At 42.1% G+C, this 144,179-nt stretch overlaps 1 protein-coding gene across 1 annotated transcript; it reads right to left on the reverse strand.

The window, feature by feature from the left end:
* Window positions 1-39,924: 39,924 nt before the first annotated feature.
* LOC133369390 (estradiol 17-beta-dehydrogenase 2-like) lies at window positions 39,925-40,500 on the reverse strand. The gene has a single exon (XM_061594663.1). The coding sequence runs from the start codon at window positions 40,498-40,500 to the stop codon at window positions 39,925-39,927; it is 576 nt and encodes a 191-aa protein (XP_061450647.1).
* Between the last annotated feature and the right edge of the window lie 103,679 nt (window positions 40,501-144,179).

Here is a 144,179-nt window from a genome sequence, read left to right on the forward strand (position 1 = left end):
GCTCTGTTTGGGGTCACCAATGAGAAGGAAATTGCCTAAACTATTGGGGGGGTACAATCCATGGCTGTGCTGAGGGAATGAGGGCTTGGGTTGTTTTTTTCATCCAGTGATCCAATCCCCTCCCCTGAATGCTCATGGAACATCTCATCTTGCTGTATGTATCTATACCCATGGAGCTTTCTGGGGCATACTGGGACTTCTGGGATGGGTGTGTTATCCTCCTAGCACAGCAACTCTATTGGTAGAGGATTGCTTCTGTCCATCTCAGTTGACTTTTTGACGGAGTGCTCTCTTAGTTATTTAGCATACATAGTGCACTATTAGTTGTTTAACATACATGCTCCGTTCTGGGTGCATTCAGACATGGGGTTTATTGTGTTAGTTCTACCAGTTACAATAGTAGCACTTCTGTCCCAATTTCTAACATTTCTTTCACAGAGCAGTACCTGTTGCAATATGGAATCATGGCTTTTTCACCAATATACCTCCATGTCACGCTAAATTTCATTCACCTCAGTGGGCGTGGTGTGGCACAGCAATGAACATCATTGGGCATGTTGCTACTCTCCCAGCGATCCTGCCGTGAATTGTGGAAGGGGAGTGGAAGGGCCCCTCAGGGGCCCCTGTAGCCCCAGGGCCCCTCAGCCATGGCCCCACCTGGCCACCCTTTAGAGCCGGCCCTGTGGATCAGCACCATGCAGCAAGCCCCATTCCTACTTCCACCATTCCCAGCTAGGAATGAAAATCTCTCAGTTTTGATTATTTCAGTTTCTCATTTTCCCAACCTTAAATTCAGTTCTCCACATTTTTGTAGCAATTGGCAAACTTTTTTTTTAATCCTCAGGAAAGTTTTCAAGCCTTTTTGTGGACATTTCTCCTGTAAGCAGTTTTGACTAATGTCCTGGGCTCCCACTGGGAGGAAGGGTGGGATATAAATTTAATTAATTGATTGATTGATTAATTGATAATGTACATGTTTTGCAAGCAATTGTCATCAAATAATTCATTTTCATGTTATTTTCACTCATGTATTCATTTTTATGCACACTTTCCCCTAACCTATGCATTTTTGTAAACATTGCTTGGTTAGCCATCTGCACTGTAAAATATGAGTAAGTGTGGATTTTGAAGGATGGCTGTGTTTTAGTTCTGATATTGCTCCAGAAAGTGTGAATTTGATAGATTCAGCTTGACATGTGAACTGAATCAAATTTCTCACCCATCCCTATTCACAGCATGGCTTGCAAGTGGCACCAAATTGGAACAACCAGTTGTAAGTTCTGCTGCACTCCCTATAGTTTCTTTGCAGCTTTTACTTGTTCTGTCCCTGAAGATCAGGCTATGGTCTGAAGACAGAAGAGGTCACCACTTTGGTGAAGCTAAACTGGTCTGGGTCTGGTCAGTGCCTGGATGGGAGACCACCTGGAAAGCACATGTATGCCATCTTGGGTTACATGATAAAAGAAAGGCAGAATATAAATATATGAAAATAAATACATAAATAAATATGCATCAGGTGAGTAACAGACAGGCATGGGCATCTGAAAACAGCTGTGCAGGCCAACCTGGTAGGCCTAATCTGAAACATGGCCAGCTGTTTCAAAATATATTTTCCAACATATTTCTATACCTAGCTTTAAATCAACCTATATAATGCCCCCACCTGGACTATACATTTAAAGAACTATGATACCACTTTAAACAGTCATGGCTTCCCCCAAAGAATCCTGGGAACTGTAGTTTGTTAAGGGAGCTGTGTATTGTTAAGAAACCCCTTATTACCCTCGCAGTGCTGCAGTTCCCAGAATTCCCTGGGAAGAGGCATTGATTCTTAAATCAATGTAGGGACTAGGGGCCATTTAACAACTCTCAGCAATCTTTAGGGGAAGCCATGACTACAGAAAGTGGAATACTAGTGCTTTAAAAGTATAGTGCAGATGGGGCCAATGATGTATTACTGAAATTGAATATGACATGATTACAATAGCTTGTGATAGATTTTCCTGTTATTTAACATGTAGGAAGGTCTGGTAGAATAATGAAACATGCATATCTGAAACATTCTTCCTTTGTTTGTTTTGTGGAGGGATACTTCAAGAAGTATCTTATGGAAAGTGAGGGAGATGCAGAAGATTAGGAAGATGCACATTTAACTTTGCAATTCAACAATATAATTAGTTGAAAGAGGATGAACTCATCATAAAGTTTAATACTGAACATTTTCATTATAGGTTTAGAGAATTATAAAAAAATAGGGCAAAAAGTCAACTATCGGTTATGTTCTTGAGATTGCAGTAATAGCTCTTTATGTGTTCATATTAATTAGAAGAAGCTAAAAGAGTAGGAAGAAGCATGTTTGTAATATGACTGGAGGACAAATTGTTTTGTTGCATTCTCAGTAGTGATGAATGGAGATTGCTGTGATAATAGAAAAATAGTCTCAAATGGCAGTGCTACCTCAAGGTTCAAAAGAAGCGTTATGTATTAAGTGCAAAATCTAATTAGATCCACGCATATTCCAATATAGTACTCATGCAAGGGGGGGGGACCACAATTAAGCAATGCCTCCTCTCTAAGGTGAATCAAAGCAATCCGCACACATTCACAAAATGTGGTTCGCATAGAATGTAATAATCACATAAAATAGCTATTAAAGTGAACAGAGCAGTTATTTATTAGGTGAGAAGGAAAAAGATAAAGAAAGAGGAATGGAGAAGAAAGAAAACCTGTAACACGGCAATCCTTTGTGTGTCTAATCAGCAGTAAGGCCCATTGACTTCAATGGGGCTTATTTGCTGGTAAGCACAGTAAATTTGCAGCCTAAGGCATAAGGAACAGATTTGTGAATAGCTCTTGTGGACTGATGAATAAAAAAAGGAGACACCTCCTTGCAGAAGATGTTAAGCAATTAAGTGAAATGCATTCAGTGAGGAAGGAATCGGGTACATCTTTGTAGTACAGATTGGCACCACTCCCAGTAGCAAGATGGTCAGCTCTTTGACAGGGAACAATGATAAGCAAGAGGGAGCCACTCCACATTGATATGGGGAAACAATGTTGCCTATTCCTTTTATCCATTGTTCCATTATAACTATTCAGAAATCTTCCTTTTTGGGAGAACAGCTTTATCCATAGCTGAAAATATTCTAATTTTGGTGTGAAATTACTCACTGCTTCCCTTCAGTAGAAGAGTTTAGTTTAGGCTCAATGCGCCCTCAGAGGCCTCAAACCCTTTCTCATTCACTGACATGTCCTAGTGAGTCATTTATTCCTCCAGAAGAAAGTCAGCTTCCTATGTATGATGGTAAACACCTTGAGGCATGGTTATGGAATAGCCAGCTTCAAGGAATGTAGGAAGGGTGCAGTCCATGGGTATTGGAGGCATTATCCCATTAAATGTTGACCAACAGAGGTGGGGTAGAGCTGTGAGCCCCATCCCTCTATCTCACCTTAATGGTGGCAAGTGATGAAAATCTTGGATCCAATGTGGTCTGAGGTAGTGGTTGTCATTTGAATTAGGACTAGGGTTCAAACACCCACTCAGCCATGAAGCTTACTGTGTGACCTTGGACCATTAACTGTCTTGAAGCCTAGCCTACCTTATAGGATTGTTTGGGGGTGAAAGCATCATCATTTGGAGGGTGACTGCACTTGTCCTTGAGGTTATGTCATGCTCTTTGCAGATCCTAAAGTTAAGTTGATAAAATTGTGACACCCATAGCACATAGTTTGTGCTGTGTCTTCATTTTGGTGGTGATGGGGGGGAGAGACCTGAATAATCAATTGAATTAAATGAACACACACACACATTCTTCTTGAGAAATTAGCTCATCCTCTCACTGCATGCTTCCACCTATCGAAAATTCAACATCATTCTTTTGGAACTATCCATTCAGAGTGATGCAACGTATCTTCCTGTGCCTACATCAGCCATGGAGCTGTTACTGAATCACTTGGTTGTTTAACAGCCACTTCCCCCATAATTCACAGATGAATGAATCATCATACAGGCTACACAGGACAATCCACTGATGAAAAATCGCAGAGAAATCTTTGAATACTGGAGGTTACTGAAAGTGCTGTGGCCTACACATCCAGTGATGTGTGGCAACTGTTCACACAGTCACACTGTCTGATGAATGCAGCATGCTGTGACTGGGGGGAAAAAACCCTCTGATGAGGCAAGAATATTGGAAGCTTAAATCAAATGTAAGTTATCAGACTTTGTAAATGAATATCAGTATCTCAAAACCACTTTTTCACAAGTGCTCCACGCATATGACCTATTTATTTACTTATCACATTTTTATCATTCCCTTTCAGAGCTTGGAAAAGTTACTTTTCTGAACTACAACTCCCATCAGCCTCAGCCAGCACCATGCTGGCTGGGGCTGATGGGAGTTGTAGTTCAAAAAAGTAACTTTTCCAAGCTCAGCCCTTCCTCTATGGAGTACAGGGACAAAGGGCAGAGGAAGCTGCCTTATAGATAGTCAGATCTATCTAACTCAGTATTATAAACACTAACTGCCAGCAGCTATTTCAGGCAGGGTTTTTTCTCTAGCACTAATTTGAGAATCCAGGGATTGGATCAAGGACCTTTTGCATACATGTGCTTTTATTTTATCAATTTAGGAGCTATTCTACATTAAATGCAAACCCAGAGTGAGAGACAGCATAAAATACATAATACATAATTAAATAAGCAATCTAAAAAAACACACAATCAGACCACAACAGCAATACATCAGAGCACCATGGGGGCAATAAAGTCTCCTCCAGTTAACTTAACCAAATGTCTGAGAAAATAAATGTATTTACATAAAACCTTAAAACTCATCAGGGTTGGTGTCAACCACTTCTGCGAGGGAAGGGTAGTCCAGAATCACACCATAGGCAAATGTGGCACTGTTAAGAGGGCATCTTAACACCAGAGACCATGCTGGTGTATAGGAAAGTAGGCAGCTCAGGAAATACCTAGAACCTAAGCTGTGTATGTACCTAGAACCTAAACTCAGGAAATACCTAGAACCTAAGCTGTGTGTGTACCTAGAACCTAAGCTCAGGAAATACCTAGAACCTATGCCAAGACAAGCACTCTGAACCTGGCTCTGTAGTTGTCTGCCAGTGCAGTTCCTTTAGAACTGCTGTTATATATTTGTGGCTAGGTACCCCACACATCCCTGCATGCCACTGTGTTCTGAAGCAGCTGCAGTTTCCAAACGAATGCTCAAAGCAGCCCCACATAAAATGCATTGCAAAAATGCAGTTGCAAACTTACCAATGGAAGGACCACCATAGCTAAGCTATGCCTGACCAAGAATGGTCCCACTGGTAAACCAGCCAGAGCTGGTAAAAGGCATTCTCCAATAATCCAACAATGCTGGATCTGGGCATTTTATGGCCTTTCCCCATTCAGGAACAAACATTTTCCCTACCTTTTAGCTTGACAATAACCTAGTGAGCAAGATTATGTTGAGAGATATTGAGTGGCACAAGGTAAGCTTTGTGGTAGAGTAGGGGTTTGAATCTGAGTCTTGCTGGTCTAATTTAAATAGGTTTTAAAACCCCTGAATTTCAATAGTTTACTACTGTTTAACTATTTAGCTGTTAAGCTAAATTTGCCATAGCAAAGTAGCAGGGTGATAGGCACTCTCTGGGGCCATCTTTCTATAGTGTGCCTCACTCTGAGGAAGGGCCCCTTCTCAGAGCAAGTTGAGGGTGACTAGAAGGGATGGACAAATCTGTCCATCTCACAGTTTCTCACAGTTTCTCAGTTTTCCAGTCCTACGTTGAGTGCTTCACATTTCTACAACAGATTTTTTAAGTCCTCATGAAAATTTGTGAAACATTTTAGTGCATATGTCTTCAAATTGCAAAGTTGTGCAGACAGTTTTCCTAATATGGTGCACTTTTTCCAAAATTTCCATGAATACATACAATTTTATGGACACTTTGCCCCGATATGCAACTTTGGTACACATTATTTGATTGGAGAACTGCATTACAAAAATTGCCTAAACTTATAAAATTCAGAGAAGTGCACATTTTAAAGGATAGCTGAGTTTTGGTTCATGTAGCACTTCGGGAATGCAAATAAGGTGGGTTTGCATTAACATGTGTACTGAATTGACATTCTCTGGCACCCTTAGTTGCTAGGCACCACCAGAAGGCCCTGTAAGAGTGCTACAGTTTGCTGTGGTTGCAAAGTGTCCCTGACATTCACCATGCTAAATGGTGGCAGATGAGTGACTGGGCTAAAGGGAGGCTGCCTGCATCCACCACCATTCCCATTGTGCCTCCTGAATCTTGCTAATAGATGGCCCAGTCTTGATGGCTAGATCATTCTTTTCCAGGAAATGTCAGACCTGGTAAACCACCTAAACTGGAAAAATGCACTCCTGGTGCTAACCCCCTCTTGCTAATATTTTAAAAGCAATCAACACTAGTAACACAAAACAATACAAAAGGAGAAAAAGAGATTGAACAAAAAGGGCGAGGCAAGGCAGTGTGTAATAATGTACCCAAGTCATCAACAAACATTTTGATAGGCAATATGCAGTACTTCATAGTACAAAAAAAACTCTGGACTAACATTTCCACTTTGGTAATGATGAATTCTCATACTGAAAGCTCACTTGGAATCTGTTTTTCGGTAGCAGGTGTATTTAAATTATCATGGCCCACATCATGCCTATTAAGAAAGGCAATTCAGTATCTTACTGATCTTGAACGGAGGAGGTATTAGCAGTTACAGTGTGAATGGCACAATTAAAAAGAAATAATCCAACCCAACCTATGTACTTAGGAACCTATTATGAAGTTGCAGCAGCTGCTGCATATTAATCCATCATCATCCCCCAACAATGCATCAACAGTTCCACAATAAAACTGGAGATTCTTGAAAGCTGGAGGTAAGATCTGTGTGAAATGGTTCTAATTTCACATTCCCTTTACAATACATGGCTGCTTATTTCTTTCTTAATTCCATGCACCTGTCAAATGTAAAGCTGAAACTGGCAAAACTGAATTAAAAGTTCTTACATTGGAAGGTGTGTCATTAGACTTAAGGTTTGATTTGCTTTCTCTTCAGGACTCCATATACATAGATCTTAAGGAATCCTTTGTGCTGAAAAGCCTGCCCAGCAGCTTCTCTATTGATGGATCTTAATTTTAAGTAGTTTATCTCTTCTCTTGCTGAATGTTTATCACTTCTCTCATCTTTTTCTTCAATTCAGTGAGGCTAGCTTGGAGGATAGCAGACCTTGATGCAGAAATAATTTTATTATTACATACAACTCACACAGTACCTTTAGCATTCAAAGCCTTTTATCATAATTGTTATCTCTTTTATTCCTACAACTTTTGAGGGTGCCTTTCAAAGATGGGTGAATCTGTCAATTTTGGCTTCTCATGTTTTCAGTCTTCAGTTCTCCACAATTCCACATCAGTTTGCAATGTTTGTAAAACAAAGTCCTCATGAACATCTATCAGCATTTCAGTGCAAATGTCTCCTAATATTCAGAAGTTTATTTGCAGTTTTGCCTGTTATACATATTTTGTACTAACATTTGCATTTTTAGGCACACACGACCCTAGTATATTCATTTTTGTTCACATGCCTTGGCTGGAGAACTGCTCTGCAAAATTTAGAGAAGTGCTAATTTCAAAGGGTGGCTGCCTTTCAGTTTGCATCATGTTTCAGAACGTGTGGATTAGGTAGGTTCTCCTTTAAATGCAAACTGAATCTAATCCTCCTCCCCTGCCCCCCAACTCCTTTGGCCTTATCCAGGAGGTGTCTTCTTATGTTCTTAATGCCCCAGAGAACAATGCTATTAGATGATAAATGGTGGTGGTGGAGATAGCTGCTTCCATAGGCTTCTTTAAAACATCTCATGCTGGTCTCATTTAGACAACTACACTGTGTTTTATATTTGAATGCTATTACTCTGGACATTTTATTGGATCCAATGACCATGGATTGATACCAAATGAGAAGGTTACTGTAAGCACCATCACCATCACCATCACCATCACCATCACCATCACCATCACCATCACCATCACCATCACCATCACCATCACCATCACCATCATCATCATCATCATCATCATCATCATCATCATCAGAAGGAGAAGGAGAAGGAGAAGGAGAAGGAGAAGGAGAAGAGGAAGGAGAAGGAGAAGGAGAAGGAGAAGGAGAAGGAGAAGGAGAAGGAGAAGGAGAAGGAGAAGGAGAAGGAGAAGGAGAAGGAGAAGGAGAAGGGGAAGGGGAAGGGGAAGGAGAAGAGGAAGGAGAAGAGGAAGGAGAAGAGGAAGGAGAAGAGGAAGGAGAAGAGGAAGGAGAAGAAGGAGAAGAGGAAGGAGAAGAAGGAGAAGAGGAAGAAGAAGAAGGAGAAGAGGAAGAAGAAGAAGGAGAAGAGGAAGAAGAAGAAGGAGAAGAGGAAGAAGAAGAAGGAGAAGAGGAAGAAGAAGAGGAAGAAGAGGAGGAAGAAGAAGAAGGAGAAGGAGAAGAAGAAGAAGAAGGAGAAGAAGAAGAAGAAGAAGAAAGTGGTGGAGGTGGTGGTATCTAGGCAGTATTGTGTGAGATATCAAATTCATATGTTGAACTCAACCTGAAGTAGGCTATGTTTTGCTCAGGTTGGGTAGCGTTATCTGATTTCCAAGGTGGTTCTCCCTTGGAGTAGGGGATTGGCTGTTACATAGGAATATGGTCCTCCCATGGTATTTCAGACACAGAATGTTGATAATCGGTAAAATTTCAGTAGACAAAATGAAATGTGTGTGTAGGTTGATGTCTCTCAAAGGGAGAAAGTGAGGGGTTTGAAAGTGTAAGTCAGGAGGAAAACTGGAAGGGGAATGGCTAGTTTTGACACAACCTGCTGATTACTGCTTTGTGTTTACACAGGAGTGAGCTTTTTCATTAGTAGCACCAGTGTTGCACAATGCTGTACCTGTTGAACTATGAGACACCCCATCCATATTGGCATTCTGCTGGCTCTTGCAGACACTCCTGTTTAGACAAGCACCCCCCTCATTTCTTGACCTGACCCTCCTGCTCTGATTGTTGTTAACTGTTGTCTTCTTTTAATGGGCTTGTTTTATTGCACATTTTAATTGTGGATGCTTATTTTAATGTTTTGGTGGAAGTGTTTTACTGTGTAATGTAATTATGTGTGTTTATGTTTTGCAATTAATTTGATTCTTGAAAACTGCTTAGAAACCATTTTGGCCATTAAGCAGTATATAAATTAAATAATAGCAATAATAAATAATAAAACCTGGCATTGCCTTTAACTGCAGAAATATTCTTCATTGAAATCACTAGAGATACTCTCAGTGTATGGATCGAGGAAATTGAAACATGGTGGAAAGCTCTGTAGATTGTAACTGTGACAGCCAAGGCATGTACAAGTTATAAAACAGGCAACTGTGAAAAAGGAAAATAGAGAAAATATGCTCTCTAACAAGCCCAACAAACAAGAAAGGCAGGACAGGGAAGGGTTGCATTAGCAGGGAAAGAGCAGAAGTTTTCAAATTGTTCCAAGATCAAATTGATCCAAACCTTTATTAGGCGATTTTGAAGGACTTCAGGCCAGAAAAAACAGAGAAGGCTGAATTTCACATACTGATGGTATGACATAACTGATAGGAAATAACTAGCCTACTACAACTGCTGAGAATTCTAAGTGGGATTCCCCCCCTCCGTTACAATTTCATAAAACTGGGTTTTTATTAAGTCATATCCTCAGCAGCATCTCATTTACAAAGATTTAACAACATTTCATGTTAACAGACTTTACCACGATCCCCTCCCATGTTAATAAAAATGAACTGCAACACAGATTCATGGAAGTCATGTTGATTATGCATATTACACATTTATGGAGGAAATAACCATCTTGAAACAGCTTTAAGGTGGTCCAGAGGCTCAAATGTAGCATAATGTCAGGTAATTCAAAATCTGTGTATGTTATTAAGACTCGTCAAATTAATCTATAGCACACATTTCTTTAAGTTGCATAAAATACTGCAGAGCCTCTTCTGGGGGGGGGACCCTGCTATACTTCGGTAGTATTTATTGCAAGTGTTTTATGGGTTTGGATAAGTAGAATCCTTCAGGAAATGTAGCATGATGTGGAAGTTTTGTGGCACTGGAGAAAAATTAACCAATTAATGATCACGAATGATCAGATCTAATGTTAAGGGATATCTCAGTTGTTCCCACAACCTGGAATAAATCCATTTTCCTTTCTTGTCCTCTTCATAGCTGTTACCCAGCTTGATTTCCTCATGGCATTTCAGACAGATGGGCAAACCTTCACCCTCCCTTCTGCTATTACCCTGCTTCCATGGCAGCAATATGCTCCATCAACCACTCATGCGCCAACCGCCTGCCATTTCTGTCTCCACAGAATTCCTTTGGTCTCAGATGCATTTTTTGGGAAATGCAGATGGTAAGCAGATAAGCATAAGAACATAAGAAGACTCCTGCTTGATCAGACCAAAGGCCATCTAGTCCAGCATCCCATTTTCATAAAAGGCCAACCAGATGGCTATGGGAAGCCCATAAGCAGGATCTGAGTGCCACAGTGCTCTCCTCACTTGTGATTCCCAGCAACTGGTAATAAGCTTCAGGCGCTTCCACATCACTTTGGTTTGCAGGACAGCTTATTACTCCCACTACTACCATCAGATGCCACTAACCCACTACCATTGCTGGGAGGTGAGGGATCTAAATGATGAGTCTTCAGATTTCTGCCCCAAAGTTTGTACCTAATGCACTACTAAATGAAGCCACAAGTCAGCAGGATTGAGAGAAATCCCTGTCTGAAACACAATAACATAAGAAGAGCCCTGCTAGAGGAGGGCACTGGCCCCTCTTGTCCTGAATCTTGTTCTCACAGTGGCCAACCAATTGCCTATGAGAATCCCACAAGCAGATCTGAGCACAAGAGTACTTTCCCCTTCCTGTGGTTTCCAGAAACTGGTATTCGGATGCATATCACCTCTGATTATGGAGGCAGAGCATAGCCATTGTGGCTTGTAGCCATTGATAGCGTTATCCTCCACACATTTCTCTAATCCTCTTTTAAAGGCATCCAAGTTGGTGGCCATCGCTGCCTCCTGTTGGAGCAAATTTCAGAGTTTAACTGTGTGCTGAATGAAGCAGTACTTTCTTTGCTGTGTTCTGAATCTTCCAACATTCAGCTTCATCGGATGTCCACAATTTCTAATATTATGAGAGAGGGAGGAAAACTTTTCTCTATCGACTTTCTTTGTGCCATAAGTAATTTTAGACGCTTCTGTCATTGTTACCTCTTACTCGCCTTTTCTCTAAACTCAAACGCCCCAAATGTTGCAACCTTTCCTCATAGGGTAGTCATTCCATCCCCTTGATCGTTCTGGTTATCTTATTCTGAATCTTTGACACCTGTACAGTATCCTTTTTGAGGTGAGGTGACCAGAACTGTACACAGTATTCTAAATGTGGCTGCACCATCAATTTGTATAATGGCCATATGATATTGGCAGTTTTCTTTTCAATACATTTCCTAATGATCTCTGGACAGCCACTGTCAGTCAATACTGAGCTTGGTGGATCAATGATCTGATTCAGCATAATGCAGGTTCCTGTGTTCCTTAAAAAAGAAAAGAATACTTTCCTATCCCCCCTCCAAAAAAAATGCATCACAGAATGCCAACTCCTAAGGCATTTAGAACAAAGTTGGAAGTTTCATGAAGTTTTGGTGACATTTTATGAACTTACACAGCTAGCTGGCACAAAGACATTATAAGAACATAAGAACATAAGAAGAGCCTGCTGGATCAGGCCAGTGGCCCATCTAGTCCAGCATCCTGTTCTCACAGTGGCCAACCAGGTGCCTGGGGGAAGCCCGCAAGCAGGACCCGAGTGCAAGAACACTCTCCCCTCCTGAGGCTTCCGGCAACTGGTTTTCAGAAGCATGCTGCCTCTGACTAAGGTGGCAGAGCACAGCCATCATGGCTAGTAGCCATTGATAGCCCTGTCCTCCATGAATTTGTCTAATCTTCTTTTAAAGCCATCCAAGCTGGTGGCCATTACTGCATCTTGTGGGAGCAAATTCCATAGTTTAACTATGCGCTGAGTAAAGAAGTACTTATAATCACTGATATCCCCCCTCCTGTTCATACAATGAATTATTTAGCTTTAAAGTATCTTGTGAGCATCCATATTTCTTCATAGTCTCCAAAAACCCATACGGTGCAGATTTTGCTGATGTGTAGGAAACAGCAGCTATGAAGTCAGGAAAATAAGGATACACAGCTGGCCGGGGAGTTGGTCAAGGAAGCGAAGGAGCTGTGAATGGAGCTAGCAAATCAGATGATTGTGAAAAGTGCAGGAAGAGAACATGCTTCCTCAGGGATCTCATTGGGACTGTGTTACAAAGCATCATGGAGGATGCAGGAACAGAGATAGTAGCAGCCCCTCAGCATGCCTATGGGATATTTTCCCCAAAGAATCATGGGAACTCTAGCTTGTGAAGGGTGATGGGAGATGTTAGGAGACCACTATTCCCATCACAGCTACAATTCCCAAAATTCCCTGGGAAGGAGGATTGACTATTAACTACTCTGAGTATTGTAACCCTTAACATCACACTTAACAAACTACAGTTCCCAGAATTCTTTGGGAGAAGGAATGTGACATGATACTGCTTTAAATGTATAGTGCAGACAGGGCCGGCATAACACGGTAAGCAAGGTAAGCATGGCAGGGGGGCGCCATGTTTGAGGGGCACCTTTGGTGCCCCTAAGCCCCACCGGTATGCCGCTCAGACCCTCAATTCCTTGCCTTTCCACTCCGAATGGGAAGGGAGAAGCCAGAAAACACTCCTCAGTTCCATTTTGTACTTTCTCTTTCTCTATCTTCCCTCTGCAAGCATCCATGGCAGCAGCAGCGGCCCGGCCTGAGAGGACTGGCGGGCTCTTGCCACCCTCTGTGAGGTGATGAGGCACCATTGGGAGAGGGTGCAGAGTCAGCCCATTTAGCCAGGCGAAGGCTGGCTGGCGCATGCCAATGCCATTTGCCCGCCGCCACTTCCTCCTCAGAGGAATGAGGGGACAAGAAATGGAGGGCGGGAAGAAGCGGGAGAGGCAGAAGAAAACGCTGCCTCAGCATGCTCGGACCTGAGGCAAAAGTCGAGCAGGAGACCCGTTGAGAGGGTCTTCCTCGAGGGGAAAAGCGACGGAGGCAGGAAAGGGCTTGAGGAGGGTCATGCAGGATTGGGTGTTGTGGTGCCTCCATCCCATAATACCCGCTCATTGTTGCGTCAGTGCAGGCAAGCTGAGAGGGCCTCATCCAGTCACAGAATCGCAAATACATCTCAGCTTATTTTGTCTAGTTTTTGGTCTAAAGCAGGTTTTCCTCACCTTTCTGGTTCCCAGAAAGAATAAAAAAGACAGATGAAAAAATATTTCCTGCATTGATGGGGGGGTGGACTTGATGGCTTTATAGGCCCCTTCCAACTTTATTGTTCTAGGATTCTAAGACTAAAAAGACAAGACGCTCCCAGCTTACAAGACACACAACACGTTTTTATGATGTTTTAAAGTGTTTTTAGTGTTTCTGTTTGCCGCCCTGGGCTCCTGCTGGAAGGAAGGGCGGGGTAGAAATAAAATAATAAATAAATAAATAAACAGGAAAGGAACATGGGGAAAGAGAAGTTGCGAGAGGGTGAGAAGCAAATTATCGGACTCCAGTGTTTTGAAAGTTTATGAAGTTCTTATAAAGACTGTTCTTCAGGCCCCCAGATGGGCTTTGTTGTTATGTGCCTTCAAGTTGATTATGACTTATGGCAACCCTATGAATCAGTTACATCCAAGAGGATCTGTCATGAACCACCCTGTTCAGATCTTGTAAGTTCAGGTCTGTGGCTTCCTTTATGGAATCAATCCATCTCTTGTGTGGCCTTCCTCTTTTTCTACTCCCTTCTGTTTTACCCAACATGATTGTCTTTTCTAGCGAATCATGACTTCTCATTATGTGTCCAAAGTATGATAACCTCAGTTTCATCATGTTAGCTTCTAGTGATAGTTCTGGTTTAATTTGTTCTAATACCCAATTATTTGTCTTTTTTGCAGTCCTTAGTTTTTCATAGTACATGGTATGTGCAAAGCTCTCCTCAAACACCACATTTCAAATGAGTTAATTTTTCTCTTATCCACTTTTTTCACTGTCCAACTTTCACATCCATGCATAGAGATTGGGAATACCATGGTCTGAATGATCCTGACTTTAGTGTTCAGTGATACATTTTTGCATTTCAGGACCTTTTCTAGTTCTCTCATAGCTGCCCTCCCCAGTCCTAGCCTCCTTCTGATTTCTTGACTATTGTCTCCATTTTGGTTAATGACTGTGCCAAGTTATTAATCCCTGACAAATTCAATGTCCTCATTGTCAACTTTAAAGTTACATGAATCTTCTGTTGTCATTACTTTAGTCTTTTTGACATTCAGCTATAGTCCTGCTTTTGTGATTTCCTTTCTAACTTTCATCAGCATTTTTCAAATCATTACTGGTTTCTGCTAGTAGTATGGTATTGTATGCATATCTTAAATTATTCATATTTCTCCCTTCAATTTTCACACCTCCTTCATTTTGGTCCATCCCACTTTCCGTATGATATATTCTGTGTATAGATTAAACAAATAGAGTGATAAAATACACCCCTGTCTCACACCCTTTCTGATGGGGAACCAATCAATTTCTCCATATTCTGTCCTTACAGTAGCCTCTTGTCCAGAGTATAGGTTGCACATCAGGACAATCAGATGCTGTGGCACCCCCATTTCTTTTAAAGCATCCCATCATTTTTCATGATCTACACAATCTAAGGCTTTGCTGTAATCTATAAAGTACAGGGTGATTTTCTTCTGAAATTCCTTGGTCTGTTCCATTATCCAACATATGTTCGCTATATGATCTCTGGTACCTCTTCCCTTTCTAAATCCAGCTTGGATGTCTGGCATTTCTCGCTCCATATATGGCAAGAGCCTTTGTTGTAGAATCTTGAACATTATTTTACTTGCATGGGATATTAAGGCAATAGTTTGATAATTACTGCATTCTCTGGGATCCCCTTTCTTTGGAATTGGGATGTATATGGAACGTTTCCAGTCTGTGGGCCATTGTTTGGTTTTCCATATTTCTTGAGACATTTTTGTGAAAATTTGGACAGATTCTGTCTCAGTAGCTTGTAGCAACTCTACTGGTATGCCATCTGTTCCTGGTGATTTGTTTCTTCCAAGTATTTTAAGAGCAGCTTTCACCACACATTCTAAAATTTCTGGTTCTTCTTCATACGGTTCCTCTGTGAATGAAACTGTCATCCTTGAATCTCTTTTATATAGTTCTTCAGTGCATTGCTTCCATCTTTTATTTTGTCTCGGTCAGTCAGCATGTTCCCCTGTTGATATTCAACAACCCTAAATGTAAATGTACTGTCTTCAAGTCAATTCCGACTTATGGTGACCCTATGAATAGGGTTTTCATGAGGTTGAGAGGCAGTGATTGGCCCAAGGTCACCCAGCGAGCTTCATGGCTATGTGGGGGTACTCTTGGTTTAAACTTCCCTTTAATTTCTCTAATCTTTTGGAATAGGGCTCTTGTTCTACCTTTTTTGTTCTCCTCTTCTATTTCTTTACAATAACTATTGTAATAGTTCTCTTTGTCCGTATGTACTATAATAATAATAATAATAATAATAAAATTTTATTTCTAAGCCGCCTATCTGGCCGAATTAATGGCCACTCTAGGCGGCGTACATAATAGGATAAAATACAACATATAAAATACAACATATAAGCAAAACATCAACTATAATCAATCGAAAACCACCCACAACTGCAACAAGATAAAAACTAGTCCGCCCCAAGAATCCTATAAGCCCGCCTGAATAACCAGGTTTTCAAGGCTCGGCGGAAACTTGGTAGGGAGGGGGCATGGCAGAGGTCATAGGGCAAAGAGTTACAGAGGGTGGGGGCCACAACCGAGAATGCCCTCTCTCTGGTCCACACCAGCCTGGCTGTTTTAACTGGTGGGACCGAGAGAAGGTCTTGTGAGGCTGATCTCGTCGGGCAGCATATTTGGTGATGCTGGAGGCGCTCCTTCAGATAAACTGGGCTGAAACCGTAAAGGGCTTTAAAGGTTAATACCAACACCTTGAATTGGGCCCGGTAAACAACTGGTAACCAGTGTAGGTCTTCTAACACCGGAGTGATGTGATCACGGCGACGGCTGTTCTTAATCAAACGTGCCGCTGCATTCTGTACCAGCTGTAATTTCCGGACCGTTTTCAAGGGTAGCCCAACATAGAGTGCATTATAGTAGTCTAAGCGAGAGGAGACCAGGGCATGTACCACCCGGGGGAGCAGATGGACAGGAAGGTAGGGTCGCAGCCTCTGTATTAGATGTAATTGATACCAAGCTGCCCGGCTCACTGCCAAAATCTGAGCCTCCATGGACAGCTGGGAGTCAAGAATGACCCCGAGGCTGTGGACCTGGTCCTTCAGGGGCAATCTTACCCCATTAAACACCAGGTCTATATCTCCTAACCTTCTCTTGTCTCCCATGAGCAGCACCTCGGTCTTGTCGGGGTTCAGTTTCAGCCTATTACCTCCCATCCATTCACTTACGGACTCCAGGCACTTGGAAATGGTATCCACAGCCAACTCTGGTGAGGATTTAAACGAGAGCTAGAGCTGGGTGTCATCCGCATATTGGTGACACCGCAGCCCAAATCTCCTGATGATGGCACCCAACGGCTTTACATAGATGTTAAATAGCATGGGGGAGAGGATAGAACCCTGTGGCACTCCACAATTGAGAGGCCAAGGGTCTGAAACCTCATCTCCCAATGCTACTCGTTGATGCCTATCTGAGAGATAGGAACGGAACCACTGTAAAACAGTGCCCCCTATTCCCATTCCCTCTAGGCGATCTAACAGGATACCGTGGTCGACGGTGTCGAAAGCCGCTGAGAGATCCAGGAGGATGAGGAATGCATGCTCTCCCCTATCCAATGCCCTCCTCAAATCATCCACCAGAGCGACCAAGGCTGTTTCAGTTCCATGTCCAGTCCTGAAGCCCGATTGGAATGGATCTAGATAATCTGCTTCATCCAAGTGTGTCTGTAACTGTTTGGCCACCACTCTCTCAATCACCTTGCCCAAGAATGGTAAATTAGAGACTGGGCGGAAGTTGTTCAACTCTTGGGGATCCAAGGAGGGCTTTTTCAGAATGGGCTTTATAACCGCCTCCTTGAGGGTTGACGGCATTACACTTTCTCCCAAGGAGGCACTAGTCGCTGTATTACTGCAGTTAAAGTTCTGATCATGTTTATCTCACGGAGCGCCTTCAACGCCACCAATTATGCCGCCCGAAAAGATCGGCCACACAGGGCCTTCTCTCAATTCCGCCAACAAAATCAGCCAGATTGGCGGGTACAAGAGAGAGGGCATTCTCAGTGGCGGCCCCCACTCTTTGGAACTCCCTCCCACAAGATCTCCGGCATGCCTCTTCCCTAAATGTATTTCGGAAAGCCTTAGAGACCTGGCTTTTTCAGCAGGCCTTCGGGGTATCCGGGGAGGGTTAATTGATATAATTGTAATGCCTCCTGCCCAGTTTTAATATTGTTGTTGCAGATCTATTGTTTTATATTGTATTACTGTATTTTAATTGTATTTTAATAATTTTGTAAGTCACCTAGAGTGGCCATTGGCCAGATAGGCGATGAAGAAATTAAATGTTATTATTATTATTATCTGTCTCCTTTTGCTTTCCTTTCATCTTTAACCATTTTAAGAGTTTTGTCAGTCATCCCTTGAGGTCTTTCTCTCTTTTTAACTAGAAGTATTGTCTTTTTGCATTCTTCCCTGATAATCTCTCTGACTTCAATCCATAGCTTTTCTTCTTGTTCTCTATCAACTAAGTTTAAAGCTTCAAATCTGTTCCTTATTTGATCTTTCTATTCTTCTGTGATATTATTTAAATTGTATTTTGGCATTATGATTGCTTTGTTCTTCTTTAGCTGTACTTTGATTTTCGATATTAGCAGTTCAATTATAACAGGTAAGGGCGCCGATTTATAATTTTCAGGGGGGCGCCGAACACGCCAGCACTGGCCCTGAGTGCAGATGAGGCCTTAGTTAACCGGCAACTCCATCTTGAAAATTTTCTTTTTTTTTTTTTTCAATAATTTTTATTCAGATTTTCATAAAACATACAAGACAAAATCATAAAACATTCAAAGACAAAAAACAAAATCAAAAATAGTTAAACAAAAAGAAAAAAAGAAAAAAAAAAAACAAAAATAAAAAATAAAGAGTAAAATATTGACTTCCCATTTGTCAAAGATCAAATCAGTTATAAGTCTATAATATATAACAATCCTGTCTCTTAAGTCATATTATAAAATCACTTTCCTCCAGTAGTTATCTTACTTAATCATCAAATCTCATAAACATTACTTTATTCTTTCCACAAAAAGTCAAAGAGAGGTTTCAATTCTTTAAGAAATATATCTATCAATTTTTTTTTCCAGATAAGCATATCGATTAATCCATCTCATTACTAATTATGATAATCTTATTGTCATAACCATAGTCAAAATAAACATTTCAATTAATCCATCACATCAGAATCTGTTAGGTTCAATAATTTCAGTAGCCATTGTTCTATTATCTCTATTAGTTCCATTTTCCATCTTCCATCTTCAATAGTCTTGTTAAGTCCAGTAATTTCAATATCCAATCTTCCATTATCAGTATTCCATAATAATCTTGCTGTCAAAGCCATAGTCATATAGTAAGAGTCTGATGGGGATTACCTCTATCCCAAATATTTTCTTGCCATCCATTCTGAATAGGTTGCTGAAATACTGCTGTAAAATCATATCTCTGTTCTTTTTTTCAAAATACACTGGGTCATCTCTTAAAAGTTTTTCCATTGTCACATGGCTGCAGTTAATTCCATAGATTTTCTCTATATTGGGCTCCATCACATCATTCCAGTCCAGAAGATTATCCATGCCATTGATAACTTTATCTCTAGAATCTTCATTCATTTCTTCAGAGATAACATTGAGTTCCAAACAATAGATTTTATTTCTAAAGTCCATAGACTCCAAATCTTGTTCCTGTTCCACGTTGGTTCCAATCTCCGGGATCTCCTCTCTCACAGGGACCCCTATTCCAGTCTCCAGGGTCACCTCTCTCACAGGGACCCCTGTTCCAATCTCCGGGGTCTCCTCTCTCACAGGGACCCCTTCCAGGGTCACCTCTCTCACAGGGACCCTTATATCTTTAATCTCCTGCTTCATTTTACTCAATTCAATTTTCATTATCTCAATCTCATCCATTATTTTCTGAAACATAGTTATTTCCAGATTTTCAGCCACTTTCTTAATTGCCATTTTAAAAGAAAAATATAGGAAAACCACTTCTTATTTCAGCAACAATTGGGTTAATACTCCAAACTTGGTGACATCACAGTATAAACAGAGCAGACAGCCTTATCTCTCCAATAGTTAAGTAAACAAAATGCAGTTCCCAGGATCGAAACAATTAATGGCAATCGTCAAGAAACAGATTCGTCAAAATAAAATAGACCAAAAAGAGAGTAGTCTCAAAACAGTATAATATTTTTCAAAATAAAAATCTGGAATAGAAATCCCTCTTCTGTGTATATCTTTAGAATGCAAATCCAGGACAGCTTTTTGCAACAAAAACAGAGATAAGCTATTAATTAGTGCGTAGCAGAGAGAAGTTATGGCTCCCCAGTGAGATGTCAAAAACTGATCAATCTGGCAAATCTCTTTTAAACAGCAACAATTTAAGTCAAGTAAAAGAAAAATATAGAAAGAAGGGTGCTTGCCTGTTAGTGCGTTCTCTCTTAGAAGATAAGGTGAACGTTCGCTTTATCAGATAGAGCTTGCTGTTAAAAATCCGTCCCACTTTCGTCGGCTGGACCTCGTCCCATAAATTAATGAGATCTGGTCGTCCCAACAAAAATAGGCTTTGAGGTTAATCTCTTCGTTTCTCCCTACCCGGGAGAAGTTTAATCAGTCAAAAAAAAAGAAAAAACTGACTGATATATCTGAATAAGCTTCTTTTGAGGCAGGAGCCCGTCTCAAAAGCAGGCACAGGCTAAGTCACCCTTCCCGGAAGTCCATCTTGAAAATTTTCAAGAAGCTTCTCCACACACCCCAACACAATCAGCAGAAAATTGGGCCCCATATTCACAGGGAGAGAAATGTTTCAGGAAACAGGTGATGCTGGTGGGGAGGGGTGACTTTTGCCCAGCCTTAGACATGGTTGAGCTAAATAGACCATGGTGTGACTTCTCTTCCATTGAGAATGACAAAGAAGCAGTGTAAAACTGCAAAGCTGTCTGTATCCTGTGTTTTGTCCCCAGTGCTGAAGATCAGTTGAATGCATGCAAGCTGAGAAATGAGAACCGAAGCCATGATACTGATCATGGCACTCTCTTTCTCTGTGATCCTAGTTGTCTGGCTAGGCTCAGGGTTTCTTTTTCTCCAAGATGATGTGTAAATGCTCTGTTCGTGCACAGGGATTTCCCATTGCACATGTTGAACATAGCGGTCTCATAAGAGAGAACGAGATCCCCCTCCATGCATTGCTCCGTTCTCACAGCTGGAGTCATTGGATTGCAGCCAATTCTTATAACAGGTTTTCATGAGGCATCAGCTCCTTTAATTCCACTCATTAGTTCTTGATATTATTTGGTACTTATAGAAGATGAATAAATCAATCATGGTGTTGCTTCCTAACAGTGTAGCTGCACTCCTCGCAAGAAGACGCATCAATAGATCAAAAATGTTTAGTGAAGTATATACATGAAACTGGTATTTAGAGTTTCAGTGCAGACAGTAATTAGTGTACCACTTGTCATTTCCAGTGCTGCTGTGAAATATTATGGCATGTTGTGACTTTATTTTATGGAATCTGTTACATACCTGTCACTTTAATTCAACTCGAAAGCCTTCTTTATGACAATTCATATACTATCATAAAGTCAGTCAGTCATATTTATTGTGGGAGCACTGTACGTCTCAATGCTGAAATGAAATTGAAAAAGAGAAGAAGAAGAAGAAACTTGCCCAGTTCAGGAAGATTAAACTAAACACTGAAGGAAGGAGATTGAGATGGAAGGAAATGGTTGCCTACCTACATCTCTTTCCCATTAGACATCTTTGGCCAATCCAAGACTTTTGGACTTAACAGGCAGAGATAGCAAAGGCTATTCCAAGCCCAAGGAAGACAGAAAGCAGGAAAAAAATGAGTGGAATTCAGGAAGTTGCCTTATAATGTATCAGACTATTGGTCCATTTAGCTTAATGTTATCTCCAGTGACTGGCAGTGACTATCTGGGATTTCAATCAGATGCCAGGGATTGAACCAGGGATGGCTTTAAAAGAGGGTTAGACAAATTTATGAAGGATAAGGCTATCAATGACTACTAACCATGATGGCTATGTTTCACCTTCATGGTCGGTGGCAGTGTGCTTCTGAATACCAGTTGCTGGAAGCCACAGAAGGGGAGAGTGATCTTGCGTTCAGGTTTTTCTTGCAGGCTTCCCATAGACATCTGGTTGGCCACTGTGAAAACAGGATGCAGATGAGACAAAAGACAGTAGATAAATGTTTTACAACCGAGAAACCATGAATAGGTGGGAGAGATTTGCCATGCTATTCTAAGCTAAAGGAACTGTCTGTAGATCTTTGTACATGACAGCCAGCATGAAATACAAGGACATGTCCTATAGAAAAGGATATAATAAAGCAGAGATGGAGAACACTGGCTCTCCAGTTGTTGCTAGACTACAGCTTCCATCATCCCCAGCCAGCCTGGCCAATAGTCAGGGTTTATGGGAGTTGTAGTCCAGCAATTCCTGGGATGCCACAAGTTCCTTGCCCATGTAATAACCAAAGCCCGCTTCTGAAGGGAAGAGATGTAAGGAATCAGCAGGTATAAAGGCAAAGAGGGGGATAGCAAATCTGATAGCTGAGGAGGAAGCAAGCAGACTGGGTGGTTAGAGGAGGAGCAAGTAAGACTGACAAGCAAAATTACCTAGAACAATGGTTGGGAATCCTTTTTAAACCAAGGGCCACATCCCCTTCTGGGCAATCTTCTGGGATCTATATGCCAGTGTTAGGTGGGGCCAGAGGGAAAAGTGGACAGAGCAATAACTTTGGATGTTATCTTTTTTTATAGGAGCTTACTTTCTTCACATTAACATACCCATCTCTATCCTCCATGCAGACAAGCAACAAGCATTCTCAAGTCAAGTAAACATTCAAGCCAAGCAAAAAACACTCAAAGAGGTTGCAAAGCAGGGTTGGTAACATCCATAGCTGGAGAGAGTGAATGTCTTGGGGAAAGTCCCAAGGACCACATAGAAATGCCTAGAGGGCTGCATTTGACCCCTGGGCCTCAGGTTCCCCACCCCTGACCTAGAAGAAGGTTAGGAAGCCATAAAGCCCATGGCCAAAATCTGACTTGTTGCCTAAGCAGTATCTCAGCCAACCTCAAAGCATTTATAATCAAATTGAGGAGGACACATTGAAATGGCTGGAGTTGTAATGGGGATGAGCCGTGCTGGGCCCTGGGAAGATAATTCAGTCCCTGGGAAGATATTTTAGTCCTTGGTTGCCTGCATTCTACAGCCATGTGTGGTTTACCATGAGGGACATCAACATGCAGCCAGGAGGCTCTCATTCAAGTTCCAGCTGATTCTGGCAGATTTTTCTTCCCAGTGCTGAAAGAAAGAAAAATGCAGAAATGAGAGCACAGGAAGTTCCCATAAGTCCATTATGGGATCCTCACAGGATATTCAAAAAGAAAATATTTGCTGGTGTGAATGTTCTGCCAAGGCACGAGCTCTTTACCCTACCCATGATATGGTTCCCCCTTTTGGGGGGTTGGGGGATACTGAATGAGTTGAGGTCCGAGCTGGTGGAGTCATTGAGCATGTTGCCTCTCCCCTCCTTCACATGTTCATAGCTACAGATATTTATAATGGGGAAAAACTCCAATGCATTTTGGAAAGCTTTCCAGTTTGCAAGCTTGTGAATTACAGAATTAAATCCCATCTCTTGCAGGTTAGCAGAAACAGAAACCACTGCTCTTTTTATTTTTTAAAAATAAAAAAAATCTAATATTGTGGTTTCAAAAGCAAATAAACCAGCATTTGAATACAAAATTATAGCAACCACATGCTTTGCTTTTTCTGTTGAAGTCTTTCAGAAAGAATCTTTGTGGGTTACTGTCACCAATCCTATGATAATGAGAATTCACTGGGGGATAGGAACAAGCATCAATTAACTTCCCCCCATCCCTAAGGAAATTAATTGGAAGAATAACTTTATGGTGCATAAAAGCTGTGTCTCTGAAATGTTAGATATTCGCTCCATTTCCCCTTTTAAATAGAGAACATACATTTTCATGTCTGCTGTACAGAAATCTGTGAAACAGCTCCATTTATTTATAGTTCAGCTGTTCACAGGAGCAAGTATTTATACTTTAAAAGTAGAGCTCTCTGCCATTTCAAGTTTTATTCTTAGGGAAATGATCAATGAACATTTAGTGGACTGATTAAAAGAAGTGCAATTGTTGATTACCAAATCTGCCATTTAGGTGCCTTAAAAGGTTTTAAATGGAAGTGTAAGTTAACACACACTTTCAATAAACAAAATCCACCATTCATTGTTAGAAGGGAAGCCTATCTTTAACACATTGTTTCCATTCCCTATTACAGTATTATGCCTGTAGTATGTGGGGAGCAGCAAGGTGAACATTCCCCAGACGCAAATTGGGGAAGGACTGTAGCTTAGTAATAGAGAATGAAAATGTCTTCTTTGCATGCCTAAGACCCCAAGTTCAGCTGTCAGTTTCTCCTCTGCCAGGCTGTATAGCTTCTTATGTCTGAAGTTGGCCTAGCTATGCACCACGCACCATAAGCATGTTACTGTAAAATAGATAAGAAAGTCAGTCCCCCTTCTGGCCTCAGTCACCTTGAGATTAGATCATCCTGAAATCACCTGCTTTCTCCCCAGTTTTTCACATCTACTCTCCCACTGAGCTATTGGAGAGCTCAGGAGCTGATCCTCCCTGGCCCATGTCTGGCCTATGGGCAGCTGACCATAGGCTTGCCAGGACCCCTGCACTTGCTCCCTGACAATATCTCTGACATATCCAGGCTTCTGGTCAGGTGGTGGAAGTGTCTCCATCACTGTAGCAGTGGATGAATGCCACATTGTCTTCTTCCATTTTGGAAAGTCCATTTATGTCTCTGCTGCATTCAGATAGCAGTTTGTTCTGTTTTCCTGACAGTTCCTTACCTGATTGATTGATTGATTGATTGATTGATTGCATTTGTATACCGCCCCATACCCAAAGCTGTCTGGGCGGTTTACAACAATTAAAAACAAATATACAAATTTTAAAATACATTTTTAAAAAGCAATTTAAAAACACATGCTAAAATGCCTGGGAGAAGAGGAAAGTCTTGACCTGGTGCCAAAAAGATAACAGCGTTGGCGTCAGGCACACCTCATCAAGAAGATCATTCCATAATTTGGGGGCCACCACTGAGAAGGCCCTCTCTTTCTCCCTGATAATTTCCACATTTTATTTGCTCTTTCACATGATATAAAAGGCCCTTCTGGAAATCTAGCAGAATATAGTGGAAATTAGAATATAGTGCTCACTTATGTTCTGTGCCAAGTTAGTCCATCTAGCTTCCTTTTGTTGACCTTTTCCTTTAGCTGTCTGTTCTATGCACATTCATTGTTTAAGGTAATGATTCATATTGTCTTAACTCTTCGTACGTGGATACTTTGTGAGTTGGCATTGGAGAAAGGGAAAGGGGGAGGAGATTGCATGGAACATGGAAGGTTCAAGTGAGTGGGAAGGGAGAGTTGAAAAGATCATGAAGTGACAAGAGGCCTGGGAATCTGCTCAGCTGAAAGGGAGACAGAGTAGGGAGACAGTGGTGGGCAGAGTGGGTTGGCTGGGTGGGAATAGGTTTATGAGTTGACCAATTTTTGTTGCAAACATCCTGAACAGCCCAGTTGCAAACTTCTCAAGGATGTATACAAACTGCAGGTTCAAAGGAGGGCAACAAGGATGATAAGGGGACTGGAAACAAAGCCCTGTGAGGAGAGAATGAAAGAACTGGGCATGTTTAGCCTTGAGAAGAGAAGACTGAGGGGAGATATGGTAGCACTCTTCAAGTTCTTGAAAGGTTGTTACACAGAGGAGGGACAGAGTCTTTCTCTATCATCCCAGAGTGCAGGACACGGAGTAATGGGCTCAAGTTGTAGGAAGCCAGATTTTGGCTGAACATCAGGAAAAACATCCTAACTGCTAGAGCAGTACAACCATGGAACTTGGTGGGCTCTCCAACACTGGAGGCATTCAAGAGGCAGCTACACAGCCACCCTGTTGGGTATGCTTTAAGCTGGATGCCTGAACCAAGTAGGGGGTTGGACTTGATGGCCTTCTAGGCCCCTTTCAATTCTACTTTTATGTGATTCATACTCTGGTGTACTTGAATTTTATTATATTTTCTTCAAATAAACACCCTTTGTGGTGTTAAACTTGAGTAATTGTCAGTGAAACCCATATTGAAAAGATTTGAATACCTGTCCCGATAACTATACCAGCATTGCATTCTTAGCACAGTAAGATCATACCCTTCTTCAGACTGATTGGAGGCTTCTCTATTAGGGCAAGTGGGGCAATGTCCCACCAACTTCAGTGTGTTCTTAACCAGTCCCACCTGCCTGCCTTCTTACTGACAGCCATTCATGGAGTGGCTTCACCTGTCACTGTCTCTATCTCACTTACTGTTGTTTTCCCTCCCTTGGGCCTTACCTGTCCTTGCTTTGAACATTCTTCATGCATATGAAGCAGATGTTCAGGGAGGGATGTGGGGCTGAACTTGCTAGCTCTGTCCCCTTTGCCATTCTGGCCACCTTGCAACTTGTGGAGGGAGACCTTGTGAAAAAGGAAGCCTCCGATCCTCATGGAGGTTCCTGCCCCATGTTTTAGAACCCTTGGAAATCAGGGTTCTGAAAGCTGTGTGGAGTTCCTGCTGGGAGGAAGGGTGGGATATAAATCAAATAATAAATAAATAAAATAAATAAATAAGTACAAGAGACTCGTGACTTTAGACAGTCACTTTCCACCAGTTGGAGGGCAACCAGAACACCAGGCATTTTAATTTTAATTTTAATTTTAATTTTAATTTTACTGTAATTTCTGTCTTAACTGTGTTTTTTAAAATGTTTTTATAGTAGCATTGTACCCACACTCACCTGTATTTTAATGTGGTTTTATTCTGCTGTACACCGCCCTGAGAGCTTTTTGCTATAGGGCGGTCTAAAAGTACAATAAAATAAAATAAAATAAATAAATAATAAGGGCAGAACTGGCATACTCACCTCCATTTTTCTCTTTGTATGCTTATTTCACATGCATTAAGGATGTCTGAAGAGGGCCTGTGAGTCGAAAGATAGAGGACAAATTCAGTCTGTTTTGCGTTTTAATGAAGACCTGCACAATTCGTACTTCCTGAAGCAATATGTGAACTGAAACACAACTATCCTTTAAAATTCACACTTCTCTGAAATTTGTGCTGCAGTTTTCCAGCCAAACATGCATATATTAGGGGAAAGTGTGCCTATATTAGGCATATGTGCATTAAGTAAAATGTATATATTAGGATAAGATTGTATAGAAAAATGTGTATATTGGGATAAACATTCACTAAAATGCTGACAAATTTTCATGATGATGAAAAATAAATAAATTACAAACTGATGTGGAATCTTAACATAAGATTGAATTGATATTGACAGATTTATCCATCTTTACTTGGAAAAACATATAATCTATGCAACACTTAGGTCCACATTTTATACCAGATTCAGACACAAGTGCAAAATTACATCTCTTGTCGGTTGTGACTAATCCACATACTTTCAAATTGTTTGGGGTTTTTTTGCTAAAAACTATTGTATTTGTGTATACAGAAGGAGCAAGAGGGAAAAAATGGGTTCTTGCTGCTGGGGATTTTGCCGAAAAAGAAAAACAAGAGCAGTAATTTGTTCAGTGGTCATGAGCTATTCAAAGCTGATATGAAGCACATACATTTTTCCCCTCCCTCTCTGCACCTGCACTTGGAAATCAATGTTAGAAATGACCCTTATTCCGCACACAGAACACTTATAGACCATATTGCCATTCAATATGAGTCATGAGAAAGTATTTCAGTAATAAACCACACTTGCTTGCAGGCAATTGGATTACAATGTGCCTTATGTAACTCAGACCCTTTCTCTCAACTTCGGTAACTGTGGTTTTGTGCTCATTCTGAAGCATATATCGGTCTAGTTATAAGAATATAGTATCTTATTTATAAGTGAGCCAGGTTTTTATGGATCTATCAAGTGGAATTGCATCTATCAATATCTATCCTTTGGTGCAGGAAATTGGATTTTCCAGTGTGACCGTTAGTGGGGGTGAGTTTAGTGTATCCATCGCAAGGAGAACGAAGCTAAAAGGAAGCTGTTTCATAGACCAGCATTATATGCTCATGATAGCAAACCTATATTACATTTGATGTCAACATCTCCAGATAAAGTGGGAAAAGATTGCTTAATAACTTTTGAGCCTTACACGGTAATGAGGAATGGGAACACTTGCTTCAAGCCTTATCAAAGATCGAAAGAACAGAAAGAGCTGGAATAGACTCTGAAGATCATCTATTCAGTCTGCCTTGTTATGGCGGCATACTGAGGGGTCCACAGAAATTTTCCTAACAGATCTGTACATGCAAATGTTTACCCATACCATATTTTGTGTGTTTTTTAATCACTAGGTTTTAAATAGCTTTCATTCTATAGATAGTTTAATTACATTTTAATTATAATTTTCTGTATGCTTTACTTATACTGTATGTTTTTAACTGTTATTTGTTTAATTTTGTAAGCGACCTTGAGTCCCAGTTCTGGGGAAAAGGTGGGATAAAAATGAATAAAATAATATCAACAACAAAAACAGCAATAATACCAAGGCCAGTTTGGAGAAAGAAAGAAAGAAAGAAAGAAAGTTATCAACTGAACGCAGATGACTGTCATTTACCCATACCTTGTAATCATACCCAGACTAATAAAATGAGATATCTGTTATTGGGTTAGCTAGGACCAGAGCTTGGAAGTAATTAGTTACAAGTAACAAATTACTTGTAATTCATTACTTTTTTTGAGGAATGAGTGGGTAATTCCTTTCCATTTTGATTGAAATAGAACTAGGATTAATTTTATTACTTTTGTGGAGTAATTGTAATATTTCCAGAATTACTTTTGGGTATTACTTGGGCGGGGGGGAGAAGCAGGGGAAGTCTTCTGCTTCTCTGATTTGTGGATAAAAATAATGTACCTCAAACTGGGCTTCTGTGCACCGTCGCTCTTCCCTCATGCTCTATGGGTGGGTAGGAGGCAACGAGGGAGGAGGTGGAGAGTGATGGAGTGGATAAAACAATTGTTTTAAAAAATAGATGGTGGTGGTGAAGAATGGAGTGCAGGGAAAATGGAGTCAGAGTGCAAGAAAATGGATAAAGGAGAAGGAGGCAGCAGCAGATTGGATATAAACAACTGTGGAGGTGAAAGATGACAATGTGTGTGTGTGTGTGTGTGTATGTGTGTGTGTTTGCACTTGGCACACAAAGTGGCCTCCACCACCCTCTCTGGTTATTGTGCTGCTTTCACTTGTTCATTACTTTGTGGCATTTGGGTTGGTCCAAATAAAGGGATTATCTTCTTTTGGAATAAGGCCAGTAAGCGTATGCAATATACAACTGAGCATCTCTAAGTCAAGCAACCCAAAAACTTCACAAAGATAAGCAAGATTTCCTGCTGTGCGGACTCATCCTGGGATTCATCTTTACTCAAGGTGTTGGTTTTAATTTCCATATTCCTTACGTGTCACTGATCATTACTAGTCTAAGTAAATACTGGGAATGATTGCCTCAGCAGGTGTTCTCAGTGGCAATACTCCAGCTGCCTATAAAGAAATCCTCCGTGGGAATTTGTTTTAAACTTTTTTAGCACCGAGATCCATATTCATTTTGAGACAAAAATAAAAGTGTGCTTGTGGTGCTCATAAAAAAAATTATTTCCTTTACAGCCTCTTGCTTTTTTTTTTTCTTCTCATGTCACCATGCCCTATTTTTGCCTCTTCGGTATGGATAATTTGTCGAATTTGAAAGGAGAATTGAGCTGGGCATAGGGAAGGGGGAGAAAATAGATCCAGTCCACATTTAAAGGCACATCTACCTAATTTGCACTTCCTGAAACAATGGGTTATATTCAACTAAGCCCTACTCAGGATAGACCCATTGAAATGAATGAACCTAAGTCAGTTATATATCTTTTTAATGGGTCTACTGTGAGTAGGTGTAGCATTGGATACCATCCACTATGTGAACCAAAATGTAGCCATCCTTTGACATTGGTGTTCCCGCCTTGAGCGGGGGCATGTTTGCCACCACCCCCCATTCCAAGAAGGCTCAGAAATATTCCCAAAGGGTTGGGGGGAAGGTCAGGTGGGGCTCTTGCACAATCTGAAGAAGGGATGAGCAGATTTATAAGCCTGCTGCTCCCCCCAAAACTTGCCTTTCTTTGCTTTGTGGCACCCGCCCTCCATCCCTTTTCAGTATGGACTTTGCTAGTCACCAGATGGGGCTGAGTAGGAATTTTTTGGGGGTTACTCTGATTTCAGATTCCCTTTCATTTTGCCTACTCCATACTGCTTGGGTTGATTCAGTTGGCCTTCGGGGGGTTGTGGTTGCTTGCTTTGGTTGGCATAGACTTCAGGCAGGTGAGGATGGTGGGGGTAAAAGCAGGAGACTGAGGCATTTTTGTAAAGGGCACTCTCTAGGGAACTACCAGTACAGAATGACTGGTGGGAATCTGGGGGGTGTCCCTGTGGGACCAACTTGTGCATCACGGTGATGACACATAGTCTGCCTCATCTCTCTCCCTGACTGGATTACTGCATCCAGTGGGGTCACCACTTAGCAGTCACAAAAGACAATTGAATTTTGGAACATGGAATATACGGACATTGCTGGACAATACAGATAATGAACATCCTGAATGCAGGACTGCCATCATCACGAGGGAGTTGAAACATTTTAATATTGACATAGCAGCACTCCAAGAAACTCAAAGAGCAGGAGAAGGACAACTGGAGGGAGAAAAAGGAGGTTATACCTTCTTCTGGAAAGACTGCCTGAGCAAGAATGATGAATACATGAAGTAGGCTTTGCTATTAAAAATAATCTTGTGATGCTCTTGTCATAAGTTCCTATTGGCATTAATGAACGACTCTCAACTCTCCGGTTAAAACTTGCCAAAAACCAGCAGGCAACTATTGTAAGTGCCTATGCACCAAACATTAGATGCTGATGAAGACATCAAGGAAAAAAATTATAACCAGCTGGACACCATCTTATCAGAGATACCTAAGGAGGATAAAATTATCCTCTTGGGTGATTTCAATGCAAGAGTTGGGCGTGATTTCGATTTATGGCCAGAAACCACTGGGAAAGAAGGAGTTGGCAATAGCAACTTGAATGGCATTCTACTTCTGACTCAATGTGCAGAGCATAATCTTGTTATTACAAACACATTCTTTCATCAGAAAAATAAATTTAAAACATAATTGAAGCACCCTCAGTCAAAACACTGGCATCTCCTGGATTACATAATTGTCCGTGCCAGAGATTGTTGTGATGTACTCCTCACTAGGGCCATGATGAGTGCTGATGACTGCTGGACAGATCACCAATTAATTTGATCCACTATGGCCATTAATATTGTTCCTCAACACAGTCTCCAAGGAAGAAAACCAAGGCGTAAAATTAACATCCATGCCCTTCAAGATCCTATTAAGAGAGCCTGCTTTCAAACAACTCTCAAGAAACATCTACCAACAGAACTCCCTGAAAATGTTGAGGAACACTGGATTAAACTGAAGACATCCATTATTGCAGCATGTGAACAAACTATTGGATACCAAACTAAGAAACATCCGGATTGGTTTGATGAGAATGATAGTGAGATTGAACATTGAACATTGACAAGAAAAGGAAAGCCTTCCAGATATGGCAGAAAGACATTAACTGTGCTGCTAAGAAAAAAAACCTATGCCAGTGCAAAGGCTGAGGTCCAAAGAAGAACCAGAGAACTTAAGAATGCCTGGTGGACAAAGAAAGATCAAGAAATCCAGCACTTTGCAGATGCTCATGATCAGGCCCTCCCTTAGCATGTGCGGGCCCTGGGGCAAAAGCATAGTTGGGGGCCCCCCACATTTGCTCTGGGTCACCGTCTTGGTCTTGGCCGAGTCACGGTAAGTGCACAGGGACCAGTCCTGGAACTGCCGGCCCAGCTCGCTGTTCCAGGGGCAGCTACTGCTCACTGACCACAGCGGCGGGCAGGCAGGTGAGCAAGCCCGTGTCCTAGGCAAAGAGAAAGAGAGTGAGTGAGCACTGCAACCTGCCTGGTGTGGCAAAGGTGAGCAGGCAGGGAGGGAAGAGCCGGCTGGTGAGAACATGGCCAAGTGTGGGGGCCCCCCAAAGCATGGGGCCCGAGGAAACTGCCCCACTTCCCGGTGCCTAGGGGCGGCTCTGCTCACGATGCACGGGGCTTTTTTTAATGCTACAAAGGCCATCTATGGACCAACAAATTATGGTACAAAAGCCTTACGTTCAATGGATGGTAGCAAACTTCTTAAGGATAAAGAGTCTATGGCATTGTGCTGGAAAGAGCATTACAACAACCTCCTTAATCGTAACTCTATTGTGGCTGATGATATCTTCTCCCAAATTCCACAACAACAAACTAGGGATGAGCTTGCAGTATCCCCTAATTTGGATGAAGTCAGTAAAGCCATCAATCAAATGAGGAACAACAAAGCTAGTGGACCTGATGGGATTCCTGCTGAAGTCTTTAAAGAAGGTGGGCCTGAATTTACACAACAACTTCATAAGCTCATCAAAAAAATCTGGATGAGGGAGGAGATCCCAGAAGACTGTAGGGATGCCATAATTATCACTCTTTTAAAGAAGGGTGATAGAACAGATTGCGGGAACTATCGTGGTATCTCTCTTCTGGCTACCGCAGGTAAAATCCTTGCAAGGATCCTCGCAAATCGCCTCCTGCCGATCTCAGAGGATGTCCTCCCTGAATCTCAAAATGGTTTCTGCCCTTCCAGGGGGACAGTGGACATGATTTTCACTGCACGACAGCTTCAAGAAAAATGCCGGGAGCAGGATTGACCTTTATATATGGCTTTTATTGATCTGACTAAGGCCTTTGACACTGTGAATCGAACTGCTGTCTGGACCATCCTTCTGAAAACTGAATGCCCTGATAAATTTGTGAATATTTTGTGACTTCTTCATGACAACATGACAGCAACAATTTTGCACAACAATGGCTTTCAGAGCAATCCATTCAGGGTCGGATCAGGCGTAAAACAGGGATGCGTCATTGCTCCTACCTTATTTGCTATCTTCATTGCTATGATTCTACACCTTATTGAGGGAAAACTTCCTACTGGTGTGGAAATCATATATCGAGCAGATTGAAAGCTTTTTTATCTCAGTAGGCTGAAAGCAAAAAGTAAGGTAATGCCAACTTCTGTCATAGAACTTCAATATGTCGATGATAATGTAGTCTCTGCACATTCAGAGAAAGATCTTCAAACTATCCTAAATGTGTTCACAGAAGCATATGGAAAGCTTGGGCTCTCATTTAATATTAAAAAAACCAAAGTGCTTCATCAACTAGTGCGAACTAGTCCCTCTGTATCACCATCAATCCAGCTTAATGGTGTGATATTCGAGAATCTTGATCACTTCCCCTATCTCAGCAGCCATCTCTCTGTAAAAGCTGACATCGATGCTGAAACATGGACCATTTATAAATGCCACTCCCAACTTCTTGAAAGATTCCACCAATGCTGCCTCCGGAAAATTCTGCAAATTACTTGGGAAGACAGATGGACTAATGTTAGCATTTTGGAAGAAGCAAAGACTACCAGTGTTGAAACAATGATCCTTCAACATCAATTTCGTTGGACCAGCCATGTTGTTTGAATGCCTAATCACTGTCTTCCGAAGCAGCTACTTGACTCCCAACTTAAGGATGGAAAATGGAACATCAGTGGACAGGAAAAGAGGTTTAAAGATGTTCTTAAAGAGAATCTAAAAATGTAACATGAACATCGAGAACTGGGAAGTCTTGGCCCATGAACATCCCAAATGGAGGTCGGGTATTATCAAAGGTGCTATGGACATTGAAGAAGCATGAATACAGGGCAAATGGGACAAACGAGCTAAGCGGAAGGCACATCAAACAAATCCTCATCGTGACCAGCTTCCATCTGTAAATCTATGTCCTCACTGTGGGTGGCTGTGTGGATCCAGAATTGGCCTCCACAGTCACTTACAGACCCACTGTTAAAGACCTTATCTTGGAAGACAATTTTATTTGGCCACGAGTGATCGCCAATGAATTAAATGAATGGTGTAGTGGGTTGCCTTTTTGATTGAGGCCAAGAAACCTGGGCTCAAATTCCAGCTCAGCCATGAAGCTCACTAGATTATTTCCCCTAATGTCAGTGGAAGGCTGCAGTTATCTGTGTCTTCAATGACATATCTCCTTCTTCTTCTTCTCCTTCTTCTTCTTCTTCTTCTTCTTCTTCTTCTTCTTCTTCTTCTGATTATGATTATGATTATGATTATGATTGATTATGATTATGATTTAGATCTCACACCTTCCTCCAAAGACCCCAGGGTGATAAACATGTTAATACTAAAATAATACAATTAAAACTTCTAAAAACAATTAAAAACCAACAGTTTAAAACTATTAAAAACAATAATCTTCTCTCAAACTAATAATTCCAGAGTTGCCAGGGATAGGAATGTTTTAAAATTTCTCCTAAAAGTTAATAGTGAGGGAGACTGGCACACCTTACTAGAGAGGGCATTCCACAAACAGGAGACCACCACTGAGAAGGCCCTGTCATGGGTCACTAACCTGGCATGGTTTAACAGTCAGTTCCTCTTCCCAAGGAACTCTGAAAATTGTAGCTCTTTGAGGGGAAAAGAGGACTTGTAACAATCCTCAATACCCTTAACAAATCTCCCAGGATTCTTTGTGGGAAGCCATGACTGTTTAAAGTGATATGATACTGCTTTAAATGTATAGTGCAGAAGGGACCTTGGTTTCAACTGACCTGCAAGATTGGGAAGATCTGAAACTATGCAGAAATTAGAAATGCCTTCCTTGTGAGTTCTAATGTCTGACTGCTGGAAAATGTTGCCCTAGACTTGCTAAGCTGGTAGAACAAATGCTGACAATATTTTCCTAAAATAGAATGCTAAAACTATTGATTATAGATGTCTATAAATCTAACAAGCTCATCTCTGTCATCTCTTTGTTTATCTGACTCAGTTGTGTACATTTAAGAGATAGATCACACATCATTTTGTCTCGATGTGTCAAAGACCCTTTTACAGCTGATAGACTGCTGGAACCTCTGTGATTAAATTATAGATCACATGCTGCTATTTTATTTGTCATTCAGAATATCAGAGGTGTCAGTTTAGAATGACAGGGAGAACATTAACAGTCTGCATTAGCCATATTTGTCACATAAACAGTGATTTATCATATATATCCTGAACCATTTCATTCCACTTCCCAGTATTCTAAATGGAGGCAACCTAAAGGGAATAGGCAGAGCTTTGTGGTAGATAGGAATGGACAAATCTGTCAATTTCAGTTTCTCTTAATTTCTCTCTTCTTGTCCCACAAATCTTAGGTTTAGTTGTCCACATTCATATCCCTATTAGTTCGTGAGTACACACACACACACACACACACACACATAGTGCTTTTATATTTTTTGTTTAAAAATGATGTGCTGGTAATCATATCTTGATAAAAGTGTTGTGTATCCTAGTACAAAATGGTTGCCATGGGCAGCAATAAAGAGGTGCTGATACTACCCCATACCAGTGAGTAACATCACAAAAAACCACTGTGTGTTCTGCATGAAAATTTATATATGTGTGTGTGTGTGTGTGCATTTCTCCTAGTGCACACATTTTTGCATGCCCTTTTGCCTAATATAAACATTGATCAGCAATTCCCCTCATGAAATGCATTTTTGCATGTTATTTTCACTACTGTAATATATTTAAGTTTGTGCACACTTTCCTCTGATAAATGCTTTTGTGTAGGCATTTCCCCCTTTGGAGAACTGCAACACACATTTGGAAAAGTGTACATTTCTAAGGATAGCTGTGTTTTGTTTGTATGTTACATTGGGAAATGCACATTATGTAGGTTTGCACTGAAATACAAACTGAAGAAATGTATCCCCCATTCCTAGTGATAGAGCATGTGATTTGTGTCCAAAAGACCCCAAGTTAAATTCATGGCATCTCAAGGTATGGCTGGGAAAAACTCATCTCAGAAACCTTAGAGATCTGAAGTCAAGCAGTATAGATCAGCCTTCCCCAACTTAATGCCCTCCAGATGATTTGGGCTACAGCTCCCATCAGCCTCAACCAGCATGACCAATGGCCAGGGATCAATGCCAGCACCAAAGGGGCTCCTGAGGGCCCTCTTAGGGTGGGAGGTTGGCTCTCTCATTCTGCAGTCTGAGGCAGCAGCAGCTCCCGACCTTGCTATGGATCACAGAGTGGGAGCTTCCAGGCACCTCCTCCCCAGTACAGTTAGTGAGGGCTGTGCAATCCCCACATACCTCCATTGCTCTTGTAAATGACATGCACACATGCCTGCCATCAACCAATATGGCAACGGAGGCTTCCCTAAGGGGCTGATGCCCCTGCCGCCATCGTGGTTGATGGCAGGCATGTGCAAGTAGAGCATACATGCACGCCACCACCTAAGATGGAGGCAGAGGATTTCCTAAAGGGCTGACACCCCCAGTGCCATCTTGGTTGATGGCAGGCATGAGTGCATAGTGATCACACGATTTACAGGATTGAAAGAGGTAGGTGGGATGTGAGGGGGAGGTTATTAGCCCAGCATGGGCTGCATGGAGGGGTTGAGCTCTGGTGCTATGGGCCTGGGACAGGCTGGTGCCCAAAGGCCTTGGCATGCCTGGCTCCAGCCCTGCCAGGGATGGTGGGAGGTGGGGAAGGCTGAGTGAGACAGACCAAAGTTTTCATTTCATTTCATTTCATTTATTAATGACTAGCAATAGCTCTCTGGACGGTGAACATAAAATAGCATAAAAAATACAATAAATAACAGAATAATACTAAATAATACAATCAAAAATCCAATACAATAACATTTTTAAAATAAATCAATTTAACTTAAAATGCTTCAGAGAATAGGAAGGTTTTGACCTGGCGCCGAAAAGAAAGCAGAGTCGGCACCAGGCGTACTTCCTCGGGGAGACTGTTCCATAGTTCGGGGGCCACCACTGAGAAGGCCCTAGATCTTGTCACCACCCTCTGGGCCTCCCTGTGAGTTGGAACCCGGAGGAGGGCCTTCGTAGCAGAACGTAGTGTACGGGCCGGTTCATATCGGAAGAGGCGTTCCGCAAGGTATCATGGTCCCGCACCGTATAAGGCTTTATAGGTGAACACCAGCACTTTGAATCTGGCCCGGAAACATATTGGCAACCAGTGCAAGAGGGCCAGAACAGGTGTTATATGCTCGGACCGCTTGGTCCTTGTCAGCAATCTGGCTGCTGCATTTTGCATCAGCTGTAGCTTCCGAACTGTCTTCAAAGGCAGTCCTACGTAAAGCGCATTACAGTAATCCAAATGTGAGGTTACCAGAGCATGTACCACTGATGTAAGGTCCTCTTTACTCAAATAGGGACGTAGCTGGGCTACCAACCAAAGTTGGTAGAACGCATTCCTAACCACCGAGGCTACTTGAGCCTCAAGTGAGAGGGAAGAGTCTAAAGAGACTCCCAGACTACGAACCCGGTCCTTTAGGGGGAGTGTAACCCCGTCCAGGACAGGGTATGTATCCACCATCTGATGAGAGAAAATGTCCACCAACAGCATCTCAGTCTTGTCTGGATTGAGCTTCAGTTTGTTAGCTCTCATCCAGTCCATTGTCACGGCCAGGCAACGGTTCAGTACATCGACAGCCTCACCTGAAGAAGATGAAAAGGAGAAGTAGAGCTGCGTGTCATCAGCATACTGATGACAACACACTCCAAAACTCCTGATGATCCCTCCCAAGGGCTTCATGTAGATATTGAAAAGCAAAGGGGACAAAACTGACCCCTGCGGGACCCCATATTGGAGAACCCACAGTGTCGAGCAATGTTCCCCAAGCACTACCTTCTGGAGACGACCCACCAAGTAGGAGCGGAACCACTGCCAAGCAGTACCCCCAACTCCCAACTCTGCGAGCCTCTCCAGAAGGGTACCATGGTCAATGGTATCAAAAGCCGCTGAGAGATCAAGGAGAATCAACAGAGTTACACTCCCTCTGTCTCTCTCCCGACATAGGTCATCGTACAGGGCGACCAAGGCTGTCTCGGTGCCAAAACCGGGCCTAAAACCCGATTGAAATGGATCTAGATAATCGGTTTCATCCAATAGCACCTGGAGCTGGCCAGCAACCACTCGTTCCAAGACCTTGCCCAGGAATGGAACATTCGCCACTGGCCTGTAGCTGTTAAAATTGTCTGGGTCCAAGGAAGGCTTTTTCAGGAGTGGTCTCACTGCCGCCTCTTTCAGACAGCCCGGGACCACTCCCTCTCGTAAAGAGGCATTTATCACTTCCTTGGCCCAGCTAGCTGTTCCATTCCTGCTAGTTTTTATCAGCCAGGAGGGGCAAGAATCCAGTACCGAAGTGGTTGCACGTACCTGTCCAAGCACCTTGTCCACATCCTCGAGTTGAACCAACTGAAGCTCATCCAACAAAACAGGACAAGACAGTGCTCTGGACATCTCACTAGGATCAACTGCTATAACTTGAGAGTCTAGGTCCCGGCGGATACATGAGATCTTATTCTGGAAGTGATCGGCAAACTGATTACAGCGGGCCTCCGATTATTCCACCATGTCCGGAGGGTTTGAATGCAGAAGCCTCCGGACAACTTGAAATAGCTCCGCTGGGCGGCAGAGAGATGATTTAATAGTGGCAGCAAAATGATGTTTTTTAGCTGCCTTGACCGCTCCTACATAGAGCTTAGTCGAAGCACTAACCAGCGCATAATTGTATCCGTCGGGAGTTTGTCTCCATTTCCGCTCAAGCCGCCTCCTATCTTGCTTCATCGCTCTCAGCTCCGGAGTATACCATGGAGCTGTATGAGCTCTACGCAGGAGAGGGCGTGCAGGAGCGATCATGTTTACAGCTCGGGTCATCTCCGTATTCCACAGAGTGACCAGGGCTTCAGCAGGAGCGCCAGTCCTATCAGCCGGAAAATCCCCCAGAGCCCTTTGAAAACCTTCAGGATCCATTAGTCTCTGAGGGCGGACCAATTTAATAGGTCCCCCACCCTTGCAGAGGGAAGAGGTTACTGAAAGTCTAAACCTCAGCAAGCAGTGGTCTGTCCATGACAAAGGGAGTGTTGTGAAACTCCCCACATTCAGATCACTTACCCCATGCTCAGTAGCAAAAACAAGGTCTAGAGTGTGCCCCGATACATGCGTTGGACCACTAACAAATTGAGACAGCCCCATGGCTGTCATGGAAGCCATGAAGTCCTGAGCCGCGCCAGACAAAGTAGTCTCGGCATGAATGTTGAAATCCCCCAGTACTAATAGTCTGGGGGATTTCAACAATATATCCGAGACCACTTCCGCCAGCTCAGTTAGGGAAGCCATTGGGCAGCAAGGTGGGCGGTACACCAGAAGGATTCCCAGCCTGTCCCTCTGGCCCAACATAAGGTGCAGACACTCCAGACCAGTAACTGCATGAACATGGTGCTTGGTGAGTGAGATGGAACTCTTATAGACGACAGCAACCCCACCTCCCTGACCCTCAGATCTACCATGATGCTGAACCAAGTACCCCGGTGGGCAGAGCTGGGAGAGACCAACTCCTCCCTGCTCACCCACCCAGGTCTCGGTTATACATGCCAGATCGGCTGCCTCATCCACAATTAAGTCGTGGACGAGGGAGGTTTTATTAAATACCTATCTGGCATTTAATAGCAGCAACTGGAGATCTGAGAGTTGGCTGATAGGACTACCAACAACCTTGCAGATGTGGGAAGGACCGGAACAAGGCACAGCCACAACATGTCTGTGCCGCGTTCCCCTTACCTGGCACATCCTTCTCACAGCGCCATACCTTCTTTTGCCCGTCACTACGGTAATTGGGGCCCCCTCAAGTCTCCCCGCCTGATGGATAAAACTTTCTCTGAAGCACATAATACAACTAAAGTATACAACAATTATACGTATAAAAACAGCCATACATACAGCATATATAAACATACACACTCACTCACACATACATTCATATAGCCAGCCACCCATTCATCTCAAATCACATCGACACACAACATAATCTCGCACTCTGTGCACATATAAGCCGGCTCCAAGATCTCCCTTCTTCCCAGGGGATATCACCCTGAAATGGCCAGATGACAATAATTGCAAAAAGCATAGGCCACCAATAAGGAGCAGCAACCACGGCAGCAGCGATGGGAGAATACAAACACAGCCACAGAAACGCCAACAGCAGCTAAAAGACAGAGCCGCAGCTGCCATGGGGCACAAACTGCAATACAAGCAAAGCGCAGAGCAGCAGCAACAAGCAAGGGACTGGGTCTGGTCATTGCCTGGATTGGTGACCACCTGGGAACTTGCTGCAGCGATAGTTGATGTTAAGTCCTAATTCCCATGCAAGGATATCTGTGATGGAGCCGCATAAACTGGAGATATTCACAATGGCAGCTTTGCTGCAGCTCATCCCTTTCTGTGAGCCGTCCTCAGACGCCTTCCTCAGCAACGGCAAGAATGCCTGAGTCACCATCATGGGCCCAATCACATTAGTCTTGTACACCTCAGACATGCGCTCTGACGTTTCAGATTCCAAAGTGTGTTGCCTTACAATCCCAGCATTGTTTATTAGAAGATTCAGTCTGGATCTGTTCAACTGCTCGGTGGCTCTGGCTACAGCAGCTTTGATGCTGGAGGGGTCACAAGTGTCCAACTTCACTATCGTCAGGTTTGGGTGGCTGGAAGCCAGTTTCCTCAGTTTCTGCCCATGCTCCCCGTCCGGATCCTGGCAGCAGGCGAAGAGCCACTGCGGCAGGTCGGAGCTGCCCAGGAGCTGGCGAACCAGCTCCAGGCCGATCCCGCAGTTGGCTCCGGTCACCAAGACGCTGAGCGCTCCCAGTCCCGCCATGAGCAGGTCCTGCAACCGAGTCCACCTCCTTCTCCTCTGGCGTCCGAGTTTTGGCTTAGTATAAGGAAGTTTTCTATATTCATAAACTAAAAATCTGGCTATTTATTATGTTATTCATGAGGCAAACAGAAAGGTTCTGGTCCTATAGCATAGCAGTGGCACTCTCATATAAACTGTTTTTAATTCCCTTTATAGTTTAGGTCTCCATGTGTCTCCATTAGTTTGTGTTTTTTTTAAAAAAATAGTCATAAAAATTTATAGACATTTTAGTGTGAACTTATCCTGACAATTTCCCCTAATATACACATTTTCACAAAACAATATTCCGTAATATAATGCATTTTTGTATGTTATTTTCACTAAGATATGCATTTCCCCTGTACACTTTACCCTAGTTTATGCACTTTCGTACACATTACTTGACTAGAGAACTGCATTGCAAGATGTGGAGAAGTGTGATTGCCACCACACCAAAGAAGACTCGTGACACAGACATGGAATTATGTTATATTTATTTAAATATAACAAATATTAAACTTCATCCAATTTCATCCAATTAACCAGACTGGAACTACTTTGGGCAGGTGAGGCTAAACTTAGCTGGTAGAGAGAATTCCCTCCACTCCACTGGGCATGTCAGTCACTGCTGACTGTAACTCTCCAGCCATGAACTTTTGAGAACTTGTCCCTCCTTGCTGGTGGAGTCAGGTATGTGGTTCCAACCTCCGCAACTTGGCCCCACTGTACAGCCCTACATATTTGGTAACATGTGCCTCTGAGCATATGGTGAGTGGTGGCAACACCTGCAATCAGCCCAAATAACAGAAACAAGGTGTGTGCTGTGCTGATCTTGTTTTAGCAGGGAGGAAGAAACAATATTAAAACAGTTGATATCATTAAGATAGTCACTTTAAATATGTTTGATTTATTTTGCAATTTTAGTGAAGTTTCCTATAGAAAATAATTCTGTTTTTGCTTCTGTTTCTGTGAATATGTGAACTGAAGCAACACTTTGCAACACTAAGAAAAAGCTCCAAAAACAATTGTGGAATACTGGCACTGACTGTTCTGTAAAATAGTTTCCAATGGACACGAGGAGTGTCTCAGTTTGCACAAGATAAAACAGTGGGAGGTGAAATATATTCTAGCAAAATGTGTGCTCTATGTTTTTAATTGACCATGCCCACCTTTCCTTAGATGGAGAGGTTAAAGCATAGCAAACTGAAGACATGCAGTTGTTCATGCTCTGGTAACCTCTAAATTAGATTACTGCAATGCGCTCTACATGGGGCTGCCTTTGAAGACGGTTCGGAAACTGCAGCTCGTACAAAATACAGCGGCCAGATTGATAACAGGGACCCGGCGGTCCGAACATATAACACTGATTCTGGCCCACTTGCATTGGCTGCCTATATGTTTCCGGGCCCGGTTCAAAGTGCTGGTGTTAACCTATAAAGCCTTATACGGTTCGGGACCACAATACCTGATGGAACGCCTCTCCCGATATCAACATCGAAGACCCTCCTCCGGGTGCCTACTCATAGGAAAGCTCGGAGGGTGTCAACAAGAAAAAGGGCCTTTTCAGTGGTGGTCCCCGAATTATGGAACAATCTTCCTGATGAGGTACGCCTGGCGCCAACATTATTATCTTTTCGGCACCAGGTCAAAACTCTCCTCTTCTCCCAGGCATTTTAGTATGTGTTAAAAAAGTGTTTTTTAACTTTTTTAAGAATTTAAAAATATTAAAGTTGTTTTTAAATTGTCTAAATATGTGGTTTATTGTATTTGATGTATGACTGTTGTGAACCGCCCAGAGAGCTTTGGCTATGGGGCGGTATATAAATTTAATAAAATAAATAAATAAATAAATAAATGCATCTTGGGCAGCCCAAGTTTGTTTTTTCTAACAGTTACTCATTGCTTAAGTAGCAACATATTGTAATCAGACTGATTTTACATCAAACTGCTGTTTCAGATTCAACTGTTAGTGCACCCAAAATAGAAACAGAGCACAACTTCCAGTTTGAAACACAAAAGGCTGTCTTCACCATCATATGACATTGACCAATAAAAAGCTTTGAAATTAATAAAAATAAATTGGAAGGAGGAGGAGGGAGAATGAGGGGATTGGGATGGGGAAGGGAGGGGTGAAGGAAGGGGGAGGGAGGGGCAAGAGGGAGGGGATAGGAGGGAGGAGAAAGGTAGGGTAGGGTTGATCATTTGCATGCTTTTTGAGTTCAGTGGAATTTACTCCTGTACAATGACACTTAGGATAGGTGAAACTGATCCGGGGGAAGGGCAGGGAGGGGAGGAGGAGGGCTGGAAGGAGAGTGAGAGGGAGGAAGGGGGAAGGGAGGGGTGGGGGAAGAGAGGAGATTAGATGGGTGGACAATGGGCAGAGGGGAAGCCCCTTTCATTTTCAAAAGAAAAACATTGTGAACAGTATCATTCTTTTTCAGGGTTTTCCCTACCTTTTTATTCTATAGCAGGCACATGTAGCCTCCCACCCAAATTTAAACCAAAGCTGTCCCTGGCCACATCCACACCAGACCTTTTAGATAGTCATGGCTTCTCCCAAGGAATCCTGGGAAGTGTAGTTAGTGAGTTAGGATGCTGAGAGTTGCTAGGAGATGCCCTGTTCTCACACAGCTTCAATCAAAGTGGCTGACTGTTGAACTCCTCTGGCCACTGGAGCTCTGTCAGGGGAATAGGTGTCTACTCTGAGCACCAGTCACATCTACTGTTGGAAGGAGCAACTCTTTCTGATCTTCCATTTCTGCTTCAGGTTTGTGAGTGTATCCCCCTTTCCCCATTTGTATATGTACTATTTTAATATATTTGCATGCTGCTTTTCCTGGCAAATCCCACCCAAAGCTGCTTACAACAATAACAAACTACAAACATAAAACAATCTATGTTTCTAAAACCAAGAATCAAACAGAATTCACAAAAATAATATATATCTTAAAATATTTATTTACCACTTTTATTTAACTGGTCACTGCTTTAGGAGCGATCAACACATGAAAAGTTAAGTGAAAATAAGGTGAGCTATTTTTCTCCTTGAAATCTGTTCCCAGTTACCTCTAAAAGATTATGTATTTATGGTTTGGGGGGCAATTGACTGCATGTGATGTCGATGACAGCAGTAAGCCATAAGCTATGATTCTGTTTTTTGTGCTGCAGGGCTTGCTCCGTAGATGTGCTTTTAAGAGTTACAATTCCATCTACATGATCACAGGCTGTACATTCTTTGAATTACTCAAGGGAGAAAGCCGGGATTGATAATCAGCTTGGCTTGATGCAGCTCTTACCAACAACTTGTAAGGATTAGGAAGTTGTCAAAAAGCTATCATTAGAGCTTTAGTGATTATTTTCTTCTAGTAAGTCACATTAAATGAGAAACTAATACATTTCTTCCTTTGATGGCTTTTTATAGTTATCTACAGGTGAAGGACTATGTCACAAAAGAAAATTTGATTTTGTTCATCATTAATTTTTAATTTGTTTTTGAATTGTCTTCTAGCTACCTTTGTACACTTCATAATTCATCCCGTAGTCTGTAGAGTATGCCTCCCTAAGAATTCAACACCGACATAGTCATTCATGTTTGGCAGCAACTCCTGGGGGTGATCCCTTTTCTATGCCCCCTTTATTTATTTATTTTATTTGTAGAGTGCCATATATCTGGCTAAGATCTATACACTACTGACAAAATGCAGCTGCTCTACAGGCCCACATAAAAGGACATGCTTATACTTAAATTCATTTGAAGCAGATTTACTCTTTTCCTTTGTGAAAAAAGTACAACATGAATCGAATTGCAGTATGTTTCTTCTCCAGGTACTGTTGTGAGGTCAGCTACCTCGCTCCTTTTCAACAAACAAAATAAACTGGTGTGTAGTTCTAGGGCTTTGGGCCTATTAATTATTACTTATTTGTTTTGAAGAGTGAATCTATTAGAGGGTATACCCTTACATTTCACAGTGATGATCAGTGTATGTTTTGTTCTTTCCAAACATAGCACCTGTATGGGTTCTCCCAGCAGAACATAGGAATGAAAGCTTTAGAATGTTGAGATCCAACAGGAATGGGATCCTTTTGTTTGGGGATATGTTATTTCATGCCTTTATAATAATAATGAATATAGAAGTACTGGAGATACTGTTGTCCTTAGATAAGACAGCTCTGATGGTGTGAAGAAGTAAAATTTCAAAAGTGGCGTGCTTCCACAAATCTGCATAAATTAGTGTTTCAACCAGCCAAATTTAGCCATTAGTACAGGGGTTGCCAATGTGATACCCTCCAAATATTGTTGGACCTCAACTCCCATCATCCCTAGCCAGTAGTCAGGGATGATGGGAGTTGTAGTCCATCAACTTAGTACCTTATGAATCCACTCTGTCATATAAACCAGTGACAGGGGACCTGTGACAGGGAATTCTGGGATTCATTGGTCCTAGATGAAATTGAAGATACAGGCTTGCAGTAAAGTTAGGCCTTTATTGGTTATGTGCACATGGTCAGCCTCCCATGATGTCGGTGGAGAGCTGCAACATGGCACTGTGTGCCTGGGTTTTTTATATATTCCAGGACAAAGACATTAGCATTTCCCCAATCAGGGGGCTACACATCAGCATTGCATAGGCATTATATGAGCATTACATCAGCATTGCATAGGCATTGCATTATGTTCTAGTCAATTTGGCAATGTTCAGCACTTCACATACCAGTAGATTTTCACTATGAGCTAAGCATTTCAGTTAATGCAATCCTTCCTATGTCTTGGAGAGTATAGGCATGCTCAGTGTCTGTTCAGTGCTATCTTATAAAGTTCAAGCTGTACCATACTAAAAAATACAGTCAGGGAAGACAGTTCTGAAAAGAAAAAAGGCTGGCTACTAAACTATTAAAATACTATAAACCTTTATAGTTTTATAAAAGAATATATTTTGGTTATTGTTTGTATATAAAAAATTCCCCATCACCTGTGGCCCTCCAGATGGGGTTGGACTACAATGTCTGTCATCCTTCACCCTTGGGCATATAGCTGGGGATGATGGGAGCTGGAGTCCATCAAGATCTGGAAGACAACAGCTACCCTGATGTGAACCAATTCCCTCTCTAAAATAGAATTTAGAGTCTACTGCAGAGGTTCCTGCTCAGAAGAAGCAGAGACAACCCAACCATATGCATGTTTACTCAAAAGCGAGCCCTTCTATGTGCAGTGGATAATTGAGCAAAGGATTGCAGTCTCAGATATTCTGATGGACCTGAAAAGACTACTCAACATTTCTTAGGCAGTTTTGGGACATCCCTGGGGAAAGAAAAGTTGCACAATTAGCTTTCAAGCTCATTTAATCACTGTGAATGCAATGTTAATTCCTTTCAAGTTGAAGCCTTAAAAAAAAAAGGACCTGGACTCTACTTATGGACCTGGATCAAACCCTATTTGTGTTGCACTATCATTCTATTTTCCTCTGATTGTCCATAACCCAATGAAGGCTGTTTTTTTACTGACCCAAATTATGGCTGCTTTTTACTGTCCAGATCTCAGACTTTGTAATTCTGCTGCCTGCTCTTGCTAGGATCTCACAAAATGCTCCCTATAGAGCTCTCGTCTCTCCCCCCCCCCATCCTGGCAGTTTCTCTTTGCTGCTTCACTCCATTGTGTCCTGAGTTGTGTGCGCCTTAGAGGGAAGGGATGAGAGAAAAGACCATTGGTGATGGGAAATAACACAGAAAAGGGCAAAATAGAAAGGCAGCATTTTTAATGGAGAAGGAGCCAATGGAAGAAGAACGCAACTCAGTGTAACCGGGAAGGGAACAAAGAGGGCGATTTTAAGATTACAGTAAAACTTGGTGAAAAGTGATGGAGTTAGACATTAAACTCATTTAACATTTAAAGGGGAACTTAATTCATACTTTCTGAAACGATACAGCAATTGTTTGAAATTCACACTTCTCCAAATTTTGCAGTGCAGTTCTGCATCCAAGTAATGTGTGCAAAAATGCATATACTAGGGCAAAATGTACATAAAAGGTATATATTAATGAAAAGAACATACAAAATGCATTATATTTGGGAAACTGATTTGCAAAAATGGGCATATGAGGGGAAATTGCATGCCAACAGTTGTGTATTAGAAGAAATTCACACCAAAAAACTGGTGAACTTTCATGAGGACTTTTTAAGTTAAAAAAACTGATGCGGAAATGTGGAGAACTGAACTTAAAAGCACGGGGGGAAAAACAGAGAGAAACTGAAATGGATTGATTTGCTCATCTGTACTCTCAACCTCTATGGGCTTTCTGAGCACAGAATCAGCTGGCATAAAAACATGTACTTGCATAGGCTCTCTCCACACATTTAGAGATATGCAGAAAGAGCCCATGAATACCTGAAGGCTGGGACTGGTGTCTGGCCCTGCAAAATGGGCATGAGCAAATGTTTAGATCGGCTCCATGACTGTGTTCTTTCTTTATTATGTTCACACCTTCAAAAAGAAAGCTGCTATCGAGAGTGAGCAGTGGCTGTTAGTAACAGTTCAACAGAGGTTAGCATTCCATACTGACAGACTTTCCATGCACAGGAAACAAAGAAAGAAGATTGATATACAGAGATCACCTGAAAGTTAAACTGTTCCTTGTGACATGGTCTAATTACTACAGTCTACTAGGATCAAATATATTGGTACACAGGGACTGTACTATTTTATTTTTTAAAAAAAATCTGTTGAGCTTTCCAGGAGTTTTTCAAGTAGGAAAGAGTAACGAGAGAGAACACTGGCAATCTTGTATTCTTATGAGCCTTCACAAAAGACACTAAACAAGGGCTCTTATCCAGAATTTGTGTGTGTGTGTGTGTTTCTTGAAAAGAAAATGTAGAAATCATCTGTCGTTCAGAGGAAGAGTTGAATAAAATGAATATCTTCAGTAACTAATCCCAGGATTTGCAGATGTTTTGGAGTACAAGATTTAATCTATATCCTCTTGTGTGTGGGGGGGATGTTTTTGCCTCTTGGCCATGTAAAAGATCTTTTAGACCATTTACTTTGCACACAGAGTTATCAACGAGATGTCAAACTATAGCACATAAATTATTAGTTGGATAGAAAATAGTAATCTTGTCCATATGCCAAAATAAGCATCAAAATAAGGACAACATCTTAACATTCTAGTCCTATACCTCTCTACGAGTGAATTCCTAATGAACTCCTTTGGACTTGCTCCCAGATAATTGTTTTTAAATTGCTATTTAAATTAAGGCACAGGCTCTTATCTGTTGCTTTGTGGCTCTAGCCCAGGGGTAGCCAACGTGGTGCCCTCCAATTATTGCTGTTCTCCCTGGAGAGACACAGGTGTACCAGAAAGGAAGATTCCATGAACCTCATCTGGTCCATAGGCTAGATGTTCCTTGACCCTGGTTTTGACTAATTTTATCATGTCACACTTTTTTTTTCTTTTTTCAGTTTTAGAATGCTGACATGAGGGCTTAGGATTTGAAGCATGGAGGACTTCAGTAAAGTTAAAACTCTTTAAAAAAAACTAATGAATGTATTACATCACATATTTTCCTGAACTACATTTCCATCTGATGGGTGAAGTCCATAAAAAGTTGGAGCTGCAGGTCTAAGAAGAATCTTAAAAGGCATAATAACTGCTTGTAAGCTGATTGTTAGAACTTGTATGCCTGGCTAAATTCTCTGAAGCCTGCTTGGCCCCTTCATGGAAACTTAGAAGAGAAGCTCCATAATTATCATGTCTGTTACAAGCCTCATTTTCCTCTGTGCCATCCAAACAGACACTTCTACTGTATCATGGGATGCAGCCTTGAGTAAGGATAGGAGGCTAATTTGATTCCGTTGTCATTTAAAGGTGAATGTATCACATCCACACTTTGCAAAACAATCGAACTGAATCAGCCATCCTTCAAAATCCACACTTACCTGAATTTTGCGATGCAGTTTTCCAGCTAAACAATGTTTTACTAAAATGTGTTAGGGGAAAGAGTGCATACCCATGAACATATTCATGAAAATAACATACAAAATACATTATATTAGGAGAAATTGCTTGCAAAAGAGTGTACATCAGCAAAAACAGCATAAAAAGGTTTTCATGAGGAGAAATTCACACTAAAACGCTGAAGGATTTTCATGAGGAGGTTTATTTTTTAAAAAATTGCAAATTGCTGCAGAAATGTGGAGAACTGAATTTAGGATTGGAAAAATGAAAAATGGAAAGAACTAGAATTGACAGATCCGTCCAGCCCTAGCCTTGAGTCATCATCTGTAGAACTATAGGGAATCAAACTAGATAAAAGGTTGTGTCACAATGAGCCAGCAATTATTATGGGAGAGACACACAAGCCAAAGTAAGAAAATCAGGGATCTGCAAAATTTCTTTGTGTTGGCATTCAGTGGTTTTGGGTACAGGGAGATTTTCATGTAATTGGTTGTTTTCTGCACACTCCCAAGTCCTTGGGAAGGAGGTGGGAGACAATTGATGTGGATAGATGGGAAAGATATAGATATAAAAAGTGGCAGGGAGATTATTGATAGCATCTGAAACGCTCAGAAACACTTCTGTAATGAAGCTTGGCCAAACATCCTTTGTCTAGAGGGGAAAATTATTTAACACTCAACCCACTGATTTATTTATTCCACTTTTTATCGCAGACTTCCCCCTAGGAACTGAGGTTGCATACATGCCAGCCCTTTTATCCTCACAGTGAAGTGGATTCAGCTGGGAAAAAGTGATTGGCAGAATCCTATGTATATTTATTCAGAATGAATAATGTTGGAAGATTCAAGACAGAAACCACAGGAAGCAAGGGTGCTCTTGCAGTCTGGTCCTGCTTGTAGGATTCTTATAGGCATTTGGTTGGCCGCTGTGAGAACAGGATATTGGACTAGATTGCCTGATCCAACAGGCTTTTCTTATGTTCTTATGAAGTTCTACTGAGTTGCATGGGATTTTCTTCCAGGTAAATGTGTCCATAGGAATTCAGCTCTAGTAAGTTTTTTGGCAGGATGCAGATTTGAAACAAAGCATTCATCGTCCATGCCCAACAGCTCAACCATGCCATCCCACTGGCAACATTGCCATCATCTTGTTATTTAACCTCAGGACAGTTTGAATGAGAGCAATACCCAGTTTCTACATTACAAGGAAACATGGAGGAATACTGGAATCTCTGAGATCTACTAACTAATTCTTTGGGTTTCACTTGGCAAACATACATCTCGTTTCCCATGTGACCTGGTGAGATTTGGGGCTTGCTACCTTATGGCTGCAGAAAGTTAGGTTTCAACGCATGGCTCATCATAAATGTGGATCTATTTAGGAGAAATAGTAATCATACAAAAAATGACTAGCAAATGTCTTATACGGTAAGCTTGATGTGTCACCACTTAATATGGTCATTTAAATTTATATAATTCATTGGTAATGTATATTCCTCACAGTCTTTCCATCCTGTTTTCCCTGCTCAGTTGGGCAAGGGTTCATTTGGTCTCTGTGATGTTTTGTCTCCAAATACTACTTGGATGTCTGCAAGGGATTTCCAGTTCCTCTGAACAAAGGGATAATTTGCTAGCTTTAAAAACACTGTACCTCAAAGCACACCAGATGGAGAAGATGGGAAACCAATCTCAAGTGGACATTTTTTTTAAGAAAGCATGGAAGCTTACAATAAAATACAGAGGTACAAGTCTAGTGGGAAAGAGAGAAGGACTGCAAAGATTACTGGGAAATCACTAGGTCCAATAGCTAGATTTAGAGGTTTTAATGGCGTGAAGAGGGTAGGGGAAAGAGTTATCAGTGGAAATGTCAAAAGTAATATCAGGATCAATAATGTGTCATCCATTTAAGATTAAGTCTGTTCAGACTATCTCCTCCAGGGATTTTTTTACATGAATGAAGAAAAGTGTGGGATTGCCTCTCTAGCAGTTTTGGAATAGCAGTCATAAGAGACCATATCACTAAGTGCAAGCCAAGGGTAAATTTGTTCTTAGAGTTTTAGAGCAGCTAGTAGGTGCAATATCAAGGGTCACTTGGGGTGTAGAATTAATTAACAGCTTACCGTGGCACCCAGAGAACCCTGGTTGGAAACAGGCTTCCAAAGGGGGTGTTGCTTAGCCACTGGGTGGAGCGAAAGGCTTCTTGTATATAAACATGCTCAGTATATTCTAGTAGGAGGAGTTTCATTCTGTGAGAAGCTTGGTCTTACCTGCTCTGTTGTCTGGCTACTTCACCAGGACATTGTCAGTCAACTGCTATTTGTAGCAGTTTCACTGATACAGTTTGGTTCAGTCCTATTTGCTTGTAAGTCAATGGAGTTTGCAATAGGGGAAGGGCCATAGCTCAGTGGTAGAGCATCTGCTTTGCATGCAGGAGGTCCCAGGTTCAATCCCCAGCATCACTGTAGATCATATTGAGCTAAACAGGCCAATGGTCTGACTCAGTATAAGGTAGCTTCCTACATTCCTATGTCAAGCCCTTTACTTTCTGGACCCAGTCTTCTTTATTCAGCCACTACTGCTTACAAGCAGTGTCCGTGATGCCAACACACCCACTGGCCATGCCCCCATGCCCCACCCACAATGGGCCACACTCCTCCATACAAGCAGGGGCAGAGGTAGACCACCACACTGCTCCAATGGTGGCTGGTGGAGACCAATAGTAGGTGGACCCACAACCAGTGACAGGCAGAGCCACCCCTGACTGGCTGTAAGTAAGAAGGCAGGCAGGTGGGGGCTGGCTCTGGCCAGAACTGGCAGACTGAGCTTGGTGGGACAGAGACTCATTTGTCCTAATGGACCAGCCTCCCCTGATTCCTCACTGAATGTCACATCTCAGTCGACTTTCTCATGCTGAAACTGCATGGGATATCAGAAACAGAAAATAGGGCTACAAAATCAAGACAAGATATACTGCTGTATACATTCATTTTAACATCAAAACGTAAACTTTGATGGTACAAAATCTCTTAGGTTACCATATATGAATAGACAAAGTGTAGGCTCAAACTGTTGCTACACCGCCAGAGTTACAAAGTAGATGGAAACACAATACTTCTTAGCATCAGAAAGAGACTGGTCCAGTACCTCAAGTGGCATGGCTTGTTATGTGTTTTCTTATCAGAGGGTGTACATTCTAGTGCATCTGGTTCCCTCATCTAGTTTCTCAGTCTAGTGTCTCAACCTGGTTGCTCAATCCTGCATCCCCCAAAAGTCACATTTATTATTTATTTATTTATTTATTTATTTATTTATTTATTAGGCTTCTATCCCACCCTTCCTCCAAGTAGGAGCCCAATCCATTTCTATCCACTGCCCAGACAGTGTTATCATATGTTTCCAGAACAATGTATAAGCATTGGCTGCCTTCCCAGAAATGTTATTGCTATGTACTCAGTCAGCTGAATCTAAGGGAAAAAATCACTAATACAAAAGGGAGAGAGAGTGGTCTCTGAAACAAAATAATATAACAAAACCGGCTGTTGTGTCAGCAATAACAGCAATATAAAGCAGATAAGAGTCAATATAGGGTCTGCCCACAACACCAGGATCCCCTCTTGGGCTGCTATCAAGAGCACAGACTTTTTGGTGGAAACCCTGATGATCATCCGCATCTCTCCCAAGAGGGGCTCATTTAGCATCCTCCCTGCTGCCTTTCCAAAGGCATATACTGTATAACACTATAACATTTATATTTCAGAGAGCTGTTAAAATTGATCAATTTGCTGTGGTTATTTGCTGTGTCCTATGCCCTGTGTTTGCTCCATTGATGTTGCTGTTGTTGTGGAGGTAATGCTGCTGTTTTAATGCCTGATTTTAGTGTGGCAGCACTATATTGTTTTATTGCCAGCTTCATTGATGTTGTCATCAAATTTTCAAACTGTTGTGTAATTTTACATGAACAGCGGTATAGAAATACTTTTTTTAAAAAAAACCAAGTAAATGGTCTTAAGCATACATACTAAAAGAAAAAATGTATATCTCACTGAGCTCCATAATCCTCCTGAGCAGTGATGGGGAAACCTGTGGCTCTCCAGATGCTTTCAGACTTCAACTTCCATCAAGCCCTAGCAGCATGGCGAATGGTCAGGGATGATGGGAGTGGTAGTAAAAAAAAAAATCTGGAGGGCCACAGGATCTCCATTTGTGAATTATGATACAACTCTTCACTTCCCTTAATGCCTAAAAATAAATAGTGCACCATCAGCTGCTACCTCAGAGGCATTTATGCCATTCCCACTAGGGATTTTCTAATTCTTAGAAAAGACAAATTTAAAAATTCCCTTGCAAATAGTGGATGGGCAAGAAATTCAATTCAATTTTGGTTAACAAGCTGAATCTATCAAATTTGCATTTTCCAAAACAATATGAAAACCGAAACACAGGCATCCTTCAAAATCTGCACTTATTCAAATTTCACAATGCACTTTGCCAACCAAACAATGTTTACAAAAATGCATATGTTAGGGGAAAGGGCATAAAATGAGTATATGAGTGAAAATAACATACAAAAATGGCATTATATGATGAGAAATTGCTTGCAAAAATGTATACATTGCCCAAAACTGCAAAAATCAGGAGAAATTTGTACTAAAATGCTGGGGAATTTTCATAAGGATTTTTTTTTAAAAAAATGCAAATTACTGCAGAAATGTAGAGAACCAGATTTAAGATTGGAAAAATGAGAAACTGAGAGAACCGAATCAGACAGATCTTTCCAACCCCGCTTGGAAATAGCGAACACATGTACTGTCCTCTGCAACCCATTACATGAAAACTGGTTGTTCAACAGTTAGAAGTAAAGGCAAATATAGTGGTAATTTCACCCCACCCAGTCCGATGGAACACACAAGGAACAACTGCTGTGTGTGTGTCTGTGTCTATGCATACAGCCCTTTTTGAAATACTATAATCCCAGTGACGTGATGAGGATAGCAGAGTGTATGTCAGGGACCTTCATTGTATAGCTTTTGTGATATGATTATGCACTTTTTTATCCTGCCTCTGACAACCTGACATAACTGTCTTTACCACCCACAGTATTATTTTCTTTAACAATTTATTTAACAAAAATTATAGACCATTTGATTATAAAGACAGCCCCACACTTCCTCTCAACGCACATACTTTTCATGTTTTTGTTTTCCAAGTAAAGAGCAGCCTATAGATTTGTCCCTTTCTATTTATGTTCCCAGTCGTCTTTATATCAGTTTCCAGATTCTTTGTCTTCACTTGACCTGCTAGGAAAGGCCTGTACAACGGGAAACCCACCAAGCCAAATGGAAGCCTTACACTAGGCATGGTCTGAGGATACATGATACAAACTCTTTGCTGAAGCTAAGCAGATCTGATTCAGGTCAATGCCTGGATGGGGGATTTTTTGGAAACCACACATAAGGGTTCTTGAGTTCCATGCTGGAGAAAAGGTTGGTTATAAATGTACAAAATCAATTTTTAAAAGTTATGCATCGTGGCCATGCTGCCAAGTGTTTTTCAACATACACACACACATTCTTTGGAGCCCTGGGCTGGAGAGGAGCCTCAAAGCAACAGCCATGGCTGTCCTCTGTGACTCCATCCAAGGCCACAGACTGCCTTTGTTTGAATGGTTCACTAGTTAGACAGGCCTATTCAGGGAAACAATAGGGATTCTTCCTTACTATCATTCAAGCAGAGACTGACTACAGAGAAGTGTCTCATCCATAAGAACATAAGAAGAGCCTGCTGGATCAGGCCAGTGGCCCATCTAGTCCAGCATCCTGTTCTCACAGTGGCCATCCAGGTGCCTGGGGGAAGCCCGCAAGCAGGACCTGAGTGCAAGAACACTCTCCCCTCCTGAGGCTTCTGGCAACTGGTTTTCAGAAGCATACTGCCTCTGACTAGGGTGGCAGAGCACAGCCATCATGGCTAGTAGTCATTGATAGCCCTGTCCTCCATGAATTTGTCTAATCTTCTTTAAAGCCATCCAAGCTGGTGGTCATTACTGCGTCTTGTGGGAGCAAATTCCATAGTTTAACTATGTGCTAAGTAAAGAAGTACTTCCTTTTGTCTGTCCTGAATCTTCCAACATTCAGCTTCTTTGAATGTCCATGAGTTCATGAGAGAGGGAGAAGAACTTTTCTCTATCCACTTTCTCAATGCCATGCATAATTTTATACACTTCTATCATGTCTCCTCTGACCCGCCTTTTCTCTAAACTAAAACGCCCCAAATGCTGCAACCTTTCCTCATAAGGGAATTGGTCCATCCCCTTGATCATTCTGGTTGCCCTCTTCTGAACCTTTTCCAACTCTATAATATCCTTTATGAGATGAGGCGACCAGAACTGTACACAGTATTCCAAATGCGGCCACACCATAGATTTATACAACGGCATTATGATATCGGCTGTTTTATTTTCAATACCTTTCCTAATTATCTCTAGCATGGAATTTGCCTTTTTCACAGCTGCCGCACACTGGGTCGACATTTTCATCGTGCTGTCCACTACAATCCCGAGGTCTCTCTCCTGGTCGGTCACCGCCAGTTCAGACCCCATGAGCATGTATGTGACATTAAGATTTTTTGTTCCAATATGCATAATTTTACACTTGTTTATAGTGAATTGCATTTGCCATTTTCCTGCCCATTCACTCAGTTTGGAGAGGTCTTTTTGGAGCTCTTCGCAATCCCTTTTTGTTTTAACAACCCTGAACAATATAGTATCGTCGGCAAACTTGGCCACTTCACTGCTCGCTCCTAATTCTAGGTCATTAATGAACAAGTTGAAAAGTACAGGTCCCAATACCAATCCTTGAGGGACTCCACTGTCTCCAGCCCTCCATTGGGAGAACTGTCCATTTATTCCTACTCTCTGCTTTCTGCTTCTTAACCAATTCCTTATCTACAAGAGGACTTCTCATATTCCATGACTGCTAAGCTTCCTCAGAAGTCTTTGGTGAGGTACCTTGTCAAAAGCTTTTTGAAAGTCTAAGTACACTATGTCCACTGGGTCACCTCTATCTATATGCTTGTTGACACTCTCAAAGAATTCTAATAGGTTACTGAGACAGGACTTTCCCTTGCAGAAGCCATGCTGGCTCTGCTTCAGCAAGGCTTGTTCTTCTATGTGCTTAGTTAATCTAGCTGTAATAATACTTTCTACCAGTTTTCCAGGGACAGAAGTTAAGCTAACTGGTCTGTAATTTCTGGGATCCACCCTGGATCCCTTTTTGAAGATTGGTGTTACATTTGCCACTTTCCAGTCCTCTGGCACGGAGGAGGACCCAAGGGACAAGTTACATATTTTAGTTAGCAGATCAGCAATTTCACATTTGAGTTCTTTGAGAACTCTCGGGTGGATGCCAGCCGGTTCCAGTGATTTCTCAGTTTTTATATTGTCTATTAAGCCTAATAATAATAATAATAATAATAATAATAATAATAATAATAATAATAATAATAATAATAATAATTTAATTTATATGCTGCCTATCTGGCCGATGGCCACTCTAGGCGACGTACAATTTAGTTGCAATAAATGCATCATAATAAAATACACATAAAATACATATAACAATAAAACAATGAATAAAGAACAATAACAGTTCAGAGAATAGGCGATTAGTCCTAAAAAGTTAACCCTCCCCAGAAGTCACAAAGGCCTGTCTGAAGAGCCAGGTCTTCAAGGCTTTGCGGAATACATTCAGGGAAGGGGCATGCCGAAGATCATACGGGAGGGAGTTCCAGAGAGTGGGGGCCGCCACTGAAAATGCCCTCTCCCTAGTCCCCACCAACCTAGCTGTTTTAGTTGGTGGGACTGAGAGAAGGCCCTGAGTGGCTGATCTTGTCGGGCGGCATAATTGGTGGCACTGGAGGCGCTCCATCAGGTAAACTGGGCCGAAACCGTGTAGGGATTTAAAGGTTAATACCAACACTTTGAATTGAGCCCGGAAAATAACTGGAAGCCAGTGTAGATCGAACAACACTGGGGTGATATGTTCCCGGTGGCGACAATTTGTGAGTAGTCGAGCCGCAGCATTTTGTATCAGTTGTAATTTCCGGACCGTTTTCAAGGGTAACCCCACATAGAGCGCATTACAGTAGTCTAAATGAGAGGTGACCAGGGCATGTACTACCAGTGGGAGCTGATGAACAGGGAGGTAGGGTTACAGCCTACGAATGAGGTGTAATTGATACCAAGCTGCCCGGCTCACTGCCGAAATCTGAGCCTCCATGGACAGCTTGGAATCAAGAACAACCCCAAGGCTGCAGACCTTGTCCTTTAGGGGCAATCTCACCCCGTTGAACATCAGGTCAACATTTCCCAACCTTCCCTTGTCTCCCACAAGCAGCACCTCAGTCTTATCGGGATTTAACTTCAACCTGTTCCTTCCCATCCATCCACTCACGGATTCCAGGCACTTGGACATGGTCTCCACAGCCAACTCTGGCGAAGATTTAAACGAGAGATAGAGCTGAGTGTCGTCCGCATATTGGTGACATTGCAGCCCAAATCTCCTAATGATTGCCCCCAGCGGCTTCATATAGATATTAAATAGCATGGGAGAGAGGATAGAGCCCTGTGGCACACCACAATCGAGAGGCCAAGGGTCTGAAACCTCCTCCCCCAATGCTACCTGTTGATGCCTATGAAAGGAATGGAACCACTGTAATACAGTGCCTCCTATTCCCAATCCCTCCAGGCGATGTAGAAGGATACTGTCGTCAAAAGTATCAAAAGCCGCTGAGAGATCGAGGAGGACAAGAAAGGTGAATTCTCCCTTATCTAATGCCCTCCTCATATCATCAACCAGAGCGACCAAGGCTGTTTCAGTTCCATGTCCAGTCCTGAAACCCGATTGGTATGGATCCAGATAATCCGTTTCATCCAAGTGTGTCGACAACTGATTAGCCACCACTCGCTCAATGACCTTGCCCAAGAATGGTAAATTCGAAATTGGGCGAAAGTTATTCAAAACCTGGAACTTCCTCTCTCATTACCACTATTTGTCTCAGTTCCTCAGAATCCCTTCCTGCAAATGTTAGTTCAGGTTCAGGGATCTGCCCTATATCTTCCACTGTGAAGACAGATGCAAAAAATTCATTTAGCTTCTAAGCAATTTCCTTATCGTTCTTTAGTACACCTTTGACTCTCTTATCATCCAAGGGTCCAATCGCCTCCCTAGATGGTCTCCTGCTTTGAATGTATTTATAGATTTTTTTTTGTTGGTTTTTATGTTCTTAGCAATGTGCTCCTCACATTCGTTTTTAGCATCCCTTATTGTCTTCTTGCATTTCTTTTGACAGAGTTTGTGTTACTTTTTATTTTCTTCATTTGGACAAGACTTCCATTTTCTGAAGGAAGACTTTTTGCCTCTAAGAGCTTCCTTGACTTTCCCCTTTAACCATGCTGGCATCTTCTTGGCTCTGGTGGTACCTTTTCTGATCTGCGGTATGCACTCCAGTTGAGCTTCTAATATAGTGTTTTTAAATAACTTCCAAGCATTTTTGAGTGATGTGACCCTCTGGATTTTTTTTTTCAGCTTTCTTTTTACCAATCCCCTCATTTTTGTGAAGTTTCCTCTTTTGCAGTCAAATGGGACTGTGTTGGATTTTCTTGGCAATTGACCATTTACATGTATGTTTAATTTAATAGCACTATGGTCACTGCTCCCAATCCTTTCGACAACACTTACATCTCGCACCAGGTCCCGGTCCCCACTGAGGATTAAATCCAGGGTTGCCGTCCCTCTGGTCGGTTCCATGACCAACTGTTCTAGGGCATAGTCATTTAGAATATCTAGAAATTTTGCTTCTTTGTCATGACTGGAACACATATGTGGCCAGTCTATGTCCGGGTAGGTGAAGTCACCCATTACTACCACATTTCCTAGTTTGGATGCTTCCTCAATTTCATATCTCATCTCCAGGTCTCCCTGAGCATTTTGATCAGGGGGACGATAGATTGTTCCCAGTATTAAATCCCTCCTGGGACATGGTATCACCACCCACAACGATTCTGTGGAGGAGTCCGCCTCTTTTGTGGTTTCGAGCCACCACCAATACATCCTTCCCTGTCCTTCCGATATAGTTTATATCCAGGGATAACTGTATCCCACTGGTTTTCTCCATTCCACCAGGTCCACCAGGTCTCCGTAATGCTCACTATATCAATGCTCTCCTCTAAGACCAAGCACTCCAGTTCTCCCATCTTGGTTTGGAGGCTTCTAGCATTAGCGTACAGGCACTTGTAAGCAGTGTCTCTCTTCAAGTGTCTTTGGCACTTTTGGTTTGGCCTGTGGCAATTTTGCCCTTCTGAATTGATATCCTGTGCCCCTGCTCTCACAATGCCTACTTCTAGGCCTACCCCTTTTAAAATATAATAATTTCTTTGGTCTTTATCCCAGGGGGGAGGTTTATTCTGAACCAGACCTTCCTCAGCTCCTGTTGGGTGTCTCCCCTCAGTCAGTTTAAAAGCTGCTCTGCCACCTTTTTAATTTTAAGTGCCAGCAGTCTGGTTCCATTCTGGTTCAAGTGGAGCCCGTCGCTTTTGTACAGGCCCAGCTTGTCCCAAAATGTTCCCCAGTGCCTAACAAATCTAAACCCTTCCTCCCGACACCATCATCTCATCCACGCAATGAGACTACAAAGCTGTGCCTGTCTGGCTGGTCCTGTGCATGGAACAGGTAGAATTTCAGAGAAAGCCAACTTGGAGGTCCTGGCTTTCAGCATCCTACCTAGCAACCTAAATTTTGCTTCCAGGACCTCACGGCTGCATTTCCCCATGTCGTTGGTGCCAACATGCACCAAAACCACTGACTGCTCCCCAGCACTGGCTACCAAACTATCTAAACAACGGGCGATATCTGCAACCTTCACACCAGGCAGGCAAATCACCTTGCAGTCTACACGCCCATCACACACCCCACTGTCTATGTTCCTAATGATCGAATAGCCCACTACAAGGATCCCTCCACCCCCCAGAGATATATCCTCGGCATGAGGGGATAGCTGCTCATCCCCCAAGGAATGGGTTCCTTCTAAGGGATCGTTTCCCTCTTCCTCGGCTGGATGCTCTCCTTCTCTGAGACCATCATTCTCCATGATAGCAGGAGAGCTATCATCCTTGGAGTGGGACACAGCTATATTGTCCCTGAAGGCCTCATCCACACACCTCTCTGCCTCTCTCAGCTTTTCCAGGTCAGCCACCTTGGCCTCAAAGAAATGAAGTCGTTCCCAGAGAGCCAGGAACTCATTGCACCAACAGCACTCCCACGACTTCTGTCCAACAGGAAGATAGTCGTACATGCTGCAGGCGGTGCAAAACACTGGAAAGCCCCCACACCCCTGCTGGCTTCTTACCTGCATTGTTTTGTTTAAGGTTTATTGAGTTAATGGGTTTGGGACTGCAGTTTAGTTGAGGTCAGGGTACAGACAGGCAGAGTGGAGGGTCCTGGCCTCCTCACCCTGCTGCCAAACTCGCTCTGCTTGTCAGCTGGGGGCTCTCTTTAGCTCGTGGAGCAGGCTCCCTCGCTAGGGTGCTCTGACTTTATATGTGTGGCTGGTCCCTCCCAGCTACTGCTGCCAGCCAATGATATGTTAATTGAAGCTGATGGCTCAACTATCAACTGGGTCTTAACTCCTTAGGATTATCTCAGGCTTCCTTCCTTTGAAGGCAGGAAGGCAGGCTTCCTTCCTTAGGGTGGGGGCTGTTTAAGGACTTTGACTAGTGGTACTAAGAAAGGTTAACTAGCTTTTACTCTATTTTTATTTTATTTGCTGACAACAACAACTTTTATCAGTGCAAGTTCCCCTGTAGTTTTAAGTGATGCCTTGCACTCTGGCCTGGACAAACTAGACTAGCTCTTGGCTGCTTTTAATCTAAGCAAGGGGCTGTGACTTCCAGGTGAGTCTTTTTTTGTTTTTTGTTTTCCCACCTATAACAGCCTTTCTTTAACCTAGGGAAACAGAGATTGTGGTTGTGTTTAATCCAAAGGTTAGCTGATTGCTATCCTTGCTTCCCATCAACTGGGCAGAAGTTTCAAAATGCTAGAGAAGGAAGTGTGATCTCACAGAGGTTTGGCTTTGAGATGGCAATGAAATTGCATGGGAGGCTGTGATGTTCCTGTATTAATGTAAATATGGTAAGTGCTGTTTGTATAGAAGATACATGGTAAGTGGAATGAAAGAGGAGGGGGGAGTAGATGAGCAGTAGAATGCTGGATGATTGGCTGAGCGTTTGAATGGCTGAGAGTATAAATAGAAGAATGACAGTTGAATCTGGGTGGGTTGTTTTGGTGGTATTTGGAGGTGGGTGTTAGGTGGTGGATGTCAGGAGAGTGTGGAGAAAGAGGGAGTGGGAGTTCTAGTTAATGATAAGTCAAGTATCACAGGAATAGATGAAACCATATGCTTAAGTACCATTAGAAAAGTAATCTTGTTATTTCTGTTATTTAATAAATACTATTTTGGTTTACTGAATGGCTGGGGTTTCACAGACCAGAAGGGAGGGTAAGGTAATTACCAAGGCTGAAGGGCAACAGTAACAAATGGTGGCAGCAGTGAAGAGGAGAATAATAACATTACAAGTATCCAGAGCAACCCCGAGTTATATGAGTTATCTACATTGATACAAGGGGGTTGGGAACAGCATAAGCACGGAGTCACAAAAGTAACCAGACAGAGAGAGGCTCAGACAAAGTCTCTGGGAACATTGGTTATAGAACGTGACTGATGGTGCTGCCTAGCAGGGGGATCTAGTGAGATCTGTGCTAGAGCGGAGAGAGAAACCATAAAAAAGGACAGTCCGGACTGGTGGAGTCCCTGGTGGTGCCTAGTGAAAGGCAGTAGCCACAAGCAGGTAGGAACCTGACAGGGAGAGCCAGGGAAGGGCGTCACAGAGGCCTTTGAAAAGCACACAAGGTCAGCAACACGTATTATGCCATGCTATTGGCAACACTAACAGAATGCAGCATTGTGCCTTCTAGAGCTAGAGGAAGTAGAGACCCCTGCACCTTAAGGGAAATCATTATGGAGTGATGCCTTATGATATAATAATGGTTTGGGTATATGGATCTAATTTAACAACTACTGGAAGTTTTGTTGCTATTCCAAGTGCTGCAACTGGAGGGAGGGAGAGAAACACAACTTTTTTGCTGGTCTGATAATTAAAGCCTATGGGCTACTTACTACAGCAAGGAAAGAGGGGGAAATCCTTACTTGTATATACTCTGCATTATTTCAGACATGCATAATTAATTCTGGTATTAATGCAAACCTTAAGAATGTCGAGGCCTGTAATTGGCACAAATTGTTTAGATATGTGTAATATTTGTTTAGCAAGCAATCTATACCAAGTTAATTAGATAGTATGCTTAATATCTAATTTCCTTTAGTTGTGTGGCTAAATGGTAATTAAATTGCTAAACATTCCTCACAAGTGCAGTGAAATAATAGGAACAGAGTTGCACACTCATTTGGTTCTGCAGATTTGAATTAATTACATGACGAGTAGATTTATCTATTATATACTTATACCTCAATAGGTGCTCTTCCAACAATCAATTGGGATTTAATTTCCCTTCAACTGCTTTATTAATTCTCAATTAAATATGTTTGGTACTGTTGTGGTTCATATTAGCAGTGAAGCCTCTCAGAGCAGGGCCAGACCATGGAGGGGGAGCAGGAAGAGGAGACGGCACACTGTGGGGCAAACAACAGGCTATGGTGGGTTAAAAAAACATGGTTAATTCCAACCCGGGAGGGGGAGGAGTCAGAACTAAGCAGATATTTGCCCATTGCAGCCTGCAGCCTGTCGCTTTCCCTGTGGTGTCGCACCTCCTCTTCCTCTTCTTCCTCTTCCTCTGCGGTCTGGCCCTGTGACAGCCACTCTGTCTTTCCACTCAGGGAGGGTGCCTTCTCTCCCTTCTTTGTGATGCCAGGGAGAGCACAGCAGAGCGGTTCGGTGATGGGATGGGACGGGGGGGAATCCCATCCCTAGTGGGGAGGTAAGGGCTTTGTAGGTGTACCACTGAGAGTTCCAGATCATTATTTAATTAACCAAGTTTGTTCTTAAAAACAGATTTATTCATAGGATAAGCAAATAAAGAACAAAGCAAAATCAGATAAACTTACATCTCTTTCTGTTTGCCATGAATTCCTTTTCCAAGGCAACATGTTCAGTCTTCTGACAGCCAAAAATGGAGCATTTGCTCTGGCTTAAGCATCTGCAGTGGGATTCCAATGAACAGAGCTGTGGCTCGCTATTATGGTTGAGATCCACTAGCTAGGCCAGATCCACTTACATTCCATCGAAATAGAATGCAATTCCATCCCAACTTGCTTCACCCCTCACAAACCTCTGCTTTGTTTCAGTTCAATATGGAACCAAGAACCAGAAGTGTGCATTGCGTGGCATGAGAAGACCTTCGATGAGAACACAGGGCAGGGATCCCAGCCCTTCCCCTTCCTCATGTTCCTGGCTTACTGCTGGCTCTGCCGGGCTCCCTGTGGTGATGCAGGGTTTCCAAAATCCCAATCCCCCTGCCACCTCTGCAGTGCCAGAAAGGACAAAGGACCCTGTAGCCTGAGCTGAGGAGGCAATCCCCCTCCCCGGGCAATCTGACTTCCCTTGCTGTCATCTGAGGATGAAGGTTTCGATTTGGTGTGCATTACCAAGACCTGGGTGGGTGAGCTGGGAGGAGTTAATCTGACCCAGATTTGCCCACCTGGATACTCGGTGTAACACCAGAACAGGCTGCAGGGATGGGGGGGACGTGGTGCTGTGGTCTACAGAACTTCCATCTCTGTCACCAGGAAACCCCTCTCTCTTGGAGTTGGCTGTGAGGGCCTACACCTGGTGTCAGGCCAAGGAGACAGGAAAACTGCTGGTGTACCATCGACCCTGATGCCCAGCAGCTTCTCTGACTGAGCTGGCAGAGGCCATCTCATCTGTGTTATTGGAGGAGCCCAGAACGATAGTCCTGGGTGATTTCAGTGTCCATGCTGAGGCTGCCTCTAGTGTTCCAGCTCAGGACTTCATGGCCTCCATGATGACTATGGGGCTGTCTAAAGTTGTCACTGGCCCGACGCATATGGCAGGGTACACCCTTGACTTTGGTTTTGCTCCAAATGGAGGAAGGGGTGGTCTGGAGATAGGGGGTGGATGTTACCCCATTGTCACAGTGAGACCACTTCCTGGTGAAGTTTAGACTTGTGCCTCCAATCCTTCCCTGCAGAGGTGGTGGTGGACAGATTAAGATGGTCAATTCCCAGACACTAATGGAATCCACAGGATTCCTGAATGCCCAGGGGGAGTTCCCATTAGATAGAGTAGGTGACCCTGTTGAAGCCCTTGTCACAATGTGGAACAGTGAGGCATGTTGGGCTCTTGACATGGTTGCTCCCAAGTGCTATCTCTGGCATTGTGGAACCTGGTTTGCATCTTGGTACGCCAGTGTGCTAAGGCCAATCAAACAGGCTGGATGACGGCTGGAGGACAAGTGGTAAAAGATGTGCAGTGAGTCTGATCAGGCATGAGTAAAACATCATAACTGTGCCTACTGTGTGTTGGTGAGGGCAGCAAAGAAGGCCCACTTCTCTGCCTCCAATGCATCTTCAAGTAGCCATCCAGTGGAGCTTTTCCATATCATCAGGGATCTGTTGACATCAACTCCAGGAAATGGAGTCTTAGACCCTTTGGAGGACCACTGTGAAGTGTTTGCAAGGCACTTTGAGAGTAAAGTTGCTTGCCTCCATAGCAGTCTTGATGCCCCATCCACATCTACTGTAGTCCCCAATGAGGTATCCAGTGCAACGTCTGCTGCAACTTCTTGGGAATGGTTTCAGTTGATGAGGCCTGATGACATAGACAAGGTGCTTGCGATGATGAGGCCAGGAACATATCCTCTCAACCCTTGCCCTTCTTGGCTTATTAAAGCTTGCCAAGGGGGTTTGAGCAAGTAGACCCAGGGTGTGGTCAATGCATCATTGTGGGAGGGAGTGGTTCCAGCCACCCTAAAAGAGGCGGTGATCTGACCGCTCCTGAAAAAGCCTACCCTGGACCCATTTGTCTGCGACAATTACCAACCAGTTGCAAATGCCCCCTTTTAGGGAAGGCGATTGAGAGGGTTGTGGCACAGCAATTGCAAGTACTCTTGGATGAAACAGATTATCTTGACCTGTTCCTGTCTGGGTTCAGGCCTAGTTATGAGACTGAATCAGCCTTGGTCACCCTGATGGATGACCTTTATTGGGAGACGGACAGGGGGAGAGCGACCCTGGTACTCTTACTTGATCTCTCATCAGTTTTTTATACCATTGACCATGGTATCTTTCTGGGCCGACTTGGTGAGATGGGTATTGGAGGCATTGTTTTCAGAGAATAGCATTGGGTGATTATCTTCAGCCCCCTGGGGTGTTGTGGGGTGCCACAGGGTACCATCTTGTCCCCCATGCTGTTTAACATCTATATGAAGCTCTTGGGAGTGGTCATAAAAAGATTTGGGGCAAGGTGTCAGCAGTACACTGACAAAACACAGCTCTATTTCTCAGTAACATCTGCATTGGGAGAGGCCATGCAAGCCCTGGACTGCTGCCTCAGCAGTGTGCTGGATGAGGACCAATAAACTGAGTCTGAATCCTAGCAAGATGGAAGTGGTTTCCAAGTTTGGATAATTGGTCAGTTACCTGCTTTGGATGGGCAAAGTACTTCCTCTGAAAGAGTAGGTCCATAGTCTGGGGGTGCTCCTAGATCCATCTTTGTCACTAGGGGCCCAGGTGACCTCAGTGGGTAGGAGTGACTTTTACCAGCTTTGGCTGGTGAGACAGCTGTGGCCATTTCCGGACAGGGATAGCCTGACCACTGGTGTCCACGCACTGGTAACCTCCAGGCTGGATTACTGTAATGCACTCTATGTGGGGCTGCCCTTGTGGTTGGTCCGGAAGCTGCAGCTGATGCAAAATGCGGCAGCAAGACTGCTCACTGGGGCAGGGTATCGCCAACATGTCACCCTACTGCTGAAAGAATTGCACTGGCTGCCCATTTGCTATTGAGCCAAGTTCAAAGTTCTAGTTTTGGTGTACAAAGCCCTATACAGCTTGGGACCAGGATACCTGAAAGACCATCTTATCCCTTATATACCCAGTCGATCACTGCGCTCTGCAGGTGAGGGCTTCCTGCAGATACTGTCTTATCAGGAGATCCGTTCTGCACAACATAGGAAATTGACCTTTAGTGTGGTGGCACCTACCCTGTGGAATTCCCTAAATTAAATCTTAGACAGACTCCATCTCTGTTATCTTTTCGGCGCCTATTGAAGACCTTCCTCTTTCAACAAGCCTTTTAAGTTGAGACCTTATCCCAGTCTGCTTCTGTGTTGGAATTGCTTTTTAATATGTTTTAAACCTTTTTTAAATTAAAAAAAATGTTCTAACCTTTTTTTAAAGATGTCTTCAAAGCTTTTTTAAAGAATTTTTCTAAAGGTTTTAAAAATAATTTTAGAGTTTGTTTTTAGGGTCCTGCTGGGAGGAAGGGCAGGATATAAATCAAATAATAAAATAAATAAAATAAAAATAAACATCTAACAAATCATAGTATGTATATGTCAGTGAGGCATGTCCACTATGTTAAATGGTTATGAACTGATTATATCAAGTGCTTCTGAGACGTTGTTTTCAAGTACAAAGGATGGTGGCACCCCCCCAACATAATTAATCTGTGATTATCTAAATAAAAATAGAGTTCTTTCCTTATAGCCTGTAAGCAATGTTTATACTCTTTAATAAGTGCGCAAGTAGGCTGAACAAGCTGGGATATCAAATTAATGCAATGTGCTTGATTGCACTGCTGATGATGTATCCAGTTTAATAAAGCCTTCAGCAACAGATGCATATCTGTACTGTTAAGATTGCCTTTCATTTGCAACTAATTACTATATTTTTTTCTATTTTGGGAGGCAAATGCTTGGCCTTGTCATGGGGGGGCGGGGCGGGATCGTTGCCGTCTACCCATCTTAACATTACAGATTAAAGGTTCATTTATGTGTTCATGCAACATAGACAAGTGAGTGAATTCTGTATATTGATAAGATATCATTTTGTATAAGGTGCTTTGATCTGATGGACCCTTGCAATGAGGATAACCAAACTTTAAAAATTCCTGATTTTGCTGTTTGGGAGAATAAATTGCTCTGAAGGGGAATGATAGGGCTGTGCACCAGATTCAGCCAAACCCTGAATCCAAAACCAAATCAGGTTGATTCAGGGGCTTCCGAGCTTCCACTTGGTTGGTGAAAGTTCTCTGTATTTCCACAACACTTTGCAATTAAAAAAAGAATCCTCATGAAAATTCATCAGCATTTTAGTGTGAATTTCTCTTAATATGCACAGTTTTGCATGCATTTTTGCTTACTATACACATATTTGCAAAATAAGTTTACTTTATATAATTCCTTTTATTTTTGTGTCTTATTTTCACTAATATATTCATTTATATGCACACTAATATGTGCATTTTTGTGCACATTACTTGGCGGGAAAACTGCATTGCAAAATTTCGGTTCACATTTTTCAGAAAGAGTGAATTAGGGAAATTCACCTTTAAATGCAAACTGAATATCTCCTCCATCCCAAACCACCACCTATGAACTGATGAAGCTACTTTATAATGATGAAGATCAATACAAGACAAGCATTTTCTTACTCTGATTAGTATCATCTTTCTAGGATTTCAGCCAAAGGTTTTGCCCAGCCCTCCTGGTTGCGAGCCTTCAAATAGGATATGCCATGAATACAACCTGGTATCTTCTCCATGTAATGTTTGTGCTTTGTCACAGAGCTATGGCTGAAATCTCCCTGCTCCCAAGCCAAATGCACAAACATAATTCCTAGAGAGATATCACTCTTAGGAAATTTGGTTTGGCGTGACTGTTTTTCTCTAGCATGCTATAGGTAAATTCTCTATGTATCTATGAGAGTTTTAGTCCATCTTTTGTCCAAGAAGCTCAAGGTAGTGTACTTGTCCCCTTTTTATCTTCACAACAACCCTGAGAGGTAAGGTAGGCTGACAGAGAGTGTTTTGCCCAAGATCACCAATTAACCTTTGTGGCTGAGCAGGGGTTTCAAACCAGGTCTCTTCCAAGCCTGATTCACGTATTCAAAAAAACACATGAGAGCTTAAACTGGGCAATGGATGTATATATACTGGGCATGCCCACTCCATTCCTCAACTGAATTGATTGTGGTTTCCAATCATGAGCAGCCTTGTAAGAGTATTCCTTTAAATGTGCTTACAAGTCCCCTTAAGAGCTTCCCACTCAATGTAGGAAAGTTGGGGGTAGCTTATGTGTGTGTGTGATAGAGACAGGCTGGCCTGGACACACCTGCCCATTTCCTTGACCCCAGTTTAAGCCCTCTGTCATTCTTTTGAAACACAAATAGCATGTCCCTCCAGAGAGACTGGTTGTTGACATGTCATAATGGTGAGTTTGTAGTGGATTTATCCTGGTCCCTCCACACATCATTCTGCTTTATTAGTTGTACTGCAACACTTCCTTACTGTTTCCAAATTATTGAGCTCTGGAGCTCTTGCACTACAGCACAATAAAAGTGGCATAAAAATATGTGGAACATTTGTGGTATGAAAAGTGACAGGTTTTCAGCAGGAAGCTATGGGACATGCACCACTTGGAAAAGTAGCAGTGTGTCTACCCTGAAACTTTTGTAGGGGCAACCAGTATTGAAAGCAGGCTCGTGTATAACTGCCTTAATACCATCATGAGCACAAATCACCATGAATCCACAATAAAAAGGATGTCTGAAGTAGCCTTGGATCCTGTGGAAAACAACCGGACCAAAGGTGTTCCTGGGCAGAGCTTGGAAAAGTTACTTTTTTGAACTACAACTCCCATCAGCCCCAGCCAGCATGGCCACTGGATTGGGCTGATGGGAGTTCAAAAAAGTAATTTTTCCAAGCTCTGTTCCTAGGCTAGCCTATATAAAAGTGCACACTGATGAGGCAGTTTGCCATTTGAGCCTTAAGTGGTTTAAGGAAAGCTTGCATGGAAAATGGGTGCCTTGGCCTTCTCCAGTCATTCTCCAGTTGTTCCATGCAAAGGGTTTGAATGTTTTGTGTACTGTGCTTCTCCCCTTTGTTTTGCAAAGGTAAAATGATTTGCAGAAGCAAAGATCATTTTAAGGATCTGACAGCTGTTTTTCCTAGAGACACATAGCAGCAACCCTTCCCCTCACCTTTACACACTTCCCTGCCAACAGCTGACATTTATTATCTACAGAAAGAAAGAGATTAGCCTTAACCTTGCTTTTACAATGATTAATGCTTGTGGGATAGCCATTGTGATATGCAGAGAGCACATGCATATGAGCTGCTTAATAATAACAATAATAAAAACAAGCATGCAGATTGAAATGAAATCTGCTTTATCTCAGACAGGGAGATGAAATCTTGCACTTGCTATTGTAGTCATAGTGACTTTTCTCTACAGAAACAATAAGCAAGAATACATGTCAAAAAGTCCCTCAATTCCAAGTATTAATTCTATGATTTGGAGCAGAACTGCATATATTTCTAGGCTTTATTTTTAATAGTCGTTTGGCAATGCTCTTATCTGAATTGTATTCAGAGGGCCAGGAGTCATGCAAACACTGCTGCAGCAGAAATAACCAAAATATCCTTTATGGTCCCAGGTCATGGACTGCAGGCACATAAGGCTATCACCTTCCTTAAGCTAAGCAGGCCTGGGTTTCATCAGGGCCTGGATGGGAGTCCACCCATAACCCACATGTATGCTGCCTTGGGTTTCAAGCTGGAAGAACGGTGGGGTGTAAATGTAAGAAAATAAATACATAAACACAATGAGGTTGGGAATGAAAAAAAATGAGGCTGGAGGTGAACTATTACAAAAGTCAATTAATGGAAATTATGGTAAAATTACTCATTCACTTACAAATGACAGTGTACATAACAACATGAGAAGAGCCTGCTGGATCAGGCCAATGGCCCATCTAGTCGAGCATCCTGTTCTCTTAGTGGCCAACTAGATACCTATGGGAAGCCTGCAAACAGGGCCCGAGTGCAAGAGCAAGCTGCTCTCCTTTGGTTTCCGGCAACTGGTATTTGGAAGCATACTGCCTGTGACAATGCAGAGAGAGCATAGCCATCATGGCTAGCAACCACTGATAGCCTTCTCCTTCACTGAATTTGTCTAATACTCTTTTAAAGCCATCTAAGTTGGTGGCCATCAGTGCCTCTTGTGAAAGCAAATTCCACAGTTTGACTATGTGCTGTGTGAAGAAGTATTATTATCATCATCATCATCATCATCATCATTATTTATTTATTTAGTCTATTTAGTCTATTTATATGCTGCCTTTTGGCCAAAAGGCCCTCAAGGCAGCTCACAAAAAAATAAATAAACACAAATACAAAATACACATCAAAAAAGAATACAGTGCACAAAAATTTAAATAACAAAATATTAACATTGGTTTTTTTAAAGAAAAAAACAAGGTTCTTTACAGGCCTAAAGATAATCTGTCCCCAAATCCAGGAATTTTAGTCCTCAAACATTGAGCAGCTGTTGCAAATGATTCGCTCACCAACATCATCGGATTCTTCCCCGAAATCTTCGTCCATAGCCTTGAAGTAGAACTTGTAGTTGGACTGGTTGAGGAGTGCCTTGAAGTCGCCCAGCACTTTTTTATTATTATTATTATTATTATTATTATTATTATTATTATTATTATTATTATTATTATTATTATTATTATCCCACCCTTCCTCCCTAAAGGAGCCCAGAGTTGCAAACAACAATCCTCAATTGTCTGTCCTGAATCTTCCAACATTCAGCTTCACTGGATATCCATCAGTTCTAATGTTATGAGAGAGGGTGAAAAACTTTTATCCATCCACTTTCTCCATGCCATGCATAATTTTATATACCTCTATCATGTTGCCTTTTACTTGCCTTCTCATGAAACTAAAAAGCCCCCAATGCAGTAACTAGGGATGGGCAAGAAATTTGATTCTTTTTGCATTTCAAGCCAAATCTATCAAATGTCACTTTCCAAAACAATAAGACCACCAAAATACAGCCATCCTTCAAAATTCACACTTATTCAAATTTTGCAATGCAGTTTGCCAACCAAAGAATATTTACCAAAATGCATATGTTAGAGGAAAGTGTACATAAAAATGAATATATGAGTGGAAATAACAAACAAAATATATCATATGGTGAGAAATTGCTTGCAAAAATGTGTGCATTAGTCAAAACTGTCTACAAATATGTGTTTATTAGGAGAAATTCACACTAAAAAGCTGGAGAATTTTCATGAGGACATTTTTTTAAAAAAATGACAAATTTAAGATTGGAAAAATGAGAAATGGAGAGAACCGAAATAGACAGATCTTTCCATCTCCAGCTGCAACCTGGAGGAGTTACTCCATCTGCTTGATTCTTTTGGTTGCCTTCTTCTGAACCTTTTCCAGCTCTACAATGTCCTTGTTGATATGAGGTGGCCAGAACTGTACACAGTATTCCAAATGCAGTTGCGCTATACATTTGAATAACAATATGGTTTCAAGTTTTATTTTCAGTAACTTTCCTAATGATCCCTAGCATAAAATTTGCTGCTTCTTTTTTTACAGCTACCACACATTAGGTCAACATCTTCATATGCCAACATATTTACATCGACAAGCAGAACATCAATACAGCTAACAAAAGTATATATATATATATATATATATATATATATATATATATAATATATATATATATATATTAAAAATGGTTGAATTGTTAAAATGAAACACTTTCCAATGCTCCCCAGGTAACATTTTTGCTCACTTTTTGCAAAGCACATGGACCTAAAAAACATACAGAGCTAGAAAAATATAGAGCCAAAAGGTTCAGAAACATATAGAAACCACAGAGGGACACTAGGACATCATGCTTTGACTCAGGAGCGGGAAACTCCCCTGAACCACCAGATTCCCCTTGTCATTTGGCTCCCCATACCCAGAACCAATGATGGTAAAGATAGCAGCATCTCAGCTTTCGTACTTTTCTCTAGCTTCTATATTCTTTTCAGTCTCAGAAGTTTGGAAAATTACTAGTGTGCATGTTATCTTTTCCTCTGCGTAGTTCTTTTCCTTTAGCAAAAGTGGGATATGTAAGACTCCACCTCATAATTCTGTATCCAGCTGCTGCCCTGGGCTCCTGCTTGGAGGAATATAAAATAAACAAACAAACACACAAACAAATATTAGGCAAATCTTTGCCTCTAGTCTTTCTCCATGATCTGATATAGTAACTAAGCATATTGTCCAGACAATATATGGGCACACACACACACACACTAAGAGAGAGAGAGAGAGAGAGAGAGAGAGAGAGAACATTGTTAACCCTTTATGTTCTGTATGCTCTGCAATGGCATTTCAAGCCCCCAAGCTGCTGTTTCTAAATCATTTTATATAGGCACCTTTAAATCTTTATTCATATTACAGTTGAAGCAATGTTGTGTTTATTGCTGGCTCTCTGGAGTAAGCAAATTAACACTGGTCCATGCTGAATCGCTCACAGTAAGCAAAGTTATCAAGGCCAATGCAATTCTGTCTGTGTTAAATTGTCTTCAGTAAAGAACCCAAGGGCTGCATTGTTAATTCTCAAAAAATAGCTTTTCTGCAAGTACCCTTGCATAATACACACACACACAAATCTGGTAACAGCTGTCTGAAAAGGGGTCCCATAGGTCAGGGCCAGGGACCAAGGACTGCAAAGAGAATGCTCAGTGTTCTAGGTATGTGTGTGTGTGGAAAGAAAGGTGGAGTTGCAGAACCGGCTAGAGGAAAGTCATCAGTGCTGGCTTCTTCGCAGTGCTCAGGTATCCTGACATGGTGGAATCCAGTTTCTGAGGCTCATGCAGTGAACGGCTTGCCTTCAGATTTGCAACCCACAGCTGTTTAAAGGGACCTTAGAGGAAAGCTGAAGAGGTGCTGCAATACTTCTCCAGTCTTCATTTTGTTCCCTCCCTTTGTAACCCCATGGATAATGAAGTAATTTAGCTTAGGGATTTTGTCCTCTTCCTGTTAACCTCAGTAGTTCCAGGTGGCTCATTTCCATAGTTCTCTACTTGTGAGGAAGGTGAGCATGGCTTTTTTGTGTACAATATCACATGCAGCTCTCACTGGCTTTCATCAGCTTGACTACATCTGGTATGTTTTTTAGACTGTAAGCCTGGAGAAATAGGGACAGTCTTGTTTTTAATTATTCTCATAGCAGCCTTTTTGGTTTGCAAGTGGAGTAACATGCTTTAAATAAATTTAGACATGGAATTTGGAACAGCAAATAAAAGCAAAGGGCTCTTCCAGATGACCTGCTTATTGTATTCATCTTGATTTTTTTGCACAACATTTGCACAGAGGTTATATGTATGGCAATGACCCTCCGTGGCACAGAGGGGTAAGCGGCGGTAATGCAGCCGACGCTCTGCTCACAGCCGGAGTTCAGTTCCAACGGAAGAAGGAAGTCGAATCTCTGGTAAAAGGGGTCGAGGTCCACTCAGCCTTCCATCCATCCGTGATCGGTAAAATGAGTACCCAGCATATGCTGGGGGGTAAAGAAAGGCCAGGGAAGGAACTGGCAATCCCACTCCATATATACGGTCTGCCTAGTAAACGCCGCAAGACGTCACCCTAAGAGTCGGAAATAACTCGCACTATAAGTGCGGGGACATCTTCACCTTTTTATATGTATGGCATCACTTTTTATTGAGCCTCATTCATTCCAATTTGTTTCTGCAGAAGTTCAACAACTTTCTAAAGCATTTTCCCATCACTTTTCTTAAATAATAATGTTATAGGATTGAAGGATTGGTTTGGATGATGTCTTTGGGTACCATCCATGCCTGTAATTCTGTGTCTGTAGAGATGGAGTTTGTACTAAAGGAATCTACTCAACTGATTAAACCAATTTCTTTGTTTTGTTAATTGGTCTGTCAAGTAACCAATCTACATGTCTGAAGACATGTCTAAAGACACATCAAGAGCTGATGTGTTGCAATAATTAAAAAGGACTGATTATGCTCTTCCAAGATGGAAGTAGGTTTTCCCCCACATGTCGTTGGAGCCCCCCACCCCAATCCTAGGACCAGGAGGTAGCCTGTGTGTGAGTTAGTGTGTACAGGAAGCTGGAAAGATATGAAGAGGCTTGGCATACCCTCTGTGCTGAATCCAAAGCCATGGCTTTGGATTGCCTTCCTGGAAGCCTAATGGGGAAGCAAGATCTACTGGACTGTGAATGCATTGCTGAGAACCTTTCCATCTTGTGCTCAGGTTTTATATATGTGTAAATAAACCTATATATCCTAAAGACACCACAGTCTCCACTCAACTTCCTTCCAAGGAAACCAAACCCTGGGTAAGTGCTGGAACCCCTAGAAGTCTCTTACAACTCAGAGATTGGGGTGCAAACAACAACATTAATAAGGATGAGGATGTTAATCCAATGTGGATTTGTTATGCAAGAGCATCAAATCCACTTTAAGCGTACAGCCTGAATCTGAGGTATACGATCGACTCATTCCTGCAACTTACCATAAGAACTTAAGAGCCTGCCGGATCAGGCCAGTGGGCCATCTAGTCCAGCATCCTGTTCTCACAGTGGCCAACCAGGTGCCTATGGGAAGCCCACAAGAAGGACCTGAGCAACTGGTATTTGGAAGCATACCACCTCTGAATATGGAGGCAGAGCATAGCCAATATGGCTAGTAGCCACTGATAGCCTTTTCCTCCATAAATTTGTCTAATGTTCTTTTAAAGCTATCCAAGCTGGTGGCCATTTGTGGGAGCAAATTCCAGAATTTAACTATGCACTGTGTGAAGAAGTAATTTCTTTGGTCTGCCCTGAATCTTCCAACATTCAGCTTCATTGAATGTCCACGAGTTCTAGAGTTATGGGAGAGGTATAAAAACACTTCTCTCTATCCACTCTCTCCATGCCATGCATAATTTTATACACTTCTATCATGCACAATAGTGACAGCCTGGAAGTTTTTCCTATAGTTCACATTTTGAAACTCTGCAATGTATATTACATATCAAATTACAGATGCATAGTTCTTCCTACATTTTACCACCAGGCAACCTTTTATAATTTCTTATGCACCCTGGTGCATTATGAAATATAAATTTACCATCTGAAATTCAGATGATTGTGGTTGCAGAAACCTGCTGATTCATAAAAATGAGAAGTACTGAAAAGGCCAAGATCTTGACTCAGTTCATGATTTACTGGGCTTTTATGACAATTTATATACATTATTGAATTAACTGTACTTTAGAAGTACCCTTGGACAATTTTTTCTGCAGGATTTAGCAGTGTGCGTTCAAAGTTTGCCCTGCTTTACAATCACATTTTGCATTTAAACATCGATTTGCATTTGAAGACAGCAAAGCTTTTTAGAATAATGAACATTTTAAGGTGTGTTCAGAAGAACCTTTATGTCAGGTTATCATTGCATTTTTTAAAACAAATTGATAGATTAAAGATTATATCTGATGTAATGATTTATAGCTTCAAACCCAAGGGCTGGTACTGGCAGAGACTGGTCCCATGAAACACAGACCCAGACCTAACAGATGTAAAGTGCCAAGAGGGAATCTTTTTAAAAAAGAAATTAGTCCCTAGCAGCTTACTCCTATGCCATGGGCACCCTGGGTCCTCAGGAGTCTGGGTAGACTAGACTAAGGATGAGAACCCATGGCTCTAAAATGTTGTACAGATGGTCATATGGCTGGGAAATTCTACAACATCTGGAGGGCCACAAGTTCTCCATCGTTGCATCAGTTTTAGCCAGCAGAGACTGAGCTGAATTTTCAGACTGAATATGGTCTTCTGACTCTCCGAGCCCATGCAGCAAGTAAGCAAGCATATCAATCTGAGAATTATGTCCAGTTTGGAGATTCTTTTTAATCTGCTGCTGCCTTAGATCATGACCCTTTGAGCTTCCTTCTGGTTCTGGCTCCTCTGAACTTCTGTCACTGCCTTGAAATTTGTTCTTTTACCTGACTCCAACTCCATAATTGCCTCTGGCTCTTTGCCGCTTCTCTCTTTGATTTGTGTCTGGCCTCTAATGTGTCCATGCCATGCCATGGGTCTGGCTTTTCTTAGTTATGTCCACACACACCTGAACTGGACCCCAGTTGTGGTTAGCAATAGACAAATCTGCCAATTTTAGTTTCTAGCATTTTCTCATGTTTCCAACCTTAAGACAAGTCACCATATTTCCTCATCAGGTTTGAAAGTCATTTTTTCCTTTAAAAAAAATCCTCATGGACATTTCTCAACAGTTGCGTGCGCATTTCTATTCATGTACACAGTTTGCATGCAATTTTGCCTTAGATATTCATTTTTGCAAGCAATGTCCTTCATATAATGCATTTTATAGTGGTTAAGGTATTGGACTACAACCTGGGAGACCAGGGTTGGAATCCCCACACAGCCATGAAGCTCACTGGGTGACCTTGGGCCAGTCACTGCCTCTCAGCCCCCGAGGGAGGCAATGGTAAACTCCCTTTGAATATCGCTTACCATGAAAACCCTATTCATAGGGTCGCCCATAAGTCGAAATCAACTTGAAGGCAGTCCATTTCATTTTTTTTCATATCCTCTTTCACTAATGTAGGCATTTTAATTAAAGCACTTCCTTCCTCCCCCACACAATAAATTAATTTCTGGATTTGAAAGTATATCTGCATTTTGTTCTGTGGATTGTTTTGTGAAGTGCAAATTAGGTAGATTTGTTTTAAAATGGGTAAGCAAATAGGTCCAATGCTAGGCAACTTTTTTATTTTTTGTGGAGGTGGGGGGAAACAAAATGATTTGCTTTCTGGGTAAAATCATTCCCTCTGATTCCAAGCTTGACTTGTCCATCACAATGAAGCAGTCCTCCCACCCTCTTCCCACTCTAGTGTTTGCTTTCACTTCCCCGGCCAACCCATTTGTTCCTTAAATGTTAAGCTTATAGATGTTACTTTCCTTATAAGCAGATATCATCTTATTTTTTTTAACATCTGGATCACCATGACACTGTGAAGCACTTCAGGAATTCCTACTTCAACTTGTGCCACCTCCTGCAGATCTTGCTCCATCTCTGAAAATCTCTGCAAGGCGCCTCTCTTTGACTCAGGATTTTTGGATTTGTCCAAATCCAGTGCACACTCACATTTTAAAGTTTTGCCTTTTTAACTGCTTAAATATCTTTGTTCCTCTCAACTTCCTTTTTTTAAAAAATTGATCTACATTTTAATACTGCATTGTGGGTTTCTAGCTCTTTCAAATTCTTATGTATGCCTTCCTGAAATCCGGTTATAAATTCATGAGAATACAGTTCTCTTGGTCCTCAAAAACAATTAATTTTTCAGGGGTTTTTTAAAAAATAAAAAAGTTATTCCTGAAACAAAAATATAATGAGGGCAAACAATCAAGGAAAGGATAATTGGATTTTTTTCCCCAGCTCTGTTAATCTGCCCATTAGAAATGCTATCTGGTTGCACATTAAATACGTGTCAATTTGCATGTAGCTGAAAGCAGCAAAATGCACCGATAGCATTAGATGGTGACTCCTGACACTTAAATGATCTTCCAGACTTCTAATATTTCACATTGGCATTTGCTGTCTGAGCTACTTAGCCATGTAATGACACTCTTTTGTATAGGCATACGTATGGCGGGGGGATATATTTTTAAAATCGCTTCTAATACTGTTGCAATTTGAGTGTATAAAGTGTTTTTACAAAAGCCGGAGTGGACGACTAGGTTATAAGTGCACTGGAATCATCAGCCTCTCCTGGTAACAATCACTCAGCCATTGATATGCAGACAGCAAAGCGCTTGTCAAGATTCAAATGCTAATCACTGCATGCTGGGAAATTCAGTTGTTCCCAGTTGTAGTTGAAAGCAGCATGTAGCCAGAAGCATATGAGTAGAACCTGAATTTAACTGGTCTAAGATTCCCTCTGAAAGATTTATCAGGAGAGAAAAGAAAGGCCACTGATGAGTCTGGAGAAAATTTACAGACCGTGTAACTACAGCATTTCTTTAAAAAAAACTTATCACAGTTAAAAAGAAGGGGGAAAAACAAGACACCCACAAATGGTATCAGAAGTTCCTCTCCATTTCTTAAATTAGAGTCTAGCAACACAAACATGGGCTCTGGGATATCCCAGAGCATATATAAAGTTCCCTGTTGCATCCTTGCAGCATAAAAGATTTTGAAATTAAAGACAACTCTGATACATGTAGTATTAATTTTCTTTTGTCTTAGTAAAAGAATGTTCTTTTGAAACAATCTCTGGATTTTTTTAGAAAAGAGTCAGATATGACTAAGGTTGCAAAAAACTAACAACAGACAGAGGTTTCATTTGGGTTGAATGTGCAGACATTCTAGCATAGGGCCATCTAGCTCAGTATTGTCTGCTCTGACTGGCAGAAGCTTTCTAGTGTTTCAGACAGGGGCATTTCCCAGCTCTACCTGGAGATCAAACCAGAGACATTTTGCACCTAAAGCTACAACCCACAGCTCAAAATGCTATACATTTCTTGTGTTCCATGATACCCATCATTTTCACATTCTAGATCAGCCTTTCCCAACCAGTGTGCCTCCAGATGTTGTTGAACCACAATTCCCATCTTTCCTGACAATTGGCAATGCTGGCAGAGGCTGATGGGAGTTGTGGTCCAACAACATCTGGAGGCATACTGGTTGGGAAAGGCTGTTCTAGATAACAAGGATGGTGACTAATGTAATCCAAAAATACCAAAATATTTGCCTAAATATGTACTGAGATGGTCATCATGTTTTAGCTTCCTGATGCAGCAACAAAATAGTATCCTGAAATTCTGAGGATTCCCCAATGTTCTAGAGCCTGTTTTCAGGAATGGAGGGGAATGCAACCAAATTTAAAACTGGAAAAATGAGAAACTGAGAGAAACATCATTGACAAATCTTTCCATCCCTAGTGTGGGGAGCCTCAGGCCTCTCTATTTGGCCCTCAGGACTGTCTACAGGCCATTCCTCCTCCCCAGGCCACACCCTTGTATGCCCTCTTCAAGTGTTTTTCTCTGGCCATAAGACCTCTTGCTTGCAGGGATGGAGGATAGAAGGGCGATGAATGTGTAGAAAACGAAACTGCTGATGTTGGTGTGGTTAGAATGTAACCTGCTGCACAAAAAGTAAAGGTCTGGTTCATTGTTAATTTTGGGCTCTGCCCTCAAAGTTTGTCCATGAGGGAATGTGGTCCTTGGGTGAAAATAGTTGCTCACTATAGTTCTTAGTAATCATATTCTCATGTTGCCTCATGCAGTCACTCAATGTTCTACCTAGCATTTATTAGTACAGGGATCACCAACATGGTGTCCTCCAGATGTTGTTGGACTACAACTCCTATCATCCCCAGCCAGCATGGCCAATGAGACGGGATAATGGGAGTTGTAGTCCAACAACATCTACTGGGCCCCAGATTGGTTACCCCTGTATTACAATATTGGCATTCTGGTTGTTTTCACAGTTGAAGCCAAAGCAGGACTATTACATTATATATTCTCTAGAAACTTTTCTTGATCCAAGTCCAACCTCTCCTCTCATGCCACAGGGCAACAAGAATCGGGCATGCCACAGGGCAACAAGAATACATGTAGCATTAATTTGTCAGTAACATAATATCTCTCAACCTCCATAGTTCAGACTATTGCAATATTCGGGGGCATAAGGATACCAATAGAAACTAGTCTGTTCATTCTTATGCCTACAAGCTCAGTCCCATACTTATGTATTTGGTTGCAGCAGTGGTGACTATAGGGATTGTAATACTGAGGGTCCCCTTACACTCTTACTACCTCCCCTGTATCCACTTCATGTGCAAATATCCTCCCTCCTTAAAACCCAGCAAAAGAAGGAACCCAACACAAGACTAATCCTTCGAAAGAATTTTATTGATAACAGGAAAAATGGAAGCAAACACACTCTCCACACTCCAGCAAGCAAAGTAAATACTTACAAACACTAAAAGACAACAAGGATCCTCGGGCCACATCTCCTTTCCCTGACCGGACAACACACGTCTCTGGGTTTCAGAGCTAAAGGTCTGAACTCGCCCAGGGTTCCACTTAATACTCTTCTGCCCCCACCCATTTCCAGTAAACCCCTGCCCCACTAATTAACTATTACTTTTGTGATAATCTTCCCACCTTAATTGGGTCTTACTTTCCTTAGAACATACCCCTCTTCCGAGAAGGATCTGCCCCATCTACATAGATTGTAGATTGTAGATCTACACCACCCTAGCAGGAAAGCTGCAGGGGACACTGTAAACAAGGCTAAATTCAAGTTGGAGAGAAGGGGGAAAAGGAAATCCCACCGATACATACAGGGAGAGAGTCAGCTCAGTCCTTGCTAAAAAGGGCAGCTTCAGCCTTCCTGAAACACAACCACAAGCTCTGTTTCCCTAGATTAAAGAAAGGTCAGGCTGTTCTAGGTGGGAAAACAACAAACACAAAAGACTTGCCTGGAAGGCGCAGCCCCTTGCTGAGATTAAAAGCAGCCAAAAGCTTAAACAGCCCCGTCCCTCGCTCAGGAAGGAAGCCTGAGAGAATACTAAAGAGTTAAGCCCCAGCTGATAGCCATCAGCCTCAAGTAACATATCACTGGCTGGCAGCAGTAGCTGGGAGGAACCAGCCACACATATAAAGTCAGAGCACCCTAGCGAGGGAGCCTGCTCCACGAGCTAGAGGGAGCCCCAGCTGACGAAGCATCAAGGCCCCAGCTGACAAAGTGTCAAGGCGAGTTAAGCAGCAGAGCGAGGAGGCCAGGGCCCCCCCTACTCTGCCCATTTGTTCCCTGACCTCAACTAAACCACAGTCTCCAAACCATTGATGTAATAAACCTTAAACAAAACTATGCAAGTAAGAAGCCAGCAGGGGTGTGGGGGCTTTCCAGTGTTTTGCACCGCCTGCAGCATGTACGACTATCTGCCTGTTGGACAGAAGTCGTGGGTGTGCTCTCGGTGCAATGAGCTCCTGGCTCTCCGGGAACGACTTCATTTCCTTGAGGCCAAGGTGGCGGACCTGGAAAAGCTGAGAGAGGCAGAGAGGTGTGTGGAGGAGGCCTTCAGGGACGTTATAGCTGTGTCCCACTCCAACGATGATAGCTCTCCTGCTGTCATGGAGAACGATAGTCTCGGGGAAGGAGAGCATCCAGCTGAGGAAGAGAGAAATGATCCCTTAGAAGGGACCCATTCCTTGGGGGATGAGCAGCTATCCTCTCGTGCCGAGGATATATCTCCAGGGGTGGAGGGATCCTTGTAGTGGGTGATTCGATCATTAGGAACATAGACAGTGGGGTGTGTGATGGGCGTGTAGACCGCAAGGTGATTTGCCTGCCTGGTGCGAAGGTTGCGGATATCATCCGTCGTTTAGATAGTTTGGTAGACAGTGCTGGGAAGGAGTCAGTGGTCGTGGTGCACGTTGGCACCAACGACATGGGGAAATGCAGCCGTGAGGTCCTGGAAGCAAAATTTAGGTTGCTAGGTAGGATGCTGAAAGCCAGGACCTCCAAGGTGGCTTTCTCTGAAATGCTACCAGTTCCACGCGCAGGACCAGCCAGACAGGCCCAGCTTCGCAGTCTCAATGCGTGGATGAGACGATGGTGTCGGGTGGAAGGGTTTGGATTTGTTAGGCACTGGGGAACATTTTGGGACAAGCCGGGCCTGTACAAAAGGGACGGGCTCCACTTGAACCAGAATGGAACCAGACTGCTGGCACTTAAAATTAAAAAGGTGGCAGAGCAGCTTTTAAACTGACTGAGGGGGGAAACCCGACAGGAGCTGAGAAAGGTCCGGTTCGGAATAAACCTCCCCCCTGGGATAAAAACCAAAGAAATGATGAAATTTTAAAATGGGTAGGCCTAGAAGTAGGCATTGTGAGAGCAGGGGCACAGGATATAAATTCAGAAGAGCAAAATTACCACAGGCCTAACCACAAGTGCCAAAGACACTTGAAGAGAGACACTGCTTACAAGTGCCTGTACGCTAATGCTAGGAGCCTGCGAACCAAGATGGGAGAACTGGAGTGCTTGGTCTTAGAGGAGAGCATTGAAATAGTGAGCATAACCGAGACCTGGAAGAATGGAGAAAACCAGTGGGATACGGTTATCCCTGGATATAAACTATATCGGAAGGACAGGGAAGGACGTATTGGTGGCGGAGTCGCTCTATACGTGAAAGAAGGCATTGAATCCAGCAAGCTCGAAAACCCAAAAGAGGCGGACTCCTCCACAGAATCGTTGTGGGTGGTGATACCATGCCCCAGGAGGGACTTAATACTGGGAATGATCTATCGTCTCCCTGATCAAAATGCTCAGGGAGACCTTGAGATGAGATATGAAATTGAGGAAGCATCCAAACTAGGAAATGTGGTAGTAATGGGTGACTTCAACTACCCGGACATAGACTGGCTGCATATGTGTTCCAGTCATGACAAAGAAGCAAAGTTTCTAGATATTCTAAATGACTATTCCCTAGACCAGTTGGTCATGGAACCGACCAGAGGGACGGCAACCCTGGACTTATTCCTCAGTGGGGACCGGGACCTGGTGCAAGATGTAAGTGTTGTTGAACCGATTGGGAGCAGTGACCACAGTGCTATTAAATTAAACATACATGTAAATGGCCAATTGCCAAGAAAATCCAACACGGTCCCATTTGACTTCAAAAGAGGAAACTTCACAAAAATGAGGGGATTGGTAAAAAGAAAGCTGAAAAACAAAGTCCAGAGGGTCACATCACTCAAAAATGCTTGGAAGTTGTTTAAAAACACTATATTAGAAGCTCAATTGGAGTGCATACCGCAGATCAGAAAAGGTACCGCCAGGGCCAAGAAGATGCCAGCATGGTTAACGAGCAAAGTCAAGGAAGCTCTTAGAGGCAAAAAGTCTTCCTTCAAAAAATGGAAGTCTTGTCCAAATGAAGAAAATAAAAAAGAACACAAACTCTGGCAAAAGAAATGCAAGAAGACAATAAGGGATGCTAAAAAAGAATTTGAGGAGCATATTGCTAAGAACATAAAAACCAACAACAAAAAATTCTATAAATACATTCAAAGCAGGAGACCATCTAGGGGGACGATTGGACCCTTGGATGATAAGGGAGTCAAAGGTGTACTAAAGAACGATAAGGAGATTGCAGAGAAGCTACATGAATTCTTTGCATCTGTCTTCACAGTGGAAGATATAGGGCAGATTCCTGAACCTGAACTAACATTTGCAGGAAGGGATTCTGAGGAACTGAGACAAATAGTGGTAACGAGAGAGGAAGTTCTAAGCTTAATGGACAATATAAAAACTGACAAATCACCGGGCCCGGATGGCATCCACCCGAGAGTTCTCAAAGAACTCAAATGTGAAATTGCTGATCTGCTAACTAAAATATGTAACTTGTTCCTTGGGTCCTCCTCCGTGCCTGAGGACTGGAAAGTGGCAAATGTAACGCCAATCTTCAAAAAGGGATCCAGAGGGGATCCCGGAAATTACAGGCCAGTTAGCTTAACTTCTGTCCCTGGAAAACTGGTAGAAAGTATTATTAAAGCTAGATTAACTAAGCACATAGAAGAACAAGCCTTGCTGAAGCAGAGCCAGCATGGCTTCTGCAAGGGAAAGTCCTGTCTCAGTAACCTATTAGAATTCTTTGAGAGTGTCAACAAGCATATAGATAGAGGTGATCCAGTGGACATAGTGTACTTAGACTTTCAAAAAGCGTTTGACAAGGTACCTCACCAAAGGCTTCTGAGGAAGCTTAGCAGTCATGGAATAAGAGGAGAGGTCCTCTTGTGGATAAGCAATTGGTTAAGAAGCAGAAAACAGAGAGTAGGAATCAACGGACAATTCTCCCAATGGAGGGCTGTAGAAAGTGGAGTCCCTCAAGGATCGGTATTGGGACCTGTACTTTTCAACTTGTTCATTAATGACCTAGAATTAGGAGTGAGCAGTGAAGTGGCCAAGTTTGCTGATGACACTAAATTGTTCAGGGTTGTTAAAACAAAAAGGGATTGCGAAGAGCTCCAAAAAGACCTCTCCACACTGAGTGAATGGGCAGGAAAATGGCAAATGCAATTCACTATAAACAAGTGTAAAATTATGCATATTGGAGCAAACAATCTTAATTTCACATATACGCTCATGGGGTCTGAACTGGCGGTGACCGACCAGGAGAGAGACCTCGGGGTTGTAGTGGACAGCACGATGAAAATGTCGACCCAGTGTGAGGCAGCTGTGAAAAAGGCAAATTCCATGCTAGCGATAATTAGGAAAGGTATTGAAAATAAAACAGCCGATATCATAATGCCATTGTATAAATCTATGGTGCGGCCGCATTTGGAATACTGTGTACAGTTCTGGTCGCCTCATCTCAAAAAGGATATTCTAGAGTTGGAAAAGGTTCAGAAGAGGGCAACCAGAATGATCAAGGGGATGGAGCGACTCCCTTACGAGGAAAGGTTGCAGCATTTGGGGCTTTTTAGTTTAGAGAAAAGGCGGGTCAGAGGAGACATGATAGAAGTGTATAAAATTATGCATGGCATTGAGAAAGTGGATAGAGAAAAGTTCTCCCTCTCTCATAATGCTAGAACTCGTGGACATTCAAAGAAGCTGAATGTTGGAAGATTCAGGACAGACAAAAGGAAGTACTTCTTTACTCAGCGCATAGTTAAACTATGGAATTTGCTCCCACAAGATGCAGTAATGGCCACCAGCTTGGACGGCTTTAAAAGAAGATTAGACAAATTCATGGAGGACAGGGCTATCAATGGCTACTAGCTGTGATGGCTGTGCTTTGCCACCCTAGTCAGAGGCAGCATGCTTCTGAAAACCAGTTGCCGGAAGCCTCAGGAGGGGAGAGTGTTCTTGCACTCGGGTCCTGCTTGCAGGCTTCCTCCAGGCACCTGGTTGGCCACTGTGAGAACAGGATGCTGGACTAGATGGACCACTGGCCTGATCCAGCAGGCTCTTCTTATGTTCTTATGTTCTTATTGTTTATCCCAATGTCCCCATTTTTGTAGTAAATCCTGTGGTTTTCACCTTCTCTCATTTCTCCTTTTCAGAGAAGGGGTTTTTTCTGACCACACTGCCAATCATTGCTGCCCCAAGGTGACCTTCTTTATTAAAGTCTTATCTGATGCTATATCTGTTCTCTTATTATGATTACCTATTATCTCTACTTATGTAAACCTTATATCAATAGTTTTATCTAAACTATACCTTATATTACCTTTAGTTTTGGCATTTTATAACCCTATCATTCATTTCAGCTTGCTAGGGACAACAACAGGATGTTCTTTGCAATCTTCCAATGCTACAGAGACAGTTAATATTTCTCTTCTGTTGGTCTTTATTAAGTGTCCCATGGTCCCCACAATCTCTTTTAATTACCTGAGGTCCCTTTCTTATGCTTTATGTACAAGCACCCACAACCTTTGTTCTCCCCTCTAAAATATTTAAACTAAAATCTTATATCCCCCAACTCCTTTACCATTTAAATGGAATAGATCACACTTAACTATCTAATTCTCACTTAAATTTATAATATATCTCAGGTTCTTCACCCTTCTGGAAATCCCTCTTGAATGTAATATATGAAAACCTAGAAACTTTTATTGTTCAAATTGTACACCATTGACACCAACAGATGGGAGTAAAGCTCACATTCATCTTGATCTTAAGAACCATTTACCACACACTTCAGACAATTGGTGTTAGTTCCCTGTTCTTGTGGTTGAACTGTACTGTGTTAGTTTTCTGTTCTTGAGATGAGAACAGGATGCCATGTGGTTTTGTGACCATTTCCCCAACAATGGCACTCTCTTGCAAATCTTACTAAGGAGGTGAGTTTTACTAACTCTCTCATGTCAAACCAGAGTTCCTCAAAGACCCTTGTTATGTACTCCTAAAGTTTCCAATCTTCTAGACTACAACTAGATCCATATATCAGATGGCAAAACACCTATAGAATGACTTCTTCTGAGCATCTAAAGCAGCCTTTCCCAACCAGTGTGCCTCAAGATGTTGTTGGACCACAATTCCATCTTTCCTGACCATTGGCAATGCTGGCTGAGGCTGATGGGAGTTGAGGTCCAACAACATCTAGAGGCACACTGGTTGGGAAAGGCTGATCTAAAGTTAGCTATGATGCAGGCCTGTAGCTGGGGGGGGGGCAAATGGGGGCACCCCCTAAAGGTGCGCTTCACTCCTCCTGGGATTTTTTGGGAAAATTATCTTTTTCTTGTGAGATGACAGACAATGACAACCTCCATTTAAAGAATGATAGTTTTTTTAAAGAACAGAAGCAATTTAAGAATAGAACCCTCTGAAAAATTCAGTGAATAAGGCAGGGTGAGTGCACAATGAAAGCCTCATCTGGAAGAGCCCCCAAAAGTCTGCTCACTCAAGACTTTCCCTGAATGAGGGTGGCTTTTCCATTTTTCATTGCCATCATAATTATTTATATGATTCTTGAAAAAAAAACCAGCCTGTATAATAACATGCCCCTTGAAGAATTAAATATTAGAACTTTGTATTATGAGCTAGAGTTAGACTTCAACCCTTGGGCTTTCCTTTGCACTGCTTTTCATTTTCATTTTCACTTGTGCTGTCTATCTAGCCTGCAATAAATAAGTATGTTTGTTTGCCTGCAGTAAGAAGTAAGGGATCCCCCCCCGCAGTTATTATCATGAGTAGAGCAGGACTGGGTGCTTATTGCTAAAGGGTGAAATAAAGAGATAACTCAAAGTGATCTGAAAAATGACTACTCTTTACTCTTTTAAAACACTAAACCCGCAATCATAGTGGCTAATTTTTCTTCTTTTTCTTGATTACTTGATGGCAAAGGATGAAAACAGCTCTAGAGGAACAGAAATATTGCTTTGTATACTACAGTTAGCTAGTTAGCTGGCTGGACATCTAAGCTGTAACTCAGGCCTAATTTCTGATTTTCCCAGTATGTGCAGCTCAGTGTGAGGCCTTTTGAGAATTTCTGAACAGAAAAACCAACCCAGCAACCAGTAAAAAGAAAATATAATTCTTTTCCATAATTGTTTCGAATTGCTTAGTTTGTCCTTTTAAAAGCAGTCAATTAAAAAAGTCCCTTGATTATTCAACAGGAAGGAAAATTTAAACACCAGGAATAAGACTAGAAAGAGGGACTCTCATGGAGGAGTTAACAAACACACCCAATAGTTTTCATTTTCTCTCTGCCCTTTCCTAAACTTGTAGTAGGGACAAGTTTGGTTTTCAGATGAAATCTAAAACTGAGACATCTAATGCAACATCTTGCCAAGCTCAGGAGCTCACTGTCTTTACCAAAGTAGTTCAGCTCATGAAGAATCAGAACGCAGGGACAGATCACAGGTGAAAGGGGACAGTAACTACAGGCAAAGTCAAGCTTTTGAGTCTGGTATTCCTGAGGATCTTTCAAAAAAGGATGAGACAATTCAACAGATTATACTTCATTCATGTAAATTAACACACTGTCTGGATTAGGGATGTGTTATAATCCCACCCAATTCTGATTTGGTACCGAATTTTCCATTAATTTGCTTATTATCAATTGCTGAGGATCAGATTTTAATGTAGCACATTTCCACAGCTATTTTTGAAAAGGTTTTTTTAACATATCAATTGTAAGCATGATAATTTATCAATATTTCCTTTTAAAATATAGATATTTCCTTCAAAATATTATTTTTGAAGTAAATATCAATCTTTTCTTTTAAAATATTGATATTAATATCAATATTTTTTTCCAAACGAAGAAGAAATAAAAAAAAGCAGCAGCTAGCAGATACATTAACAAAGTCAAATCAATGCCAGCCTGTTAGGTTGACAGAATGCTTTCAAACTGGCACCGGGCAACAGATCCCTTCCCTACTCTGGATGGAGCAGGAGTGAAGGGGAAGGTTACTGCCTTTCCCTTCCCTTGCTGTGGCCCTCACATCCTCTCTACCAGTTGAGATGGGGATATTGGCTGGTGCTATGCACCTCTCACCCCCACCTTGCCCCACCTAGAAATGTGGCTGCCCTGTCCAACAAGGAAGGCTGGCTACAGGGCTGCTAAAAGGACAGCATTCTTTGAATATTCTTGTTCATGAGCAACAGTATACAATATAATATGCAAATAAAGAGTTGATTGATCTCCAGTGCAGTACATTATAGGATCACTGAAACTCCCTAATGTAGTTTTTGTGATTTGAGGAAGTTAACACGGCTGTGAACTTAATCAAAGTTGCATTGCTTAAAGTCAGTTCTCCTGAATAAAGAAAAGTTATGAAAATCACACAATTAAACATGATCCAAATTTTGAAAGATCTGGTGGATATTTCTGGAACACAAGAATGCCCAGTAGCAAAATGGAACAACAGAATTGGGGTGGGGGTGCCTTGCATGGAGGATGATCAAACTTTCCACAGAAGTCATGACTTGTGCAGCTCGTTGTGCAGTGCTTTCAGGATTGGTGACACATAACCCCATCAGGCTGCCCCATTTTACAGGGGAAGAAAAAAAAGAAAGGGGGAAACCCCAAGATGTTAGAAAAATATATATTTATTTTTTAACAAGAGCCCAACGCGTTTCAGCCGGTATATGTTTAGGCCTTTGTCAGGGGCTGTAAATAGAAGGATATTTCACACCAGCTGTTGTAAGTGAAAATATTTTTTAAACACAGATTTATTATGTTATGTATGATTTTATTCTATATGCATATTAATGTAGTGTGTCCTTGCTATTTACAGCCCCTAACGCATTGGGCTCTTGTTAAAAATTAAACATATTTTCTCTAGCATCCTGGGGTTTCCCCCTTTCTTCTCTTGGTTTTGGATGCTAGCCACTTTTTGCTGTTGGTGTGCCCCATTTTACAACCCACAGCCTCATTCTTCACTAGCTGCAGCCTCTGTACTGTCTTCAAAAGAAGCCCCACACAGAGTGCATGACAGTAGTTCAGGCAGGAGGTCAAATGAGTGTGGACAGCTGAGACCAGGCTATTCCAGCCTAGGGATCACTGTAGATGGAAAATATGCCCAAGCTGGGCATAAGCACCCCTAGTCAAAGAAGTTGTTAGAGACTACAGTGACAGTTTAGAATCCAGGGGTGATATTTAACCAACTTATCCAGTCAACGAAAGGATTTCTGCTTGTACAACAGGATTTTTCACCCCTCTGTTCCCCTTGAGTGTACCCTGAACCCTCCCCAGATATGCTCTGGAGGGCTGGGAAAACCCCTAGACCAGATTGGGAGGTGCGGAGAGAAGAGAGGGGGTTGGTCCTATTTTGCAAGTGGAACTCCTTGTGTTGATGCGACTCTTACTTAGTGCTACATTAGAGACAACCCCAGAGGTACTCCCAGACTAAGAACCTACTCTTCCATAGGAGGTAAAACCCCACCCATAACAAGTCATCCCCTTAATTCCCAGACACAGGAAACTGCTGTTACCAAAGCCCCATATGCATTTTCTTTATCTCATTCTTATTTAAAAGGTTAACTGTAATGGTTCAGTCTGCCGCTGGAACATTGGCGACATGTTTGCTTTCCAGGAACACTCAAGCTTACCTTGTAGCATGTTTAATATTAAAGACTGATGCTTTAAGCAATGGGAAAGATTACTTTTAGAATGGGTCTGTTATTCCAGCTGACATTTAATTCATAGTGTGCTTATTAATTCTGGATAACAAATGGTTTCTTTGGGATTGTTATTTGGTCAGGCCGCATTTGAGAATGACTGAAAATGTAATTAAGTGGCGACCATAGGCCCCTGTCAAGCTTGAAGAGAAAAACAACAACCTGGAGTTAAATTATGCTGAATTCCCTAGGTTGGGAAATCTGGATGAGTCCACAAGCTAACTTGATTTTCTTTTCTTTTTTTAAAAAAATGTTTTATTTCCATAGTTCCTTTTTTGAGGCTTGGTCCTTTTAATGTGCTCTAAAAGTGTTTGGAATATCTAAAGAACATTAAATAGCTTTCAGTTTTTTCTTTGAGGTAACTTTGACAGCACATCAACTGAAGGGAGAAGAAGAATATAGGAAGTTGCCTTATACAGAGTCAGACCATTGATTCATCTACCTCAGAATTGTCTACCTCAAAGGTGGGGGTCCTTTTTGGCTTCAGGGGCCAGATCTTTATCTGACCTTATCCCAACTTTGACAGGTGGATGGGATCACCTACCTATCAAACATATGACATCATTATGACACCACACAATTGACAGGTGCCTCATCCGACCCACTTGCACAGAGTTCCCAAGCATGGACACCACCATGCAAGGAAACTTGCCAATCCTATACTTTGCAAGCATCCCTGCACTTCTACTGTCCACCTCCAGTGTTGAAGGTTGTAAAGAGAAGCACAGGGAGGCTTTCAAAGCCCTTTGCAAGCCTTCCCTGCTTGACTTCTTTCCACCTCCAATGTCGGGGCTGGAAATGAGCTGTGAGGGGTGGCTTCAAAGAGCAGCACTGGAAGGGAGAAGTGCTTTCCATTCAAAGGAAACCACTTTAACCTCCTTGAGCAAAGCGTGCTCCTATTAGAGATGAGATCTACCCACCCTGAATTTGCCCCCTCCACCATCATGGAGAAAGAGAAGGCAGGAAAGAAAGGCCCTCCAGGTCAAACAATACAGCAGAGGCTTCTGCAATAGCCACCCTGAGCAGGGCCGGGCTGCGGAGGAGAAACAGGAAGATGAGGTGCCACACTGTGGGGGAAGTGACAGGTTGCAGGCTGGGATGGGCACATATCCACTTAATTCTGACTGTGTGTGGGAGGGGAGGTCAGAATTAAGTGGATGTTCACCAACTGCAGCCTGCAGCCTGTTGCTTTTCCCACAGTGTGGCACCTCAACTTTCTGTTCCTCTTCCTCCTCCACAGTCTGACCCTGCCTGGGAGGGTGTTGCCAAGGCCTCTGCTGTATTGTTCTATCTGGGGGCGCCCTCCTTCTCCATGTTGGCAAGAGATGGTGGTGAATTTGTGGATTCCATCCCTAGCACCAATGGGTGATTGGGAGCATGCCTTGCTCCAGGAAAGGAACAATCAAGGGCCCACTTTAAGCTTCCAAGTGTTCCTTTGAAGCCCCACCCTTACCCACCACACACCGCTGGGTATTTTGTGTTTGTTCTTCATTATAAAATGGCTGTTTTTTCCCATGATGATGATGATGACGATGATGACGATGAATTTGATTTATTAGCTGCTTGTTACCTGAAGGTCTCCAACTGACAACAATGTTAAAAACAAAACAAATATATCATACTATAAAAAACAAACCAGTAAAACAGAAACACCCCCATGCAACCACAGGAAGCTATGGCAGCATACTAATAGCAAACAGCCTATCTATACTCTGTTCTTCAACCTTGGGTCCCAGTTGTTATTGGATTACAACTCCCATCAACCCCAGCCAACTTAGCAGTTGTCATCCAACAACATCTGGCGACCCAAGGTTGAAGAACAGTGGTCTATCAAATGCCTGGGGAAAAGGTAAGTCTTTACTTGGCAATGAAAAGATGTCAACGAAGGTGCCAGGCAGACCTCACTGGGGAGTATATTCCACAGCTGAGGATAAGCCACAACTGAAAAGGCCCTCTTCTTTGTCACCACTCTCCAAGCTACAGTCAGAAGGGAGACCTGGAGAAGTGGATCAGAAGAAGATATCAGGGTTAGGGTAGGTTCATACCGGGAGGGCATTCCAGAAGATACTGGCGTCATAAGCCATAAGTAGCATTATAGGTCAAAACCAGCACTGGGCTTGGAAGCATACAGGTATACAGGCATACAAGCGTTCAGATGTTGGGTTTGGGGTTTTAATTTTTTTTTTTTAACCTAAGGCTGTTTTTCCAGGCAATTTAGAAAGTAAGCCAGAGAAGCTGAAACCCAGCAGAGGGGAGGAGGAAGGGAAGAAACCTTTATTAGGGGAAATAACCTGAACTATGGCAAACTTAGCAGAACCCAACTGCCATTATGATTAGCTAAAGAGGTTGGAAGGGAAAGCTGGGTCAGTGTCTATAAGCTAAGCAGGCAGAGGGGGTAAAGGGGTATACAAGAAATGTGCACTTAAAAAGAAGAAGAAGATAAGATTGATGTAGAAATAAACTTGGGGGCCACATAAGAAAATCTTTGTCCTGCACCTGAGGTTCTGCAAGGAGGGTGCCTGACTAATCTCAAATGGGGGAGGGGGTTCCACAGGCTTGAGCCCACAATACTGAATGCATGGCTTTTAGTAGTTACGAGCTATGCCTCTGAACAATGGGGAACCACCAACAGAAACCCCCCCAAAGATCTCATCTTCCCCTCACAAGCTCTTTTAAATATATTACAGCATAAATGTCTGCTGGATGAAAAGTTGGAGGAAAGGGGTCACTCCATCAGTATCTACAATATATGTTAAGAACCCATTGAACTTCAGTTTCTGTGCCTTGGGCTTTGAAAACTGAAGAACTTTTAGTCAATTCCACACACCCCATAACATTTTTTTTTTAGGGAAAAAATCCTCCATATGGGAAAGAAGTTGTTAGCAGTAAATATGCAGTCATGAATTTTGAGTGAGGCAGTATAAGGATATCTACCCCAAAGGACACACTTAGTTCTTCCTCTTTAATTAGGTTGTTTTACAAATCAATTTACTATATAATTCTCTAGTAATACAATTTTTACTAGATGCTGTAAACATGTTCTAGTGGGCTTGATTGGCAATTATTCACTACCCACTCTTTCGGTGGAAACTCCCCCCCCACCTCTGAAAGACTCAATGACAAAATGATCAGCCTTATTGTACCATGGAACAGTAAACATCTTAGATTGTTTGACTTACATGCATTAGTAGGGATTGACATCCATAACATTCCTAGCTTGTTTTCTGAAAAGAATACCAAGCATATTTTCAAAGACATTGTTAAATTGTCTTGGGTATTGCAAGTTGTATTCAAAAAGAGGAGGGAAATGACATGTTATTCTGGCAATAAGCAGCTTTTTTTTTTCTTTTTTCAAAAAATCCAATCCTGAGTACCTTTCTGAGATGCTTGAACAGTAATATGTTACAGTAGAATTGCTCCATGTCAACTGCTACAAAATTTATAACTCATTTTGTGAAGGTGAAATCATTTGTTTTCCATCTTGCATTCACATGAGTAGATGTGTTGATGGATCCTTTCTCTCATCCCATCCCTTTCAATCAAATTATTTTAAGTTAGCAGACTCATTCTTCCTGTGTTTTAGGGTAGCAAAATGAGTTTTATGATACAGAAGATAAGCAACCCAAACAGGCTCGAACCCAGATTTCACTGAACAATTTGACACTCTATAATCTGACATGTCCCTCAGACTCAAACCAGCCTTATGCAAGGTTGGGGATAGGGAACATATTTCAGCCTGAGAGCCAGATTACCTTGTGGACAACCTTTATTTATTTGTTTGTTGAATTTATTGCCTGCTCTTCCTCTCTAAGGAGCCCAGGGTGGAAAACATACCAATAAAACAATATAACAACAAAAAGAAAAGCTTTCTAAAAGCAGTTAAACACATTCTAAAACACAACTGCAGTGAAAACACTATTTCATCCAGTGATGTCCAAGTTGCCAGGAATGGTCCCCTTCATCCATCAAATGCCTGGGTAAACAGAAATGTTTTCAAATGCCTCCTGAAAGTCACTGGGGAGGGCATTCTACAAAAGGGGAGCCACCACCGAAAAGATCCTGTCATGGGTTAGCATCAACCAAGCAGCCCTCTTTTAGGGGCTTCATGCCAGTGGTGGGCAGGGCTAGAGGTAAAAAGTGGGTGGGCAATCAATGTCTCTCTGTAATTATTTTTAAAGTCCTTATGAGAATTCATCAGCATTTTAGTGTACATTTCTCCAACTATACACATTTTTGTATGCAGTTTTGCTTAATATAAACATTTTTGTAAAGCAGTTTCCCCAAATATAATGCATTATGTAGGTTATTTTCACATATGCATTTTTATGCAAATTACTTGGCAGAGGAACTATATACTAAAATGGAGAAGTGCATATTTCTAAGGATACATGTGTTGCAGTTCACATATTGTTTCAGAATATGCAGTTAGGTAGATTAACCTTTATAAACAAACTGAATCAAATTTCTCCTCCATTACTATTGAGAGATGGCAGAGCAGAGCCAGTGAGGGGTGTGGCCTAGGGAAATAGGGTGTGGTCTGGGAATGAGGTGTGGCCCAGTGAACTCCTGAGGGCCAGACACAAGGACCTGGAGGGTCACATTTGCCCATCCCAGGCTGAGATTCCCCACCCTCTATTCTAAATTTGATTAATTTTATTTACTTATTTAGAAAATTTATGAGCCAATTAATAATAATGATGATGATGATGATGATGATGATAATAATATCTCTATGTAGTATGTATAATGCAATATAAAACACAGATAAAATAAGCAAATATTAAACACAAGCATAGCTAACCAAATTATAGGTGGTATTTAATGGTAGCTCTACTCAGAGTATACCCATTGACATGACTGACAGGTTCATTAATTTAATGGGTCTACCCTGAGTAGAACTTCATTGAACACAACCCATTATGCCTGCTTATGCCACTGTGCTTTATTTTCCATTTAATCATCAGCAAAATCAGGAACGTGTGCAGCTTTAAAAAAAAAGTGGATCTCTATATGCAGTGAAATTCATTACTGTAGAGGTAAAGCTGCAAATCATGTGCATGCTTTTAAAAAAATGTTGTTTCATTAGGACATTTTGCTCTTTTGTGTCATAGCCTTTTACAAGGATGCTATTAGTCAATGTTGTCTGCGGAAAGCAGAGTGGCGGCCCAAAGGTTATTGCCATTTTGGGTTTCTTTGCGTTCTTCCAATCTTTTAAAAGGGCAACTGGAGTGTTTACCTGTTCTGATTGCCCTTTGGAAAACTTCAGAGATCCTTGTTCTTACAGGTCTTTCTCATCTGTGGGTGAAGGGCTTTTTGAATCATTGTTAAAAGCCCACCGCCCAGATGTCGTAAAAGCAAAAAGCTATTCCAGCCATTTAAAAAGCCAAGAGACAAAGTGCTGAATTTAAGGATGGTTGCAAAGTTCACCTCAATCAAATTTCTCCCCAGATTTTGAGCTTCTGAACTCCCTGATCTGATTTATAAGTTTTCTTATCTGCCTTTCACCACAAAGTTCCAGGTAGGGTTTTACGAACATGTCACAATCCATTCCGATATTCATTCACACTTTTATCTGGTATTTTTCCACTCTGCTGCAATTGGTTTATTTTGCATTGTGATTTAGTCTGTGTTCCATTGTGTTGTCCGCTGATGTGGCAATATGCGTATTTTTAATGTATACATAGCACACAATAGACATGCTTATCTCAGCCATCAATAGATATTTGTAAATGATACATTCTTTGCATCTTCCTTGTCAAAGTTAATGAATTTCCAGAGTGGTAGCCCTGTTAGTTTTTTACAGCAAAAACAATAAAGAGCCTTGTGACACCTTAAAGCAGGGTGTGCAATGTTCTCTCTCCACATCCCTATAGGCCCAATCTGATAGGTGGATGAGACCATCCACCTGTCAATCATCTGAGTGGTTCTGCTCACCTGTCAAAGTTGTCCAAAAGGGAAGGGGGGAAGATAACAACACAGCTGGATCAAACTCTGCATCAGCTGGTGCATGAGGAGTTTAATACTAGTTTTGGCATAGGGAATTCTCTTGCACACCTGAACCAAGCAGGATGGAACTCCCCATGCATCAGCTGTTGAACACAGGGTTCAGTCCTGCTCTGTTCAGGGATCAGCTGCAGCAGGCAATGTAGCCATGTTTCTACCTGCCCCACAACTTACATCCCACATGACATCAGGTGTGGGACATGTGGGCACGGTTTGGGGAAAAAAAACCCTGTATCAGACCAAACAAGGAAGTATGGCAGGCCATATCTGGCACATAAGCCTGAGGTTCTCTGCTCCTGGTACAAATGGCGAAAGAGTCTGATCTGATGTAAGGCAATTTTCTATGTACCCAAATGTGCCTTCCTCTCAGCACTCCTTTTCCACTTTATAACAGGAGAATCTTAGTCATGGCCTACCTTAGTGGGCTGTTGCAATCTTTTTGAGGCCAGTTATGATGATGACGATGATGACAATAATAATAATATCAGTTAACCATGACCGCTGCTGAGAGACCAGCTGCCTCTTTTGACTTTGCCTCTCAGTCATCAACCTAGTGACAACCATTCCATCAAGCTACCTAAACTGTTTCCATTCCATTATAACTTTAACAACTGGTCTCTGAGCTTGTTTTCATCCTTCTTCCTCCCCATGCCTTTTATCTTGTGTGCTATAACCTAGATTCTAAGGCTGTATTGCTACTGATTTTTGTAAGCTACTCTAGGAGCCCTTTTCGCTAAAGAGCAGGGTGACAGTGATGATGATGTTGATGAGAATATACTCAAGGTATCTGTTTCAAGCCCTGCAATGGTGCCATTTATTCATAGCACCTCCAAGATACTGAGATCTTAACTGAGCATAGATGAAGTAGATAAAGAAGGTTGAAAGTGTCAACCTGACCCCTTTTTGCCTCCATCGTCTTACATCGAAGATGCACACTGGCAGAGGAAGATGCCAACCAAAAGAATAAATAACAGGAACAGTTTCCAGACCATGGAAAATCACCTCCTGGAATTCACTTCAACAGCAAAGCTATTGAATCAAGGAGCAGAGACAGATTTTAGAAACAGCTGGATAATTTCCAGCTCATTAACAATATTTGTGCCTCTGCAAGCTGTGGGTTTAACACAAATCTCATGATTCAGGATGTAAAATAATTGTGTCCTGTTCCATCTTATTGATTCCTACATTGAGCACATAAAGCATTTCACAAATGGCTAGATGCTTTATGAAAAAGGAGTTTCAACTTCTTGTGAGGAGGGGAAAAATGGTCTTCATTATTATTTGTTGCTTTTTATGGGGGCTTCAGTCTACATCAGATGCACACACCCTCTCTGGGGCTGTGTCTCAGGTACCTATTGACATGAGAAACATGAACAGTTGAGTCACAGCAGCCAAGTGCTGGAAAAATGCTATAATCTCTATTCTGTTTCAGGAGTGGGGAACCTCAGTGACATACCCCTGCTGGAGGAATCTTGGAGGTTGACCAGGAGCTTCTGAAGGCACACATCATGAAGGAGCAGCCCATGTCAACAGACCATGTGGGGAATTTGGGGCCCTCAGGAGACACAGAAACCCAACTTCTTCTTCAAGGCACAGAAAGACCCTTCAGAGAATCAGAGGCAGGAGTTCTAGCGAGCTCATACACCTAATGGTGCAGGCTCAATCAGTGGTCAGCTGCCAGAGTACCTGCCCAATGAACCAGGGCCCCTTGTAAGCTATTCCTCATAGGCAGACCAAATCTTCAGGCAATCCTGATGGCCTGCAGCTGTGCTCTGGGTGGAGCTACTAAGGCTTGGCTTTAAAAGTCACAGAGTGCTGGGGGAGCTTCTTTGCTTTGGGATAGTTACTTGGTCTTGAGACCTTTCTTTGTTTGGCCTTTTGACTGCCTTTGACCTCGCTTCTTGTGTTGCCCCTGTGTTTGACCATTAGCCCTGCTTCTAGTACTGCCTGCGGTATTAGATGTTGGGCTGCTATTGTATTGGGATTTGGGTATTGGCCCTGGTCAACTATCAGCCCTCTTAATCAGGAGAGGATCACACTAGGGGCTCCAGCATTTGAAAGGGCCAGTGAGATAAAGGGTACCTGGAGGGAACCTCAGAGACTATTTCATATGATGATGCCCTACCCAAGGAACATGCTGAATTAGTGGACTTAATGTAACTGGAATAATTTCCCAACTCTGGATCCTCTACAGGATGTGCAAGAACAGTGATGCTAGTGACCCTGAAGCCAAGCTTGGTCCTCATGGTGTAGTTTTGTCTTGGTATCATGAGACAGTTGCTGCCTGGAAGCTGCTGATATAACAGTCTTCATAGGTGTGCTCCGAAGACTACTGACCTTCTGGGCAGCTCTTACGCTGAGGCCTTGGCCCTTTGACTGCTGATATTGCTGGACAGATCCCCTACTAGGAACAGAAAGCTGGGATGGGGAACTAAGCTTGTAGACATTCCACCTGCCAATCTGCTTCTGAATCTCTGGGCCACAGGAAGTGTCAGAGGAAATTACCCCAGCCCAGCCCATGAATAGCTATTGCAGTAGCCAGATATTAATCCCTCACAAGGTGGGTCTTCTCCCCTCCTTGTTGCTGTCTCTTTCAGCTGGTGACAAACACAAGATCTGCTCGGAGGTGGTGGTGGGGATTTTGCTGGTCCACACTGGCTCCTGATAAATAGACAGTCATGAATCAATAATATCTTACTGGATGAGTTACCTGCAGCTTTTCTGTAAAATGCAGGACAACTCCTAAAACAGAAACCAAACTGCCCGTGTTCCTCCCCTTCAAGCATGCATCCATTAGTATTTTATTGCTTAGATAGCAAACCAATCAGTCTTCCATTCTAGAAGTGCTTCAAGCCACTAACAAGGTCTTAATAATATATGTAAGAGCATTTTACCTGTAGGAGTAATATTATTGATCTAACAACATTATATATATATAATTTCCTGTGTTGTAGCTCCCATTGGCAGGGGTGGGGGAAGCACCACATTATATTCTCAGATAGTTGGGCAGACATCAACACACAAAAAGCCAAATCTACCTGCTCTAGTGTCTGGCTGACTGCTTGATAATGCTAATCAATAAGTAAATTCATTTCCTTATAGTTACATGAATACAAAATGTCTGTTAACCAATTCAGATATTATATACACAAATAGGAGATCATCAGAAACTGTCACTGATGACATTTTACAGCTTGGGAGAAAATGATTTTGCACTTCAACCAAAAATAACATTTTTTTTTCAAAAAAACCACCTCCCACTATAAAACTGTAACTGCATAACCAATTCTGGATTTACTCTACTGTGCAACAAGGACAATCAGTAAAACACGTTACTGATGGTGAACCAGAGAAATGAGGTATGTCATCATTAGGAATTGAATGACCTGTCAATTTTGGTTCTCTCAGTTTCTCACTTTTCTGATCTTGAATTTGGTTCTCCACATTTCTGCAGCAATATGCAATTTTTTATTAAAAAATCCTCATGAAAATTCTTCAGCATTTTAATGCAAATTTATCCTGATAAACACATTTTTGTATGCAGTTTTGATTAATGTACACATTTTTGAAAGCATTTTTGCAATGAATTTTTGTATTATTTTCACCAATGTATTCATCTGGGGAACAGATTTCCCTAATATATGTATTTTTGTAAACATTGCATGGTTGGAGATCTGCATCACAAAATTTGGATAAGTGCACATTTCAAAGGATGACTGTGTTTCACTTCTCATATTATTTTGGAAAGTACGAATTTGACAAATTCAGTTTTAAATGTGAACTGAATTGAATTTTTCCCTCATCCCTTGCTCATCTTTTAGATAAAATTAGGAAGTAAATTATTTATTTATTTGTGAAAACCTCTAAGGATGCCCCATTTTCCCTCTCCTGTTGCATGATTATTTGCTACTGGAAAAACTAACAGATGATTTGACACTAATACAGAATATTTGGATGAATTATGCAGATATAGTCCTATCAAGGCTTGTCCAGGCACTTGCTGATCTTTATTTATTTATTATTTGATTTATATCCCGCCCTTCCTCCCAGCAGGAGCCCAGAGTGGCAAATCATTTTTATGTGATTTGAACAAGAAAATTTTCTAATGAGACAGGGGTGGGGAGACTTCTTCACCCTGAGGGCCACTTTCCCTACTGGGCAACCTTCCAAGGGCCATGTGCCAGTGCTGGGTGGGACTGGAGGCAAAAGTGGACACAGCAATGAAAGTGAATTTTACCTTTGACTGTGTGTAGTCACCTACTGAACCAACACCTGTCTCTGTCCTCAATCTGGACAACCAAGAGGCATCATTAGAATTAAAGGATCCATAAAAATACTCAAGGAAGATGTGAAACAGGGTCAGTGAGGAGTGTGGTCTGGAGACAGTCCCAAGGGCCAGGTAGAGAGGCCTGGAGGGCCACATTCTGCCCCCAGGCCTAAGTCTCCCCCTGTAATATGTGGCCCTTGGTCCAAATTCTTATGCCCCTTGGCAAGAAAGGTGGAAATGGGAGAATAGCTAAATGCTGAACATCCATGTGACATAGGAGTCTGCCTTACACTGAGTCAGATATTTGGTCCATCTAGCTCAGTGACTGGTAGCAGCTGTCCAAGGTTTCAGGCAGGAGTCTTTCCCACCCAGACCTGGAGATGTCAGGGATTCAACCTGGGACCTTTTGCATGCCAACCAGATGTTCTACCACTGAGCTATGGACCTTTTCCATGCATAGAGTGGTGTACGTCAGCATACCAGTTGCTTGCAGACAAACATGAGAGCATCTGGTTAGCCACTGTAGGAAATAGGACAAGGTGCTTGACTAAATGGACCTTTGGTTTGCTCTAGCAGGGTATGTCTTATATCCATAAAATACCACCATACCTTTCTCAGTCCACTCTCCATCATGCAACCCCACCAAGATGGCTGATTTACCTATGAATTTCTTTTTTGCAACTCAGCAGGTATCACAGCCCACAATGTCATCTGGGATGGTTTTGACCACCTCCCCCTGAGGTTTCAGTGAGAGAATTTGCAGCTATAATCTGTAGAGTTTCTACCAAGGTGATAGCATGACAGTAGCCTTGAACCAGGTTTTCCAGCAACTTGTCTCTGGTACTTTATCTCCTGTGACATCAGTGCTGTGGTCCTATGGTGAGCCAAGCAGAAATAATTCTGGGCTTCAGTGGTGTATTGGTAAATTTTGAAGTGCAAGAGCTCATCATGATATTCTCCTTAGCCATAATATCATCAAGGTGGATGCTGGATAGCCAATTCCCTGTTGCCTCAAACTCTCAACCCTTTCAATCTCTTATCCTTCCCCCCACCCCTTTAATCCATAGCCATGACCCTAAGAATGCTTTAAAAATTCAGGAAGCTATATTGTTCCATTATTCTGTGCATGAATACACACACACACATGCACACCAAAGAACAGCAGTGTAAAAGACAATCCCCAATTTATTGGAATAGGCACAACTACACAGTTTACTGGAAACAAGCTCTGCTTACATGGTACTTACTTCTGACTGCATACATTCCACTTGTAAAAAACTACCGAGCTTTATCCAGCAAAGACAACTTTGGGGAAACATGGCAGATTTTTATTCAGCATATCAGAGGCAACATGTCTAGAACACCTTTGTCAGCTCATGGCAATCTCTGGAGTAACATGCTGAGACAATGAACATGACATTAACTAAAGCCTACAGTTGACCACAACACTGACACATGACTTGTTAAATAACGTACCTCTTTGTGAATGATATATACACATGGAATGTCTGGGGGGAGAGGCAGTAAGGGGTTATTTTGAGTAAGATTGTATTTACTACTGAAAATGCACAAATAAAACTATTTTTAAAAAGATCTTCAGTCAGCTGAAGTGCAACATTTAGTTTTTAATTCAAAAAGTAAAAACAGACTTCAAAGTGTACCATTTAAACTGCTATCCTAAAGTAAGAACCCCATCAAAGAAAAGGAAGCAACTATCCAACCTCTGCTTAATTATTTTTCTCATTCTCTGACTTCTTCCTTGCTAATCTTTAGCAAGCAAACTTGAAAGTCTCATTATCACCACATTCATTTGCCATCAGTTACCCTGGAGGACCCACCAATTACCCTTGCATTCTTCTTTGCTCCTGCTCTAAAAAAGTTCCCTGTGCGGCAACCTCTGCTGGGCATCAAGGGCACCATCTATAGTGTGATATTAATCAGCTTGAGTGTTTAGTCAGCTGTCCATAAGGGCCTATCTCAGTGCAACATCTGAGCTAGTTTCCAGTTAAACTAACTCATCTCTAGTTCATGTTCCCTTTTCCTGACTGCTGCCAAGAATATTTATTTGTGTCTATTTAATGATTTGCCTGCTTCTGAAGATTCTGAACCTTGCATGTTGCTCTGGAAATTGACCCATGCCTATTTTGGACCACATCTCTGCTTCTAGGCCACTTGGACCACATTCACATTCTTTTTTAAACAGTCATGGCTTCTCCCAAAGAATCCTGGGAAGTGTAGTTTGTGAAGGATGCTGAGAGTTGTTAGGAGAGCCCTATTGCCCTCATAGACCTGCAGTTCCTAGAGTTCCCTGGGAAGAAGGACTGATTGTTAAACCACCCTGAAAACTGTAGCTCAATGAGGGCTCGAGGGCTCTTCTAACAATTCTCAGCACCCTTACCAAGCTACACTTCCAGTGTTGGGGGAAGCCATGACTGTTTAAAGTGGAATAATAGTGGAATAAATATATTTTTATTTATTTAATTATTTATTTTATTTTATTAAGCTTATATACCGCCCGACTAGCAACAGCTCTCTGGGCGGTGAACATTAAAAATACAATAAAAATAACACAATACAGTATATCACAATACAAAACTGTACAAAAAACTGTACAGTCTAAAATCAAAATATAATAATTTAGAATTAACAGGAATTAAAATGCCTCAGAGAAGAGAAAGGTTTTAACCTGGCACCAAAAAGATGATAGTGTCGGCGCCAGGCGCACCTCCTTGGAGAAACCATTCTATAGTTCGGGGGCCACCACTGAGAAGGCCCTAGATCTTGTCACCACTCTCTGGGCTTCCCTATGAGTCGGAACCCGGAGGAGGGCCTTCGTAGTAGACCGTAGTGTACGGGCCGGTTCATATCGGGAGAGGCGTTCCGACAGATATCGTGGTCCCGTGCCATATAAGGCTTTATATGTAAGTACCAACACTTTGAATCTGGCCCGGAAGCATATTGGAAGCCAGTGCAAATGGGCTAGCACAGGTGTTATATGCTCAGACCGCTTAGTTCTTGTTAGCAGTCTGGCTGCCGCATTTTGCACTAGCTGTAGCTTCCGAATCGTCTTCAAAGGTAGCCCTACGTAAAGCGCATTGCAGTAGTCCAGACGCGAGGTTACCATAGCATGTACCACTGATGTGAGCTCCTTACTCAGATAGGGACGTAGCTGGGCTACCAACCGAAGTTGGTAGAATGCATTCCGGGCCACCAAGGCTACATGAGCCTCAAGTGTGAGGGAAGAGTCTAAGATGACTCCCAGACTACGCACCTGTTCCTTTAGGGGGAGTGTAACCCCATCCAGGACAGGGTATATATCCACCATCCGATCAGAGAAACCATCCACCAACAGCATCTCAGTCTTGTCAGGATTGAGTCTCAGTTTGTTAGTTCTCATCCAGTCCATTGTCGCAGCCAGGCAACGGTTCAGCACGTCAACTGCCTCACCTGAAGAAGATGTAAAGGAGAAGTAGAGCTGTGTGTCATCAGCATACTGATGACAACGCACTCCAAAACTCCTGATGACCTCCCCCAGCGGCTTCATATAAATGTTAAAAAGCATGGGAGACAGAACCGACCCATGCGGGACCCCACATTGGAGAACCCACGGTGTCGAGCAATGTTCCCCAAGCACTATCTTCTGGAGGCGACCCGCTAAGTAGGAGCGGAACCACTGCCAAGCAGTGCCTCCAACTCCCAACTCCGCAAGCCTCTCCAGAAGGATACCATGGTCGACGGTATCAAAAGCCGCTGAGAGGTCAAGGAGAATCAACAGAGTTACACTCCCTCTGTCTCTCTCCTGACATAGGTCATCATACAGGGTGACCAAGGCTGTCTCAGTGCCAAAACCAGGCCTAAAGCCCAATTTAAATGGATCTAGATAATCGGTTTCATCCAATAGCGCCTGGAGCTGGCCAGCAAACACTCATTCCAAGATCTTGCCCAGGAATGGGACATTTGCTACTGGTCTGTAGCTGCTGAAATCATCTGGGTCCAAGGAAGGTTTTTTCAGGAGTGGTCTCACTGCCGCCTCTTTCAGACAGCCAGGGACCACTCCCTCTCGTAAAGAGGCATTAATCACTTCCTTGGCCCAGCCAACTGTTCCTTCCTTGCTAGTTTTAATTAGCCAAGAGGGGCAAGGATCCAGTACCGAAGTGGTCGCACGAACCTGTCCAAGCACCTTGTCCACATCCTCGAACTGAACCAACTGAAACTCATCCAACAAAACATGACAAGACTGTGCTCTGGACACCTCAGTAGGATTAACTGCTATTAAATAGGAGTCTAAGTCCCGGCGAATGCATGAGATCTTATGCTGGAAGTGTTCAGCAAATTTATTACATTGAGCTACCGATGTATCTGCCGTATCTTGTAGGCCTGGATGGAGTAGGCCACGAACCACTTTAAAAAGCTCCCGTGGGCGTGAGAGAGATGACTGAATAGCGAAATGTTGTTTTTTTGCCGCCCTCACCGCTCCTACATAGAGCTTAGTAGAAGCATGAACCAGCTCATAATTGCATTCGTCGGGAGTTCGTCTCCATCTCCGCTCAAGCCGCCTCCTGTCTTGTTTCATTGCTCTCAGCTCCAGAGTATACCAAGGAGCTGTATGAGCTCTACATAGGAGAGGGCGCGCAGGAGTGATCGTGTCAACAGCCCGGGTCATCTCTGTATTCCACAGATCGGCCAGGGCTTCGACAGGAGCGCCAGTCTTATCAGCCGGAAAAACCCCCAGAGCCTTTTGAAAACCTTCAGAATTCATTAGTCTCCGGGGGCGGACCAATTTAATAGGTCCCCCACCCTTGCAGAGGGAAAAGGCTACTGAAAGTCTAAACTTCAGCAAGCAATGATCTGTCCATGACAACGGGAGAGATGTAAAACTCCCCACATCCAGATCACTATCCCCATGTCCGGTAGCAAAGACCAGGTCAAGAGTATGCCCCGATGTATGTGTTGGGCCACTAACATATTGAGACAGCCCCATGGTTGTCATGGCAGCCATGAAGTCCTGAGTTGCCCCAGACAAAGTAGCCTCAGCATGAATGTTGAGATCTCCCAGTACTAATAGTCTGGGGGATCTCAACAGTACCTCCGAGACCACTTCCGTCAGCTCAGTTAGGGAAGCCATTGGGCAGCAAGGTGGGTGGTACACCAAAAGGATTCCCAGTCTGTCCCTCTGGCCCAGCACAAGGTGCAAACACTCCAGACCAGTGATTGCATGGACATGGTGCTTGGTGAGTGAGATGGAACTTTTATAGACCACAGCAACCCCACCTCCCCGACCCTCAGATCTACCATGATGCTGAACCAGATACCCCGGTGGGCAGAGCTGGGAGAGACTAACTCCTCCCTGTTCGCCCACCCAGGTCTCGGTTATACATGCCAGATCGGCCACCTCGTCCACAATCAAATCATAGACGAGGGAGGTTTTATTATGTACCGATCTGGCATTAAAGAGCAGCAACTGGAGATCTGAGAGTTGGCTGATAGGACAACCAACAACCCTGCGGGTATGAGAAGGACCAGAACCCGGCACAGCCACTACATATGGTGTGAATATGGCCTTGGATTGACAACCAGATCCCCGAGTTTTGGAATCTGATACATTTAAGCCTGATCCAGCTGAGGCTTTTAGCTGTCACCATAGATAGTCTTTATATCTCATTTCAGATACCCAGTTCCCATCTGGCTGGAATGTTCATTAGAGCTTGCAAAACCCAGGGCATAAGGCTTTGGACACTGATCATTGGTGTCTGCAAGCCACCTTTTGGCCCACCTATGTCTTTACTTGCCCTACACCTGACATCACATGGGGTGGCAGTTGACTTTTGCTTATAAGGCCATTGGGCCAGAGGTTTACCATGGCTGGTGTAAAGGATGATCTTAACATTATCAATATGTTTTGCCTTTTTTTTAAAAAAAAGAAACATTGTAACTTCCATACCAACCCCTGGGCAAACTCTTCACCAGCCTTCTGCAGCTTAATAAATAATAATAATAAAATTTTATTTTTGAGTCGCCTATCTGGCCGAGTGAATGGCCACTCTAGGCGACGTACAACAACATAACAAAATACAATATAAAAACAAAGAGGACCACAGTCAATAGTCATCAAGATCCCTCTTCCAGTTAAAACAACATTAAAACTAACCCACCCCAGAGATACCATAGGCCTGCCTGAATAGCCAGGTCTTCAGGGCTCGGCGGAAAACTGACTGGGAGGGGGCATGATGCAGATCGAAAGGAAGGGAATTCCAGAGAGTGGGGGCCACAATCGAAAATGCCCTCTCTCTGGTCTGCACCAGCCTCGCTGTTTTGACCGGCGGGACCGAGAGAAGGTCTTGTGTGGCTGATCTCGTCAGGCGGCATAATTGGGGATGCTGGAGGCGCTCCTTCAAATAAACTGGGCCAAAACCGTATAGGGCTTTAAAGGTCAGTACCGACACCTTGAATTGGGCCTGGTAAACAACTGGTAGCCAGTGTAGATCTTCTAACACCGGGGTGATATGGTCACGGCGGCGGCTGTTCTTGATTAAATGAGCCACCGCATTCTGTATCAGTTGTAATTTCCGGACCGTTTTCAAGGGTAACCCCACGTAGAGCACATTACAGTAGTCTAAGCGAGAGGAGACCAGGGCATGTATCACACGTGGGAGCAGGTGGAAAGGAAGGTAGGGTTGCAGCCTCCGTATCAGATGAAGTTGATACCGAGCTGCCCGGCTCACTGCCAAAACCTGAGCCTCCATGGACAGCTGGGAGTCAAGAATGACCCCAAGGCTGCGAACCTGGTCTTTCAGGGGCAACTTTACCCCATTCAACACCAGGTCTATATCCCCTAACCTTCTCTTATCTCCCACGAGTAACACCTCGGTCTTATCGGGGTTCCGTTTCAGCCTATTCCTTCCCATCCATCCACTTACGGATTCCAGGCACTTGGACATGGTATCCACAGCCAACTCTGGTGAGGACTTAAACGAGAGATAGAGCTGAGTGTCATCCGCATATTGGTGACACTGCAACCCAAATATCCTGATGATGCCCCCCAGCGGTTTTACATAGATGTTAAATAGCATAAGGGAGAGGATAGAACCCTGTGGCACTCCACAATTGAGAGGCCAAGGGTCTGAAACCTCATCCCCTAATGCTACCCGTTGTTGCCTGTCTGAGAGATAGGAACAGAGCCATCGTAAAACAGTGCCCCCTATTCCTAATTATTTATTTATTTATTTATTCCTCCAGGCGATCTAGAAGGATACCGTGGTCGACGGTATCAAAAGCCGCTGAGAGGTCCAGGAGGACAAGGAAGGTATATTCTCCCCTATCCAATGCCCTCCTCATATCATCCACCAGGGCGAGCAAGGCTGTTTCAGTTCCATGTCCAGTCCTGAAACCCGATTGGAATGGATCTAGATAATCTGTTTCATCCAAGTGTCTCTGTAACTGTTTAGCCACCACTCGCTCAATCACCTTGCCCAAGAATGGTAGATTTGAGACTGGGCGGAAGTTGTCCAACACATGGGGATCCAAGGAAGACTTTTTCAAGATGGGCTTTATTACTGCCTCCTTGAGGGCTAATGGCATTGTACCCTCTTCCAAGGATGCATTTACCATTGCCTTGATCCCTTCGCCCAGTCTCTCTTTACAGCTCATAATGAGCCATCACGGGCAAGGATCCAGGAGACAGGTGGTTGGCTTCACAGTAGAGAGCACCTTGTCCACTTCCTCAGAAGGAAGAAGCTGAAACCGATCCCATTGGATCGGAATGCAACTGGCCGACTCTGGCTCACTTCCTGTGTCCACGGCGTATGGAATCATGTTCTTCAAGCGCTCAATTTTATCGGCAAAGTGTTTAGCAAATATGTTACAGGAGGCTTTAGAATGCTCCATGGGTTCCTGAGCAACTGGACCGACCAGGCTTCGGACCAGTTGGAACAACCTGCTGGAACAACACTCTGCCGACGCAATAGAGGCAGCAAAGAATTCCCTCTTTGCTGCCCTTGTTGCCACCTGGTAGGCATAGCTTATTTAGAGGTCCAAATCAATCACAACTGAAGCCACAAATCCTTTGATATAAGGACTCCAAAATCCTTCCCTTTGCATTATAGCAGAGGTAGTCAACCTGGTGCCCTCCAGATGTCTCTGAGCTACATCTCCCATCATCCCAGACTATTGGTCCTATTGGCCAGGACTGAGGCAAGCTATAGTCCAACAACATATAGATAGCACCACATTGACTCCCCTGTTGCAATGCAAAGGGAAGTAATGTGGAAAACAACTTTGGGTTAATTTATTTATTTATTTATTTAATTTAATTTATATACCGCCCTAAGCCCAAGGGCTCTCTGGGCGGTGTACATAAAATAAAACAGTCGGGAATATATAAATACAATAATACAATAAAATCAAGCCAACAAAGGTAAACAAAAATAATCAAACAACAGCAAAATACAACAATACATATAATAAAACGCATTAAAATGCCTGGGAATATAAAAAGGTTTTCACCTTTTTATAATAAGACTGACCAGCTGACAAAACACAGCACACCCACCACTGCAGATCTAAAAGTTGGAGGCTTCCCCATAATGTACACTCTAACCCATTAAAGATGAAATGCTGTGTTCTCTGCTTGAATGACAGCTAGAATATGCCATATAGTACCCATTAATGCATTAATACTACATGAAGCCATTATGTTATTTCCACCTCACTATTAACATAATTGGTGATAATATGGGGGGGCGTAGTTGAATAGTTTTGAACCTCCAGAGGGAGAAAAGAGCATTCTCAGTGAACACTTTATACAATGTAGTGCTTATAGTTGTGGAAGGAAAGAACTAAGAGATGAAGCATAAAAGTAAGGACTAGCTTATCCACCAACAGTGGCATGCTTCCACTATCTATCTATCTATCTATCTATCTATCTATCTATCTATCTATCTATCTATCTATCTATCTATCTATCTATCTATCTATCTATCTATCTATCTATCTATCTATCTATCTATCTATCTATCTATCTATCTATCTATTTTGCAACAGTTCTTCAACCAAATAATATGTACAAAATGTGTATACAAAGAAATTGTGCATATTAGAGAAAACATATTAAGCAAAAAGGTGTATATAAAGCAAAACTGTAAAAAAAAGGTATATATCATGAGAAATCTGCACTACAAAGCTGGCAAATTTTCATGAGAAATTTTTAAAGAAACAGTTTGCAAACTGATGAAGAAATGCGGAGAATGGAACATAAAACTGGGGAAAAAATGAGAAACGGAAAATGAAATTGACAAATTTATCCATCTGCAGGGGTGTGTTGGGCTGCTGCAATATCTTGGGTAAAGCATACATATGGAATTACAGCCGTGGTGGGGAACCTCTGACCCAGGGATCCAAATGCAGTCCTCCCAGGCTCTCTGTATGGCCCTCAGGACTCTTCACAAACCACCCCCCATATCCCCAGGCTACACTCTTCAACAGACCTACTCTGCACCCTCCACGAGTGTTTTTTTCCTAGATGGAACAGTCCTTGAATTGTGATTATATCTTTTGTGTGCCTGAATGGAGGATAAAGGGATATGTTTGGCTGTATGTGGAAACCTCTAACTTTTACTGTACAAAGGTGAGAGTCACAGCTGTTGCTCCACCCACTTTTGCTTCTGGCCTTACCCATGACTGGCATGTGGCCCCCAAAACGTTGCCCACAAGGGAATGTGGCCCTCAGGTTGAAAAAGGTTGCTCATGCCCAAATTACTGGTCCTCTGCAATCCCAGTCACGCTCCATGCTGCTAATAGAGTAGCAGGTAGCCAGATATGATTTTATCTGCTTTGCATTTAGAAAAGTTGTTTGTGCATTTGAATATTGTATTTAAAACTGAAATCATGTCCAATTTTTGCAGGATGGTTCCTGAGGTCAAGATGAAGGTTTTTGTCTGTTTGGATACATTTGGATACCATTTTGAATCAAGATGGTGGACTGAACCTTTCAAAACTGCACTGCTATTTGTTTACTTTCAGCATGCACAAACACAACATCAACAGAACAAAAAACAACAAATAAACAATATCCAGGGATGACTTCAGATTGGAACCCCCATCCTGCAAGGGTTTTAAAGTATTTTTTATCAGTAATTTCAAAACTGCATCTTTTTGTTGGTGTTTCTTTGAATTCCCAAGCAATGCCAGACACGAGACTGCTGGTTTACTATATTTCTATCCCACATTTCTTCCATGGAGCTCAATGATTCCCAGATAATCTCTCACACAGACATGTGGTTCCTCTTGTGCCTTTAACAACACTGGTCTCCTTAGCTTCAACAAGGTTGGAGTATGGTGGTCTACCTTCCAACCATGCGCTGAGACCTATCAATGGACTGAGCCCATGCTAAACATTAATGTGTTGTCATTTTGTTATTGATAGGTCCAGTGAAAATTCCAACAAGAAAGAGCAGTTCCAAAGTTTTTCTGAACCTCCAGTGGAATTTCTTGTTTTCAGCTGCATTAAAGGGAATGATTAGATCATTAGATGTTGATGTTAAGACAGGTTCAACAATGGAAGCAATAATCTAGAGCAGCAATGGGGCTTTTTCAGCCCAAGGGCTGCATGACTGCAGGGACCACCTTCTTGGGGCTGCATGTCAGTAGTGGGAAGAGCCAGAGGCAGAAGTGAGTGGAGCAATGGATGTGCCTCTCACCTTTATATAGTAGGCTACATTCCAGACATGCAAAAGCCAGAGGTTTCTACATCTCCACCTCCCCCATCGATGTCTATATTTCTTCTAGGCAAACCACAGGCATTATCACAGTTTGATTATTATATTGCAGCCATTGGACACTGAAGCCATGCAAATGATAGGGCTGGTGAGAGGCATGGTCTAGGAGAGGTTGCATGGCCTCTGGAGAGACCTGAGAGCTGAATGGACAGAGAGGCCTAACTTTTCCACATCTGATGTAGAGGGAAATGAACAGTCTGTCACCAGAAGTCTTCAAGCAGAGGCTGGGCAGCCATATATTGGTGATGGTCCAGATCTGGATGTGTCAAGCAACATCCTCTCTATCTTTATGATTCATTTGATTGGGCACCCTTCCAGTGCTCCAATCCCTGGTATGGGAGTGTGATCTCTTGGGTGGCATCCACATTTACAGTTTTGTGTGGCTCACTTTATCCTGTAGTTAGGTGTCAGCTACAGATTGGGTTGGTTACTTACTGCTTCACCCACCCACCTACCCACCCACACAAAAGAAACAATCCCCTCACCCGAGCCTGGACCAGTCTTGTGCCTTTAACAACAATGTGATGTGGCATATGTCCACAACTGAAGCTTTTCACAGCATAAATAATTGTCATCCACACCACATATTTAGAGTGTGTGTCTTATCCAAAAGAATCCTGGACACTGTAGTTTGTTAATAGTGCTGGGAATAATATTTCTTTGAGGGGTAAACTACATTTCCCAGGATTCTTTGGAGGCAAGCCACATACTTCAAATTCCTTTAAATCTATGATAGGATGTGACCCATATCACCTTTTAATGCCTGCATTTCGAGCTGATGTTAACAAGTGCCTACAGCATAAGCATTTTTGTTAGCGTGTTTGTTAGCAATTATATATTTTTTTTCGCTGAAAAGAAAGGTGAATTGGCAATTGCACAAACAATCAGGAACAAAAAATGATGGGTTGGTACTGAATGCCAGACTGTCAGAATTCAAACGGATAGGAGCCAGCTACCGAGTCCCATCCCTAATCTTGGGGGAAACGCTGACAACTTTTTTTGTGAAAACTTTTTTCCTCCAAAAAAACCCACACTAATAATCACAAACTGACGTGGAAATATGGTGAACTGAACTTATAACTGGAAAAAAAGAGAGAAATCAACAGATTCATCCAACCCTACTCGCCCCCCATACACACACACACTCCTTCAGGCATGGGGTAAGGAATGTGTATCCATCTGCTCAGCTGTCTTGTCTTGTCTTTAGAGCTTTTAAAAGAGGTGCAGTGCAACCTGTTGCAGGGTTAACAAATACAGCATCCAGACGATGGTGTAGAGCTTTCAGCAATGTGTGATAGAAGATGAGCAGGAAGTGATGCTTGGAATGAAAATGGAAGGGTTTCAAACATCTCCCAATTTTCATCTATGAAAAGCTGAACAGTATATTATGATCATCACTTTTATATTTGGGACGGGGGACCCAAACTAAGTAGCACATCCTGCTTCAGTCTCAGTGTCATGAATAGAGGCCTAATACTGTGCTGGCAGCGATTTTGACAATTGCAGAGAATATATATGGAACATTTGCTGCAAGTGTTCTGTACACATATTTGTATGTATGGTTTTCAACATCTGGAGTGCTAATTAAATCAGCAAGTGTTTCTGCTCATGTCTATGAGCCATCATTTTGGTTTCAGATTGTTTAACTTGTGGAAAATTCATTAGCACAAACCTGACTTCTGTAACTGGACGCTTGTAATGAGAAAGCTGAATCAGGCCATGTGGAAGACCTTAAAGGTCAAAACACAAGACAGTGTTTTGCCACCCTCCATACTTGGCACCCATAGTTTTTTTTAAAGAAAAATCACAAAAATGTAGTTTGTCAGCTGCTTCTCCCACAGCTTTTTCATCCATTGGAGGGGGGGTTTCCCTCAAGTTCCCTTGTAAAAATTCAAAATATCTGTTTGGCAGTACTGTGAGCATGACAAGGAATCTGAGCATAGGCAGGCACAGAGGTTTTAATCCATGGACACATGTGGTCAAGGAAGAATAGATTTATTACTAGGAATTCAGAATTGCACGGCATTCACACATTCAGCAAAAGAAAGCATTTTATTTATTTTATTCAGTCATTCCTTACATGCTGTTCATTCCAAATACCATGTCAAAGCTGTCTACAATTAAAAGAAATCCACATACATAATAAAATCTCTAACAGTGCAATCTAAACTCAAGGTCTGCTGGGAAAAGAAAGTTTGGATTCAAATGATCTTGGGCTTTCCCAGCTCAGCTGGTCCAACACCGGTTAAAGTCCCTCATCCTGGCTCATAGAATCATAGAATAGTAGAGTTGGAAGGGGCCTATAGGCATAAGGCCGTTGAGTCCAACCCCCTGCTAAGTGCAGGAATCCAATGTAAAGCATACCCCCAGGTAGCTGTCCAGCTGCCTATTGAATGCCTCCAGTGTTGGAGAGCCCACCACCTCCCTAGGTCATTGGTTCCATTGTCATACTGTTCTAATCATTAGGAAGTTTTTTCCTGATATTCAGCTGAAATGTGGCTTCCTGTAACTTGAGCCCATTGTTCTGTATCCTGCACTCTGGGATGATCAAGAAGATATCCTAGCCCTCCTCTGTGTGACAACCTTTCATGTACTCAAAGGGTGCAAGCAAGCTCAGTTGGGGTTCTGCTGCTTCAGCCAGGGCTCAGCCAGCAGAAGTTAAGCCAGTGTAATTTACAAGTCCCCCAAAAGGGATGTGGCCAGGGTGGGATAGGGCAAGGAGAGTCTTAAACCTATTTCAAACCCTATTCATCTTGGTTATGTGACCGAGGCCCCAGTCCTCAAAACTTCGGCCCATACTCACCTGCCAGCTCAGTTGGCAGTAGCCTCTCCCAGAGGCTGCTGAATGGAGGTTAGAATAGGAGTAATCTATTCCTTATAGTTAAGACTGTGCTGTAAAAAAAAAACACTTTTTTAAAAAATAGATGGCACAGCTAAGACAGCCAAAGGACTGTGTTTGGTTTGCTGGCCATAAGTTCTACATACCTGTGTTATGCATATCTAATTTATGTTTACAGGAAAGCAGTAAAGTTGGCAGGTATGTTTTAAAACTTGGAAGAACGACATAAAAATTCTTTTGAAAATGCAATAAAAATGCCAATTAATTCATGTTTTATTGGACATGTAAAAAAATGCAACAACAAAGTCCAAAGAATTAAAAGGTATTCCACGCCAGACCTATTCTCAGTCAGTCTACATTTGTTCCATAAGATTTTGGAAAGTGCATCTTTTTTACTGTCTTGGCAATGGAGAGATCCAAATTGCCTTCCTTGCATATTAGTATTCATCAGTTCTTATGTTATGCCCATGCTATGAAATTCTCAGTGCAATAAACATTTTTCCCTTGTGTGAGGTTTAATGCATGCCCTGAAATCTGGGTACTTATAAAATCCATATTCAGGAAGATCACTGACACTTTGCTCTTGCCTAATGAGCATGTTCAACTATATCTGGAATATACAGGATGGGATTTTACTTTTTGAAATGGTGCTTCTAATGTTCAGCTTTCTGTGGTAAGCAGTGATATACATTCATTCTCACCCATCCTGTTCCAGTTCATGAAAAAGAAAAGAAATCCTATTGGTAAATTATTAATTATAAGCATGTAATGGAATGAAGTCATTGCGATAGTTTTTCTGTTCAGGCAGATATAAACCATTACTATAGTCAATTACTCTGCTCCCTTTTGGAAAATTCTTCCTTTTACACACTTAAAATTTAAAAACTAAGTGATCTGTCAATAATGCAAAGATGAGCAATTATCATAGCCCACTGACAGTCCACAGGTCATATTTGGCTTGCAAAGCAATTCTCTCCAGTCCTCAACGCCCTTCCAAATTTTAAGCATGTTGTGTTATGATTAGTGCTGTGCTAAAAATTTCTCCAGCTTTTCTTTTACCATTTAACCCTGTGCCTCTCCCACAGTTTTTATGTGTGTGTACTAATTGACCCTGTTGTTGTTCTGTGCCTTCAAGTCAATTACGACTTATGGGAACCCTATGAATCAGCGACCTCCAAAAGCATCTGTCATGAACCACCCTGTTCAGATCTTGTAAGTTCAGGTCTGTGGCTTCCTTTATGCAATCAATCCATCTCTTGTTTGGCCTTCCTCTTTTTCTACTCCCTTCTGTTTTTCCCAGCATTATTGTCTTTTCTATTGAATCATATGTTCTCATTATGTATCAAAAGTATGAGAACCTCAGTTTCATCATTTTAGCTTCTAGGGACTGTTCTGGTTTAATTTGTTCTAACACCCAATTATTTGTCTTTTTCACGGTCCATGGTATGTGCAAAACTCTCCTCCAACACCACATTTCAAACGAGTTAATTTTTCTCTTATCCACTTTTTTCCCTGTCCAACTCTCATATCCATACACAGAGATCGGGAATACCATGGTCTGAATGATCCTGACTTTAGTGTTCAGTGATACATCTTTTCATTTGAAGACCTTTTCTAGTTCTCTCATAGCTGCCCTCACCAGTCCTAGCCTTCTTCTGATTTCTTGACTATTGTCTCCATTTTGGTTAATGGCTGTGCCAAGGTATCAATAATTCTTGACAAGTTGAATGCCCTCATTGTTAACTTTAAAGTTACATAAACTTTCTGTTGTCATTACTTTAGTCTTCTTGACATTCAGCTGTAGTCCTGCTTTTATGCTTTCCTCTTTAATTTTCATCAGCATTCATTTCAAATCATTACTGGTTTCTGCTAGTAGTATGGTATTGTCTGCATATCTTAAATTATTGATATTTCTTCCTCCAATTTTCACACCTCCTTCATCTTGGTCCAATCCTGCTTTCTGTATGATATGTTCTGCGTACAGATTAAACACATGGGGTTATAAAATACAACCCTGTCTCACACCCTTTCCAATTAGGAACCAATCAGTTTCTCCATATTCTGTCCCTACAGTAGCCTCTCATCCAGAGTATAGGTTGCACATCAGGACAATCAGATGCTGTGGCACCCCCATTTCTTTTAAAGCATTTCATAGTTTCTCATGATCTACACAATCAAAGGCTTTGCTATAATTTGTAAAGCACAGGGTGATTTTCTTCTGAAATACCTTGGTCCATACCATTATCCAATTTATGTTTGCAATATGTTCTCTGGTGCCTCTTCCCTTTCTAAATCCAGCTTGGCCATCTGGCATTTCTTGCTCCATATATGGTAAGAGCCTTTGTTGTAGAATCTTGAGCATTACTTTACTTGCATGGGATATTAAGGCAATAGTTCAATAATTATTGCATTCCCTGGGATCCCCTTTCTTTGGAATTGGGATGTATATGGACCTGTTCCAGTCTGTGGGCCATTGTTTAGTTTTCCATATTTCTTGAGACATTTTGTCAAAATTTAGACAGATTCAGTCTCAGTAGCTTGTTGTGTCTCTATTGATATTCCATCTGTTCCTGGTGATTTGTTTTATTTTGCTTTTTCACCTACTCTGTGCTAGAGATGGAAAGATCTGTCAATTTTGGTTCTCTCAGTTTCTCATTTTTCTAATCTTAAATCTGATTCTCCACATTTCTGCAGCAATTTGCATTTTTTATACAAAATCCTCTTGGAAATGTTTCAGCAAATTGATACGAATAAATACAGTTATTGTATGCAGTTTTGCTGTATGCAGTGTTGACTAATGCACACATTTTTACAAGTAATTTCTCCTAATACAATGCTTTTTTGGTACATTGTTTTATGCACATGTATGCACATTTAATTTTATGCACATTTCCCCTAATATATGCATTTTTTATATAAATATTGCTTGGTTAGAGAATTGCATAACAAAATTTGGAGATGTGCGAATTTCACAGGATGGCTGCGTTTTGGTTCTCACATTGTTTCAGGAAATGAAAATTTGATAAATTCAGCTTTAAATGCAAACAGAATCAAATTTCTCCTCCATCCCTACTCTGTAATGCAGTGGGACCCTTGGGATTACTGCACTTTATTCCGTTATTCTGACGATTTATTTCCTGTTAATTTGCGCATAAAATTTGAGCTTTCATATGACATAACGGGTAGCTCCGGAATTCTGGTGGAATGTAATGGAAGTTTAGCGCTAAATTCTGCAATAAATGATACCAGAAAAATTCCGATAGCAGGCTGGGAACCTGGAAGATTGCTGGAGTTTTGCTCTACTGCCGCTGCTCACATGACAGCCATCCCAGCATGCAGTGTGTTCCCACCCTTACCAACTGCCACCGCCGCGCCTCCCAGCCGATCCCAGCTGCTCCTGGAGAGCAGCCTAAGCTGCTGCTGCTTAACCAGAGCCTCTGCTGCTGCTCTGCTGCACCTCTCAGCTGATCGCGATCGTGCCTCCTTCAACCCCCCCTACGCACCGAAAGAACAGGCCTCAAACCGGTAGGTGAAGACCTGTGTGAAAGACTGTTGCGCGAAATGCCGGTATAACAGGTACTGCAGTGTGAAAGAGATTTTTGAAATCCGGAATGAAGCGCTACCTTTTTAATCCGTTAAACTAGCGCTATTAGCCCCATGTGTGAAAGCAGCCCTAATCACATTTGGGGCAGGAAGGTGTTTGAAACTCAAGAAGTAAGGATGACCTTAGGATCCTTCAGCACCCTTGGAGAGAATAGGCATTTTGTGGAATTTGCTGGTCAGGTCTGTGCAATCTATGGAGAGGATACAGGTTAACCTGTCTCACCTGACCAGAATTGTGAGGTTTCAGGAATGCAGACTCAGGAATGCCTCCCAACTCATATAAAAAAACAGCCACCCCTTTCCCTAGATAGCGGTGTGTTTGTGTGATACAGATAAGCTTGTCAGAAGTACATTAACTTTCCATGCTGTCATTACCTTCTATAGATGTAGTGCAAGTAATTAAATGTGAACCCTAGTTCATCTCAGCTACCTGTGTCTTGCCTCATTATTTCCTATCTCCAGTAGCAATAGATCAGGCCTCCCATGATGCACCTAAGGAGTCATCAAAGGGAGTGAGAAATGGAAGGTGGTCTTATTTACCATGAGGAGTTTTGAGAAGGCAAGTGGAATTTCCATGTGGTTTGAGAGATCCCTATCTGATGCCTGTAGAAAGCACGAGTGCAGGCAGTAAGTCAAGCTGTTCTGTGGGGTATATAATCAGCCTTTTAGCTGAATTTCCCAGTGATGGGCTGGGACTGGTGAACAAAATCTCCAGCTTGCAAAACTGAAAAAGATCAGAGAGACTAGAATTTCTATCCCTTTTTTGCCTAAAGCAACATGTTTAGGTGAATTTGGAGGTTCCTGATCAGGAGACACTTCTGAAACATCTGAAGGGAAGCAAAAAATACTTTGAGTAAGACCAAAAAAGATAAGAGTGGGCTTTATGTATCCTTACTTTTTTATTGTGGTGCATTTGAACTCTTTTCAAATAAGCCCATTCATTCTGTTGCACCAAACTTCAGGTAAAGACGAAGGCTGGATGTTTGGAGAAACTGTTTATTATACCACTGGCAAACCAACTTACTATCTAGTGTTTTGTTTTGTTTTGTTTTCGTGGGGACTTGTATTTCTTCTGTCAGTTTTCCACTAGGCTGACATTTTCAAGAAAATGCCCTGTGACTAAACAGCTGTCTGCTGGATTGTGTAAGTTATTGCAATGGAAAGAAAGTCATTTATAGCCACCCCTGTCATTTCGTATCTTAATGAGCACTAAATTGATAGATTAAGCAAGCGAACAAGTATGCATGAGATGAAGCCTGAAAGATGTCATAGGATACTAGGATGACCACTAGCATAGACAGTTTTTTCGGAAAAAAGAACAGAGGAAGATGCTATATTCCAAATTGGACGATGTGTCCATCTATTGTCTACGCTAACCGGTAGCAGCTCACCAGGATTCCAAACAGGATCCTCCCCTTGCCCTATCCAGAGATGCTGGAGATTGAACCTGGGACCTGCTGCATGCAAGGCAGATGCTCTGCCACTCACCCCTAGCTAGCTAAGCAAGCTTCCATTTTTTCAGCCTCCCATTGGCAAGAATACTTGCCTACCTTACAGAAATGATGTAAACCTCTATCATATGCTATCGTACCCTGTATTTTTTTCCCCTCCTAAACTAAAAATCCCCAAACATTTTAACTTTCCCTGGTAGGGGAGTTACTGCACATCAAATCCCAAGGTCTATCCAATATTTTTTCCACGTGGATCTCTGACTTTATCAAGGAGATTTTCTTAAGAGAAGAGGCTGTCAAGTACTTTAATGTTAATAAATGGAGAGATGGCACAAATTTTCATTTCCTTGAATATACTGAGTTGTCAGGTATGCTGAACACACAATAAACCTACCTGAATGAGGTTGGTTGATATTCATTTATGGTCCCATAATGCAATTACAGGGAAGTATATACAGCATGAGATGGAAGAGCATAGATTGTTTGTCATCATATTTGACTGAAAAACAGATTGACTAATATATTTTCACTGATCTCTCTGAGGGGTTTTCACAGTTCAGTCTTCAGCATGAAAAAGCCTGACACCAACTATTTTTGTTTCTATAGAGAACGTCCATCATCTGTGCAGTCAATGACATTTCAGGATGCATTTATCTTCCCTATTTTCTGTTGCCAAAATTTGGCTTTGATATTAGAGGAGCAAAGATTAATCCAAAAAGAAAGTCTCCATTTCTTTCAGCTACATCTTGGATGTTGTCTCCTTGGTTGCAATGTCCTATATTTTAAGATCTGGTGATGGCCATTAGTTGGCAGAGGAATCCAAATTCCCTGTTGCTGCTGTCAGGACTCTTCAGAGCAGCAGACACAGTCCATCCACAGACTGGCCATTTGCAGCAGCAACAGCGGAGGATCAGCGGAGGAGGGGAGAGCAGACTGATTGAACTTGATCCCTCCACCAGCTCTGGGCTAGTAAAGAAACCCGGCTCAGATTAGGCCACCTCAACCCTGGCCCTTCTCTTCCCTTGCAATGCCCAATTTGGCTGCCAGCAGAAAGCCAACTGAGCTAGCAGAAGTGAGCGGACAGACACGTTCACTCAATCCAAACCCTCACTCCCTAGAGTAAAAGAGGGGAGGCTTAGATTGGTTTATTTATTTCAACACTTTATATACTGTTTAACACTAGTCTCTAAGACGTGTAAGGTTACAAAAGATGTAATGTAACTGACAAAATCAGTTAAAATTAACCATATTTTTTTTAATAAAAGGTTTACTTAATATGCCTGATGAAATATAAAGGTCTTCACCAGCACTGGTTGTTCAACAGAGAGGGGGCTTGTCTGGTCTCAGCTGGGAGGCTGTACCACAGAATTGGGCTTTCAGTGCTGACCACACTGTTCCCGGTGGACACGAGCTGCTCGTCTGAGCCAATGCTTTAAAAGGGGATTTGATGAATTCATGGCTATCAGTGGTTACTAGTTATGATGGGTATATGCACAACTTCCAGGTTCAGATTCAGTATGCCACAGAATACCAACAGCTACATACTAACCAGTGTGGTATATTAGTTAGAGTGTTGGACTAAGACCTGGGCAACCACAGTTCAAATTGTCGCTCAGTCATGAAGCTCACTGGGTGACCTTGGACCAGTCATTATTTCTCCACCAAACTTACCTCATAGGGCTGTTGTGAGGATAAAATCAGGAGAGGGAGAACCATGTTGGTACACCATTTTGAACTCCTTAGAGGAAAAGTGAGATATAAATGTACTAGATAAATAATAAATAACCATGGAAGTGGGCTAATACCTTCAAGCTTTGCTTGTAGGCTCACCAGAGGTATCTGGGAAACAGGGTACTGGACTAAATGGACCTTTGTTCTGACCCAGAAGATCTCTTCTTATGTTCTTGAATCACAGAAATCCAGGAAGCTGCCTTACCCTAGGGCAATATGCCTATCTCCCATCTAGTCCCATATTGTTTGCTTCTACTGGCAGCAGCTCTAGGGGTTTTCCATCTGAGCTCCTTTTTCACATCTGCTATTGAAGATCCTATGCATTAAAGGTACCAAGAACTGAACATAGGATCTTCTGCATAGCTCTACATCTGAGCTAGGGTCCTTTCTAGCATGTTAGAGTATATCTCTAACAAGACATCTAGGGGAAAGCAGGCACTCATAGCAAATACAGGCATCTCCATTCCACACTCCACAGTCCTCTTTCCAGCCCTCATTTCTCCATATGCTTCAGTGAAGAAGAAAGTCAGTGTGTGTGTGTGTGTGTGTGTGTGTGTGTGTGTGTGTGTGTGTGTGTCTTTCACTTTTATCCTCCCTTCAGGAGTTTATTGGATGGAAAATCTCAATGCATGGCTGCTTGCAGGCTCTAGGCACTGGTGGCCATGAGAGGCAAGGGAAGGCTGGTTTCCATGTTGTCTTATTAGGCAGATTGACAGCCCACAGTAACTGATTGATGGGAGCAAATGGTTAAGACAGAGTGGGGGATCTCATGGCCAAGGGCTAATTGTGGTTCTCCAAGCCACTCTGTGTGGCCATCATAATTCTCCCAAAGCATGCACACACACTTGAAAAGCTCTGTCAATTTCAGTTCTTTCATTTTTTCATTTTTCTGATCTTAAATTCAGTTCTCCACATTTCTGCAGCAATTTGTGATTTCTTTAAAAAAGTCCTCATGAAAATTCTACAGCGTTCTACAGCATTTTAGTGCGATTTTCTCCTAATAAAAATATTTAGATATGCAGTTTTGGCTAATATGTACATTTTTGCAAGCATTTCTCTCACTATAATGCATTTGTACATGTTATTTTCATAAATATATTCATTTTGTGTACACTTTCTCCTAATATATGCATTTTTGTAAACATTGTTTGTAGAACTGCATCACCTAATTCGGATATGTGTGAATTTTGAAGGATGGCTGTGCTTCACTTCTCATATTGTTTCAGAAAGTGCAGATTTGATAAATTCCACTTTAAATATGAACTGAATCAAATTACTCATCCATCCATCATGAGGACATACATACTTTCCCCAGCCCAAATCCCTCACTGGTAGAGTTGCCAGGTCTCTAGATTTTGCCTGACGACTCCAGATTTTTGGGATTTTCCAGGTCTCTGGGTGAGTCACCTTAATCTCTGGACAATATATACACCACAACATCACACCCCCCACAACTTCAGTTAAATGAGCACATAGCTGGCTGTTCTAACTCTGCCCTTTCATATTTGTATCCAATACGTTAAGTCAGGGTTGTGAATGACAAGGCAGTAGCTAGACCCCATTACAAGGCCAGCTTATTTTTCTGCTTATCTGAAAATCTCATAAACTGAGTAAGTATACAGCTTTCAGTGTTTTTCTCAGTTGTGTACAGGAGTCAAACAAGTTTCAATTTTCCTGGGCTGTTGAAGAGGGCAGTGCTTTGAAAACCTTCCCAATATGGAGCTTTAATCATATACTCACTTTTCTGGGAGTAATGCTGCAGTGCCAATCCCACATAACCGGAAGAAACCCCATTGAATTCAATTGACTTAGTTTTGAGTAGACGTTAAGATTGTGCTGTAAATTAATGGGACTTTTGAGTGAACATAGCAAAGAAGTGTGTTTGTGTTGAAAATCTTTCTCCTCCCCTCCAATCCTACTTTTTAAAACAATCAGGCAGGGCTTACTTAGGTATCAGTTTTTATTATGTAGGAAACTAATACTGATTTTATTTTTTGTAAAAAATGTTCTGCAATGACCAGCTAGTTTTGACAATAATTATATGGGATGTATATATTTTTACATCTCCTGTGTGTGTGTGTGTGTGTGTGTACACACTATATGGAGTCTTTCCAACAACCCTGTGAGGTAGGGTTGCCGAATGGAAACCAAGGCAGCTCACAATAAGGAATAAACCCCTTTAAAATCCAATAACCATAAAAAAACAAGTATAAACAGTTGCAAAATAGCTTAAAGTGGCTTGATTCTGAATTTTGGGTTAGGTGAGTGAAGCTCCTTATCACTTGAGGTTGCAGTTCTGTCCATGCTTTCCTGTTTGAATAAGCCCCATTGAATACAATGGGACTTGCTTCTGAGTAGACAAACATAGGATTGCATTATAAATATCTTTACAGGCTGTGTAAATAATAAATGTAATGAATAATACAAATATTTCTTCATACTCCTGATGTACAACTAGGGTTGTACATCATTATTTCCTCTACATTTTAAGTATGCCCTTCTTCCTTGGGGTGGTTATGGTTCTCCTCTGCTGTTTTCATTGTGAGGGGCAGATTAGTCTGAGAGATGGTGAGTAGCCCATGGTCACCCAGTAAACTTTATAGCTCATTTCCATTTAAAAAAAATAATTAAAACTATTTACATGTAGGGAAAGTTTATTAAGTATATCCACACAATACATTTAAAGCACATGCAACTCACATTTAAAGCACATGACTCCCCCTGAAGAATTCTGGGAAATTTAGTTTCCCCCTCACAGTTCCCATGATTCTGTGGTGTGATTCATGTTCTTCAAATGTGTGTTGAATGTGCTTTAAATGAATTGTGTGGATCTGCCCTAGGTATGATGTGCACTCATTAGTGAATTGAAAATAACAATTTTAAAATATAGTTTATTTACTTAAAATATACTTTTTTAAACAGGGGAAGGGCAGAGTACAAAGCCTCTTTGAGGAACTGGTGTTGGGTAATGGAACTGCCATTTTATACATAAAAGAATATTTCACCATGTCTAAACAATGTTTTTAAAGATGTTTTTAAAGCTAGTTAAAAATGATGTTTTAGATGTTTTGTTTTAATGTTTTTAAAGATGTTGTGCTGTAATATATTTTAAAGACTGTTTTTACGGACTTTTTAGTGTTTTCAGTGTTTTTGTTTGTTGTCCTGGACTCCTACCGGGAGGAAAGGTGGGATATAAATACATAAATAAATAAATAAAACATCGTCTGCAGCCTTTCCCCACATTTGGCTCCCCAAATGTTGCTGGACTACCCAAAGGTTGGGAAAGGCTGCACTAGAGGCTTTATTTATTTGTTTGTTGGTTGGTTGGTTTGTTTGTTATTTATCAATATAATTCCTGACCATTGGCCATTCTGGCTGGGGCTGATGAGAGTTGCAGTCCAGCAACATTTGGGGATCTAGTGCTTTGTCATCCAAAGGGATCCAAAATCAGCCTTTTGGGGAGAGGAAGAGCCATAGTTCAGTGGTAGAACATTTGCCTTGTATGAAGAAGGTCCCAGGTTCAATTCACAGCATATTCAGACAGGACTGAGAGAATCCTGCCTGAAAACCTGGAGAGCCACTACCAGTCAGTGTGGACAATACTGAGCTAGATGGACCAATGATCTGACTTGGTATACAGCAACTTCCTGTGTTCCTAAAACTGTTTCCTGGAACAACTCACCATTTGGAAAAGTGGAGAACACACAACAAAATGAACTAGAGCTAAGGATAAATCTACAAGACCATTTGAATATATAACCTTCTTAGGAAAAACCTAGGCCAAGCCTAGGAAATATTTGGCCCTCCTTGCTTTGGTGAGCAACAACTCCCATCATCCCTGATCTTGATCATTGACCATGATACCTGGGGCTGATGGGTGTTGGAGTCCAACAACAACTGCAGGGCCAAAGGTTCCCCAGTCATGGCCTAGGGCATGACAGCTTCCAGCCTCTTCAGGTCATGCCAAGCTAGCCATGGGCTTCAAGCCCTATATGAGCTAAATTAAGGTTTCATTTAGCTTTTTGGCATACCATGACTAAACCACATTTTGAGGGGTTTACAATGGCATGACTAACTCACCATAAATGGACGTTTTGGTGATGTGTATAAAATGTCAAGGGGAAAAAAAACCCTTTATTGGCACACAGGTCAATAAGCAATAGTACATTTCTCACGTAAATTGCCATTATGGTGCTTAAAGGAACATGTTTGGAACATTAAAGACTGAGTCATTAAGTTCGCTGATTGCTTGGCTCTGTGCTTAGAGCCAGTTTAATAGAGTGACAGTTGAATGATTAAATATGGTGATTGATGTTTGTGGTTGTTTGTCTTTTGTCACTTTCCAATGTGTAAATGCATTCAGTCTTAATGCTTGATAAATGACTAGCTGCTTTTAATTGTTTTATGGAAATAATCAAGAACAAACATTTTGTTTATTTTTAAACCTATTATTAATGCTGTTGTGTGTTTTTTTTCCTCCAAGGGAAAACTAAAGTGAAAGCTCAAAACAAATAGGTGTCTTATTTTATGACAAACTTATGAAACCTGTTTATGGTATCTCTATGTAGGCATTATATTTACTCATACGTAAAGAACCATGAGAGGAGAGGCAGGCATGTGCTGCCAAGTGCCACCCCACCAATACATCACCTTCATGTAGTTTGAAGTTCTCCATGAATGAGGGCGAACCTCAGAAGTGGGACGTTTCCTCTACCGCTAAAGGCTCCCTGCATAATTCAGAACTTACATTTACTTTGGTTGTGCCTCTTAGGGGGAAGAAATTTGATTTGGTTTTCATTTTTGTGAGAAACTAGCTAATTTTCACTTTTCAAACCAATACATGTACTGAAACTAAAACACAGCTGTTCTTCACATTTCAAAGTATAGCTGAGTTTTAGTTCGCACACTGTTTGGGAAAGTTCACATTAGGATCATAATAAAATGTGAATCAAACTGAATCTCCTCACCTCTCCATGCTTAGTGAAAGGTCATACCTCCACCATCTTTATGGGGTGGTGTTTGAGGTATCAAAGGAGATTTATTTGTTACATTGATATTTTGTACCTGCCCCACACCCCAAATGGGTCATCAAGCTCCCATCCCACATCCCAAAGGGATCAGCTAACTCCCACCCCACATCCCAAAGGGATCAGCTAACTCCCACCCCACCCCAAATGGGTCTCCAAATGCCTCCCCCACCCTAAATGGGTCTCCAAGCTCCTCCCCAACCCAAATGAGTCTCCAAGCTCCCACTCACTCAACATGGGTCTCCAAGCTACCAAGTTTGTCAAGCCCTTGTTGCCCAGGCCAGCAGGTGGCGTTTCCGCTTGCTCACTCTCCCACTCTCTATCACCCAGGTCGCCACACTATAGTTTGCAAAGTCACCTGGCTGTGGTGCTGTGAACTGCAGCACAATGCTTGCAAAAATATAGTATGGAAGATTAGGGATGAACTGATATGTCAGTTGTGGTTCTCTCAGTTTCTCATTTCTCCAGTCTTAAATTCAGTTCTCCACATTTCTGCAGCAATTTGCAATTTTTAAATTTAAAAATTCTCATGAAGATTCTTTGGCATTTCTCCTAATAAACACATTTTTGAATGCAGCTTTGACTAATCTACACATCATCTTAATGAAATGCATTTTTATATGTTATTTTCACTAAATGTATTCATTTCATGCACACTTCCTTCTAATATATGCATTTTTGTAACATTGCTTGTTTGGAGAACAGCATCACAAAATTTGGATAAGTGCTAATTTTGAAGGACGGCAGTGTTTTGGTTCACATATAGGTTTGGAAAGTGCAGATTTGATCAAGTCAGTTTTAAATGCAAACTGAATCAAATTTCTCCCCTCATCCCCAGTATATCTCCCAGCCTCTTCAGTTTAGCTCCTGACAGGGCATGATGTGGATGCATGTGGCCAGTTTGGTATGTGTTGAAGAGACTGGAAGACAGCACTGGTTCCCTCCCCCTCCATTACTTTATGCAGTCCAGACATTTTATGCAATGACATGACCCATTTTATGCAATGGCATGATACACTACCTTTCCCTTTTTTTTCTTACAAAGCCTAATTATTTTGAAGCACATATTTAAATATGAATTTGATGTATTTTCTGCTACCATTAATTCATGCAGCAGCACAATTTTGAACTTCCTTCATCCATTCACTGTGTGCACGCACACAAATAGGCACTTATCTTATGATCAGAGATGGGGGAATCTGTCAGTTTTGGTTTCTCATTTTTTCCCATTCTTAAATTCAGTTCTTCTCATTTCTGAACTGGTTGTGATTTAAAAAAAAAAAGTACTCATGAACTATATTCATTCTATTCTACCTGTCATATTTCTGTACTATACCATGCTTGTGGGTTATTTTTAATGACATATCAAGATTTACTTTAGAAAGAAACCTGGATGTGGTAAATGCTTTGCTGTCTTTAATTGCCACTAATTTAATGGAATTATTTCTTTATCGAGATATATGCTTTCCCTTATCTGCAGGACAGGTTATAGGATAATGCAATTTCATACAGGGTGGTTCATAATTTTTAACATTTCTGGTGGCATATTTGCAAACAAAATTGTTGTTCTCTTAAGCATAACCATTTTGTATCAACTTTCTTAGTCTAAAAAATACTAGTTCATGTTCAGCTGTTTGAGGGCTGCTGCTGTCTTCCACTGGAAGAAAATAGACACATCACTTTGCCAATGAGTAAGCTGAAAGCTAATCATGCATAAGAATCAACTTGTCAAGAAGAAAGTTGAAAGAAAGATCCAGCCTACAATGTCTGCGCTGCATTCATGTCCCAGTGGGGATAATTAGTTCTGCCACAGTAATCATCCAGGCTTTACCCCCTCCTTACCTTGTTCTCACTAGGCCAAACATCTTTTCAGTGCTATCTGAGAAATGGGAATATTTAGTAACATTAATTAGTTGCTCTAAATACAGATGCATCATGCAAGTCCAACACATCAAACACTATGTGTGTGCATGTACTTGCATACAGGGCATGGGAGCATTTTAACACTCTACTTTTAGATAACTGCAGAGCTTTCACCTTTGATATTTTGTGAATTGAGGATTGATGGATCTGCTAATTTCATTTCTCTTGGTTTCTTGTTTTTCCACTCGTAAATTAAATTATGCAGCACTTTGCTCATTTTTAAAATAAAAAATATTCCGATATAATGCGTTTGTATATGTCATTTTTCATGAATATATTTATTTTTATAGTGACTTTCCCCTAACATATGCAGTTATATAACCCTTGTTTTGTTGGAGAACTGCACTGCAAGATTCAGGTATGTGCACACTTCAAAGGATCACTGTGTTTCAGTTCCCATATTGTTTCAGAAAGTGTGAATTTGACAGATTCAGCTTTAAAATGTAAACTGAATCTATTTTCCCCCATCCCTATTTGTGATACATTAATTTTTATTTTAATTTATTGTACAGACAGTAAAGTGAAGACTAGATTCACATATGCATCCTTTTCCTGTTGCCAGATTTAAAGAAAAACCACATGGAGATCCACAGGGAGCTAGAACGTGGTATTAATCCAGTAAGCATTCCTATCAGAGGTTGAACAAAACGAACTGCTACACATGAAACAAAAAAAAGCAAACACATAAGCTGATTTCACATGATCTGAAATTGCATGTATAGAAAATGCAGAGGGGTAGTGGAATCACACACACTCTCCTCTCTACCTGATGTGACTTCCATGTCTTACTCTTTGTGCAATTTGAGACCCTGCTTTTGTACTCACCCAAGCACTTTGCCCACTGTGCTGATGAACTAGATGAAGTGGATGGAGATTGGGACATTGGACCAATATTTATCCATTTTCATTGTACATGGTTTCAGACTCTGGGAAAAAGGGGTGGGGGCAATTTCAAAGCCCTGGGCCATGCCTCTAATTTCTATTTAATGTACAGCATAAACCAGAAGGAAGGAGTTCCCTCTTTGGTCTCCTCTGAGCCCCCATCCCCAGATTAAGCTCATTTCTTTGAGGAAAGGGGCACAGTGCAACATGGCTGGCCAGAAGAAAAGCTCAGAATGATGGCTAACAATGCAGTACGGACAGATCCTTGACTTTCCCCCTGCTGAGGTCCCCCTCCGGTAAGCATGGATCAATGATTTCTCTTCATCACACAATTGCTGAATCAATACAACTCAGTATAAGGCAGCTTCCTGTGTTCAGCCGTGAAAGGTTCTATGTCTTCATATTCCAAAAACAATGATTCTATTAACTTCCAGTATCTATAATTCTTGTGATATTGTTAAACGTGTGTACTTAAACAGATATTCTTCAGCTATTATATATTTATAATGTGCTTGCTCTATAATGACCCGGTGATTCCACACAATAAATATTGCAAATCCTTTGTAATAGTCACAGACAGATACATACTCACAAACATCTTTCTACAGATATTCTTAATAGACATGTAAACAGGGCCAGTGCAACAGCAAACATAGCTGGTTAGCTGCCACTGATTCACACCAGCTAGCTGGTCTTGGGGCCTACCCACCATTTCAGTTTCCCACAATGCTCTGGAGCAATGCTATGTCTGGGGGCATTGTGAGAAATTAAAATGGCAGGCTGCTCAGAGCTTCCCAGTGTAGAGCACAATACTGCTACCACCTGCATGCCAGCAATGGGTGACCACCAACATAGGCAGGGGACCACCAGAGACCATTTTGTCTAGGGCTCCTTTCAGACATCTGCATACAAATATGAGTTATAATGAATCTGCACACAGTTCGGAATGTCTTGAGGGATTAGTAGGACTAGTATTCTGTGAGTTCAGAATGCAAACAATGAATTTTAGAGAATGGATGCATTTTTTTAGGTTCACCCCCCCCAAGTTTCTAGGTCTCTAATCAAATGCTAGAGTTGGAGTAATCCCAAATGAACCCTGTCCTCATTGGCTGCATTCAAACATGAGGTTTATTGTGTTATTTTTCCTGATTATTATGCTAGTACTTCTGTCCCAATTTCTAACGTGCCTTTCACAATGTGGTACTTGTTGCATTACAGAACTGTGTTTTTCTCATGAATATGCCATCATGTTGTGCTAAATTACATTCACACCAATAGACGTGGTGTGATCCAGCAACAGCAGATGTCACTGGACGTGTCACACCCTCCATCTTTTATGTGCATGTGCACATCTACATGCTGGAATACCACCCCAAATTTCATTACATTAGTAGCAGTGGCATGATCACACGAACACCACGGGGGGAAAACCCACCAAACTCCCTCAATTTTCCAAGTGAACAGGGTTGCAAATGGATTTTTTTCTAGAATCAATTAACATGGAAATGAGCACTAAACTTTCACTGAATTTCCAGAAATCGCTTTTACATAATGTGAAAGATCACATAAAATGTGAAAATTAACAGATAAGGAAACTTCAGAAAAATTGAATAAGGTGCTGTCTGAATGCAGCCACTGTCTTGCCTCTGTGATTGCACATATAGCCCTATGCAGAAACCACAGCCAAGAGACGTGGAGTTCAGGCAAAGGTTCTGATATGTACGTGGAATCCTATGGCACTTTCCATCATGTCAAGGAACTATAACCCAGAAATTCAAATGCCACCAAGGAAAATGTTTACTGGCAAAGACTCAGGGTGAGTTGAAAGGTTCTGTCATTAGAAAGCTTTAGTACTGATTTCCCCTCCTCCCATTAGCTTCAGGAACTGCCATAGGGAGTTTTACACAGCTCTCATCAGTTATTTAAAAGAGAGAGTCAAAGATGCATAATTCATATCACCAAAGTGACAAATTTGTTAGGCATAACTTCCAGCCTTGGATCATAAACACATCTTGCATTTCAGAGAGAATTAGGGTCTGTCATCCCTGAACTTGAAAAATATGCATCCAGGATCCAAAGAGCAGGATCCATGAAACAGGGGGCCCACCTTTCTGCCATTCCACATGGCAAACTGTTTTGAAACTGAAGGGAGATTCAAAAGAATTGTGTGATACAAGTGTGCAGGCCATCTGTTTTGCAGAGAATCTGTGGCTTTCCAGATGTAGTTGGATTCCAACTCCCATCAGCCCTGGCCAATGGTTAGGGAGGATGGGAGTTGTAGCTCAGCAACATCTGGAGGACCACAGATCCCCCCCATTGTTCAAACAAAGGGAAACATTCTGTTGTGTTAAAGCAAATTGTTTACATGATCCTGGGCAGCTCACTGGATTGCAGTTCAGAGTGGATATGAAGACAGAAAGGTAGAAAGACAGACCCCTGCCTGAAATCCTGAAGAGCCACTACCAGTCTGTGTAGATAATACTGAGTTAGACAGACCAAAAACCTGACTCAATATAAGGCACCTTCCTAAATCTACTTCAAAATGTAATTATTATTTATTATTTATTACTTGAATTTATATGCCACTTTTCCGTACAAATATGCTCACAGTGGCTACAAAAATGCAAATTACAACATCAATAGCAATCAATCAAAAACATAATCATTTCAAATCATTTCAAAACATAACAATCCAACAATAACTCCAATTGATTACCTAAACATTATCACATTTAAAGTCATCATAAAACATCATCAAACAAGCTATCAAACAATTAAAACATATCAAATTAATAACATAACATTTCAATATTAATAATATAACAATCCAATACAAAAGCATAAGAAAACAGTTTTTTGTCACTCTAGCATTGATGTTAAGAGTCTCTGCTGATGGCTGCTGTTGTTATATGAAGATTCCATGTTCAGAGGCAGACTAACTCTGGGCACGGGTGGCTGGAGAGAACTCACAGTGGGAGAAGGCAATTGCTTCTAAAATACCACCTAACAGCTCAGCAATGAAGAAATAAATCCTCATAAGCTGAAAAATGGAAGGGAGTAGAATGTCTCCTGTTACACACACGTGAACCAGCCTCATATTGGAAGAGGAGAGGATTTGAAGCAGCAGTTAGGAATGTGAGCCTGAAAATGGGTTGTAGTTGCATCTAACCATAGGATGGAGAAACTGTCCCCAATGTGTGCTTTAAAAATAATTGGGCTGCAGGAAAGGATATCCATTGACTAGTCCTGCAGCCTTATGCACTGGTGCTCTCTTGGTTTTAGGTGGCTCTACTTCTGCCTTTAAACTTGGGTTCCCTATCAGAGATGGCGGCAGCTGGGATGTCATATGACTGTCCTAGTTCAGCTTCACTGCTGCCTGACCCCACATTTTCCTCTGTATGATTCCCTCCAGGGAGTACCAGGTCTTCTTCTGATGAGAAGTCCTCTAGCAGGGACATAATTTAACACCAATAATGTCTTGCATCTTCATTCCAGGGTATGGAGACAATGTGTTTATTCACACTTCTTGGGTAAATGTTCTGACTGGAACGTAGCTATCTATCAGATTTTGTATTTCTATCAATGTTGTGATGCAAGTCTGTTGGCAAATTAAACCTATCAAAATATGCATTAAGAGAAAATACACATTTGCAGATGTATGTAAACGTGTTTTATTTTACTTACTTTTTTAAAAAAAATGCAGATTAATGGAGAAACAGAACAGAATGAAATTATAGATGAAAACATAGAAAAGTAAACAGGACTGGAAATAGGCAGATCTGTCCATCCCTAATATATATAACACACACATATACACACACAGAGAGCGAGGGAGAGAGATGTTGAGACCCAGGGGTGAAATAAGACGCAGACACAATATGATGGGTTAAACAACGGGCCACTTTATTAAACCAAATTCATATTATGATAATGAACCTGCAAAGGGGAACATAAGTGCGGGATTCAACTGGTGAGTCAGGCAAAGCCTGCTTGCAGCTATGTGGGTGACCCAAACCCCTGTCGGGCAAAGGGGTGCAATCTGTCAACCCCTTGCCCTGACCACACTCCAATTGTGCGTAGGGAGGCCAACCTGCGTCACCACCCCCGGTGCCCTGAAACTCCGGGTGGATGAGACCTGTTGGCCCCAAAGGCGACCCGTATCCTGCCCTCGGGCCGTAAAACCCAGAGCTGCAGGCCTCCGGAACCGCCTATCACCTCCAAAGGTGCCTAAAGGTGTCACCTAGCTGCCCTTCACCTTTAACCTTTCCCGCACTTCCTCAATAAAGCGACCATTAAATATTAAATTCAAACAGCCAAATCAACCTAATAACAACAAAAAAACACCCGTACTAACCCTGAATGCCCTTCCTGCTAACCACAGTATAGAGTAGGCAAAAGAAACCCGCCGGCTAAAATGCAGGCAAGCCAAAAATTCCTACTTGACCCCAGAGGCGACCAAATGAATCACACTGCAGCAGAGGGAGGGTAGGGCGGGTGCCACAATTATGAAGAGGGAGAGGGGGCGGACAGTGCGAGCTTAAATAAGCTCGTATGCCCCGCCCCCTCTAGAAGCGCGCTGCAACTGTGTCACGCTAGTCCGGCGCGCTTGCCCTTTCCAGACATGGAGGCTCCGGATTAACCCGGGCCGCAAACACGCCCCGCAACCCGGTAAGTCCCGGGTGCAAAGCGGGGCTGTTACTATTATCCCAAATAATCGACTCAAATAAATGACAGAGGTGAAATGGAGCTATGGATCAGCACTGGTGGATTTTTTTTTAAAAAAATGACTGCTTCCAGAAGGCTAAATAAAGGACCAAAACTCTATATTATACGGAAAATTTCATTCAGCTTCCCAATGGTAAACAAAGAAACTGGCTCTGAACTTTTGTTTAGAGTTTTTAAAGGGTTTAATTAAAACCACTGAAATTTCTCGGGCGTTTTGTGCTCATCTGTAGCTTCAAAATATATTTTTGTTCTAATTAACGGATGTTGTTATAATGTTCTGATGTTTTCTCAAAGGCAGGAACAGAGGGTTGTTTTTATATAAAAAAGGTTTAATATATCAAAACAATCTGTCTTCTTTTGTTATTTTCATCTGCCACCAATGGAAAAGTTCTCAACATTCAGTGAAAACCAAAGTAAAAATCTTTGCATCTTCCTTTCTCTGTTCATTCTCTTTGCCATGGACCACAGCACACAATGCTTCCCTCTAGGGCCAGGAAAGGAAAAAGAACAAGGCCTCGTGGTTGTCCATCAACTGCTTACAGCCAGTATGCAAAGTGATGCCCACCCACTCCCAACCTCAAGAAAGGAGCAGACAAGCTTGGAAGAGAAAATTTGCCAGGTTTAATTGTGATTTCAGCTGAAGAAGGAGATTATGCTAAAGGGAACACATCAGAGGGCTGGGAGATTGACTGGAAAGCAAACTGATGACAGAAACTGGACATCAAGAGAGAAATTAATTTGGAATATAGAGAATTGTGAGAAAAGAAATGTGACAACTATATGCAGCACTTCGAGGATGTTGGAAGTGGGGCAAGAGCAACTCCTGTTTGGGTTCTTTTGTTTGTATTCCACAAGGAAGATAGAGTTAGGGTTCTCAGCTGTTAGGCTTGCCTCTCTTTACCTGTGCTCTTCTCTACCTAACTTCCTTCTGTGGTAAACTCATATGCTCAGGGAAGCTGACCTGCCCCTCCTTCCCTTGTCTGCTTCTTCGACTGTCTGAGGACAGAGACATCTCTGTTCTCTCTCCTGAGCCATGAGGGCAATACCCAAGATGGCATTGTGCCTCCAATTTAGTTAGTTAGAACAAGGTATGTCTTTCCTATCTGCTATGTATTTCTAGAAATAAAGTAGTTTTTTTTCTTATTTTACTAAGTCTTAAGTCTCTGGTATTGAAATGCAGGATAAAAGCCTGCTTCTTAGGTAGATACACACACTGGCACACACAGCTCAGAACACTGGATTACTGTGCATGTGCATAACAGAGTATTTAGTGAGGAGGGCAAAGGAAGTTTAGTTGGGAAACGGAGTTGAAGAACAAGGTCCAAAGTAGGGGTGGAAGGTGCATCTTCATAATACCACATCTATATAATGAAGGTGCCTGACATTCTCCCTGCTATCCGCTGTTATCCACATCACATCACTAGGATTATAGTATTTCAAAAAGGGCTCTAAGAACAGACACACACACACCAGTTGTTGCTTGTGTGATCCATTGGACTGGGTAGAGTGAAATTACCACTATATTTGCCTTTACTTCTAACTTTTGAACAACCAGTTTTTATGTAACTGGTTGCTGAGGACAGTACATGCATTTGCTATTTCCAAGTAGGGTTCAAACAATCTGTCAATTTTGGTTCTCTCAGTTGCTCATTTTTTCCAATCTTAAATCCAGTTGTCTGCATTTCTAAAGCAACTGTCATTTTTTAAAAAAAATAAAATACCCTCATGAAAATTCATCAGCATCTTTTGCAATTTTCTACTAATGAACACATTTATGCCATTTTTGACTCATATTCACATTTTTGCAAATAATTTATCCTGATATAGCACATTTTCCTGTTATTTTCATGAATACATTCATTTTTATGCACACTTTGCCCTAATATATGCATTTTTGTATGCACTGTTTGGTTGAACAACCGCATTACAAAATTCAGGTAAATGCAATTTTGAAGGGTGGCTCCTTTGTTCAAAGGCCTGCTTGTGGATATTTTCAAGATGTGAAGAATAATTCTATGAAGGTTGTGGGGAGGGAACAGATAGTTGAAGAACTGGGGATGGGGGATGAATTTGGTTTGGTTTGCAATGCTAACCTACCTAATTTACACTTTCCAAAACAATATGTGAACTTCAATATAGCTATCCTTTGAAATGTGTGTTTTTTCCAAATTTTGCGATGCATTTTCCAACCAAAAGGTTTGTATGAAATGGTATACATTAGGGGAAAGTGTGCCTTAAAAATGCACATACAATGACATACAAAAATGTGATATATTAGGTGAAATAGGGGACATTGCTTTGAAACAATGTGTGTGTTAGGAGAAATGCACACTAAAATGCTGATTAATTTTCATGAGGCCACAATTGACAGATTCCCCCATTCCTAGTGCTGACACGCATTATCATCGGTGTGGGGTCAGAGCTTAGATGGAGTATATATTCCAGCTCTTCCTTCCCCTGTTCCTCTTTGTTCTCAAGTCTGCACCCGGCCCACCCTCCATGGGATACCAGTGCATGATTAGCTGATTGCGGTTTGGGGCTGAGTAGGACTTTTTCGCTCTGCATTTATATTGGCCTTGGGGTATAGGTCTTTTTTCCCCTCCTAGTCTCTGTACTGATGGTATAGGAAGTAATTCTGTTTACATGGGATGGGGTTATTAAGTGGGTCAGTGAGTTCTTGGTCCCTTGATTAGGATGTGTGAGAAACGGAACATGAACAAACAGATGCTGAGCACCCCAGGGTGGAAAATGCTCATTTTTTGTGTGTGGGGGATGTGACCAGGAAACAAACAAATAAAGAATAATAAAAAAATTAGGGGATTATTACAATAATAACAAACAATAACAACAAGCTTGAGTTCACACTGCGGATGTAATAACCATCAGTACATCCATCTTTTAAACCTCTAAGTGACTATAAACCCTCCAGATGTCAAAATAGGTATCAGCACAAGGTTGTTGTCTATTAGAAATATGTTCAATTCTAGCCAGGGCAGTAAGGTCCTCAGACCGTTGCGTGATGAATGGTGGGTACTTATCCTTCCAGGCTCAATGTACAATTCTCTTAGTGACAATATGGGCTTGCAAAATCCACTTTGGTTGTCCTGCCATTAATCCCCATGCTACAGGAATACAATTTAAAATATTTGCAACTATCAAGGATTGCACCAATACCACATTGACAGAGACAACAAGAGCCAGTGTGGTGTAGTGGTTAGAGTGCTGGACTAGGACCTGAGAGACCAGGGTTCAAATTGCCACTTGGTCATGAAGCTCACTGGGTGACCTTGGGCCCGTCATTGTTCTCAGGCTAACCTACTTCACAGGGTTGCTGTGAGGATAAAATTGGAAGGAGGAGACCCATGTTTGTATGCCACCTTGAGCTCCTTCAAGGAAAGGTGGGATATAAATTTAACAACAACAACAACTACTACTACTACTACTACTACTACCCAAAAAGTATAAATCACTGGGCAAGCCCACGTGACATGCTTCCTGAAATGTTCATGCAGGGCTTTGGAAATCATTGGCAAAATAAGGACAACTGTTGGGGCTAACTCGTATCTTTCCGTTGGAGTTGTGGAGCACTGAGGCGGTGTGCATTCAGCAGCTTCACACCTTGCCTGTGTGGCTTAGGAAAGATGGGATATATCCACTTTATCTTCAACAACCTGGGTGGCCCACCCACAATGTCAGATTTAGTCGCCTGTTAGAAAAATGAGATTCCCACACACCATCATTTTATGCAAATCTGTCTGAAGCTAATCAAAGTGGCCCTAGTTTACTCCCCACAATGGTTGTCTGATTTCTTCATTTCACTCCTCCACTCACAAATGAAACTGACACATCTTTGCTTCTGTCACCAGCAAATCTTATTTTAGAAGTATGTTTTGGTAATTCCCCACTTCCCTTCTCTTTCCTCTTCCCATATTCTATCACATATACCATCACTTCAGCCTGCAGCTGTCCTCACACATCACTCCCAGAAGAACACTACTCTCCACTGTCAGAGAGGCTTCTCCTTCCCCCTTGAATGCACCCATTTTTTCCCTACAGCTTCTGGGGGTGAAATTATTGAAACATACCCTTTATGTCCCCCAGGTGTCGCAGAGAGCCACTAGACTTAGGACTGCGATGGAAATCAAATGTGGGAGGGCAGCCAGAAGATAGGCCAAAGCTGGCAAGTTGTGAAGAGCTTTCATTGCTAAAGGCAACTACTGAACAGACCGTTTGATTGTAGCTGCAGATATCTCAAACTCCTGTGCATCTCAGTGTAACTGATGATTACAAATAATATTGATGGAAACTAGGATTTGATTCCTCCTTTGCAGTAGTGGCCGGCAGGGCAGAGTAGAACTGCTCTGCTTATCTGGCTTCCAAATGCCAAGGTTGCTGCTGGTTACCGAGAGGGAGAGAGGAAAAGGAAATATGGTGGGGAGATCAGTGCCCTGTGGGTGCAGCAGCTGGAGCACTGGATTAGCCCCTCTGTGTAGCTTATTTTCTGTAGTGTAGGTTTCCCTACCTATATCCCTTGCTATTTTATGTAGTGCAGTGGTTTCCTTCCACTACACATGCTCTTCTCTCTTTTCTTGCTGGCTTGCCATTGGCCTTACCAACCCAGAATTCATTTCTCCCCTCCCTGGCTTCCCTTGCAGCCTTTCCTCTTTCTCTGCTATCTTCTCCTTCTCTCTCCTTCAGCTATAAATCCCTTTCCTTCAGCCTCTTCCCATGTCTTTGTAGCCTCTCCTATAAATCCCCTGGGACCTCTTCATGACCCTCCAGCATCTTGCCTTTTGTGCAGCTGCTGTGATAGTAATACTCCACAGCTCTGATGTCTGATCCTTTCACTTCTGGCTTGCCTGTGTTTTCATTTGGCCAAGCTAGGAGAAGAAGGATGTGTGGGACAACTATACCTCTAAATACCTCTTTCTAGGAATCACAAGTGCTTTTGTGCTCAGGTCCTCCTTACGCGCTTCCCATAGACTTCTGGTTGGCCACTGTGTGAAAAGGTTGCTGGACTAGATGGGCACTTGGTCTGACCCAGCAGAGCTGTTCATATGTTCTTGTAGTTCCCACTGCTGCTAGATAGTATGCACATCCTTTCACGGTATCTTAAGGGTCACTGTGAACTTTGAACTATATGTTATGCTGATTTATTTTATTTTGTTGCTCCAACCTGACGCACCACTGACTTGGGGAACACCTAACCTAACCCAGATCTGGCCTTGAAACAATTCAGGGGCATGGCTAATGTTGAATTAGGACTTTTAAAACCCTAATTCAACATACAGTCAGAATGGAAGGTGACAAAAGGAGACTCTGTTTCTCCATGCTCCCCTCCCGAGCAGAAGGTTTCAAACTTGTGTTGAAAGTGGGGCAAGAACAACTCCTGTTTGGGTTCTTTTGTTTGTATTGCAGAAGGAAGATAGAATTAGGGTCCTCTAACTGGCAAGGCTTGCCTACCTTTACCTGTGCTGCTCTCTACCTAACTTGCCTCCATTGTAAACTGATATGATTAGGGAAGCTGACCTGCCCCTCTTTCCTTTGACTTCTTTGACTGTCTGAGGAGAGAGGAGACATCTTTGTCTTTGCTCTCTTTCTTGAGCCATGATGGCAATATCCATGTCTGGGCATTGCGCCTCCAACATGCTGGAGTCTCCTTCCCTAGCACATTCCCTGTGGTGAACATGCTGGAGCTGCCTGCATCTTCTCCTTTCCGCTCAACACTCTGCCCCCTGACAGCCCTGGATTGCTCTGGGTGGCCCAATCTCAGACTGTTCTACACCTGACTCAGTCAAAGCCCAGTCATGCCTGATTTGGTTCAGAATATAGCCAAATCCAGTGCAGATCTTCGATGCCTTTTAACCATTGCAACTAGGGATGGAAAGATTTGTCAATTTCAGTTATCTCAGTTTCTCATTTTTCTAATCTTAAATTCCATTTCCAACATATCTGCAGCAGTTTATGATTGTGCATTTCAGTTCTCATATTGTTTCAGAAAGTGCAAATTTGATAGGTTCAGTGTGAAATGTGAATGGAACTGAAATTCTCACCCATCCTTATTTGGTATACAGCTTCAAGGTTTTTGGATGTTAAACAGTTTATAAATATTGAACAACAACAACAGCACAATTCAGACCAAGCCAAAAATGTGTCCCCATGCTGTGCTACAGAGATTCTATTGCACTTGGAATATTTCTTATTAAAGGAAGAGATAATTTTGATTACCAGCCAGGAAAGTGAAAGGAAGCTGAAACAGTAAGGACATATTTGAAAAGCCATGCTGGAATTTGCAAGTTATTGATTTGCCTTTCTCTTTTTGCTATGACCCCTTGATCTATGATTTTATCCGTTTGACCTGCTTTAAATTAATCTGGCACCGCAGCAGGGGAAAAAAGTGATTGAAAGTGGTAAGACTTTTGCCCTCATAAATTTGCAATGAAGACCAGAGGCCACTTGCTGAGTTTAGCCAGTTGTGGAAATACTGGCATGGGAAATGATTTAAAAGTGGAGTTGTTTGCCAGAGAGAATGTCACTGAGCTTTTAGACTTTGAAGAGATTTGTTTAGCAAATTGGAGACAATAGAAATGGAGAAAGGGGCAATATAGAACAGACAGCCAGTGGCCCTCCAGATGTTGCTGGACTACAATTCCCATCACCCTGACCATTGGCCATGCTGGTTGAGACTGATGAGAGCTGGAGTCCAATAACCTCTGGAGAGCCATAGGTTTCCCACTTATGGTATGGAGACTGTGTTTAGTTAGGCCTCAACTGTGGTTTGTGGTTTGTTGCAATTGTGAACTATAGCTACATATCTTACCACATTTCACAGATGGAAACAGGGAAGAAGTGTGTCTGATTATGGTGGCGTGTGTGGTAGGGAAGTAGATGTGCCATATTATGTCTTTGAAGTCATCACTAATATGTATGTGCACTGGTGTAAAATTGTCTCCAATGCTCACCCAGATATTTAAAGTCTAGGCATCTGGGAGAGGGTGATGACTTTCAAATATTTGGAAATGCAGCCTGAATTTTTTGGTTGGGTGCCAGGTGGTAGATGGGAGTATATTTTGAGGGTGGAAATGCACAAAACCCACTGGCACACACCTTGCTTCTCATGCGGAAGGGTAGTAGCTCAGTGGAAGAACATGCTAGTGATCCTCAGAAGAGCTCCACTAAATTGAATGGACATGATAAAGGGCACAATCCTCTTCATAGTTATGTGGAGCCAAGGGGCTTCAGGATGCAGTGTAGCTGTAGTGGAGGAGAACGGTTGTGGGTGCCACTGTGCTCTACTGGCAGAAGTTCCTCCCGGGTGCAGCCATGTTGCAGCCGAGAAACTCTGCTGTTACCTGGGCACAGCCGGGGCCCAGATGGCTCAGCTGAGATGGGCGCAAGTGGAGCCAGTGGGTGCCCCCCCAAAAACAGGTGTTCTGGGGGTCTAGGGGGAAGAACCGAGGAAAGGAGGACTTATACCACATGCTAAGCCCATTTGGCTTGATCCTGTGGCCCTCCGTGCTGGCAGCCAATATGCTGGGAAAAGGGGTTGTGGAAGGAAATATGCATGTAGTTTTCTTCCACCACACCCTGCTAGTGCAACCAGTGTCCTCCACTCCAAGCAGCTCCTAAACAGAGGTTGGATGTGGCGGCCCCCTTCACTAGCTCTGCTTCCACCAGCCTCGGACAAGTTGGATTGTGCCCTAAGTTAGGTCAATTCATTTCAGTGGGTATACTCTAGGTAAAATATAGCTAGAGACAACTCAAGGTCCTCATTTTAGATAAATTCAGCTCAGCTCAGGGCTGCGGGGAATGTTTTCCATGAGACCTATCAATCTGGGGCTCATTTTCACAAGGTGGAAAATAGAACTTATTTAAAATAAAGAGTTTTCTGTAGCTAAACTAGTGAGTGATTTTTTAATGTGCAGGAACAAGCCAGCCTAATAAGATTGGCTGGTTGTTTCACTGGAGTTTGCAACTTATAATGAAGGGAAACAGTGAATGCAAGAAAACCCTTCCTCTTTTTTCAGTATGTACAGATTAGAGTACAATGAGGTTCTGAAATAATGAAGAATTTGATTGAATTTAAACAATTAATATCAACCACGCTTTCATCATGCAAAGGCTTCTTTCAGAAATTTATAACATTGTAATGGAAACCTCATCCTACAATGATAAATATAAGAGGAAATTGGAAAAGGGATTTACACACCACTATCTTTCGAAGAACAATGGAATTACATATGTAAAATAGGTCCAACATATTCATCTAACATAATTATTAAAGACAAAAAAAGTATAAGAACTCATTCTCATTGCTGCCCTGGGCTCCTACTGGGAGAAAGGGGGGGATATAAATCTAAAAATAAATAAATAAATAAATACATTCTAATGGTAATACACTCTGGCCCATATTAAAAGCATTTAGTAATATACCTGGGAGGTGTCAAGCAACAAAGCATACTCTTTACATATGCAGTAATGTAAAAGCAATGAAAAGGTATTGGAAAATTATGTTTTTATTATACCAGAGGGCATGTTAGAAAGAAATATAGAGATTTAGGTTGCAATACAATACTCATTTAGCCTTGAACAATGGGAGTGAGTCCCATTTATCTAGATATGGCAGGTGTGGGGCTACAACTCCCATCAGCCCCAGAAAGCAGGGCCGATGGGTTGTAGTTCAGCAACATCTGGAGGAACAAAGGGTCTCCACACCTGAAGTAGGACGTAATTCTGAGTAGATATGTGTAAAATTCAACTGCACATGGCTTATTTAGGACGTTGCCCTCTACTGGGTTGGAACAGTGGTCTATTTAGCTCACTGTTGTACACTCTTCCTGGCAATGGTTTTCAAGATTTTCAGATACAGGTTTTTCCCAGATTTACTGGACCTTCTCCATGCAAAGCAAATGCTCTAATAGAAGCAACTTGCTGCCTGGGGCTCACCAGCAAGTGGGCTGCTGTTGCTTACTGGGAGGAAGAATGGCAAGGTGGCAGGTTGGTTGGCTCAGTGCAGGCACACAAGCAGGAGTGCCAGTTTGACTCCACTAGTGAATTTGCCCTGCACGGACCTCCGTGCCACCTCACCCAGCCATCTCACCCTCCTAGTAAGAAACAGTGGCCCACCTTGCAGGAAGATAGCATAGCAGCTCTGCCCTATCCAACAAGTTGCTTCTGTACTCTACCACTGAGCTACCACCTTTCCCTTAAGACTTGTTTCATGTGACCAAAATAACAGTAGGTAAAAACTGGATGGTTCAGGTTAGTGTGGCATATTGATGATTAAAATTCCATCACCTGAGCAAATATGATTAGGGGCCATTAAAATAGCTTGGCACAATCCCTCCACACATAAAGATGCATTCCCTGCTAGGGACTGAGGATAAATCTGCTTCAGTTTGCATTTTTAATGCAAACCTACCTGATTTGTACTTTGCTAAACAATAAATGAACCAAAACACAGCTATCCTTGAGAATTTGCACTTGTCCAAATTTTGTGATACAGTTCTTCAACCCGAGATTTGTTTCCGTTCACATTAGGAGAAAATGTGCATAGAAATATAAACCTATTCATGAAAACAACACACAGTACAAAAACACATTATATTAGACTTGCACAAATGTGTATATTAGGCAAAAGTGCATACAAACGTGTATATTAGGAGGCATGCATACATACTAGAATGCTGATGAGTGTTGGTGGGACTTTTTTTTTTAACTCAAACTGATTTAGAAATGTGGAGACCTGTACTTAAGGCTGGAGAAATGAGCAAATGTGAGAAATCAAAATTGGCAGATTCATCTGTTCTTAGTCCTTGCTGAAGCTCTGCTCACGGCCAGAGTTCGATTCCAACGGAAGGAGGAAGTCGAATCTCCGGTAAAAGGGGTTGAGGTCCACTCAGCCTTCCATCCATCCATGGTCAGTTAAATGAGTACCCGGCATATGCTGGGGGGTAAAGAAAGGACGGGGAAGGAACTGGCAATCCCACCCCATATATACGGTTTGCCTAGTAAACGTCGCAAGATGTCACCCTAAGAGTCGGAAGCGACTCGCACTATAAGTGCGGGGACACCTTTACCTTTTTATGAAAGGCTCTAATACAAGTTCAAAACCCCCCTCTCTTTCCCCTCTCCCTCCAGCTTGTGTACAGAGAGGTAAAATAGTAGGGCATTAAGGGGAATGGGAGGTGAATGCATTATTCCGTTTTCCAGCAAGTTCCCCAATTCAGCTTGGGGAAGTTTTTTTAAAGTCCAGCCTTTGATAACATGGCCAAGAAGAGGAGACAACTGAAAAGCTGTATGAGCATAATGTAGACCACCCTTTCCCATCCATTGTGTTTCTTGCATGTGTGCCTGAAGGCCAGACCTGTCGTAACATTAACTGTGTGACTGTAATTAATATGCACAATTTTGTTATGTAAACAGCAGTCACAGGTACGCCTGAGCAGTTGCATGACCATATTGGGTGAGGAGGGGAACTTTAATTCTTTCTCTCCCCCCCCCAAAAAAAAAACTCTGAAGAAAAAATATTACCAAAAAATCTCTCTCAAGCTGCAGTTTGCATTTCAAGGGCAACACCAGGGCTGCTTTCACACTGCAACTTATTCTGTTATTCCAACAACTTCTAACCTGGTAATTTGCATATTTTTTATCTTTCATTTGTCCTATGAGCTAGTTCTGGAAATCTAGTGAAATCTAGTGGAAGTTGAGCACTCATTTCCATGATAAATGATTCCAGAAATAATCTGTTTGCAAGCTTAGGAGCCCAGAAAATCACAGGAGTTTTACGCTACTCGCAACCATTCATGTGTCAGGCATTCTGGCATGCAATTCATTCCCGCCCTTTAGGTGCATGCTAATTTCTTTTTCTTTTTTGCCTGATGAAAATTGTAGTGGTATTCTGATGCAGGCACTGGTAGCAGCTTCCCCTTCCTTCTTTTCCCACACTCCCCATGTCCAGACACCCCACAAAAATAATGTCAGATGCCAAAGGGAGAGGGTTTGCATGGTGAAGGCATGAGACCTTAGACCTCCTATGCAGTGGGAAACTACAGTGCACATGTGTGTAATGGGTGAGGGACAAAAACAAGATGTTCTTTGCAGCAATGTTTAAGTCATTTGTGTGAAGTGCTGGTATATCAGCCGAAAAAGCCATGGTTCCTTAATGCAACAGGTTCTGTAGTGTGAAAGGGATTTTAGAAATCAGGACAGAAGCGCTACCTTTTTAATCCACAAAACTGACACAATAAGCAGAGCTTGGAAAAGTTACTTTTTTTAACTACAACTCCCATCAGCCCCAGCCAGCATGGCCACTGGATTGGACTGATGGGAGTTGTAGTTCAAAAAAGTAACTTTTCCAAGCTCTGACAATAAGGCCCATGTGTGCAAGAAGCCCAGGTTTTTTTCTCTTTAGTTAGTCATATCTAGTTTAGCGCTCTGTGTGTGTAAGTGGGAGTACAAGAAAAAAACATTTCCTAGGACATCTGTGTTCATGTGTTCTGTGGCTTCATGTGACCCTTAGCATTAAAAAAGCCATATTGGAAGGTGCCATTGAATCCCAGCATTTCAGTCCCTAATGTGCACCTCCTCCAAGAATTCTGACTTTCAGATGAGAGAGAGAGAGAGAGAGAGAGAGAGAGAGAGAGAGAGAGAGAGAGAGAGAAAGAGAGAGAGAGAGAGAGAGAGAGAGTTTTCCTAAATACCTAAGTACTGGCTC

Source organism: Rhineura floridana, chromosome 13, assembly GCF_030035675.1.
Source record: "Rhineura floridana isolate rRhiFlo1 chromosome 13, rRhiFlo1.hap2, whole genome shotgun sequence".
NCBI lineage: Eukaryota > Metazoa > Chordata > Lepidosauria > Squamata > Rhineuridae > Rhineura > Rhineura floridana.

Coding starts and splice junctions, on each gene's coding strand:
- LOC133369390 (XM_061594663.1), bottom strand. CDS start 40,500: ATGGCGGGACTGGGAGCGCTCAGCGTCTTGGTGACCGGAGCCAACTGC.